This window comes from Dermochelys coriacea, chromosome 5 (assembly GCF_009764565.3).
Source record: "Dermochelys coriacea isolate rDerCor1 chromosome 5, rDerCor1.pri.v4, whole genome shotgun sequence".
Classification (NCBI taxonomy): domain Eukaryota; kingdom Metazoa; phylum Chordata; order Testudines; family Dermochelyidae; genus Dermochelys; species Dermochelys coriacea.
In genome coordinates, this window is record NC_050072.1 from 74,088,700 (window position 1) to 74,232,878 (window position 144,179).

Below are 144,179 nucleotides of genomic sequence, written 5' to 3' on the forward strand. Positions count from 1 at the left end.
TGTCCACAAATGTGCAATAGTTGTGGGTGAGGACAAAGTCAAAGTTCAGCCACCAGGTTTGCCATGACATACTGTTCCAGATGGCTTGTAGTCCATCTTTGTGTGGAATGTTGGTGTAGAGGGCATCTACATTCATAGTGGCCAGGATGGTGTTTTCTGGAAGATCATCAATGGATTGTAGTTTCCTCAGGAAGTCAGTGGTGTCTCGAAGATAGCTAGGAGTGTTGGTAGCGTAGGGCCTGAGGAGAGAGTCTACATAGCCAGACAATCCTGCTGTCAGGGTGCCAATCCCTGAGATGATGGGGCATCCAGGATTTCCAGGTTTAAAGATCTTGGGTAGCAGATAGAACCTGGTTGGGGTTCTAGGAGTGTGTCTGTGCAGATTTGTTCCTGTGCTTTTTCATGGATTTTCTTGAGCAGATGGTGTAGTTTCTTTTGGTAACCCTCAGTGGCATTAGAGGGTAATGGCCTGTAGCATGTGATGTTAGAGAGCTGCCTAGAGGACAGAGGAGGTGCTGTCATCATCACGAATAGGTCTAGGCTCTCAGTGACAATAAGATGGCTAGATTCATTTTCATTTTTCTTTCTTAAACACCATCAAGTACAGCAACATTTGAAGAAAAAGCACAGGCAATAACTCTTTAGGAAGTCTTCCTTATTTCTTATTGTCCATCACAGGGTTAATGAAACCATTCTCTGCAGCATCCAATATTACCTCTTTTCCAAGACAAGCTAACCAGTTCTACAGTAGACCACTTCTACTATAGCATAGCAGTTATGTTCCTGTGTGAATTACAGTACCCTAGTGGCCATTTAGAAATGTACCAAGATTCTTATCTTTCTTAGAATCATAGAATATCAGGGTTGGAAGGAACCTCAGGAGGTCATCTAGTCCAACCCCCTGCTCAAAGCAGGACCAATCCCCCAATTTTTGCCCCAGATCCCTAAATGGCTCCCTCAAGGATTGAATTCACAACCCTAGGTTTAGCAGGCCAATGCTCAAACCACTGAGCTATCTTCATAGAATACGTTTCCCAATTTATAGTGTCATGAACATTTGAATATTAATTTTGTTTTAGTTAGTGATGGGGACCCCACAAAGTAGCTGCTTATCTGAGGGAGTCCCCTCTCTCTGCCAGCATGACTGCTACATTCCACATCATTTGGGGGCACTGGAGCCAGAGTGAGCCTCCTAAGTATGTAAAAAGCAGCTTTTAGAAAGGCATTCTCCTTGAGGGCCCCTGGACTTTGGAAATCATTTTCACCACCCTTCCATCTGAAATAACCTGAAGCTTTAGGACACACTGTAATGGAAATCTGTAGCGTTGCGGAGGGGAGGGGAAGAAAGGGTTTATAGGATCTTCGGTGTAGATAGTTCAGTTTTGTGTACAATCCTCATTTGTGCAAAGAAGCGTGGATGCTTTGCTTCTGCTCTCTTGGCTTGCGTTTTAGTTTGTCAAGGCTACCGAGAACATGGGACAGGTATTCTTTGTTATCATCTCACTCGGTTAGAAATTTCCAGTGACCTGAAAAAATAGCTATGTCAAATTTATTTGTTATTAGCCATGTTTTAGAATTGTTGTTTGGCCTGTTCATAACCCTCAAGCTGGGTAAGCCATATTTATGAACTAGCTGAAAGCTCATGCTGGCAGACAGTTGTAATTTGTCAAGTCATGTGTATAAAAAAGTTGAAAATGCCCTTGATGGTAACAGACTACAAATCCCAGTGATGATTGAACCTGGAGAAATTCTAAACAAAAACTCTGAACCATGCTGGTAGTTGTTTCCATAACTCCATCCCGACTCAGACATTCTAGGCTTCAGAGTGCTGTTTGGGGTTCTGATGTGGTCTGGCTATGTTGATTTGTGTCTGGGGAGATTATAGTGATAGATTTGTGCAGGTGGCATTCGGGCCAAGTAATCCATCATACGTGCAGTCTCTCTCATTCAAACCATGAAAGTGTCGCATGCAAATTAGCTATAATAGTGGTGATTGGTTGAATGACCTCTGACGTCCCGATGGTCTAGGTCGCTTGGCACGGCCTACCCTTGTGGTGTACAGCTACATTAAGACATGTAATTTCATAAAGTCAAAATGGCAGAGTACTTAAAAACTCAACAGTAAGACCGTGAATCCCAGTGATGATTGAACCTGGTGATATTCAGAACAAAAAGCTCTCAACTATGGTTGTAGCCGCTTCTGCCACTTCATACTGTCCCAAAGACATTTCAGAGTGACATTCCTGGAATCCTATTATATGGATACATGTATATCTAATAGTAACATTCCCAAGTATTATGTCATGACATCTTCCACCAACTATGTACAAATTCAAAGATTAAGGTTGCTATGGAAGCCTTAATTTTCAATTTTTCACTCCTTCAAAAGCTTTTAACTTCCTTGATCTAAAGAAGCCAATTTCAATTTCTGTAGCAGGCTGTGAAATCAGTACCAGTGGCCTTCCGTAGGGCTCAGAAGGAAACTGAAACTGCTGGTAGACAAGAGCTTACAGCTACCACGTTACCACTCTGCAACAGCAACTTTCAGCTGCTGAAGATTGATAAAACACTAATATATATATCTATATATATGATAGATGAGTAGCAGGGCTGCTGTAGTTTTGTATTCAGGAAGGTAATCAAAATGTTTCTTCATATGTGCAGAATACCAGCCTTACAAAAACAATGAAAGGTCCTGGTTCAATTGTGGTAGTTCTGCATAGTATTACTGGGCAGTTCTGCAGACATTCTCTACCTCTGGCATCTTGGACAAATTAACTTCTCCACACCACAGTTTCCCCATCTGTAAAGGGGGGAGAATTACACATTCTTACAAAGCAGTTTCAGTTCCTCCCCTGAAAGGCACCATCTGCAAGTGTCAAGTATTATTGCAGGTTTCCAACAGAAGGGAGAAGCTATTACACTCTCAAGCTGGTATTGCACCTGTCTGCTTACTATTTATTGGATAAGTGTAAAAGTGAATACATTCACTACTTATTTAGGAATTTTAGCTTCACAAGTTTATAAAACAGATTCTGTGAAAAGTTGAGGGTTATAATAGCTGGACAGAGTTGTTTGTCATGCTTTCAAACTACATTTTCAGCTGCTGTCCTGGTTACATAACTGCTTTCATTAGATCTTAAGAGTTTCCAGGTGGTTCTTCTCCATTTATTAATTCAAGCATTTCATATGGACAAACATTTTCCCTAGTGAAGACACTTTGACCAAGGAAGAAAATGCAGTACGCAATTCACACTAATATGAAATTTAGATTTATGTCTACTAGCTTCATCAGTATTGGAAATCAAAATCAAAACAGTTGCCGTACTGGATTGTTCAGTGCCCATCGTTTGTCAAGTTTGAAGAAGATTGGGACATTAAGAATGACAAGTCAAGCATGCCAAGTTGGCTGTTTGCACAGAGACAGATCTTTGTCAATTTAAAAAGATTACGGTTTCAAACTGATCAAAGTAATTAGTCTGAATGAGAGGCAAAGGCCTGAACAGTTGAGGGACTTAAGAACAAAGCCAAAGGAGTTAATGGGGAACAAATGTTACTTTACAATATTTTTGATTATTCCAACTCAAGAGAAACTGAAGCTTGCTGTCAACCATGCCCACATTCAGCCTCAAAAGATCTGACTGAAGTAGTCTAGCTGGAAAAGGAGAAGAGCGAGGGCAGGAAGAGGAGGGTGTTAAATAGTTTAACTGGCATGCTGCCATAGTTTGAAATATTTACTGCTGGTTCATTAGATCTGTAGCTGGTTTTCAAAGCAAAAAATGGCAAATGGCATATTTGCTGTGAGAAGTGAGCCAGTTTTCCAAAATTTAAAAGTGGTTATGGATTTGGCCACAACTCACTGTTTTCACCAGAGTCCCATTTCTTGTGGTTTTTCATCATGATTTTCCCTAAAGACTGCAAGGCTAGATCACAGGCACAAGGTGCGACTCTTGTCAGCCATACATTAGAAAACCCTTTAATGCATAATCCACAATGTCCTGTGGGACAAAGTCTGTGCAGGAGATGTCACTCCCCACGCAGGCCAATAAAAAGGAGTGCCATTTCATCACTTGCACCCACTTCTAGCACTAGTGCTAAGAACAACTTAAGAGTACTGCTCTTCAAGTCTGCTGCTCCCACCAATAGTTGGGAAATTGGTGGGCTCTTGCCATGAGAAAGCTGACAGCTGGTTCTCCAACAAGGGAGAAACACCTTGAAGAAAAGATAGTTCCAACAACATCCACCCCCCATTTTCATCAGCAGCTTGATGTAACCTTAGAATGCCCCATCGCTGCACTTCCCCACACCATGAGGAACTAAAGATAGTCACTGCCAGTTCCCTATGTGGAAGGAAGAGGACTACCCTCCCCATTCGCTTCTAATGAGCTGGAAAGGCCTACCCCAGGGTCACTCTCATCCATCAGCATGAAGAGGCCAAGGTTTTCTTTATTTTCTCCTCTTGGATCAGTTTTAGGCAGATGTCAGGAGCATGTCACTTATTTGGCCTCCAGCAGTGGCTCCTCAGTGAACAGTGAACCTGCAAATCTGTTTTTAAATGAGAATTTATGGCTTTTTGATATGCAGGTCAGTGAGGTTATAGCAACATTACATGTATCATGCATTTTCCTGCTGTATGTTTGTGAAATTTAAGCAATTGAGATGTGTGTGTCAAATGCAATGGCTAGAAAATTATTTGCTTGAACTCAGAACAGCACCTCAACTGCACCTCTCAATTCTAATACAACTAGAGATTATATTGGCAAACAGCTGAAAATGTTCAATTTATTGGACTTTATTTAGAATAAAACTATTTAAAAAGAGCATCAAACAGTAATTTTAAAATACAACTTTCAGCTCTTCATAGTCAAACATTTTAAAGAGAATCAGGACTTTTTTCTTTGACATTGCAGGGGAGAAATATTTTGAAAGAAATCAAGATGTAATTGAGTGGTATAACACTACCAACATTTCTGGCGCTCTACTTCAGAAACCCTCTGTGATGGCACCTTGCCAGAAGGTACCTATACCCCCAGGATTCTGCTGGTTACTTTCCCATCCCATTGTTAATGTGGTATGCTATTAAATAAATAAATTCTTAAGGTAATAAATACTTCATATCAAGCTATTATCTGCCTAGTTTGAGCTATACAAGGGAATTATGGAATTAATGTAATAATGCCACACAACTTTAAGAATCCTGTCTATATTGAATAAAATAATTTTATTTGTTTACAAAGGTTACGGAAGCTGACATCTACTTTCAACTGAGACCTAACATAGGGGTTTCTCTACCCAAACATGTCAAACGTTACAATCATTAAGAACTTTGTGAGGTTCAGTGCTATACTGTATGATAATATGTAAACAGATTTTGAAGACACTTGCCCCATTATAAACTTTGACACAGTATGCACAAATTTTAAAAAATAAAATACAAATGAAAACTAAATTTGCCTCAAGGGATTTCTTAGAAGTACAAGCCATTTCAGGAGTCTACAGCAGCAAACTTCTACACAACTGAAATTTCCTTTTATCCCAGTGAACAACTGGCTAAAGGCCATTCACTATCAAAGTGATGCCAGTAACATGTATTTGATTGTATGACTCCAGCACTTAAAAAGAGCACATTGGTTATAAATGGCTTTTAACCCTGGGCTACAGTTATGCTACCAAACTAAGCTTGAGTCTAAATCAGTCATGTAGAGATGTGCACATCATCTGAACGCTGTTTAGAGTCCTTAGTTTTCCAGAGCTGATGGAGGTGCTGAAGGCGCTCAGAGGTTCTTGTGCTTACATTCAGGGCCGGGTGAACTTTGCAAATGCCCGATTCCTCCATTAACGACAGGCCACAGATCCCAAAGTATGCATGCAAAGCATCTGAAAACAAAATAGCAAAGGAGTTTGTTAAAATGTAAATGCTTCCTGGTGTATCATGCACTAATAACCAACTGTTTGTGTTCCAAAACACCAACCAATTTTAAGCCAAGCACTGAAAGATAAATGGCAAATAGATGTTCCTAGTTATATTTTTCTTTTTCCAACTCCAAATATAAAATATAATAGTTAACCAAGCCCTACCACACACTGCATACGAGGAGATGATCTGGAATTTCTGTCCTAAGACTAGACTCTAGGAAACACAACTACTTTATTCAGTAAAGAGCTCTCCCACCTAGCTGATCACATATGAGAGGTCATGCCAGAGATGTGGAAGAGCCTGAGAGAGTCAGGAGCTTATTTAAAGCATTCCCTCCCTGTCACTCTAAAAATATTTCCTTCTAAAAACAGGCGGAGGATTTTTTAAGCATAGAGAAATTACTCCCGTTACAGTAGCAGCAACCTCTGTAAATGAGGGCATAGATGATAGCTGACTGTTCATTAAAACAGCAAGATGTATTTTGGTACTAGCAGCTACGAAAACGCAGAATCTGGAAAGTACAAGTACCACCATAACACCTCTACCAGCCCATCCATGGGATTTCTCTAATGCTGGGGAAGAAAGCTACCTCTTATATGGCCCTCCCAGCCATATCAAGGCTCCACAACCTTTTTAGTTTCATTATAATTTCACAGTTACCAAACTGATCTTTTTCAAAAAGGTATCTACACGTACTCCAGCCAAATATCCAAAAGAAAGCATCTTTATGAAGCATCGTTGCTGTGCAGACAGAAACATGCTCACCACGCACATCTCCTTCTGGGTGACGTCACTGAAAATGTGTCTGCCAGCAACAGCTCACCCGTGGGAAAACTCCCCAAGCATGCTCACTGAAATCCTTTTAGAAAGTACCACCTGACTGCCCATATATGGCAGATTTAACCCAAAGGCTCTGAAGTTGTGCAGGACAGTGCAGACTAATGCAGAATTTAATGCCAGGCAAAACATACTGACTGACAGAAAAAGCAGTGCACAGTTCAGGCTATTTGAAGTGATGATAAAAATCTCAAGGCATTTGAAGGCCAGGAGTTGTGGAGACAAATATTTTGTGAATAAGACACACAGGCAGACAATCATGGAACACAGCAACTGGATGAAGCAAGCATCATTTGCATTGCTTCCTTGCCAAATCTCAATTTAGGCTGTTGTACTCAAATACCTTTACATTTAATGTTTCCTGCATGTTTGTTTTCAGTTATTCACTCTCCATGTTTTATCAAACTAATTCTTTGTTTCCCATTTTCCTTCTGTCTCACCTGTGCTTTGTGTATGCTTCCAGATCTCAGGTTTTTGTATTTTGTACTGCATTTTAACGTCAGCTCAGCTACTATGGTTATGAGTGTGGTATATAAAAATCTAGATATTGGTCTTGGTACGGTTTTGTGCCCAATACGGGCAAGGGAAATATTTGGAGCCTAGTCTCCTCTGAAGCTTTAAACATAATGGGATTTACACACAAGTAGTGAGGGGGAAATGGATATTAATGGAATCATTCATTTTTAAGGAGACAGTTGTAAAAAACTAATTTCTTATTGTTCTTTATACTTGTCACTGAGCAGCAGCAGAATTAATGAGAGACAGGGACAATCTTCTTAAATGCCTAACAACGTGAAAGCTTTTTAAGCAAAGAAAAAAAGTTTGCTTTTGTTTGCCATATGTGAATACTAGGGAGAGCGTATGATCGATTAATGAATAGAACACAGGCCTATGAGTCAAATGTTCCTGGGTTTTATTTCTGCAGTGACACTGATTCACTGGACAAATCAGTGTCTGTTTCCCCATCCGTAAAATAGGAACAACAATGCTACAAGGGTGTTGAAAGGCTTAATTTATTGTACTCTGAAACAATGATAAAGATGTACTCTGCAATCCTGTATGCACATATCTGTCTAGATTACTCTCCTCACAATTTCTGAGAATCAACTTGAAGTGTTTCAGCTACAGTTGTACTTTCAGTGATTTTACACAAACAGGGAACAGGGTTTCTTATTTAACAGCCCAACAATCAAGAGTTACACTAGTCCAAACTTGCAGCTCTGCAGATCAAAACAGCATGAGGATAATGAACTGTATCTTTCCTGGCCCACACAGACAGACTTGTTAAGTTCAGTTTGCAGGTCCACCTATGCAGTCCTCACTATCTTCAAATTCTGCTCCGTTATAACGAAAGCAACAGGGCTCTATAATAATTTCACTGACAGCATGCTTTGAATTGCAGATGTAAATGAGAACAGAATTAGGTTGGGAGAACCTTTACAACAGGAGAGAACATTGTCTGACTTTCAGATCCCAGGCTGATTTTGCAGGGGCTGTCTACAGTTAAAAAAAAAAAAAAATCATTTAAACTGTGCACATTTGATACAGAAGCATTGACTCGCAAATGTGGAATGTTATGCCATTTCTATAGTCAGTCTCCCTTTGGAGTAGAACTGCATTTTAATAAAGAAGGATAGTCACTTTTCAACTATGCCACTCTAGCTTTTCTTAAAAGCAGGAACATGAACTTGTCAGCAGCTACATGGAAAAAAACAGCTGGGAAAAGGTATCACAGTAGACTTACACAGCAATTGTAAATTTTTTGAAGTCTTAACATTGGTTTTTTGCTGCTATTGAATAACTAAGAAAATATACTAATTTGTTATTAGGAGATATCCAGGCTTTCGGGACGCTGCCAAGGTTAGTAGAGAGTTGAGCATATCAGTGATTTTTTTTCCCTAGATGCAGATCCTGCCAGAGTGATCAGGATAAAACATTCATAATCCCTGCAGTTCCACATTCAACCTGCCTGTTCCATTTTTGTGGTCAGGAAGAATATTTAAGTTTATCACAAGCATGCTCTCAAAAAAGAGCAAAGGTTACAGGCACACAGCAGACATGCTTTGCAGGAAGTACACAGTGAGTATGCGTGCGCCCAATACAAAACTGAAGTAGGAAGGGTCATTTTTATCCAAATTTCAGTCCTGAGTCTTATCTTTAATACACACAGTTTTGTTGTTTAAAATATGTTTAAGAAATCTTTCATATAGCTGAGCTTTTCAACAGGCTGCTTTTTTCTAGTGTCTTAATAAAGCAAGATGTGCATGTAGATAAAGAAAAGTGGGATTTCAGTTCCCTTACAATGGTAATGATCTACAAGATGCACCAGCAAATACAGATATACCTCACAAGACTTCAGCATCCAAAGAATGATGCTTTTTCCTGTACAGTTTTGTCTGAACTCTTCCTTATTCAGCACAAAGTATCCTAACTCTTCATGGAAAAAATTGGTTAGAGGTTTGCTTAAATGGCTTTTAATGCAACAGGAGCACTCTGGAGCTCCTCTTATACCACGCTATAGGTCACTAAAATAATTAAACTAGCCAACTGGCTGGTAAAGCTGCATATGGGGGCTGGGATAGAAACAATGTCAAATCTTTTGCTTCCTAGACCAGAAGAGCTTGGGCACATCACAAGAATAATTCCATTTAGAAGGGAAGGAAGAGACAAAAAATTAAGAGGTAACAGAGACCTAATGAAATATTGAGGTGCTACAGCTGTTGTGTAGCCTGAAAAACCCCAAAATCCCTTCTTGCTGAAAGTAGTGTTCGGATAGCTACAGGATTAGCAGGGTTACAGGATGAAGGAAAGATTGCTAAAAAAGCCACAAGCACTGTTTGCCTTTCCAAGCATGAACAGTGATGGGCCACGAGTTTTAGCTTTTAAAGTACAGATTTACTCTGAGGACCATATGTGAAAGTAACATCTTACTCAATACAGCTGCTCTGTATGTGTATTCAATTATTTCTTCTAACTTTACTTTTTATTTCTATTAGCACCGCAGACCCAGTTAGTTACCAGACTAATACTTTACTAAGACCTTGTCTATATACATAAATTATACCACTTTAATTACACCAGAATAGTTAAAGTGATACAAAGTGCCTAGCATGGACACAGTAAGTAGTACAAAGGTGCTCATACCAGTATAGCAATTCCTGTAGAGAAGGGGAATAAACTATGTTGGCATAAAGCACTTTTATACTAAATGTAACAACTAGGTCCATACCATGGACTATACCAATTTAAGTATTTTGGCAGGGGAGAGAGGGTGGGGGGAAGAAAAAAAAAATCAACCCCCCCACCCAATATATAGTTAAACTGGTATAAAGACTGCATATAGACAAGGCCTAAGTCTCTATAAATTAGACTTGTGCAAGCCCATGGAACATGAAAACCAATGGGACTGGCTCTGGTATAACTGGGGGCCTTGTTTGACCTGCAGACTATTACTGGGGATCATGCATGAGAAGGAAAGAACTCAGCTTGATCCCTGAGGAGTTTCTGGAGGGCTGGCGGTTATGTTGACACTAAACTGGGAGGAGTGGTAGATACGCTGAAGGGTAGGGATAGGATACAGAGGGACCTAGACAAATTAGAGAATTGGGCCAAAAGAAATCTGATGCAGTACAACAAGGACAAGTGCAGAGTCCTGCACTTAGGACGGAAGAATCCCATGCACTGCTACAGACTAGGGAGCGAACGGCTAGGCAACACTTCTGCAGAAAAGAACCTAGGGGTTACATTGGACGAGAAGCTGGATACGAGTCAACAGTATTCCCTTGTTGCCAAGAAGGCTAAGGACATTTTGGGGTGTATAAGCAGGAGCACTGCCAGCAGATCGAGGGATGTGATCATTCCCCTCTATTCAGCATTCGTGAGGCCTCATCTGGAATACAGTGTCCAGTTTTGGGCTCCACACTACAAGAAGGATGTGAGAAAATTGGAAAGAGTCCAGTGGAGGGCAACAAAAAAATGATTAGGAGGCTGGAGCACATGATTTATGAGGAGAGGCTGAGGGAAACTGGGATTATTTAGTCTGCAGAAGAGAAGAATGAGCGGGGATTTGATAGCTGAAAGGGGGTTCCAAAAAGGATAGATCTAGACTGTTCTCAGTGGTAGCAGGTGACAGAGCAAAGTGTAATAGTTTCAAGTTGCAGTGGGGGAGGTTTAGGTTGGATATTAGGAAAAAATTTTTCACTAGGAGGTTGGTGAAGCACTGGAATGGGTTACCTAGGGAGGTGGTGGAATCTCCTTCCTTTGAGGTTTAAGGCTTGACAAAGCCTTGGCTGGGATGATTTAGTTGGGGATTGGTCCTGCTTTGAGCAGGGGGTTGACCTCCTGAGGTCCCTGCCAACCCTGATATTCTATGTGCAAAGTGAGCTCATTTGATCTGGACACTGATATGATAAACAGACTCTCACAATGCCATTATTATAAGAGCAGAACCACTCTTTCAATTTTTATATACTGTATGTGCCCATAAATTACCTCTACTAACTAAAATATAGCCAGGTTGAAATTTCTGTCACAAGTAGATACTGAACAGTTGCTGCCTTTATTATGACTACATTTTATCTTCTTCTCGTGAGTTTAGCGACTGTTTATCCTCTCTATCCTTTATCCTAAATGCTGCTACAAGAGTTATTACCAGTGCAAAGTTTGTTTTCACATTCTGCTACATCTCCATATTTTCAAATTACGTCCAAGATCTGATGACCCATTACTGAAATACCACGAATTTTTAATATCTGGAACTGAGCTACCTCCTTCCTAAACATAGATGAGCTCTAAAAACTACACACATATCAAGCACATAATTAGGCATGAAAAGGGTTAATTTTTATTGATGTCAGTAAATGTCAATTTTACTGTACACATAAATCAATGAAAAAATATTTTCATCTATAACTAAAATTTACAGTTAGGCGAAGAAAGAAAAATGCTGATTACGAAGTTGAGTTTTACTTAACTCTCATCCACATTCCTGTGATAATGGTGTACCCTGTGAATTGTGATAGCTCACCAACTTGTAGCCCTCTAACTGTACTGTTTTAGGATCTTGTCGCATGTACACAGGTCAGGAAAAAGACTTTAGTTTAGCATGAAGAACATTTCTTTATAGCAAAAATGTATATAGGATACAAATCTATCCCAAACATGTTGCACTGTTATCCTGTATTTTTAATAGTTGTGTACATCTTGCATTGTAAGTGTGGAAACTATGTCTCCCTCACTAAGCAAGCAATGTGGAGAATGTAGTGAATTTGTATGTGCTGATCACTGCACATTGATGCTGACGTGCAGTTGCACATAGGAGTCCCGTTCAGTGTGAGCCTACTAGTTTTTCAATTTGCGAGTTAGATTAAGTTTTTTCTTCTAAAACATTGAAGAATTGTTCTTTGTATTCCAAATGCATTAGGAATCTAACTTTCCTTATGACACAGTCAATGTAATTTTTTTTCCCTCAACACTGCATGAAGATTAAGCATATTGATTTTATATTGACGTGATGTTGATAATTTGTGTTTGAATGGTTATAAAGCTTTAACTTTTGGAATCTCAATCTCTCTCATTAAATATTGTCTGACCTTCCCTACTGCCTGAAACTCACTGCATAATTTCTTTCAACAGTGTAAATTTAAATGAATAAAAATGTTTAAAAATAAATCTATTATAAAAAGTAAAAATTGAATTCTGCAAGCCTACGAATAGTTGAAAAGTTTTAGGTATCTTAGTACTTTTCTCTAAGCTTTTTGCATTAGCTTTTTCATTAGCAATATTGTCTGATGTGCCTTTAGTATGTTTATTAAAAAGAACAGGCTCTGGAATATTTGTAAATGGGCCCTTGATAAAGATACCCATTACACAATCTTTGCTCTTTAGCTAAAATTATTTTAAATACATGGAAATACTATTCAGATACTAAATAGTATGAACAGGTTGTTTGCTATTTTCTCTTTCAGTAACGGGCAGTTCATTTGTGACATTTTAAACAAGGAAGAGGGGCAGAGGGAGATGTATACTTTACATTATAAAAATATAGCTTTCCAATTATATGTTATGGCTTACTATTGCACATATTTCTGGGGGGGGGGGGGGGGAGGACAGAATTAAAAATATTCTGTTATGTGTGTTAAAAATGAGCCACCTCTTGGACTACTGGAATACATTTTGCAACACAAAACACATCAGGATTCTGAGAAATAAATTTACCTGGGTGGCTATCTGGCCACTTGGCAAATCCACCAACAAGACGATCTTGAGTTGACAAGATGTAATTTCTGTTTTTCTCAAAATTTGTATATTGGAATACTTTCAAGAGCTGGAAAAAAAAAGTTAGTGTTACAGAAATACCTACAAAAAAGAGAAGCTTTACCATTTTATCAGCTGTAAGTGCATTGGGGCATAGTTATGGTAGGTTTTAGTAACCGATCTTCTTGCAAGAAAGCAGCAGACATGTGTAGCCCAGTACATAAATGTACAGAGATCAAAATAGTTTAGTAATTCAAAGATCGAGGCTACTTGCACTGACTATAACTAACTTGAGGAGATGAAGGTGGATTAACAGAGTCAAACAGGTTAATATAATTGCTACAATATATGTATTACCTTAAGTGTTGCTCCTACCCAAAATGAGTAGCAGGTATCTACAGGTTTGTTGGGACGTCCATGATAGCCATTCTGTTGTCTCATTATGCACCATCTCTTTATTCTGTTCAGTTCTTTCTCTGAAAATACTTCCTCCAATTTACCCATCAAGCACAGTGAGGCAATACCACAGAACGTGGAGCCACCTGTAAGAAATAATTCTGTTTCTGCAACATTTTTTCATTGAAGTTAAAAACTTCTGATTAAGATCAGACAAGCTACTAAGTAGGAGTACAAAATATCAAAACAGAGTTGTATAAAGGAGTTCAGAAAGGTCTGAAGTCTAAAATCCAGACAAATAAGGTGATTCATAATCCAACACAGAGGTCAAAGTATTACACATACTATTACAAATGGAATTTGAAGGGCCTCAGTGCTGCCCCATTATGTAAAATGTTCTCGCTCATTTGCCCACTGGCCATGGCATCACCACTACTCACTGCTGCAGACTGGTTTCCATACGTAACATTATACAAGCAAGCTAATGGGAAGCAGGAATCTGAAGCAGTGGTGTCAAAATTTAAAGAGGCATGCTGGCAGGTTCAGCAAATGAGCGAGCCACATCATTCCAGTACAAGAAAAAAAAGGCTTCAGTCAAAATGCACCAAATTTTCCCATGCATGATTAGATTTACTTTAGGAGTGATACGGTGGAAGTTTCTGTCCCCTTCAAAGAGGGAGGGGAAGAAAAAGTTCCTTATCCCCTCCCAACCTTTAATTCCTACAGAACATTTACTGTAGCGGTTTTCTTCCTGTTGCGGCTCCAACTTGGAGATTTATTGGTTTCAGGCTTGTAAACAGCTGGCTGCTGAACCACCTCATTCACCCACCCTTCCCTCATCCCAAATGCCTACGTTTCATTTACAACCCAATTGCCAGTCCTAACAAAACAAGGCTAGAGACACTCCCTCTGAAGCTAATCAATGCTGATGCATCATCCAGATGAGTTGCTGCAGTTATACAATTACATAAATGTCCTTGTTAAAATGTCTCCCAATCAGTTCAGTGACCCCACAATTATAGTGGACTAAAAACAGCAGTAAAGGTAGGCCTGTTATAAACGGCTCTCAGCACTTGCCTATTAAGCAGATACTAGTTCTAGGTTTCCTTTAATGGAGACACTCAGAATTGGACAAACTAGACATCTCCCAATCAGGCTACTAATCTAGGAGTACATAATATAATCTGCAGATAATTTAGTGTATTTTGTTGGTTTAGAGATTGAGCCAGTTACACGCTACTGGCAGTTCTGCACTCTTCCCATTCCCAGCTTCCACACTGCTACACATCACAGAAGCCCCTGCAAAACGTGCTGTAACAGAGGTTCTTAAATTTCAGTGGTCTAGTAGGAACTGGTTGCTCACTCCACTTAGGTTTCACTTACTGAACTGTAGTGAGAGCAAACATACCCACACTATATAGATCCCTAAAAATCACTTTTCTATATAAGCCGTTACTGTGGGTGCCATGGGGACTTCCTGTGAAAACAGGAGGGGAGGTGGCAATAAGAAAAAAAATTTATGTGAACATGTGGTCCACGCTATGAAAAAGTTTGAGGACCCGGGTTATAACAGCAAAGAGCACTACAATACTCAAATTGTGACTTTTACATTAAAGTGAGGTTGAAGAGAAATCTGGAACCAGAAGGGAAATCCCAGATAGTTTCTTTATGACTTCCATGCTAACTCAACTGGCAAGATTTTCTGAAACACGGAGATCAGGGGTCCTCAAACGGGGGATCATGAGGTATCAGCCTCCACCCCAAACCCGCTTTATCCCCAGCATTTATAATGGTGTTAAATATATTTTTAAAAGTGTTTTTAATTCATGGGGGGGAGGGGTCGCACACAGAGGTTTGCTGTGTGAAAGGGGTCACCAGTACAAAACTTTGAGAGCCACTGATGTAGATAAAACAATGGTGATTTACCTCCCAGAATTCCATCTATTCCTTGTAATTAGATATGGAATCTGTGCCACAGCTTCTGAGTAGATCAGGGGTCGGCAACCTTTTAGAAGTGGTGTGCCAAGTCTTCATTTATTCACTTTAATTTAAGGTTTCGTGTGCCAATAATACATTTTAACGTTTTTTAGAAGGTCTCACTCTAAGTCTATATATTATATAACTAAACTATTGTCGTATGCAAACAAGGTTTTCAAAATGTTTAAGCAGCTTCATTTAAAATTAAACATGCTGATCTTACATCGCAAGCCTGCTCAGCCTGCTGCCGGCGTGGGATTCCGTTCACCTAGGCCAGCAGCAGGCTCAGCCGGGGTCCTGTCCGCCAGCCCCGCACAGCCTGCTGCTGGTCTGGGATCCCGGCCCTGTCCACATTGAGTGGGTACCTACCTTCTCCCTGGTACTAGCCATTCTCTTCCTCTCTCTGCACTGAGATGAGGGTGGGAGTGCGCTGAGAACAGGGCTGGGGGTTGGGGTGCAGGGTCTGGCTAGGAGCTAGAATGAGGGAGGGGGCTCAGGGTTGGGGCAGGAGGTTTGGGGGTGGAGCGCTTACCTGGGCAGCTCCCATTTGATGCGAGGGGTGCAGGTGGGAGTGTGTGAGGAGGTTTAGGGGGGTGCAGGAGCTCCTGTTTGGTGCTCAGGGTGGAGATATGGGGGTGCAAAAGTCAGGGCATGGAGTGTGGGGGGCTGGGTTTGTGTGTGGGGGATGTTGGAGTTAAAGCTGCGGTTGTGGGTGGGTGCAGGGGTCAGGGCAGAGGGCTGGTCCCAGCCCCCTGCGGCTCACGGCAGGGGGCTGGAGGGGATGTGCCGATTCCACCCACTTCCCCAAGGTCCCCAAAGCAGAGTGCGTGCTGCAGCTCTGCTTTTCCCTCTCCCCTCCGTAGCAAGGGCCATCAGCCGATTGGCCGCAGGTAGGGAGAGGAAGAGGGACAGGAACCCAGCACCCTGGGGGAAGAGGCGGGGGCAGGGGGAAGCTTGCCTGTTCTGCAAGGAGAGCGCAGTGGGTGGAGAAGAGCGGGCCGGGCTGGATTTTTAATGGCACGCTGCTGTCTGCCCGAGTCCCCTGCAGACAGCAGCGTGCCATTAAAAATTGGCTCGTGTGCCGTCTTTGGCATGTATGCCACAGGTTGCCGACCCCTGGAATAAACCCCCCCCCCCCCCCAAAATAAAGTCCTGAGGAAGAACCTGAGTAAACTATAGATACAATAAGACCTGGGGCCCGAGTCTCATTTAGACTAAGATCCCTTTACACCACTGGAAGCGTAAAGAGGTTTTGAAGTTGGTGCAGTGAGAATCAGGCCCATGGACTTTCGTCCTAACCATTCACATGTAGAAGAGACACCAAAATAACAAAATGGGATAGATGCTAAAAAAGATCATGGATAAGTTACTAAAATTAATGTATTTAAATATGGATTCTTTTTCTGATAAGTTTGTTTTCAACTTCAACATACCATGGAAAAACATGGATGCAATTACATAAAAAACAGTGGTAAGATGACTATTGTGTTTATATGAAGCCTACTAAATGCTAAAGTCTCAAAATCAGGGTTGATCCAACTGCTCCAAGGTGAGCCTACCTTCCTCAGCACTGTCTATTGATGCAAAGGGATAAATGGAACATTGTGCTCCAGAAAAAACACCAAGTTAAGAATTCCTAACTTGAGTCACAATTTGCTTTTTTAATAAAAATTAACTGTCGTTTTAAAATTCAGCCCCAAGCAGACTCCATGGTTCAACACAGGAAATGATTATAGGATACATCCACAGCTGGCAGAACTGGGGTGTATCATCAGAAAGGAGTGCTGCAACAATTGTCCCACAGTGAGGAATGAGAACAGACAGGGAGGAGATTGGAGAGTTGCTGAGGTAAGAATACTGGAGTAAGAAAATTCTTAGGACCCCCATTTGGTCTAATGTTGGGATGGAGCCAGTCATGGCAGGGAAAGAAGCCCACATATTCTGGGAGAACCTTTTCATTTGTTCCTCTTCACCCCACTTCTCTGAAAACCCGAAATACCAACAATGGAGGAAAGGCATGCTGAATCCCCAGCATTGTTTAGAGAAGCTTCATTTAATTGCTAAGGTTTTTAAGAATGGAGAAACATTTTAGGCTCTTACCATGAGATTCAAGTCCAGCTCCCTGTGCCAGCCCATTATCATAGGACTGAAAAAGAAAAAGCCATTTCAGAAATAGATTGTTCATACATGTATTTTGATTATATGTAATTTCTCATTTTATTAGCAAGACCCGCATCACAAACCACACCAACATCTATTTTAATTAGTTTTAACTGGCCAATATTTTTTCAAAGGCATACACTGTGGATCAAAAGTTATCAGCATCATGTTGACCTGTCAGCAAAGCAGTACAGTTTGAACACATGCAGTTTTTAATAAGTATTTTCTTAAAAAAAAAATTAAGTTTCTGTTTCAAAGATTATATGCTAAAATGCTAAAGTTAAAGCTCTAGAATTATGCAGTATTATGGTACCAAGTCAAGTGGCAAGGAAAAGCCACTTCTGTGGAGGTTTTAAAATACATTCTGCAGGAGCTGTGTCCCCCTTAAGGAGCCAGAGCATCTGCAAAATGCTAGACAAGATCAGAGACTATCCTATTTGTCTATGTCTGTTCCCAAATCAAGAGCCATTTAGTGTACAAGAATGTAACAGTCAGGCCACTAGTACATGTAAGCAGCACAGTGCTTAAATACAATACATTCTGCAGTGAAGACAAAGGCCTTATGTGCTAAACTGCAACACAATCCACACTTAAGGGAATGGAAAGAATGGGAAAGCATCAGCATTCTGCTGAACAAACTGATATTCTATAAAATATCACCTTTAAAAAATAGTTTCTTCATTCTGATTAAAGCCTTTTAAAGCAAAGAGTAAAGGGCTGACGTTCCATCCCAGGCTCACTCCATTGTCCTAGGAATTCCAATTCACATGATCCTGTATCAATGGATGCCTGTGCAGTGGGTGTTACTTACCCATTGTGACACAATACTGAAGCAAATTAAAGTATGACAATAGTATATACTCCAATGCTCTTTGGTTTGTGGGATTTTTAACTCAAATTTGTTTTATTTTAGTAGCAGTTAGTACTTCAGTATAATCCCCCAAATCATTTAGTTAACGAAATTAAGGTTGCTACAGCATAACCCATTACCAGAGACTTAGGAAACAATCAGCTAAGGGTATGTCTGCACTGCAATTAAACATCCACAGCTGTCCTGTGCCAGCTGACTCAGGCTCGCAGAGCTCAGGATAAGGGGTTGTTTAACTGTGGTGTAGACATTTGGGCTCAGGCTCAAGCCTGAGGTATGGGACTCTCCCCTCTTACACACTGTCCCAGAGCCCAGCTCAAGCCTGAATTTTCACCTCAATAAAACAGCCCCCTAACCCAAGCCTGAGCCAGCTGACACAGGCCAGCAAAAGGTTTTTAATTGCAGTGTAGACATGAGTCATACACTCCCCCTGCCTACACTCCCACTCATCAGTTCCCCTTCTTATCCTCAACTCCCTTGCCCCCAAGCCACAGTCCAGACATCTCCATCTTCATTCTGCATGTAACAGAGACAACATGGGGGGGCAGGGGGGAAGCAACATATGGGTAGGGCATGAGAGTCTTGAGTTGTGAGAGGGACTTGGGGGGAGAAGCAGGGATTGATCTGGGGGCAAGCAGTAACCTGACAAACCAACCATATGTCAAGAAACTGCAGAGTCTGGGACTGTTTAGAGGAAACCAGTAAGAGGAGACATGGCCGATGTATAAACAAAACAATAAATAATATAGAGAAGTTAGATACAGCAACCTTATTAAGCCTTCTCATGCTACAAGAACAAAGACAGTCAATTAAACTGAATGGCAACACTATTACAATGGATAACATGAGAAATGTTCACAGAAATGCATAAACCACCTGTGGAACTCTATCATTAGATACTAAGTGCTTAAAGTGGGATTGAATAAAAGGATTCAATATTTATACTGAATATCCAAAGTTTGTTTGCGCATGCACATACCAAATAAATGCTATATATAGAGCCTCATACTTCAGAGAATAAATTAAATCACTAGCAGAATTAGAAAGCAAACTACCCTTTGGCTAAGTTATTCTATAACTGTCGACTATGGACAGGTTATTCCATAACTGTTCACCAGGGGTTTCTTATATCTTCCTCTGACACAGCTAGTAGGGGCCGCCATCAGAGATGGGATATTGATAAGTCAGACCACTGGTCTGATTTCCATGTTCCTACTTCTATCAAAACGGCAGGTGCCCAGCACTTCTTAAGATCACACGATTTCACCTTCAAGCAGTGACAGTCTTTATCACAGAGAACACATTAGCGGTTTTCTGCTTTCATATTAAAAACTGGTTTCAGAGTAGCAGCCGTGTTAGTCTGTATTCGCAAAAAGAAAAGGAGTACTTGCGGCACCTTAGAGACCAACAAATTTATTTGAGCATAAGCTTTCGTGAGCTACAACTCACTTCATCGGATGCATTCGATGAAGTGAGCTATAGCTCACGAAAGCTTATGCTCAAATAAATTTGTTAGTCTCTAAGGTGCCGCAAGTACTCCTTATATTAAAAACTAATATTCCCCACTGGACAAATATTCTAACCACTGTCTTTTTCAAGTGATGAATTCTGAAAGTTCACATCCAACAAACTTTAAGCAGGAGCATGGAAAAGTTGATTCTAAGCAACCGCTTTGAACATTTGAAGACTGAGCATATGCAGCTCAAAGTTCCCTTAAGCCATTATCAGTGCATTTTGCGCATGCAGTCCCTATGTGCTGCCAAGCATCAAAGGCCCATTAATTGGTGAGCAATGGCAAGCTGATTAGCACTGGAGGAAAGAAGAGCTAGGCTGGTGAAGCTAGTTAACTCTATGAACTGAATAATTGTAAAATAAGGTGGTGTGTTTTATGTACCACAAAGTAATTAGCTCTGGGGAAAAGTTAAGTGTGCAACCCAAATAGTGCACTATGTTCAGCTGCACAATTAGCCTGAAATTTTGACAGACATAGGCACTAGTTGCTTTTTGAGAATTTGATCCTGTTAAATTAATGGGGATATTTTTGTCTCTAATTTTCTTTTTTATTTTTAAAAGAATAAATGAAAAGACTTCATCATTGCTATAGTATGAAAGTTGAATAATTAAATCCTATCCAAATCAGGAAATGTGTAAATCAATTAAACACAATCTTAACTCCAACCCCCTGCCATTTGTATCACAGTCAATCTGTAGAGATATTATCATAATCAAAGTAGTTAATTTGTGTCTCTACTCTAAAGGGTGACTAAAAATGCATTTTTTTATATTTATTGCATCAGTGATTCCAAATCACCCCTATTCAATTCACTAAATTTTCCCCCACTATCAGTGTCACAAACTCACCCCTGAATATGAAAGTCAAAATGGACTTTACACATCAACAATAAAAATTCTGCAGTCCGAACTTGATATTTCTACTGATGAGGGAAAGCTGAAGAAACGGGTTCCGAACAGGAATAAAAAACCCACTTATTGCCATCAGTAAAGGCAGTAGATACAACAACGAATACACACAGAGAGCTATTATCTATAAAGATGCAATGTTTAGACAGTTACAATATTAAAGTGTAGTTCTAGTCTGAAAAGTATGTTCAAGCTTAAAACTTTTGCCTTTCCTCATGTACTTAATTCTACAATTCAAGTTGCAGTAGCAATTTTTGGATTTCAAGTTTGTGTCTCAATTCTGACAAACAGGAAATTTTAGAATTAGAATTTAGGAGTTCAGTTACAAAATATCTATGACAGCTAATCAATCTCGTTGCTACTTAAACAAGTTATTTGTACCACAGTTGCATTTCTAAAAAAAAAAAAATAAAGTTCATAAACTATGACTTGCACTCAGATATATAAAGAGGCCTCATGTAGTTGCAAATGGTGACGTAAGATATGGTGAAACAAAACCACATCTTTGTATGACAGCAGTTCACTAATGATGCCATCTATTTTGCCTTGTAATTAGTGGACTACCAAAACAAGATACTATTGTAGAAAAATAATACAGCAAGCATTCGCAAGGAAAAGAAACAAAAACAAGGATATATGTTGCTTGCATTGTAATTGATAGATTATACTGAAATAAAATTAACTTCAAAAATAAATTTCATAGCTACATCTGAATATAAAATTTTTATTTTAGGTTATTTATAGCATCGTCAGAATTTAATAGCAACACTGCAGATTTTCTTTCACAGATTCTACACTTCATGCATTATAGACTGATTTAACTGTGGCTATTATATTTGTTTATTAAACATACAGAAAGACTTGTTTTTATGGTGGGGGAAAAAATGGATCATCCTGGCAGCCTGTACAATACCACACACAGCAGTCTCAGTATAATAGCAGGTTTCAGAGTAGCAGCCGTATTAGTCTGTATTCGCAAAAAGAAAAAGGAGTACTTGTGGCACCTTAGAGACTAATTTATTTGAGTACAATAGCAGTGGTTAATTTTATTTTTCCTTTCTGATATAAAGCATTGGTTTCTAGCTCTACTGGTTCTTGAAATACTGGCTGCTAAAACCAGATCATAATTCAAGTGTGGGCGAAGCAAAAAAGTGTAATCAGGAAGATGTGCTCTTCAGGTTCCATATTTTGCAAACTGTTAGGGTTAGAAAAGCACACTTAAAAAGTCTAGGTTCCCAATTGTGTAAGTAAATGTACCTAGCTCTGATAGTGACACTTGAACTCACTTATACCAGGCCTGCACTGGGGTCATACCACCTAGCAGCGGTTTTCTGACACTGGCCCAGAACTAAATATAGATGGCCAGGGAGCAGACACTGCTGGCAAGCAACTTGCTGGGGATTCCCCTCACAGAAAAGAGTCCCCAGTAAGTAGAGTCTGTTCCTATAGCTTCCTTATTATTTGTCAAGTATCAGGGGGTAGCTGTGTTAGTCTGTATCCACAAAAACCAACAAGGAGTCCGGTGGCACCTTAAAAGACTAACTGATTTATTTGGGCATAATCTTTGGGGGGTAAAAAACACAAATCGGACATCAGGAAAGGTAACATACAAAAGCCAGTAGGAGAACATGTCACTCTTCCTGGACATTCTATAAACAGATTTAAAAGTAGCCATACTTGAACAAAAAAACCTTCAGAAACAGACTTCAAAGAGAAACTGCAGAACTAAAATTCATTTGCAAATTTAACACCATTAATTTGGGCTTGAATAGGGCCTGGGAGCGACTGACTCACTACAAAAGCAACTTTCCCTCTCCTGGAACTGACACTTCCTCATCAATTATTGGGAGTGGACTACATTCACCCTGATTGAATTGGCCCTGACAACACTGGTTCTCCACTTGTGAGGTAACTACCTTCTCTTCATGTGTCAGTATAATAATGCCTGCATCTGTAATTTTCACTCCATGCATCTGAAGTAGGTTTTTTACCCACAAAAGCTTATGCCCAAATAAATCTGTTAGTCTTTAAGATGCCACCGGACTCCTTGTTATTATTTGTATTACCATAAAGCCAAAGAGCCTGAGTTAGCAAATAGGATCCCATTGTGCAAGGTGCTTTACAAACACAGAACAAAGACGGTCCCTGCCCCAAAAGAGCTCACAATCGAAGTATAAGACAAATGACAACAGATGTGTATGCAGGCAGATGGGGGAAATACAAGGAAACAATGAGATAATATTGATCAGCAAGACAGGCAATGGTCTCAGCACACCAGTGGCCTAACCACTGCCAAGCTTTTTATAGAGGGAAAAGGAGAGTTTTAAAGAAGAGAATGCATAATTTTGCAGATGTTTACTGGGAGCTCCTCCCAAGTGTGAGGGGCAGCCTGGGAGAAAGCACAAAGCTGTGCATTTGAAAATTTAAGAAGTGGGCAATGGAGGCTTGTATCACAGGCTGATCAGAGGCAGGAGTCAATATCTTCATTGAGAATGACAAGACAAGACATGTGGATAAAACATGAAGGGCCTTCAAATGAAGACAAATAGCTTATGTTTGAGGTGATAATGGAGGGATGTAAAGAGGAATGACATAGTTAAAGCGACAGGCTAGGAAAATCATATTTGCAACTCCGTTCTGAATGGATAAGTGAGGTAAGACTGCATAGTTAAGGCCAGCGAGAAGGATATTGCAGGAATTGAGATGATGGGAACCTGGATCAGAGCTGTAGCAGTGTGGATGGATAGGAAAAGCTGCATCTTAGAGATGTTGTGCAGAAAGAATCTGCATGATTCAGACATAGCCCAGATGTGAGGACTTTGAAAGAGGTCCAAGCTGAAGATGACACCCAGGTTATGGGCTTAAGTGACAAGCAGGCTGGTGCTGTGGTCCACAGTATTGACAAAGGAGTAGTGTGGGGGAGGGTAGTAGTGGTGGTGAGGAGATTAAGAGCTCTGTTTTAGCCATGTTGAGTTTGAGCTGACAGACATCCACAAGGAGATAGACAGACCAACCAAGATTTCAGTTTGGATGGAAGGAGACAGGTCTGGAGGGAGAGAAAATACAGACAATAGTTGAACTGGAGTTTGCAGATTAAAATTATCCAGAGGTAAAATGCAGAGAAGGAATGGGACCAAGGACAGAGCCCTGTGGAAAGTCTTCAGAAAGCAGGGGGTGGGGAGTAGAGGGATGAAGAGAATCGTCCAAAGGTCATGCTGAAGCAGCAATGACAGCAATCGAAGAAAAGGAGAGGAGAGTCACAGAAGCCCAGAGAAGACAAGATTTCAAGATGGGTATGGTCAACTGTGACAAAGGCAACTGACAAGTCCAGGAGGATGAGGCTGGAGTACCAGTTTTAAGTTCTCAGTCATTTACAAAATTACACTGAGCAGTGTATAGTTACAGTAAGGCTTATATCTATGCCATATCAAAAGTCCTAGACCAGGGGTTGGCAACCTTTCAGAAGTGGCGTGCAGAGTCTTCATTGATTCACTTAAATTTAAGGTTTCGCATGCCAATAATACATTTTAATGTTTTTTAGAAGGTCTCTCTATAAATCTATAGATTATATAACTAAACTATTGTCGTATGTAAACAAGGTTTTCAAAATGTTTAAGAAGCTTCATTTAAAATTAAATTAAAATGCTGATCTTACGCCACCAGCTCGCTCAGCCTGTTGCCGGCCTGGGGTTCCGTTCACCTAGGCCGGCAGTGGGCTGAGCGGGGCCGGCAGCCGGGACCCCAGACTGGCAGCGGGCTGAGCGGCTCAGCCCGCTGCCGGTCTGGGGTTCCATCTACTGGCTCCTGCCAGCCAGGGTCCCAGCTGGCAGCCTTGCTCAGCCCACTGCCAGTCTGGAGTCCTGGCCCTGTCCACATTGAGTGGGTACATAACTTCTCCCTGGTTCTAGCCATTTTCTTCCTCTCTGTGCACTGAGAAGTGTGGGAGCGTGCTGAGAATAGGACTGGGGTGAAGGAGCAGGTTGGGGGTTAGGGTGCAGGGTCTGGCCAGGAGCTAGAATGAGGGAGGGGGCTCAGAGTTGGGGCAGGAGGTTTGGGGGTAGAGTGCTTATCTGGGCAGCTCCCATTTGGTGTGAGGGGTGCAGGTGGGAATGTGTGTGGGTGTGGGGGGGGGGGGAAGAAGCTCCTGTTTGGTGCTCAGGGTGGGAGTGTGGATGTGGAGGGTGCAAGAGTCAGGGCAGGCAGCTTGGGGGGCTGGGTGTGTGTGTGGGGTGCTGAAGTCAGGGCTCGGTTGTGTGGGGGGGTGCAGGTTTCAGAGAAGAGGGCTCGGTGTGTGTGAGGAGGGTTCAGGGCAGAGGGTGTGGCTGGGGTCGTGGGGGTACTCCCAGCCCTCTGCCCTGAGCGGCTTATGGCAGGGGGCTGGAGGGGATATGCCCCGATTCCACCCACTTCCCCAAGGTCCCTGGAGCAGAGAGCGCGCTGCAGCTCCACTTTTACCTCTCCCCATCTCTAGCAAGGGCTGTCAGCTGATTGGCCACAGGGAGGGAGAGAAAGAGGGGCAGGACCCAGCACGCTGAGGGAAGAGGGAAGCTTGTCTGCCCTGCAAGGAGAGCGCGGTGGTTGGGGGGCGGAAGAGAGCAGGCTGGGCCGGGCCAGATTTTTCGTGGCATGCTGCTGTCTGCCCGGGTCTGGCAGACAGCAGCGTGCCATTAAAAATTGGCACATATTGCTGACCCTTGTTGTAGACCATTCTCATAGAAGCAACTCAAGCAATCACCATTACTCTACAGCTAATTTGCATGCAATAGTTTCACTGGTGGAATGTGGTAGAATGCACAGATGGTAGCTTACCTGGCCCAACGGCCACACCTATGTGACAGCATGGGCTTTCAGCTACTAGTTTTATACTATTTATAAAATGAAAATAGGAAATGGAGGACTGCCTATTTTTCATCTGGGTGAATGTTACGAGCTGGGAATGTCCATCTTCAGTGTCTACACTATAAATCCTACCATGCTGAGGGACCTACTGATTGCAACATGGCAACAGAGAACAACTGAAGTTGCAGTTCAGGAGAGATGAAATGATGTTTTAACTATGATCTTAGACTTTGGAACAGCCCTGCTTCTTTAGTCCAAGGCTGTTCAGTCTAGAAATATGGTTACATGTTATTCGGTCCAGTCTATTCAGGAAGATCAAACCACATGTTAACTGCATCAGGGAGACTACACTGGATCCTCCAAAGTTTGTGGTTTTTACACATTTATAATACTACTGTACCACTACTCTCTTTCAACTCAGTCTACCAAGAAACACAAAGGACTATATGAAAGGTCATGGCTTATATTCAGTAGTGCTAGTGACTTTTTAGCCACATGCTGCAGCAAGCAGAAAACCTACCCTTTTAAGATTTGAAGAATATCATTTAAAAAAAAAAATACAAACACCCCACTTATAAAAACTCACCATACTTCTTCTTATATATTCTATCGCTTTCTTCATATCCATGCCTGACCAGTTGTTCAGCATGTAGCAAATACAGGAAGCACAGTATACAAATCTCATGTCATTCTCGCTACCTTCAAGCACAGCACAGAAACTAAAAGAAATACAGATTTCTCTCATTATGCATTGCAAGGGCTATCACATCATGAATATGAAGGAAAAAAAAACCACCTAGGCTTTTTATCATACTTCTCTCAAGAGGAAGTTCCTTAAATATTTCAAACTGTACTCTTCAGAAGGACAATACTATGCCCCTATTTGGAAGGGCAACCAAGTCAACCATATATTTAAGTTTACTGAATATTCTTTTTTGGTGGTGTGTTAACAAGTGAAGTAAGGCGATATGAACCATTGACATTTAGTGGCTCAGGCAATTTTATCTAGACAGTGTCAGGGTACATGTATTAATATTTTAGCATCTGCATTCTTTGCTCTGTTATATTCCACTGTTACTGATGAGTTACCATCATTACACTCCCCCATTTCTCTTTGCCTCTTAATTCCTCCCTAGCAATCTTGGTGCTCATTTTGGTAAGGCATGGCCCTGGTTATTTAACTACTTTTTAATTACATCATGGAACAGATTCCAAGAATGAACATATTCAATTGGTATTAGGACTGTATATAGTGTGGTGTTGTTGTCATTCATGTTCCAGTGTTCTTGTTTTTATTAAATTTTTCATTAGTCTTTTTACAATCTAAGACTATTTTAAGACTATTAGTTAGCTTGCCCTGATCAGGCTCTGTGCTTTCTCAACCTCAAAAAACAAGATTATTGCAATGCTTTGTTTTACAGCTTCCTGACAACACTTCATTTGGCTCAAATATATGCAGTTTGAATATTTAGCGGCTTTAAAAACATTTGAAGCAGGTAAGTGTGCAGAAGTACTTTTAAGTGGCTTCTTACTAGATCACCAGTCTGGAGTACTAAAGTCATCCTTTGGTCTTTAAAAGCTCTACATAAACCTTTGCATTGGGACATACTACAAGAGGACTGTGTCCAGCTGAGGTGCAAATCAACATCTACATGCACACTGGGCTATTCACATGCCTAACAAATGCACACTTGCAATTTCTTGACACAAACATCTGAGAATTTGGTCCATTAAATATCAGTCAGTTGCTCTAGACAGTAGGTTCAATTCTGGAAATATCACATATTGTTGCAAACACCCCCTTAAATTTGGAATTTTCAGTTTATGAAAGAAATTTAGCATTGTGTTATAATAATTTTAAGTTCTTGAAAATGGTTTAACTTTGTAGAGCCCTATCATGTGATATCCATGCAAGACTCACCTGACTTGTAAGTTAAAAATAAATTAAGCCAACACTTCTATTTTAATTAACACTGCTGTTTCAGTTTAATAATGAAATGGATCATAATCCCTTTAGAAATATCACCATTACACCCTACTCTTCATTATATGCTCTAAGATGCTATCTGTTAAATTTTTTAACTACCCACATAGAATGTGTGTCCTAAAACAAGGACTTTTCATTAGCCATAAACCCAACCTAAATTGTTGACATTTTTTAACTTAGAAAAAATTAAGTAAAGGGATCCATGTTTTACAAATGTCTATCAGATGTGTGGATCTGAGACACATTTAGAATAGCAGTGCAATTTATTTTGATAAGTAAAATGTAGGCTAATGTCTTTACACTAACAGCCCATTATTCAGTCAATCCAATTTCCTTACTAAGAGGGATAAAAACTAGAATTTTATTCACATACTATTAAAATGGGCAATAATCATTTACATAATCCTGATCTATCCATGTTATGCACACACAAGTTGAATTGTGTAAAACAGTTAATTTGAAAGGGTAGATGAATAATATTCACCGCTGAGCAGCAATTATTCACACAGTTTAGTATAGATAGGGCTTTACAAATGACTAAGTACTTAGAAACTGGATTTTAATACTATGAATGGGAATCATAACAGCACAGCAGTTAGAACCTACCATTTTCTAACAAATTACATGCATATCTCTTGCTATTGTACACTTTTTAAAGACCATTCAGGTTAAGTTTTCATTTCTAATGCTGATTTTACAGAGAAATTTGGGAGTTGAACTGAATTTATTTAAGTTTTAGTCCCTCTGTATTAGACCAGCTCTACTTCCTTAAGCAGCTGCTATATTTAATGGTTCCAACTCCAAAGAATTGGGAGTGTCAGTTGGGCAATATGTTATTTGCCTCTTACTATATTTTATAGTATAGATAGGCTCCCTTGGCTAGTATTCAACTGTTGAACTGGGGCAATTCTCTCCTTCAAAACTGACCAGATAGGAAACATTCTCACTTAGTTGCCAAGTGATTTAAAGGTCAATTGCTAACTTCCCTTGCACTGCAGTCAAAACAGATTCCACTTACAGTCAGGTTTGCTGGGGTAACTAATGCAAAAACCATGGACAAACAGGATTCAGAAATGGAAGGGATGTTTTTACAGTCAAGATCCCATGTTCATTCATGAAGGCAGTTCATTCATGAAGGAACAAGAATGAGAGCAGGACTTCTAGCAAAGTGTTAAACACAAAATTTCTACAAGGTCTAACGATGGATTCACAGACAGAATGCAATAAAAATCACAGACCAGACCTCTACATGTAACCAGGTCTGTGGTTTTTTCTATAGTCTTCTACCCAAGATTTCCTTGTGCACCCCTCCAAGCCTTTCTATTCTGGCTTAATTAAAAAACACCTCTTTAGATAAACAATTAGTTTACCATGTTAAAGTTTGGATTATTAAGTCAGTCTTAAAGCAGAATGGGGGCTACCTTAAAAGACAGAGCGAGCTTTCCTATTACCTCTTACATTTCTTCAATTAGTATCACACTTAACTAAGACTGTATTGAATTTCAAATACATTTTAGAGTTATTTCACCATGTGAGCTTTCAATAAGCTATCCTGACTGAATCTGGAACAAAAAACTCAGGCTCATGAAGACCTACCAACATTAGGATGGTCTTCAGAAGAAAAAAAATAAATAAAAAAAAAATCGTGGGTATCTAAAGTGTTCCTCTGGTTTGTAGAAGAAAACAGCTGAAGTTTCATGTATTAATGTAGTACAATACTTGGATTTTTGCTTTATCTTTAAAAGTTGGGTCAAGGACTCCCAATTACCCATCATGAAAAAAAGGCTCAGAAGAGAGTATTCTGTTTTCATAAACAAATTCTTGACTTCATTCAATCTTACAGTTGGTATTTCTGGGGGTCAGTGTCTTTTTGGCTGATATATATTACTGTGGATCAACACAACTGGATCCACAGAGAGGGAATTCAGTTAATTGGCATTAATTTTTTTTAGAATTTAGCAGCTTAGGAGTGCTGGACAGAAACTGAAGGTTATGCTGAAATCATTTAACATTTATGCTTTCTGAAACAGGATTAATTAATTTTTTCTGCTCCATCTTTTCTGGAAGCAAGGAAAAAAAAGCTAGTGATTGGTTGACTTAACAGTGCCTAAGTATGTTCATTCTCCAGACAACTTAAAAAAAATATTAAGAGCGTGAGAGCACCACATACTGTTCAAAAAAATCTCAGTCTGCTGAAGAGTTTTATTAGAAAAACTTGTTTGTACACTGGGTCTCTTGCCTCTCTCTTCTAATTACAAAGAAAAGAGATCACCAAAAAACACATTGATTTTAAAGACAATAAAAAGCATAATCAATCACTTAACCTACCATAACAATTTATCATGCAAAGAAGGAATCAATCTACATTCCCACTAAAAACCAACTGGGAATCACAAAACATAGAACATAAAAACAAACAAACACTGTCTTCTTAACTTGAACTATTCTTAACTCAAAAATAGACAAACAGTTTAAATATAGTGCTTACTTTAAAACAAGTTTTACACAGATATCCAGTGCTTTCTAATAGGAAAGCGAATATTTTCAGTCCTGCAGTGTGTTGGATGCAACATGTTCTCAGCTAGAAAATATCACTGAAACAGCAGCAACTACTTAGGGGTTGTTTACACACAAAGTTGCACAGCTTTAATTACATCAGAGTAATTTAAAGCAGTACAATCCCCTTAGCTTAGATGAAGTTATATTGCTACTGAGGTGTTTTATCAATGTAGGGATTCCTGTACAGGAAGGGGAAATAAGATAAATATCAGTGTCCAGGTGCCTTATACTTATAATGGTCCACACTAGGGCTGTGCTGGTTAACTATTTCTATTAAAAAAAAAAATCACAACACTAACTGAACAGGTTTTGTACCAGTACAAGAACTGTTTGCAGATCAGTCTTGAGACAACAACAACCCCCCTGGATGGGTGATGTTGAAACACTATTTTTAGTACTGAAACAATATTGCTTAAAAAAAAGGTTTTTTAAAAAATGCATACATACCCTTTTTATATCATATACACACTTAATACAGTAAGTGAGCTACAGCATTCTGATTTATAACTAGAGTCATTTTGACAGGAAGCTATTAGGTAAGGAAGTCTGTGATTTCATTAAAAATGAAAGTGATTTACTCCGCTATAATCATGTTGATGTTCCTCATTCAGACGGGACAACTAGCCGATTACACACAATTCTGTACTAAGCTGCAACTTTGGGTTACACATACTGCAGCAGAATGTGTCTTTAATTGTCTTATGTTTTAAAATAAAAACTACCTGCAGGTTGGTTTTTTTTTTTGTTTTTTTGTTTTTTAAAACAGACATGCACAAAACTTTTGGTCCCAATGACATCTGTATCCTTCTAAATAGGACATGACACAAAGGCATAGAGCCAGCAGTAGAGGCTGCAAATTGGATCGAAGGTGCCTAGCATGGATAGAGCTCTGAATATCTGGCATTAGCACCCAGATAAGCATATTTCCTAATGACATTTCAATCTTTTGACATTTGACTTCAGAGTTAGCTACCACTGAAGACGACACATTCCATCTCTAGAGACTGTAAAGTATTCTGAAGAGACTGTGCAGAAAGTCAAACTTAGCTGTAGCATAGTACTGCACATATTGCACTTCTGCAATCTTTTTCCTAGCAAGCCCTAGTGTTTCCAGCACCAGAGAGAGAGATACCCATGCTCCACGTGCCACTCACTCACTGCGTTGGAGGCAGACTGAAAAAGTTTGTACTGCTTGGAGGAAATGAGTACAGAGAAATAAAAAAAATTTTTCCCCCCCAGCTTGACCTTTCACTGACTACAAGCAGAATCACTCAGTATCTATTATTGGATCTGAGGAATACAATAATGCTAGTTTATGCAGTAGAGTTCATCTTTACTGACTGCAAAAAAAGAATCCAGATATAGTAGGGATCCCTAGAATCCTCTTTCTCCACCCAATTATACCCCTGAATCTCAACTTTTAACTTTCATCCTCTCAGTGCCACTCTTAAGTCAGCTAGAAGTAGTCAGACCTAAGCAAATCTCTTCCCAGAAGGCACAGAAAGCTGCTTTGACAGTGCTCCCCACAGTTACACAACCAGAGAATGTGAGGGTGTGTCAAAGTTCACTTCAGTTCTCCTGAAAAAGGCACCACCACCATCATGTTACCAGGCCAGCCAGTAATTTTCCAATAGTAAATGTGCACTGGGCTAAGAAAGCAATCAGTTCTGGAATGCATCTCAAGACTAACAGACTACCTGGTAACTTGCCTATCTTCTATTTTTCACATCAACCACAACAAACTTCTGGAAGGTGGACAAGATACAACAGATATTTTATGCAGGTGAAGTGTATATTTTGTTCCATGGTTAGGTTTTCCTCAAAATTTCCCAGAGTGCCCTGTAATAAAGAATGTCCTGTACCTTCCATCTTCCAGTTGGAGCGCTCTCAGTCCTGCCAAGCAGGCATCTTTATGTACTCGACTCAAGTCATCTCCAAGAATAACCAAGCATGATAGGCCAGTGTATGTCATTGCTATGTGCCCACTGTCATAAGGATGAGATATACCAGGACCCTAAAATTAAAAGAAAATACATTTAACTTATTTTGATTTCATAAGCTCTTGAATTACAATTAAGTATTCAATGAATTACAATTAAGTAGTCAAAGCTTTGACAATGTTTTAAAGGTAAATAATGTTAATCTTTGCATTAATTTTGGTCAAGTGGAATTTATCTGACTAGACATGCCTGAAGGAAACTATATAACTGCACAGCTTCATCTGACACCTTTGCTGAGGAGCTAGAAGTTTACAAATACTTTAAAGAAAACAAACAAAATTGCAGAACTACCAATTGTGGTATGAATCTTATTGCTTAAAATCAGCCACTGTATCAGATGAAAGAAAAGGAGTACTTGTGGCACCTTAGAGACTAACAAATTTATTTGAGCATAAGCTTTTGTGAGCTACAGCTCACTTCATCCGATGAAGTGAATTGGACTTTCAAAGCCTTTGACAAGGTCCCTCACCTAAGGCACTTAGAGTAGCAGCCGTGTTAGTCTGTATTTTTTTTTTCCCCCACCAAATGCATCCGATGAAGTGAGCTGTAGCTCACGAAAGCTTATGCACTAATAAATTTGTTAGTCTCTAAGGTGCCACAAGTACTCCTTTTCTTTTTGCTAAGGCACTTAAGCAAACTCAGCAGTCATGGGATAAGAGGGAAGGTCCTCTCATGGATCAGTACCTGGCTAAAAGATAGGAAACAAAGGGTAGGAAGCAATGATCAATTTTCACAAAAAGAGAAGTAATTAGTGGTGTCCCCCAAGAATCTATACTGTTCAGCATATTCATAAATGACCTGGAAAAGTGGGTGAGGTAGCAAAGTTTGCAGATAACTATCTTGAGTAATTCTGTATTAAGCCCAAAGCTGGCTGCGAAGAGTTACAAAGGGATTTCACTAAATTGGGTAACCAAACGGCCGATCACATTTACAAATTAAATTTCAAGTAACGCACATTGGAAAACAATCTCAGCTATACACACAAAATGATGGGGACTAAAGTAGCTGTTACCACTCAGGAAAGATCTTGAGTCATTGTGGATAGTTCTCTGAAAACATCCACTCAGTATACATCGGCAGTCAAAAAAAAAAGTTAAGAATGTTAGTAACGGCTAGGAAACAGATAGATAAGACAGATAATAATCAAAATGCCACTATATAAATCCACGATATGCCCATGCCTTGAATACAGCATGCAGATCTGATCACCCCCATCTGAAAAAAGGTATTAGAATTGGAAAAAGTACAAAGAAGGCAACAAAATTTATTAGGGATATGGAACAGCTTCCATAAAAGGAGAGATTAAAAAGACTGGGACTGATCATCTTAGAAAAGCGATGTCGGGGAAGGGAGGAGGGATGATAGAGGTCTATAAAATCATGAGTGGTATGGGAAAAGTGAATAGGGAAGAGTTATTTATCCTTTCACTTAAAAGGACCAAGGGTCACCCAGTTAGGCAGCAGGTTTAAAACAAATGTAAATATGTACTTCTTCACATAACGTACACTCAACCTATGGAACTCATTGCCAGGGGATGATGTGAAGGCCTAAAGTGTAACTGGGTTCAAAACAGAATTAGACAAGTTCCTGAATTGTTCCTCTGTCTGTAAAATGGAAATAACGGTCTAACTTCCATTATAAAGTGCTGTGAGATCTACTGACAAAGAGCACTATATAAGAGCTAGGTATTATGATGATGATACATTTCATTCAGATGGATCCCCCAAGCATTTTATAAGCTGTAGTGGATGCTGCTTAATAGCAATCCCAGTATCAGCAACTTCTGCTTAATACCATTTTACTGTGAACCGATGCCACTCCTATTACTTTAATGCTGAAGAGATTTGAACTTTTCCAACAGGAAAACCTGCTTGTGTTTAAGGACCCACAGTCCATAGAAGAGGTAACAGGGTGCGTCACCTGCCTCTTTGTCCAGTGGGAGACACCCCTCCCCCCCACCCCGGAATCCCAGTTCTGTGGGCTCTGAGAGGAGGCAGCAGGTAGGGCAGCAGTGGGGCTGCAGCCCAGATGCTGAGTCTTTTCACATAGAGTGAGGGCACTGGGGACCCATGGAGGTGCACAATGTCTCTTTGCGCTCTCTGGGTTGCTTCCTGACCTGGCCTGCAGGACCCAGGCTCAGCAAATCCCAGCACTTCCTTCTCTGATAGCAGCTCTGTAGGCAAGTTTGGGGGGCTGCAGCCAAAGCAAGTACATCCCAGGGCTTCCTTCTCTGGCTGCAGCACTGCAAACTTACTTTCAACGTTATTGGCAACTTCCAGGTAATAGCAATTTTTTGCTGGAAACAGACTGCTAATAAGCAGAATCCACTGTACTTGCAAAGTCCCCTGCAGACTTTAAGAGGCTGGACTCTAACTCTGCTGTAAGGTCCCCAGTTTCTGTAGCAGATTCATGTTAAACTCAAGAACTGAGATTTTTCAGTGCAATATTCCATTTGTTATTTGTATTTATTATAAATTCATTTTTTTACTACCTCAATGTGCTAGAGAAATTTTGTATTCATAATTCATAACTGCATCAGAAGGGAAGCTAGTGATTTTGACAGCTAAGGCTTTTGGCACTAGGAAGGTGACGAGAGATAAGCTTCTGCTGAATGATCAGTAATGAAATAATCCATGTTGAGATTTACATTGTTAAGCTTCAGCATAAACACTGCATTTAATGAATGGGGACAAATCAGACTCTCGGACTGCAGACTCCAAAGACAATCTAAACACGACTTCAATATAAAATGCTGTTACCTTCACAACCATAAAAGGCCAAACTTGTGTTTTTTTTAAATGAAAGCTTCAATTCTGCACCAAATTCCACAGCTGTGGCATAGAGTTAATTGATGATGTGGAGACTGCATGACAGTCAAGCACACAATAGGCACAGAGCATGCTGTACAACAAGGGGAGAGGAGGAAAAGAAAACTGGCAGGACAAATCCCTACTCTTACAAAAACACCGCCATGAATTTAATTATGGTAGTACTCAAACCGTGGGCATTGTGCATCCATAAAGGGAGACAGTCCTTACTCTGGAGCATTTACAGAGCCAAACAGAAAAAAAGATCCAAGAGGTGGAAAGGGATACAACATACAAAGCTTCACTTTCTGTGAAGTAATAGGAGGGCAAACGTGGGCTGAAGGGCAATGGGTAGAAGGCAGAAAGTTGAAAAGGAGAGACCCTGAGGAAAGGATGAAGAGGGGCACAGAAGATGGGAAATGAGACTGGCAATGGAGAGACTGTGAAGGAGAAAGGAAGGGAGATAGGCACACCAAAGTAAAAGATGTCAAGAGCTTAAATTGCAGAATACAGAGTCTGTGGTCACACCAAAAACCTGGATTTGGGTAGGTCTCTGCTGCTGGGTACTCTCCACTCACAGCATGATGCTCTTTTTCCTCCAGCGTACATGGCTGAATTGGGGTGCTCCCTGGAGCCCTTGTGGACTTGCTCTCAGAGGGGATAACACCAACAGAATCCACGTCTAGAGTCTGCACCCACCTACATCTTATCTTCTGCCCAGCAGCTGTCGATGTTGTCAGGGTGACTAATCTCTAGGTCAGTGGATAGTCTGCCCTTAACATGTGTGATTTCCATGCTTAGCTCATATGGCAAGGAGTGGTGGGTGCTACTGAGACCTCTTTATTGGTGTTATCCCTCCATTGAGGGATAAGAGGTGCAGAATGGGAAGTCATAGTGGGCCTCACACTTTGTCCTTCTGCCACAGCTGCTCCCAGATAGGGTCTGCGGAGGGACAAGTCTCCAGTCCTGTCATTAACTCTACACCTAGGACCATGTTGCTCTTCCTTCCATGGCTCAGATGACTGGTAAAGAAAGAGGGGTCCAAAGCCCAGGCAGAGTAGACAGGATGTTGTTTTGCCATCTCCTCGGGCACACCCACCAATCAGCAAACTATATAACACTTTATCTAACTTCGAGACTGAGTTGCCCCTGCTGGGATTGGAACATGGTTTCAAGGATTCTAGGCACTTCAGCTCTGAAGGTTACAACACTATGTCCTTGCCTCCAACAGACCTTCCCCTCAATTACTTTTATTCTCAGTAGCCCAGTGCCCAAGATGCTCTTCTACATTTTTTGAATTCTGACCCCAAATATAAGCACCCAGGGGAGTTATCACAAATTCCTGATGTCTAGGACCACAGAATCAAGCTCCATCACAATAAATATTCAATTTATAAATGACTGTTAAAGTCTTTTTTCCACAAAACCTACATTTGGACCCAACATTGCCCTGATAGCGTCCCCTGTAACCTAGGAGGGTAACTATTTCCTTCCAAGTGTTTTACAATCTAACTTGGTCAAATAGATTAAAGTAAGGTGAAAAGAGTTTGGAAAAGTTCCATGATACTTTGCAACAACTGCTTATAGGTCAATACATGCAAGTAGGTCAATCTACACTGAAAGGTAAATTGAATTTCCAAAGCTTTTAATGCAATGGGATTATACAAACAGGAATAGCCAAAATCTTAAAATTGTTTTACTTCACATGTCCAGGAAGAGGAGGAAAGATGCCAGCACTAATGATATACGACATTGAAAAAGCTGTAGTCTGCAATAAATATTGATTGCATTCCAGAGTTTTGTGTATACATGCATCTCACTAGGGTTAAATCAATCTCCAATAAATATGGATGTCTGAAATGGAAGATTAGTAAAAGTTGGAGTGAAACAGTGTTAAAATTTTACTTCACAGTGTTTAATTCTCCTAGAGAGAAAGATTATGCTTACTGGGCAGATCAGATTTAGTACAATGTAAAATAAATCAAGGCAAAAATATAAAGTGAGATTATAGAAATTCCATTTGAAATTAAAAGGAGTACCCGTGGCACCTTAGAGACTAACAAATTTATTAGAGCATAAGCTTTCGTGAGCTACAGCTCACTTCATCGGATGCATTTGGTGGGGGAAAAAAAAAAATACAGACTAACACGGCTGCTACTCTAAGTGCTTTACGTGAGGGACCTTGTCAAAGGCTTTGAAAGTCCAATTCACTTCATCGGATGAAGTGAGCTGTAGCTCACGAAAGCTTATGCTCAAATAAATTTGTTAGTCTCTAAGGTGCCACAAGTACTCCTTTTCTTTTTTTGTTCCCACAAAGGTTTGCTTTTGACAAATTGGTGTAGAAAAATTCCCAACCAGTTCAAATGTGGGGTTCACAAATGGTGCGATGGGGGAGGGTGTGGTACGCCTAAGCAGGAAACTGCGCTGCTGCCTTGGCCGATTTGCTATGCAAAAGGAGCAGGTAAGTTGTTGCTCCAGTGTCAATCAATTTTATATATCCTTCTGTGCATAGATCCCACCCTCTCCTCCCAGTTTCAAACCCCCATAAAATCCACAGATCTTACTTCCACCCTTCTTTCCCCATTCAGATACTTGGTTGGAATCTGTCCCCTACCTGAAACTACATTCCCTTTCCCACATATTAGCAGCAACTGACCTGTCTTCACCACCCTCCCACATGCTGCACAGATCCCCTGCCTTCTACTGTCTCTCCCTGTCCAGCTTCCCAGTCTATTCATATCTTCGGAGCCTACCAAATCCTCCCCATCATCTTCAGCAGCCTCTGTTCACTTCCAGTTTCCCACCATTAAAAGCAATGGCTCTGCTATTTCCCATGTTTCCCATCCCCTTGATCCTCAAAATCCCATGGATTCACGTACCCCCCCCAACAACAGATGTGAGTAGGATCTCAACCATATTCGAGTAAGATTCAGGTGTCCTGAGGTTGAACACAGAAAGAGAAATGTTGAGAACTCTTGAGCATTTCCTCTGCTATGCGGAATTCTGCTTTTTCTGGACAGGATTCACATGTAGTTCTTGGACCAGAGAATATTTTCACCCAGTAGGGTCCAGTGGATTGCAATTAGGAACTCCCATTTTCTAAACCAAGCACTGACAATTTGCTGTGTGGTTTTGGCAATCCATAACTTACACATCAGTTTCTCCATCGCCATTTGTAAACAGAGAAACAGTACTGTGTAGGGGTGCAGTGGGGATTTAAAAAAAACAAAAAAAACCCAACAAATTAAATATTAACTTCTTTAAAGGGTTCCTGGTTCAATATTCACTTCATGGTTATGTAGTTATTCTCTGAAGAAGCCACAAGATTTTACTAGTTAATACAGAGGTCCTCTCTCTCTCTCTCTCTCTCTCTCATGCACACACACACACACACACACACACACACACACACACACAGCCAACTAACCTTGGATGGATTGAATGGCACCCCCAAATATGAAGATCCTCGGAATCCACAGCGATTTAAATTTGATCCTAGGAGGGGAAAAAACACCTCATTTACTCTATTGAAACAGCCATTTAAAATTATAACTCTTTGGATAGGATCCAGACATGTTAATTCAACATAATTCAAAAATATTACTATAGCTTTCTTTTATCTTTTCAGTACATTGGCAATCTCAGCATATTATTTCAGGGAACAAAATTTTTTCAGAATGATCTTAGTGCCAAGCGTAAAAGAGGCTTCACCTGGCTGAAATATATTTTGTGCTAGTTGAAATTTCCTCCATTGTTTTGAAAAAGAGGAGATTGCCTAGTTGGAAAAATGCATAGCATAAACAGGTTATTTTCCTCTGGATTTCCATCCACCAAGACTGTTTAAGATCAGCTGCAAAGCACAGAGTCAACTACTATGGTTTTGAGTAGGCACTGATTTTTTAGCCATTTCATAAAGATGGTAAATAGGCTCATTATGTTAAACTACACAAAATCTGATCTAACAAACTAAAATAGCCTGAAAGGTCACAAGATTTAACAAACAGCATTGCTTATTCCTCTCCTCCAAAATCTAGAAGCATGAGAAGCTTTTATAAAAGAGGGAAAATTGCTCACTTAGCAATCATTCAAATGTGAAACTCTTATTTACAGGTTTATATTGTGTTGATCTTCATAGTATCCGAGTACTTAGGACATACAGTACTAACGCATGCCATACACCATCACAAGTCAAGTACAGCCCACGTCCTCTACACCAGCGCTTCTCAAACTATCTGATGTGGCGGCTGGCAATTTTTTTCCCCGTGCCAGGCACCGGTACCATATTTGTGCCATATTATTATCGCACTCACATAGGCACGTAGCACATCAGATCAGAAAAACTAATTCTTCACTGTATTAATTGGAATGAGAGTGTGCATACCAAGTGTAGCGTACTCGTGGAGATGTTCCCATTTAAATACACTGAAGACTGACTGAAAGGCTATGCATCTGTGTGGATAGTATAAAATGACTACTATTAGTTTATGATCCAAGAAAATATTTGAACATTCGTAGTAATAATTTATATCGGAAACAATATAATGAATAAAAGTTGGCCTTATTTTAATGTTTATTTTGTAACTACAATATTACAATACAAATAAAAAATTAAAATCAAACCAGCAAAGTCTCTTAACAAAGATTATTAAAAACATTATATACAAGTAATAAAATCAAAAATTATAATGAATAAAGTAAAGGTTAAAAAAATAAAAAGATGGAAAGAAATAGGTAACATTAAATTGAAGACAATTTTGAAAATATGTCAATACTAAAATATCAAATTGATAAGCTATTTTATTAACACAATAATAGGCATGTTAAAACCTTAACCTTTACTAATGTGAAAAGTGAGCCTGCTTCTTTTTTGTCAGCTTATCCAGTCGTGGTTCAATTGAGGACAGTGCCATGCACAATGGAGAATGAATATCCATACTATTCCTGTACTTTGTCTTAAAATGACACTCATGGTTGAGAAGCCAATCTCGCAGAGGTATATTTAAGGAAATGGGAGAAGAGTTTTCAGAGCAATTTCAGTAAGCTCAGGATATTCTTCTTTTACTTTTATCCAAAAGGAAGCAAGTGATGTTGTAGTTTCAAAACTCATCTTCAATCCTTCATCAGTAGCCAGCTCCAACAAATTATCCTCCATAGTGACAGTTAAGTCATCTTTCAATGGAATAACCGGATTTTGGATCCGGTCCCAGTCCCTTTCCGTGGATCTTCTTCCGTTGGAAAGTAAAACTCTAAACGTTCTGCCAATTTGTCAAGTGTTCACTGATGACGTTTTGTAGAGATGTAACATTAAGGTCTTCGCCTGCATTGGCGATTATTGTTGCTAATTTGTGAAACGTCATAACAATCTCTTGACACTTGATTCTTCCATGCTTCTAGCTTTCATTTCTGTCCATCCATCTTGTCTGCCATTGTAAGACACGAAGCCATCCTTCCCTGCATGGAGGTATGGAGATCATTAAAGATGGCAAAGATATCAGCCAAATAAGCCAGCTTGGCTATCCAATCTGCATCTCGGAACAATTGTGACCAATTTGGTTTTTTGTCCTGAAGAAACTCTGCAAGCTCATTTCAGAGCTCAAAATACTCTTGACAGGACTTTTCCTCTCGATAACCAACGTACATCGGCATGCAATAGGAGCTGTTTATGATCAGCTCCCATATCATCACATAATGTAGCGAATAATCTCGAATTTAAAGCATTTGCCTTTACATGGTTCACAATTTTTACGACCTCGCTGAGCACACTGTTTAGTTCTGTTGACATTTTTGTTGTTGCAAGACTCTCTCAGTGAAGGAAGCAGTGCATCGACTTGCATTCGGGTGCAAGTGCCTTAATCTGGGTAACCACTCCAGAATGCTGCCCTGTCATTGCGGCAGCGCCATCAGAACATATGCCTACACAAAACTTGAAATCCAACCCACATTTGTTAACAAAGTAGTCGCTCACAGTCTTGAACACTTCAGAACTAGTTGTTTTTGTTGGTAGTAAAGCAGAAGACAAACTTTTCCTTCAAATCACCCTCATGTTCAAAGCACACATACACCATCAGAATTGCCATTTTAGCAACATCAGTACTTTCATCAAGTTGCAAAGAAAAGTACGTTGCTAATTTAATCTGTCCTATGAGCTGATCTTCCATATAGTGAGACAGATTGTGAATTTGTTGAGCTATAGTGTCATTTGAAAATGGCACCTGAGCCACTTTCTTTGCCACCGGCTCGCCCACCATTTCCATGCCGACATCTTTAATACAGCCTATCACTAGCATTTCACTGATTGTGTATGGCTTTAGCCTTAGCAATGCAAAGCACAAGTATTTGTGTGTGACCCTTCAAAGATCTGTTTCTGACAGCCTTTTAAATCAAGAACTCTTTTGGCTTTGAATTAATTCATTATGTTTTGTATTTAAATACCTCTTGAGCTTTGATGGTTTCTTTGCATCGTTAGCCAACACATCGCCACAAATAATGCACTGTGGTTTTGGCACTCCACCATCATTCGTGGCTACAAAATCAAACTGAATGTATGAGGAGTCATATTTCCGAGTAAAGCTAGTATGAATTCTTTTTGTTGACAATACTTTGGTTTCATTCACATTGTCATCTGATTCAGAATTACTTGCGCGTTCAGCAACCGGATGCTTGCTTGGTAAATGTGTCGATTGGGCCTCGCTTTGCCATCTGTAAATTAGGCATAAAAATAATGAATATAAATTCCATTACCCTGGGTATATACACTTAATTTACGATATTAGGATGAAAGCCGAATAAATGCAGTGGGAATGCTTTTACTGAGAAATATGTGCTGGAGAACATTGATTAATATGGTAAGCAATACTAGGATAAGATGATAATATACATTTTAAATTAAATTGCAAACAGGATAATAATTGGAAAGTTAAGATGGTTTGAACATATGGAAAGAACAAATGAATGTCAAAATCAGATTCACCTGTCTGAAAGATATGGAGTGAGAAAGCAAGGAATTTCGAGAACTTCCTGGCAGAAACATGTAGGTTTGATTCTAGAAGAGGGGAAGGCTATAAGTAAGAACAATGAGAGAGTGTATGAAACAATACATGGATATGGAGGAAGCGAGGACTGTTTATTTGGCTATAGATGTGTGGTGCTCAATCGTCTCTATCTACCTCGTAAGGGATACGGCGGGATAGGATAGAAAATAATTATTAAAATTTATAATATTAGTACTTACATTCTCAGATCAGTGGGTTCGGACGGGGTCCCAGATGACAAATGTGCAGACATCCATATCACGCTCTTTATTCAACTTCGATAGTAACTGCCAATGGGGTGGGGTCTTTATATGCGAAGGAGTGGGGTAAGCACGTGCTCATGCATCTCATACAAAAACATGCTGTAGCGCTATGGCATAATCATCAATATTATAATATGTGCTTCTGAAATATTTAATATTGTCAACTTTATCGACTGATAATTATTCTTGGTGGAATTCCAGTGTGATTTTTAAATTATACTATTATTTCTCTTTTTTCTTTTTCCTGGAAACTCGCTGCGGACCGGCAGCGGATTGCTCCGGTCTGCGGACCACCACTTTGAGTAGCACTGCTCTACACAGCTCAAATATGCCTCTCTGAGCTGTATTAGCATAGCTGGCTTGACTCAAGGGCCTCTAGAGATAAAAGGCTAGTTAGTATTCCAATTCCCCTCAACTAGATGCTCTTAAGCTCCCTTAATTTTGCTGTTACAACCTTTGCTCTGATCTAAAAGTCCTAGCCTCTGTCTACATTAGAGAACCTAACTAGACAATGTAGTTACACGGCAAGCTCCTAATACAGATGAACTGTGCACAGATACAGAGGCATCTTACACTGGTGTGATTTACCAGTCGATGCCCCACTTTATACCTGTGTATCATGTCTACAGTAGAAACTTACACCAGTAACTACACTGATGCAAGTTTCTCAAACTCGATCTAGGGAGTTTTGTTACTCAGCGGTGCAGTGAAGGCCCCATTGCGCTGGACCCCATATAGGCACAAGAGTCCCCTGCCCAACGAGTTTTACAATTCAATTTTAGACCAGATGCAACAAGTGTGAAACAATGAGGGAAGAGGAGAATTAGGACATGGTTAATGACATAAGGTCATATGGCTACAGAAATTCTTCATCATCATCATGCTGCCTAAATGCCAGAGGCATAATGGGAACGACGAAGCTCCTCCACTCCTGTCTGTTTCTGGCAAGACTTTCAATGGCTCCCCAGCTGTGCCTCAGGTTTTTCAGCTTGGCTTCCACAGCTCTTCGCCATGTTGTTTTCAGGTGGCCTCGTTTTTGCTTGCCTTCATGTGTCCATCTTGTTGGTACTCTGGTGATGGAATCAGTTTCCATCTGAAGCAGATGGACCAATCCATCTCCAGCACCTCCTGGAAATGATGGTGCTCAGCTCCTCTTGGCTGAACTGTGTCAATAGATCTTGGCTTGTGATTGTTCTGGCCAAAAGATATGGATTTTTCTGAGAAAGGTTGTATGGAATGAAGATAGTTTGGACATGTCATACTTGCTCATTCCCCAGCATTCTGTACTATAAAGTAATGTTGAAATTACACAGCTCTGATATATCTTGAGTTTGGTTTTGTATGTTGATGATTTCCAGACTGTATTTAAGCTCCTGATGGTGTTCCTGGCTTTACTGACTTTGTTCCGGATGTCCTGGCTTGTTCCACCATACTGGCTGATGGTGTTGCCCAATTATGTGAATGTTTCTACATTGGGGAGAACATAATCCTCTATCCATACTGGTGATGGTGAGGCAATAGTAAAGGTCATGATATATGTCTTATTATGGTTGATTTTTCAGTCCAATTTGCTGGCTGAATGCATTGTGTGATAGACCTAGGCCAGTTGGGTACAGCAGAGTAGTAGAAGGTAGATATACTGGCCACTGGATAAGCAGTTTTCTGTTCCCTAAGTGACCAGAGCAGGAGCTGTGCTAGAGCAATTGGGAACCTGCTAAAATCAATTAAGACAGGCAAGCTAATTAAGACACTTGGAGCCAATTATGAACATACTGGACTCAATTATGGCAGGCAGACTAATGAGGACACTTGATTTAAAAAAAAAAAAAAAAAAAAAAAAAGACCTCCGATCAGTTAGTGGAGGGTGTGCAAGGAGTAGGGAGTGAGTGCTGCTGGAGGACTGAGGAATACAAATGTTATCAGGCTTCAGGAGGAAGATCCTGCTGTGAGGATAAAGAAGGTGCTTGGGGAGGCCATGGGGAAGTAGCCCAGGGAGTTGTAGCAGTCACGCAGTTGTTACAGGAAACACTGCAGACAGCTGCAATCCACAGGGCCTTGGGCTGGAACCCGGAGTAGAGAGTGGGCCCGCCCCCCCCATCCTCCTCAATTCCCTATTTGATATAAGAGGAGTTACCTGAACTGTGGGTCCCACCAGAGGGGAAGGTTGCTGGCCTACCTAGTGGGTTGGGGGACAGGCCAGAGGAGACTGTGGGGATTGTTCTCCTTTTCCCCCATGCTGGCCAGTGATGAAGTTAACTGAGCGAATGGCAGATTTGAGCCACCAGCAAAAAAGTGGCCAAACTGAGGGCTGCTGTGAATCTCTGAGGCGAGCAAATCCACTAATAAGCGCAGGATCCACCAAGGCAGAAGAGGAACTTTGTCACAGTTGAGTCGAGTTGTTTTTTCCTGTATATGGTGTTGGGTATGTGATAGGAGAGGGAGATCATCTGCGAAGTCCAGGTCTTCAAGGGATGAGAAGGGTGTCTAATGCCTCTTGCAGGGTCGTCCTTAGGATTTATGGGGCCCTACGCAGTATTATTAAACTGGTGCCCCTATGCACCTTCAGTTTTCGTACTGTATTAGGCTTAGACTTGAATGTTTTATTTTATTTTGCTTGGTAATTCACTTTGTTCTGTTATTACTTGGAACCACTTAAATCCTACTTTGTGTGTTTAATAAAAATCACTTTTTACTTATTAACCCAGAGTATGAATTAACACCATTTTACCCTGTATAAGCTTTATACAGGGTAAAAACAGATTTATTGGGGTTTGGACCCCAATGGGAGTTGGGTATCCGAGTGCTGCAGACAGAAGCATATCTTAAGCTGCTTTCAGTTAAGCCTGCAGCTTGTGGGGGGATGTGGTTCAGACCTGGATCTGTGTTTGCAGCAGGCAAGCGTGTCTGGCTCAAACCAGGCAGGACACTGAAATCCCACGCTGGCAGGGAAAACAGGCTCAGAGGTAGTCTAGGCACATCAGGTAGCAGTCCCAAAGGGGGTTTCTGTGACCCAACCCATCAGTGAGTATTTGCTTCAGGTTGGGGGACTGTCTGTAAGCAAGGACTGGCCTATCTCACAAGGTCTGTGAGAGTGAGGGACTGTCCTTCAGGATAGGTTGTAGATCCTTGATGCGCTGGAGAGGTTTTCGTTGGGGGCTGTAGGTGACAGCCAGTGGCATTCTGTTACTTTCTTTGTTGGGCCTGTCCTGTAGTAGGTGACTTCTGGATCTGTCAATCTGTTTCTTCACTTCACCAGGTGGGTACTGTAGTTTTAAGAATGCTTGATAGAGATCCTGTAGATGTTTGTCTCTGTCTGAGGGGTTGGAGCAAATGCGGTTGTATCTTAGAGCCTGGCTGTAGACAATGGATTGTGTAACGTGGTCTGGATGAAAGCTGGAGGCATGTAGATAAGTATAGCAATCAGTAGGTTTTCCGTATAGGGTGGTGTTTATGTGACCATCACTTATTAGCACGGTAGCGTCCAGGAAGTGGATCTCTTGTGTGGACTGGTCCAGGCTGAGGTTGATGGTGGGATGGAAGTTGTTGAAATCCTGGAGGAATTCCTCAAGGGTCTCATTCCCTTTGGTCCATATGATGAAGTCGTCATCAATGTAGTGCAAGTAGAGTAAGAGCACTAGGAAACAAGAGCTGAGGAAGCATTGTTCTAAGTCAGCCATAAAAATGTTGGCATACTGCGGGGCCATGTGGGTACCCACAGCAGTCCTGCCGACTTGAAGGTACAAGTTTTCCTCTTGATATTCACCCCTTCTTGTCAACTGTTGAGAATAGGCCACTTCCACCTTAATTGAATTGGCCTTGTTAGCACTAACCCCTCACTTGGTAACGCAACTCCATCTTTTCATGTGCTGTAATATTTATACTGCTTACTGTATTTTTCATTCCATCCACTTCATCAGATGTGTCTTAGCCCATGAAAGCTTATGCTCAAATAAATTTGCTAGTCTCCAAGGTGCCACAAGGACTCCTCGTTGTTTTTGTTGATACAGGCTAACACGGCTGCCACTCTTAAGAGTTAAAGGGACTTTTTGGAGAGAAGGGTGTATTGTTGTGAATGTTTTGTTCCCGGAAAAAAACAGATAAAGATGGAAGAAGCAGTTGTACCCTTCCCAACACTCCAGGGGATAAACCTTGAAGAAGCTAGCTAGACATGCCTATAGTTTATCGTTTTAAGACCTTTCCCCTCTGAGATTCTAAATAAATAAATACTTTAAGGTGGCTGTCTGGTCAATAGACACTACTGATCTTTGCTTCCAGAGGAGCAAGTAATGAACATTACAAGATGATATCTCAAAGTCCCTTCCAGTCCTACACTTCTATAATTACCTCAGCAGCCCCGAGTTAATCAGTTAGCACTTGGGATCATAGCCTAGGTCTCAGTCAGAGTGGGAAGATTGAGAGATTCCACCCTGAGACAGCTTGATGTCTGAGACCTGAATGAAGCTGCTCTTAAAGACACCAGGAGGGGTCAGTGATGCAGTTACCCTGGGAACTGTGACAAGTACAACAAAGAAAATGTGGTTTTAAAAATAAATTCATTTTTAGAGACTCCAATTTCCATCTTCCTTTTAGTACTTTTAACTGTCAGGGAATGCATTTCACAGATTCCTTTCTTGCACTATTTTGGTGTTTGACATCAGAAATAGAATCCTGAACCCAGTATCTAATTTTCAATTAAAAAGAAAGTTGCTACTAGACTGACTTATTTTTGGATGTTTATTTTAGTGAGTCTTCTGGTCAACTAGACCTATATTAGGCTAGAGTTTTGGTATTTCCTGGCTGGAAGCATAGAGGTAATGCCCTCACTCCCTGGGAAGGGAGCACAGCACTCTATTGGTCCTCACACAAGACTAAGGAACTCCAAAAGGGAGACATCTTGCCATCCTAAGTAAAAGGGCTATTTGTATTTCATGCCAATATGTGAATACTTCCAAGAGGTGCATAGCTATATTGCAATTAGACAGTCATATTCCAGGTAGCAGTTCTAGAGTTTAAAAATAGAAGGTTTTAAGCTGACAGAGGAAGTGAAAAAGGAAGTGAAAACAACTAACTTTTATCTGGGCAAGTCTGGCAGGAAGTCAGACCAAAATATTTATACATTTTTTTACATACAGACAGAGTACTGGTAGAGCTTTCCTTCTGGCTGGACGTTCCCTAGGCTGTTGTATTTGGAGCCTCTCTCACTAAGAATCATACAGTGAAAAAGTGATACAGGGCACCTTTACCACCACTTTTTCTGCCTTTTGTTGCCATTTGTGTATGCAATTACCTGTTTTGTTTGTATGTATAACTGTGGTAACTGCACATGCTAATTAAAAACACTGAGTGCCTAACTTACCTGAAAAAAACAAACTCAACTTGGAAATCTGACAGTTAATACACCCCACTGAAACGAATAGAGTATTTCTCACTGAGCTGTTTGAGACTCAGGGCATGTCTAAGTTACATCAACTACGTAACTCTACCACTCCAGAGCGGACACTTCTTACAGTGACATAAGGAGTTTTTTCCATTTATGTCGGTAATCTGCTTCTCTGACAAGCGATAGCTAGGTTGACCTAACTGGATCACTGAGGGCATGCAAATTTTTCACACCTCCGAGCTATGTAGCTAAGTTGAACTAAGTTTTAGATCTAAATGAGGCCTGAGACAGCACTACACAGTCTTCTAGTTGTGAACTAATCTTTGCAAGCCTAAGGGATAGAATCTGTTTAAGCTTCTTAAGAACAATCATTTGTTTTAGTCAATCATGTATCCAGATATAAACTTCAAGTGGGCTAGATCTAACCCTCTGTTGTGGCTTGGATGTGAGTAAAGTGACTACAGGTTAGGCAACTGAATTGTTAACATAAAAGCAGAATCCTTAGTTGCAAGTATGACTTCAAACATATTCAATTATATTTATTTTTCTGTTTCTTCAGTGCTGGAACTAACAATGTGGATGGATGAGAAATGATTGTTGTAACAAAAAACTTAGGGCATGGCTACACTGGAAACTTCAAAGCACTGTTGTGGGAACACTCCCGCTGCAACACTTTGAAGTACAAGTGTGGTCGCGCGCGAGTGCTGGAAGAGAGAGTTCTCCTAGCGCTCCTGGTAATCCACCTCCATAAGGGTATTAGCTCCAAGCGCAGTCCACACTAGTGATTTAAGGCATTCAGACTTGTGTGCTGGGGGGGGGGGAAGAAGGGGTGTGATTTTTCACACTCTTGAGCCAGCAACCTAGAACACTATAAAATGTAAGTGTAGCCAAGCCCTAAATTAAAAGTATGACAGCATACAGGCTCAGAAACTGAGCTTTTACTTCACATTGTAGGATCTTTATTCCCCCCCTCAAAAAAAAAAAAAAAAAACCCTACCTCCCAAAACACACCTTCAATGGGGAAGGAAAGTCATCTCTATAGTTTAGTCTATACCAGAAAATGTTTGTTGGAATAGCTATACTGGCAAACCTGCTTAGCATAGTATAGCTTTTGCTAGTATAGCTTACACCAGTTCCCCGAACAAAATAATTACACCCCTAAACATTATTATACCAGCAAAAAGTTTCTAGTGTATACCTGGTCTAGGTCACTTTCAAATCCAGCAGAGTTTTGAAGAGACCAAATGTTCTTACCATTGGATCTGTGGCGTTCATCTATGATGGATATTAACCCACCACAGGAAGGGTGGGTTTAAAATCAGGGGGCTATAAGTCCACCGTAGCTAGCAACAGGTGCAAAGCACCTTACCCCACTACACAGAGGGATGTGCATGGGTCTCCCTGCATCCATCCTAATTGCTTTCTTCGTCTTTTAGAAACATTCAACGAAATCAAGGAAGAAATTAATAAAATGGAGACTTTATTCAAGGCAATTCAGAAGCAGGTCGGACACAGTCCAGGTTCTGTCTAACTGCCCTGGGCAGTAAGAGGGGAACCGAGGAAGGCCAAGGCCACTCCACTCTCACAGTGGAGCCCAAGGAGACACAGGACACAGCTGCAGCCCCACTCAACACTGCTATGCAAAAAAGATTCCGAGTTGGGGGTGGGGGATGGAAAGGGAGGCAGGACACACGTGAACCTACAATAGGATACACATACTCCATTTCTTAGAAAAAAGCTACCACATCTGAAAGTGAAATTGGACCATTATGAGCTTCAACTTCTGTTAATGTGTGTTTCCATAAGGCTACTGTTAACTATACATTTGCTTTTATACTAATTTCTATTAAGGAACTGAAATGTTACATAACTTTCAAGGGTGGTAGCCCTGGGTGTTGAGGCTCTCCAAACAGACACAGGACCTTTTCTTTAACAACAAGGCAGAAGGCAGAGTGAATGCCATGAACCACACAAGAAGTGCACCATTAGTCTGTGATGACCACCACAGTGTGGCTTATTGCTACTGCAATATAGCCAACTACACCATTAAAATACACTTTAAAATATTGGAGTATTGAGATTTGTACTTCCACTATGACAAACAGTTCCAAGTAAAAGCTACAGTATATAGGGTATTAAACACTGTTTTGATTTTTTTTTTTTTTTTTTTTAAAAACTGTTGTGGATCATTCAAAATGCTTCTTCCATTCCATCAGCAGCCAAGCTGCCAGTTTAGCAGCAGTTTGTAACCCAAGACCATTTCATTTCACTTTTATAAAAACTAATTATTAAATAATTATGTTCACAAGAAAGCTGAATAATTACAAAGTATTGCTGAAATGGCAGCTTGGTACAGATAGGCTTAAGTGGGCTCAGGAGTTCTACCTATTTTTTCAATAAGAAAATTCTAGTGGCACATTTTTAGAAACTGGTGCATGGAAGCAACCAAAACACAACCAAAGTGAAGAGCCATAGTCCAAATTAAAATATAATACCATGATCTATTTTCACAGATCCTTCATAAATAGAACCCAAACCCCTTTAATACAAAACAGAGTGCACCATAAGAACGGCCACACCGGATCAGACCGAAGAGCCATCTAGCCCAGTATCCTGTCATTCAACAGTGGCCAAACCCAGACGCTTCAGAGGGAGTTTACAGAACAAGTAATCAAGCGATCCATCCCATCACCCATTCCCAGCTTCTGACAAAGAGGCCAGGGAAACCATTCCTCCTGATCTTGGCTAATAGCCATTGATGATCCTATCCTCCATGAACTTATCTATTTCTTTTTTGAACCCTGTTCAAAGGCTCTCATTGAGGAAGATGAAAATGGTACGTAAGCAGGAAATAACAGAGCTGAAATTGAAAGTAGTGAAGAGACAAACATCAAGGTCAAGACTAAGACTTAAGTCAACCTTGCAGTAATGTTACCATTCCAGAAAACATAGTAATGTTCATTTAATACGCAAAAATGTTTTAAAAAATTGTCTTTTCCATAAAAAGTGGGAGGCATCAATTTATTCAGTGACAAAGTCCTCGCAATGGGACATTATTTCTACGAAACTAAGCAATTGTCCAAGATGTTCTTTTATATGATGCATTTTGGTGCAGCAGCTTGATAGGTTTTCACTCCAATTAGACAGGTGTATTTGATTGTTTTGAGAACAACTCTGCTCTGTGTTTTAAACAAAAAGTAGCTACTTCATTAAAAAGGCAGTTTAAAATTCATAAAGAAAAATATCAGTTCATAGGGGTGACATTACCTCCGAGTTATAAGACTGGGCCAACAGGGAAAAGGATGGGCCATCAAAACAGTGGTCAGAACCCCACTAAAGGAAGAGATGGTAGCTGAGCTACACTGTATGCATCTGGGACTAAGGACCAGGAATTATATTTATTAAGCAGCAGGGACATTAATTCCATCACAGAATTCTAGTGAACAGATCAATGAAGATAAAATAATTAGAATTCTATCCTCATTATTCAGCTACCCATTTATTCTGTATTTCATAAACCAATTTGACTAGCTGAAATGTACTGAAAAGTACGAGTCATTTCAAAATTTGAAGAACTGCCAATTTATCTGGTATTTTTAAACTGCTCCAGTTTTTCCTTTTTGGACACTCACGGATACCAATATCCAAACTGTTACTATTATTCACAATTTTAATCCACCTACTTCATTATCCAGAAAAGCAGCTTTATAGGTAAGTGTGACTTTTTACAATTTGTTTCCCAAAAGAGCAATTTAATTTATAGCCATGCCTTTTATATGCCAAACACTTTTCAAATGCTCAACAACAGTCCCAGCTCCAAGCAACTCACAATCAAAGGACAAATGAAAGCAGATATAGGAAAAGACAAAAATAGGTGATCTATACACAGTTAAAGACTCCTGCTCTCAGTGAACTGAAGTGAGATTTACAACGGGGGGCCCCCCACACAGAAAAGCTCAAGAGGTTGTACCATGCAGTGGGAGGCCTCAAGGAAGAGGGTATAGAGGTGACTGTGCTAGAGGTTCACAAATGGTGGTCAAGGCTGAAAATAGGTTTCAGAGTAGCAGCCGTGTTAGTCTGTATTCGCAAAAAGAAAAGGAGTACTTGTGGCACCTTAGAGACTAACAAATTTATTAGAGCATAAGCTTTCGTGAGCTACAGCTCACTTCATCCGATGAAGTGAGCTGTAGCTCACGAAAGCTTATGCTCTAATAAATTTGTTAGTCTCTAAGGTGCCACAAGTACTCCTTTTCTTAAGGCTGAAAATAGGAGCAGTGTGTACGGAACAGATAGGAAGCTTAGCTAGGGAGGGGAAGAGTTCTGTAAAGCTTTGAAGGTGGCAACAGGAAGCTTAAATTTGATGTGCTAGCAGATGAGAAGTCAGTGGAGAAATTCAAAGAGGGAAGTTACAGGATCAAGTTAACAGACAAGGAAGTGGAGCTTAGCAGCTGTATTTTGTACAAATGTGTGTATCTGAGATGCCAGAGAGAATGAACCGCAGTAGCCAAGGTGAAGAACAAGAGCCTGAATGGGAGATTTCATTGTTTGAATGGAAAGGACAGATGCTGGATGTGTTGAGGGGCAGGATTTTGATACGTGGGGCAAAGGAAAAGGAGGAGTCAAACAATTCTGATATTTGGGATCGTGTGACAAGTTAAGATAGTAGTATTCTTGACAATCAGAGGGAAGATAAGGAAATCTATTTTGTCAGTGTTAAGACGACAAGACATCAAGATGAGGGACTGGATAGAAATGTTACTGGTGAAGAGACAGATTTGTGACTCATCAGCATAGAAATGCATTGCCGCAGATGTGTTTTTCTGCTAACTGCTCATTCCCATAGACCATTATGGGCTCCAAGTTTAAAAAGCTTTATATATTGTGCTACTGCATCAAAGGCAGCCTAGTTAGCAATCCTTAAAACTGAACAACTGGAGTTGGTGTCTGGCCATTCTTAGAAGGCCCCTGACTCTGGCATTCTCCTTTGACTAAAAAAGGCCAGAATCTGCAGAGCTGGAGAGCACACTACAGGTCTATCTATTCTCAACTGTTATGAGGGGGCTGACTTTTCACCTATGAGTTTTTAGATCTAATTTAAGGGATCGACAGACTGTCAGTATCGTGTATGCTTATCGAAAGGATGCATGTGTGCTTAGTGACAAGTGATAGGAGCATTTTTATCATTTTAAAAATAAAATAAACTGTTGAGGATACACTAGATAAGGGTCTAAAAACTACTCTGCCCAAAATCCTCAATCTATTAGACAGTCCTGAAACAGGGCCAAAAACATCTGCTAGACCAAATGACAACCATAGGTCAGACGGTTCATGAACTGCCAGAGTGAGGAACAAATGCTTTATACCAGTGGAAAACTGGGAATCAGCTATTTTGTCTTTGTTAAGAATGTCAATTTGTAAAAAAAACCACAAATCAAAAAACCTTCAGTACTTTTGTTAAAATTGTTTTTAGAGAAGAGAGTTAAATTTGGCAATATGAAAAGACTAGACAATCCATTAGAGATAAACATTTTATTCTATTTGCAGGATGTATTCTATTCTAAAAAGAACAGAAGAAACAGTTGACACTACTGATAGTCTGGATTGATAAATAAAACCATGGAAAGATTTATCAAATAGTTTAGAAGGTAGACTGGCAGAGGAATACTTGCAACTCATACGCTTTCTATCCATGCATCCCAAAGAGCTTAACAAAAAAGGGAGATATCATCCCTCTTTTTTATGGATGGAAACACTGATCAGCAACATTAAATGGCTTGCACAAGACTACAATGTGAGCAAGTATTAGAGCCTGCAAAGGAACCTAAGTCTGCTGTCTCCCACTTTCTTGTCACTAAACCACATTGCCTCACAGGCATGTGTCCATAGTTGTGCCTTTGGGAACTTCCAATTGAGTCTCTAAATATATTCACTTTTCATACATATATGGAAGTTGATCCTGAAGATCTTAACACATAAAGAATTCAAATCTCCCTCGGTTACAAAGCTGTAATGACCAGTAGGTCAACGTGTTATGGGCAATAATAGAGCCCAAGAATAATCCTGGCACTTTGTAGTTATTTACACATGTGCAAAGTAAGCATAAGGTGAGTGTAACACTACAGTTCATTTCATGCTCACTTTGTACATATACAAAATGGCTAAATATTGTAAAGCAACTGACATGTTAACAATCCTCACAGTCATGAAATGTAATTGGGTTGCCTGCTATTCCCTGGGATACAGCAACAGTACCGTTCATTCTAAAAATATTAAAACAGGTAATTTAGCTCTCCTTTCTCCAAGGACTAGACTTTTTTTTTTTTTTTAAAGTGGGAGGTAATATGCTTGTCCCATTTTGTACCCCACCCTCCACTCCCCATGTTCAACAGCTGCTATCTTTCATTTCCCATTATTGATCCACTGCTTCCTTACCTGTAGCTGCTTCGGTGTTGCTTACACTAATTATAACCATGTTGGCAGCTAAATCAGTACAATCACTGATGAGCACCACCCCTGCATGTGATGTACACATCTCTCTCATAGAAGTAACGTGCAAACTCTTTTAAGGAGACACCTGCAGTTAGTTCAAGTATGAAAAGAGCACACGATAAGCCAGCACACTTTATTGATTAGGAAACCTTACAAGCCACACAGAATGAATTTTTCTGCCCCACTGTTAGAGAGTTTACTAAAATTTTACTTATTCATATCTTCAAAATCATTTCATGGCTTCAACAGAAATAGGTGAAAAAAGTTAAAAACTATTGGATTCTTCTGAAAAGTCAGATGAAAGAGGCTTTAAAAAAAGCACACTCAACTTTTATTTGAAGTTAATGGGAGTTGCAGGTACTCAGCACCTCTGAAAAGTCACATTGGTTTTCTGTGAAAGAACTGTGCACTCTTCCCAAGGGCTAGAAGCAACATAAAGGTGTTAATGTCAACAATAAAAAAAACAAAAAACAAAAAAAAACAAAACTAAAAACTCACTCACTGTCTTCTGTGGGGAGGACCTGCAGGGAATAAATCCATTCTATTATATCATCTTTGTTCACCACATCTAAGGAATCCAACATATCCAGACCAGAGAGTGCGAAAAATGCAATTGTCAACCTAAAAGAAAAAGATACGACTTTCACTTCCCACCATAAATTTCACACTGGAGTTTAACAAAATTTAATACAAAAAATTAAAAATAAAAATCAAACCTCAACTTTCTGATCTGAGGAGCGTGACACATTAAGTACAGTATAGCTTCTACATAAGGAACTTTACCTGCAACAGTGTTTTTAAATTTACTTATTTCTATACTCTTGAATGAGGCTCTTCATTACATGAATCACATTTCCTTTGGTATGATTAATGAAGTGCCATATATTTAAGTATTTGCATTGGAAAGAAAAGTTAATCAAGCATACTAGCTTGCTAGTGGCAAGCCAAGCCTCTGAGGAAATGTCTCTGCTGCAATGACACCTGCAACTCAGGTTGACCTGGGCCTGTGCCAACTGACTCGGGCTTGCAGGGCTCAGGTTAAGGAGCTGTTTAATTGCAGTGTAGACTTTTGGTCTCAGGCTGCAGCCCAAGCTCTGGGACCCTCCAACTTCCCAGCATCCTAGAGCCCAGGCTCTAGCATGAGCCCAAACATGTCTTCGCAGCAATTAAACAGCCCCTTAGCCTGAGCCAGAAGGCATGGGCCAGCCATGGGTTTTTAATTGCAGTTTAGACATACCCTTAGAGCAGCGGTGTCCAATAGAAATTCGATGCTAGCTGCACTTGTGGTTTTGAGTTTTTCGTATTAGCCACATTATAAAAAAGCCACATGCATTAGCCACAATTCAATAGCTCATTAGCCACATGTGGCTAGTGGCTAACGTATTGGACACCGCTGCCTTAGAGGCTTGTCACAAGCACATGGACTGAGAATTGTTAAGGACAGCTAATGGACATTAGGGTAAGAGGAATGGAAGGAACACAAATCAAACAAAACCATTATTCAGAAGTGTTCCTGGGAATAAGGAGGTAGAAATGAGATAATAATGTAATGAGTACTCTTACCTCAAGTACAAAAGCCAGCCCGTGAACACGCGCATATATATTTTCTTTCTAAAGCCACAGGAGTTTTGCTAAGAGTGTAGCAGTGTCACACTCATATTTTTGAGCTGTGCTCAGACAAGACTTTTTCCGTGTAATATCTGAGATAGGTCACATTGCTAAAACGTACATTTTCTCAAAGAGTGCTGAATGTGACAGTACTGTATCTTTGTTCTTGTCATGAAATATCAAGCACAGAATACCATACATCCACATTAGTACAAATACATAAGATGTCTGAGGAAAATCAAGTGAAAGCTAATTTGGGAACAATGATGATTCTATGGTAGTGTCAATTTAACAAAGACACATCCAAATATAGAGATAAACAGCAGGCTGTCCACCGAAAACTCTTCCATGGAGCCAAATGGTCATTTTAATTTGAGAGCTGCAAAGTTCTTTGAGCAGCACAAGATTAATCCTTCAAGGCTTCCTACAGTGGTACCTTCAGATGATTATATCTGTGCCACCACTCTAGTCTTGGTGAACAGTATCACAGCAAAACCAACATTTAGAGTCAACAAAATGGAAATTCAGAAATTAAATTCAACTAAATTAAAAGATCATCCAGTTTTGGCAGGCATGCACACAATATTTTCCAGACTGGACAAATATTGCAGTAGATAATTGTGTGCTAGTCCACAAGGCAAATGCTGAAAGATCCTTTTTTACATTATGCTGCATAGCTAAATGAACATGAGCACATAAAAACCATACCAAGTCAAATACTAGGAAACTGCTGTAAATTAGACCTGAACACACCAAAAGCTGTACATATGGAAGGAGAGAGTGCATAGTTGAAATGTAGTGGAAATGTGTAAACACCAGTTAAATAAGCACAAAAAGGGGTCTAACTGAACAATCTGGAGCTATAATTTCCTCAAGCAGAGTGGGTGCATTAGGCTAGCAGTACACAGTGGCCTTAAAACTTCCAGGAAGAAGTCAAGTATAGATTTACAGATTAAGTGCTGGAATTCACAGAAAAACAAAGGATTCACACACTAAAACAAATACAGACAACTTTGCCAATTCTTAAGCTGATCTATAGACTTCATTTATAGCATCCCATTTTGGCACAAACATCAAATTGGCAATAATATGAAATAGTGTGTGATGGTTGTTCCACCTGCCACTTCAGGTACCGCATACATTTCAATTTATAGTCAAGTGTCAAACATATATTTGACACATTTGCCTCCAAACTGAAATTGATGAAGTCAGGAGGCTCGTACAAATCAAGGGGTCCAACAGATATACTGATTTGGAGTCCCCTGCTCTCTTTTTAAAAATCAAGCCTCAGTCCGAAGTTAGAGAAAAGGTCCATACTGATTACCAAAAGACTCAGAACTCTGGTCCTCAGGTATGGACAGAGAATATATTTTTCAAGTACAATTCAAAAACCTTTTTAAATGACTATTTGAGATGTTGAACAAGCAACATGGAAAAAGTAATATGATGTATCACAAACTTCAAGTAGACTTGATTAAAGGGTCAGAAGATCTTATGGTCTTCTCCTTGTAAAAGAGCTCTACAAGCACTTACAGCACTGAGTGTGATGGTAAGAATTACATTACTAAACTATCACTAAAAAGTTACCATTGTTATTGCAGCACAGAATTTATTTATTCTAGTTGTTCAGGATACCTCTGCTTTTAAATAATTGAAAATTTAAACCTGAAAATACTAATACTAATAAACCCAAAAGTTGGTAGAATACCTGAAAATGTTACAAACTGATATGTTAAATCAGCTGACATTTTAATATCATGCCCCATTAGTCAGTAGGTACACAACACTACTGATGTTTAATTATTTAATTAAGTACACCATAGACTCTACAGTGCAGTTAAAGATTCTCCCTACCACTAAACTGCCAGTAAATGGAGGGCTCCTAAAAGTGGTATCAGCACTAGCTTAATCAAAAATATTGTGGACAGGCTCCATGCAAGTTTCAACACAACTCCGTTAATACACCTCAAACATGGTTTACAAAACCTTGCTATTTTAGTTGCCCAACTGTGCAATGTCTAGTGACCACTAGCTTTAAGAATTTCAAACCCATTTTCACTTTTGACCTGTACTTGGTATTTCAATGCAGAGATCAAAGACTACTTCACTAATCTATTGCACAATTTATATAATTAATGAAATGTATGGTAGGAAGGGAGAAAAAGGACAATGTCTAAATCTGTCTTCCAGATAGTTGCAAATACTGGGAAATTCAAGTATAAAAGTATAACTAAACAGGCCAAAAAAAAAAAAAAGAATTTGAAGAACAACTAGCAAAAGATAAATAAAAAAAAGTTAAGTACATCAGAAGCAGGAAACCTGCCAGTTAGTGGGACCACTGGATGACTGAGGTGCTAAAAGAGCATTAAAAGGAAGACAAGGCTATTGTGGAGAAGCTAAATGAATTCTTTGCATCAGTCTTCACTGCAGAGGATGTGTGAGGGAGATTCCTACACCTGAGCCATTCTTTTTAAGTGATCAAATCTGTGGAACTTTCCCAGATTGAGGTGGAAAAAGAAGAGGTTTTAGATCAATCTGATAAATTAATTAGTAATAAGTCACCAGGACCAGATGGTATTTGCCCACGAGCTCTGAAGGAACTCAAAAATGAAATCACAGCACAACTGCCTATAGTATGTAACCTATCATTTAAATTAGCTTCTGTTCCAGATGACTGGAGGCTAGTTAACGTGACACCAATTTTTCTTTTAAAAAGGGTCCTGAGGCAATCCTGGCAATTAAAGGCCGGTAACCCTAACTTCAGTAGCAAGCAAACTGGTTGAAACTATAGTAAAGAACAGCAGTATTAGACACAGATGAACAGGATTTGCTGGGGAAGATTCAACACAGCTTTTGTAAAGGGAAATCATGACTCACTAAACCACCATAATTCTCTGAGCGGGTCAAACAAACATGTGGACAAGGGTGATCCAATGCATATAGTGCACAAGCCTTTGAGAAGATCCCTCACTAAAGCCTCTTAAGCAAACTAAGCAATCATGGGATAAGAGGGCAGGTCCTCTCATGGATCAGTAACTGGTTAAAAGACAGGAAAAACAAAGGGTATGTTTTCAGAATGGAAAGAGGTAAACAGCGGTGTCCCCCAGGAATCTGTACTGGGACCAGTGCTGTTCAACATACTCAAATGATCTGGAAAAAGGGATAAAGGGTGACGTGACAAAGTTTGCACTCTTTACAAAATTACTCAAGATAGCTAAGTACAAAGCAGTCTGTGAAGAGCTACAAAGGGATCTCACAAAATTGGGTGATGGGGCAACCAAATGGCAACTGAAACTCAATGTTGATAAATGCAAAGTAATTTTTATAGGAAAACATAATACCACCTTTACACACAAAAGGATGGGGTATAAATTAGCTCAACTCAAGAAAGAGATCCAGGAGTCATCATAGATAGTTTTCAGAAAACATCCACTCAATGTGCAGCAGCAGTCAAAAAAGCTAACAATGTTAGGAATATCTATCCCTTTCCTCATGGTTATGACAGCAAGTATAATAATGCCACTATATAAATCCATGGTATGCCCACACCTTGAATACTGGATGCAATTCCAACCCCCACATCTCAAAAAATATGTTAGAAATGGAAGAGGTACAGAGAAAAGCAACAAAAATGATTAGTGGTATGGAACAGTTTCTATATAAGGAAAGACTAAAAAGACTGGAACTATTCAGCTTGGAAAAGAGACGACTAAGGGGGGGGGATATGATAGAGGTCTATAAAACCATGAATGGTGCGGAGAAATTGATAAGGAAGGATTATTTACCCCTTTCACACAACACAAAAACAAAAGATCACACAATGAAATTAATAGCTTGAAAACAAACAAAAGGAACTACTTCACACAACGCACAAATCAATCTGTGGAACTCATTGCTAGGGGATGTTGTGAAGATCAAAAGTATAAGTGGTCAAAAAAGAATTACACAAGTTCATGGAGGATAGGTCCATCAAAGGTTATTAGCCAAGACAGTCCAGGATGCAACCCCATACTCTGGGTGTCCCTAAGCACCTGACTGCCAGATCCTGGGACTGGACAAAAATTGCCTTATCCTGTTCATTCCCTCTGAAGCATCTAGCATTGACCACTGTTGGATGACAGAATACTGGGCTACAAGAACCACTGGTCTGACCCAGTATGGTCTTTCGTATGTTCTTATGAAATACAATGTAAGGAATAAACCACCCTATATGGGCCCAAAAGTGATAGATATGACCTATTACGTCTTTTCCATCTCTAGGTGGAACTTCATGAATATTTCATCCTTTTGTCACATACCCATAGATCACTGTATGTCTCAGATAAAAAAATAAAAAAAATTCTCTTATCTGCTCTCAAGCTCCCACAGGCATTTTACCTTCCTGTCTTTTCCCTCCTATTTGTTTATTTTGGGTTTTCCCTATGAGCAGAGTCCAGTGGATCTTTGCTGCCAGAGTGGGTAAACTTTAGAAGTTTTTTAAAAATAAACCTGTTTTAAATATGATAAATTATATTACAGTCTAAACTTGCTATAATCTGTTCACATCATTTAAATAAAATAAAAACGAATATGCTGAAACTCAATCTTTATGAGTTAATGGCTGCTTTTTCTATTCAGAGTCAGGGAGAAACACCTTTAAACTTCTGACACCAAGCCTTATAAATAGCACAGTATGTCACCTACTACATTAAACAGTTAAATAATTTCCACTTTATAATGGAGTGAATGATAGTATTTACCCTTCCCGCACACCCAAAATATCAGTATTTTCAGCCAGTACAGAACAACTTTTGCCTTCTTTATTTTTGATATCAGGTTAGCAAAATGCTTGAATCCATTCATCAAAGTAACCTAGAATTGTTCAGAGTGTAATTTCTAATGTGGATTTAAACAATTAAGTAGGAAAAAAAAATTTTAATTAACCCAGTTAATACAAAAGTTAAACATCTTGGCTCTGGACATTTTAAATAGGATTCCAATTTCCATCCAAATGCAGCTTGGAATTAGTCATGATCAAAAAGTTAGGTATCTAGTAAATAAGAACTAGATCATTCACCAGTTTTCACCATAGTAGTTAATTTCTGCATTTTTTACCTGAATAATGTAGGTTGAGCTCTCCAGTTACTTTAACAGATGTACAAGTATAGGGAATCCTCCTGGTTAGCAGAAAGAATGTTCAAAACTAGCGCAACGACTATATTCAGTTGTAAATAGAAAAGGAGTACTTGTGGCACCTTAGAGACTAACAAATTTATTAGAGCACAAGCTTTCGTGAGCTACAGCTCACTTCATCAGATGCACCAAATGCATCCGATGAAGTGAGCTGTAGCTCACGAAAGCTTGTGCTCTAATAAATTTGTTAGTCTCTAAGGTGCCACAAGTCCTCCTTTTCTATTTGCGAATACAGACTAACACAGCTGCTACTCTGAAACCTGTCAGTTGTAAATAATAAAATTGACATCTTGATGGCCACATCAACCAATGAGAATTCGTTTTCTCAAGATTCAAAGTACACACAGAAAACAAAACTCAGATTATAATTTAAATTATTGCTTTAAAACAAGTGATTTAATTAATCCAACCTGCATGCCTGCTGACCTTAACTACACACAGCAGGGAGGAGCTCCTTCCAGTGTGAGGACAGCCATAAGGACTCAAAGGATCACCTACTTACCTTTCTCTTAGCTACTTTTGTCCCGGATGGCCTTAGGAGGATAAAAACTGCACCCCTGACTACACTAGTATTTGCAGGTGCTCTCACATCGCTGCTCTAACACTCGTAGGAATGTTAGTTTAGAAAAAGCAATAGTATTTTACCACAGTGACATCCAGACTTTCACGATCAGAAAATATTTTGGTAGGAACAGGTATGCCCTATGTACACCCCCGCCCCCCGCGATTACTACCAGCAGGGCAGCTGCACTGGTGACCGTGCAACGGCGGCCGTTTTCCCATCACCGGCTGGTGCGGCCACCCGCAGGAGGGAAAGAGCAGTTCAACGCACCCTACCCAGAGCCCCGGCACGAGCTGTCCCTGAGCAGCGGCTGCGAACCGCCTGTCCGGTACCGCGCGCTAACAGGATCAGGTGCGAGCGGCTGCGTTGAGGCCTGCCCTGAAGCTGGACACGTGGAAACTAGATCCAGAGACCGTGCCACAGACCAGACCCCAGCCCTAGGACCTCAGAGTGGCCGAGACGCGTGCAGGCCGGGCCCCCCATCCGCGAGTCGGCCACGAGCAGAATCCGACCTGGAGGCGCCTCGATGTGACGGGCCCTAGGACAGCTCCAACGCCCCGCACACACTCTCCCCACTTTGCGGCCCTCTCCGCCCAGCGCCTCCCCAACGGGGCCGGTACCTGCTAGTCTCCAGGGACGAGTATCTCTCGGGCAGGACCTGCAGGCAGCGCTGGAAGAAGCGCACGTGCCGCTCCTTCAGGAAATCCAACCGCTCCTCATCCCCAATGCCCGAATCCTCCTCTGGCGCCGCCATCTTATCCGCCCTCCCCACCCTGGCAGCCACCCGGCGCGCACAATCTGCGTCACCAGCCACATCCGGCGCCCGATCGCTCACGTGATCTCGAGGGTCGCGTGTTCTTCGCGACTCGGGGACGCAACGCTTACGGCCCGTGCTGCAAGCCAGGCTAGCTGGTTTTGGAAGGCGTGGCCAGAACGTGACTTGCCACGTGCCTGCCCGCGGTGGGTACATTCAGGCGCCCAAGCGAAGCAGAGCCGCTTTTCCTGCGCTCACTGCGCGGCGGAATGAATTATGGGAGCATCAAGCTACGATTACTAGTAGTGCTAGCGCTCTGTTTGTTCATAGTTTGTAGACCAAGCCATTAACTAGATTGTATTTCCAAATCATTTTTTAACTTTTATTGGTGGGAGTCGTATAACTACCCAATAAATGATGTTTGAAAGTTTCTTTATAACCAAGGACATCACCAACTGATGTTTTCAGAGATTCAAATTTGCCTCAATTAATGTGTGGCATTAATATTTCCCCTTAAATAATGTCTGAGTAGTAAATGTAAATATATAGTGAGATGAGGCATAGGAGCATAAGCATAGCTCACAACCTTCATCCTGTCTCTGTTCCATTCTCTCCTCCTTTTAGAGAAGTCTTCCTTTTTCTTTCCTCATTCTCTTGCTCGAGTTCCCTGTTCAAACCTTGCCTCTTCCCATTCTCCCGTCCTCGCTTCCTATTCACTCCTCCCCACTTCTCAAGCTGAAGAGCCCACTGCTAAACTCCAATTGTCTTCTGCCAAACTCCATCTTCTTTCCCTCCTACTCCCTGATCACTCATCGTAAGTCAAATCATGTGAATTTAAAAAATTTCTTACACAACAATGTACACAAGATAAATGGCCCCTGATGCTGTTCTTTAAGCTTTTCTTCTTTTCAGAATATTGAAAATAAAGATTCTCACCTCAAAAGGAGAGATGTACACTAAGTCCTTGAACTAGTCTGAAAAACTGTTGTTGTGCATGTAACTATAGATGATGAATCTGATTTGAAGACATAGTATCTGCTACATCTGAGCACAGACACTCTAGTATCAGTGGTAAGCCCATGATCATTTATCCCTTTCCTGTGACATAAACCAAATGAAAAATCAGGGTTGAAAGTGACACACCGGAAGCCAGGAGAGATATTTAGGATGTGCCTCTCTCTAGTATCTAGGGAAGGTACTTGTTTCATTCCTCAGTCTTGCAGTCTATGGTAGCATTATATTCTGCCTAATTAATTAAGGTTAACATTAAGTGCTCAAAGAAAGGTTTCAGAGTAGCAGCCATGTTAGTCTGTATTCGCAAAAACAAAAAGGACTTGTGGCACCTTAGAGACTAACAAATTTATTTGAGCATAAGCTTCCGTGAGCTACAGCGCACTTCAGGCAATGAAGTGAGCTGTAGCTCACAGCAGCTTATGCTCAAATAAATTTGTTAGTCTCTAAGGTAGCACAAGTCCTCCTTTTCTTTTTGCTCAAAGAAAGGCACCTTCCTTCTCTCTAGTGTTCATGTTATTGAGCTATTTCTACATTGATTTTATGCTATTGACCAGCCTGTTTTCACTGCTGTTATTAAAGGAATCCTGGCAGTTTAGTACCTTTTTCTGCCCTACAAAGTATGCTATACCATCTCTTCTAATTTTAGAGATACAGGTTCTGACCTCTGTCTCTTTCCAAGCAGACATATCAGTGGCATTGTAACTGAATTTTCTCCTCATCTGAGTACAGAATTTTAATATAACACTATCATATATACCTTTAGTGATCCATTGTTTCCATGTGCCCTCTAGCAAAGGTTGGAACTTTTTAATATATTTATGGAATATAGCACACCGTATTCAGAGACAAATACCAAATATTCCTATGATGCACTAACTATCTCGGGCATAGCAGACTTAAAACACCTTCCAACATATATAGCTTACTTATTTTAATGGAAGAATTGCCCTTTTCTTTTCTAATATATTGGACCATTTGATATATTTAACTGCATTTGCAAACACACCATCAAATACACACATTCTCATGTTAACCTTAAAGTGCAGTTGCATGGAGAACAAAAATGAAAGATATACACATGCAGTAAATATACTCATTTTAAAGAAAAGTGCCCACTAAGAATATTCACATTTGGCCCCAATAGAAGATGTAACAAAAAACAAAAGGTAATTTGAATAGTGTCAACTTCACAAGTTACCAAAAATGTATTTGTTTCGAGTCTCTCTCTACAGTGGAAAGAAATTCTCAACTGTGTAATTTAGAATAATCAATATGAGATGACTTTGTAGATCTACATCTACTCTTGCAGGGCAGGACGGTTCCCCAGAGTACATTTCATAGTAATTTGATCCAGTCTTTTAACAGAATCAACAAATGAAGTTATTTGTGTGAATTACTTGTAAATAAATCAGGATTACTTTTTTTGTAATTTCATAATTTTAAATGAGTCATTTTTAAAAAGCATTATTCATTGTTTTAGAACAGGGATTCTCAAACGGGGTCACAAGGTTATTACATGGGGGGGTGTCGAGCTATCAGCTTCTACCCCAAACCTCACTTCACCTCCAGCATTAAAAATATATATTTAACACTATTATAAAAGTGTTTTTAATTTATAAGGGGCGGGGGGGTCGCACTCAGAGGGTTGCAGCGTGAAAAGAGGCACCAGTAAAAAGTTTGAGAACCACTGTTTTAGAAGGCTGTTTAGAATTAATTTATATTTTCCAGTTTCAGAGTAGCAGCCGTGTTAGTCTGTATTCGCAAAAAAGAAAAGGAGTACTTGTGGCACCTTAGAGACTAACATTTATTTGAGCATAGTCTCTAAAGTGCCACAAGTACTCCTTTTCTTTTTTATATTTTCCATCGCTCTATTGCTTCTGCAAATAACACATTACGAATCAGGCCTTAGCATTATGAAAATTCCAGCTTCTAGTACCAATACTTTGAGAAATTTAGAATAAATGGCCTGATTCTCCAGCATAAACATCGCCTAAACCCACCAGATCTAGTAAGATGATTTCCTCTGCACAGATCCTCAAGCGCCATAGAGCCAACACAGTAACTTAAATAGCACCCTCTTCCTAACTACTGGCAAAGGGGGAATGGCTGAACCGTGTGATATCTGCCATAAAAGCTCATTGGGGCCACTCATGGTCAGTGTAATTTACACCATGGACTGGTCCAATGCCCAGAATGAAGACAGCACACAGGTAGTTTTTACATCCTGTAGGAGGAATACAGGTCCATGTTAGAACTAGGTGAAATCTGGTTTTAAACGGTGTGTGGATTCTGATGTGAGTCAGGCCCAAAGCATGCGACCAAGAAGAATGAGATCATGAGAACGAAGGGTTGTTTGTGTCAAACTTGTAGTGATCCTGTAAATAACAGTATTATCTTATTTAAAGTTTGGGCTAAGCAACAGCAATAAAAATAAAATGTTAACAGGACACCAGGTACAGTAAATAATTGGTTAGAAATGCAGAGTCCAGTAGCTACAGAAAAATAGGGAAAAGTGAGATAAGGGGAAAAAGCTTCAAGAAAGCAGAATACAGCCCCAAACTGCTTGAGTTAATTTTAGCTAAGGTCCAATAATAGCAGTGACATCATTTGTTTGCAATAGCATGTAAAAAGCAAGGTTTTCTAGACATTCTTTGTCAGAGCTTTTCCTTACCCCTCTGGAGACACACAATGGGAAGGTACCTCCCAGGCCTGATCCAGTTGTGAGTATTCAGCCAATGCTTACAACTGCACTGTTGCTGGGTATAGAATATAAGGCAGTATATGCTTATATTGATATTTTGGATGTAACCAACACCAGCTGAGATTTCAACTAATGAAGGGACACTTGTGTGGAACCTGAGTTGTGGTAAACCTTAAACTTAAAAGGGAAATTATTTCCAATACCGCCCTTATAGCAATCCTTGCTGTGAGATGCACTAACTTCTCCTCAAATACCACCTGGGATCTGGCTGAAAGTCTCTTTCCCAGTTGAGGAGCAAAGGTATAGAGTTAATACTGTGAAAACTCAGATTTCTCAGGATCTTTAGATGTATTAATGTTTTACTGCATAACAAAAAAAATGGAATTTTGTGGGATTAATACATTCACAAAAAAATACACACACACACACACACACACACACACACACACACACACAAATTTAGGGGAGTGAATAAAAACTGTAGAGGCAGATTCAATTGCACAGAGCCTGACTCTTAGATAAGTTTCTCTGTGAGAAAACAGATTGACCCCTAACCACCATTTTAAAAAATACTGGATCAAATATAGTACTAATGTATATTTTCTATTGGCAATAGTTTTCCTTAATTTTTGTTACTTTGTAAATATCAACTCTGACCTGAAAAATAATGTTAAGAGTATTCAATGTACACACAATTCCTATAAAACAAAATTGATGGAAATAAATGTTCTTTCAAATCTTTGTATATGGCACTGGTGATGTCATGTATGAATTAAAACTAGTAGATGAACCAGAATATCTGCACTCCAGATATCTCAGGATATTAAGAAGGTTGTAACTTAAAAAGTTATTTAAAATACAGCAATGTAGTCAGCACTACATGCTCTTTTACAATGTTGTCATTTTACAAACAAACCTTGGATTTAAAAAAAAACCAAACACACACAACATACCTCCAAAACTTAAATTGTTTAGATCGGAAAGCAGAACTATAAAGTATAGCTTTTCAAATGTCTGTATCACTTACACTGATTCAGAGCTGTGTGCTCCTGCAAAACTGCTAGCCATCAAAAGGTAATCAGTAGGCCAATAGGGGGGAGGGGAAGCACCAGCCACACTGGATCATAAACTGCACTGATTTACACCCCATTTAACCAATTATTTCCATAGCGCTGCACTGAGTACAAGTTAGTATGCTGTATTTATGTGATGTTGTCTTGCCTAGTGACATCAAGGATCTCAATGCTTAGTACAACTGACATTCTTGTCCACAAGTATTACTTTTAAGCTGGAGTAATAGTAATAGGATGAAATTTAATAGTGAGAAGTGTAAGGTTATGCATTTAGGGATTAACAACAAAAATTTTTGTTATAAGCTGGGGACACATCAATTAGAAGTAACGGAGGAGGAAAAGGACCTTGGGAGTATTGGTTGATCACAGGATGACTATGAGCCGCCAATGTGATATGGCTGTAAAAAAAGCTAATGCAGTCTTGGGATGCATCAGGCGAGGTATTTCCAGTAGAGATAAGGAGGTGTTAGTACCGTTATACAAGGCACTGGTGAGACCTCATCTGGAATACCGTTCTGCAGTTCTGGTCTCCCATATTTAAGAAGGATGAATTCAAACTGGAACAGGTACAGAGAAGGGCTACTAGGATGATCCAAGGAATACAAAACCTGTCTTATGAAAGGAGACTCAAAGAGCTTGGCTTGTTTAGCCTAACCAAAAGAAGGTTGAGGGAGAGATATGATTGCTCTCTATAAATATATCAGAGGGATAAATACTGGAGAAGGAGAGGAATTATTTAAGCTCAGTACCAATGTGGACATAAGAACAAATGGATATAAACTGGCTGATAAGTTTATGGAGGAGATGGCATGATGGGATAACATGATTTTGGCAATTGGTTGATCTTTAACTATTCATGGTAAATAGGCCCAATGGCCTGTGATGGGATGTTAAATGGAGTGGGATCTGAGTTACTACAGAGAATTCTGTCTTAGGTATCTGGCTGGTGAATCTTGCCCACATGCTCACGGTTCAGCTGATCACCATATTTGGGGTCAGAAAGGAATTTTCCTCCAGGGCAGACTGGAAGAGGCCCTGGGGGTTTTTCGCCTTCCTCTGTAGCATGGGGCACAGGTCACTTGTTGGAGGATTCTCTGCACCTTGAAGTCTTTAAAACATAATTTGAAGCCTTCAATAGCTCAGACATAGGTGAGAGGTTTATTGCAGGAGTGGGTGGGTGAGATTCTGTGGTCTGCATTGTGCAGGAGGTCAGACTAGATGATCATAATGGTCCCTTCTGACCTTAATATCTATGAGTTTAAAGTCTACTCACAACCTTTTCCAGAGAAGTAAAGCTAAATCATCATCCAGGCTCCAAATATTTGGGCATAAATTTTAGAATTTGCACCCCTTGGCTCTAGTGGGTCAGAAAAAGAGAAGCTTGAGTGTTCTTGTCATTTGAACACAACACCACAATTTCAGTACATACCACGTGTAATTTTCTTTTATATTCAGGCCCTAAAAGAATGACCTCCTATTGTGAACTTGGTTTTATTCAACTGTTTCCTAATTTGTCTTTTGGAAGGGAGAAAGGGTCATCAAACTGTTGAAATAGGAGAAAACAAAGCATTTTAAAAAAATCTATTTTGGTTCAGTGCAGTATAAATCAAATGAAAAACAGAGGTTTTCAGAGGTGATTTCCAGTTTTTGTGTGAGTAAGGAATGAAGGCAGGCAGTGTCAAGGAAAAGATCTACAAGTTTCCCATCTTATAAAGGGAATTTTTAAATTTTATTGCTGAAAAATAGTAGCGGAAGTTCTTTTATACTGCAAAGTGGGATATTATATTATATACATTAATTGCCTTATCTTATTTATAGGATTTGAATCACTGTAAAAGCCTACGATTTAAAAGGCTATATCAGCTACTCATGTTTTATACAGAGAATAAATTACATGTTCCCAGTCAAAGATTCTGGTTCAGACTGTAGACCACTAGTGACTAATAGGAAGACCAAATAAAGGGCCAGGGTACTAAAAGGAAGCTTATAAAGGTGCAGGGTATGATTTAAGGAAGAAGAAGGAAAGCCAAAAAGCAGAAGGGAATGAGAAGAAAAGTGATTTGAACAAGCTTTTAAAAACTGATCCCCTACAGTCATGAATCTAAGTTCATATGCAGGCACCTAAATAGCCTGATTCTTTTTTAAAGAAGTGCTAAGCAATGCACAATTACCACTGACTTCAATGGGAAACCAAAGATCTATTCCCAGCTTCAGCATTAACTAGCAGTGTGGCTCAGGTCAAGACACTTGCCCTGCTCTTCAACTTCCCCTTCTATAAAATGGAGAGAACACCTACGATTTGTAGGGCATTTTGAGATTCTTGGATGAAAGGCACTACACATAACCAAATTAACATTACTAAAACAAGAACTAAGCAAAATAAATATATATTTTGCAAAATAGCATTGTGGTATTCTTTATCCATGTCATATTAACACTAGTACAAAAGTTTGCATAGATTAGTCATTCTATTATCACTCCATCCAATTGAGACATCTTATTTGTTCAAATATAAAAAAAAACAACAATCTTTTAAAAGTTGCTAATTACGGACAGAGCATATGTAGGAGAAAACATGAAGGAACTGAGACCCAGCATTTTTGTTCGTTAAAAATACTATTTCTTCCATTGTTTCCTCAAGTGACTATATTATATATGGTCTAGGGTTTAGAATAATGTGTAAGAATGGCAATTTTGATATAATTGTTGTTCCATGACATTATCTACAGTCACCTTTTTATATTGTTATTTCATTTTCAAATTTATGTAATTGTGGATGATATGCCAGTTATCAAATACATACCATAATGAATACACTGCTAACATGACAAAAAATTAAATGGTCAGAACTTGAAACCCATGTAATAATACACAATATTTTTCATAACATAAAAAAAGTTATGAAAATTTCTAAGGACCCAGTTGGTCACTTTATTTATATGCAATTCATCTTCCTGTATATGCAGATGTTCAGCTATAACCCTTGTCTCCAGGTTGGGATAGCCCTATGGGGGGAAAAAAAAAAAAAAAAAAAAAAAAAAAAAAGGATGAATAGCTGGTCATTAAGTCTATTTTAGAAACATATAAATAGAAGTCTTTTTCTTACCTATGTGGAATATGTAAAAGTGGCTGCACATCTGTTGGTCCAATCTCTTTTGTGCGTTCCTCCCAACCCTTGGTAGGCTTGTACAGTCTAGATGGGTCCCTGGTTACATGCACTTCAACCTGTCAACAATACATTGTTATGCAGGGGGAGGGAGAAGGGAGGTTGGGCAGTCGCATCAACTCTTGAAGCTGTTGGGTGTGAAGCTGCCTCCCATTCAGGCTACCCTGGAAGCTGCTTTTTTGAATAAATCCCTGGTATCAACTTGCTTACTTTTCTTCTACCTCTTTTGTATAAAAATAGAGTGCAGAATGTGCAACTGCATAATCTCCTGGGCAGTATACTAGTCCAGGTGATTAGACTGAAGATTTGTACTGGGAGATATCAGAAATGCCAGTTAATAGAGCTTTCTGGTTGATAAAGTGCCGGATAACAACATTTTTTTTTTACTTGCATCTCACCCACCTTCTCTCTCCTCCTCTTTTTTTTTTTTTTTTTTTTGCAGGGGGTGTGGAGGAGTGGGCACGTTTCTGATAAACAATGCAAGGATAGGGGATTGATTTGATTGCAGCTGTATGTCTGTGTGAGAGTAATGCGGCAAGAAACAGGAGAGCAGCACACAGATTAAACAGCAAGGAAGCCCCACACTGGAGTCAGAGGAGTGACCATGAGAAAAAAACAGAGCGCTTTTGGTAAAATGCTGGCTGGAAAACAGCTTGGAACTGTGACCAAAGAAACTGTTTCCTGCTGTTTGATTCCTTGTGCATTCAGGGAAACTGGACTTTGTGTACATTCTTTGTAAATAAACAGGACTACATCAAAGAAATACCTGGACTCCATTATCAATTTCTCCTAACTGAACAAAATTCGTAAGACCCCGATCACTGGCTAACAATAAGAAAAACCAGTGCCTTTCCATTTGTCACAAGAAATAAGTACATTGGCTAGATCAACAGCATAAGGAAGGTAGGAGTGTGCCTGTATGATAGTCCTTCCAAGAAATGCAATAAATCTCATTTGTGAGAAGAGTCTTTGGCCCACATGGGGCTCATTGCAGGATTGACGCTTTTGCTCCATGTGCTTATGGACAAGAGCAGGGACAGTCTGTCTAACATATTTTCCCCCTCTCTTAATTCTTAGTAAAATTTGTGCAGGAAAAAGGTGCAGGATTGGAACCCTGAAGACTGACGTCCACTATAAATTGACAGAATGAGCAGCAGCTATTGGATGCTCAACATTTGTAAAACCAAGCAACTTATTTTAAGTGCCTAAATAAGGATTCAGGTGCTTAACTTCAGGCATCCATAATTAAAAAATTTTGGCCTTGGCCTACAATTGGTTCATGTGTGTTTTGATATCTTTATCTGCTTTTAAACCACTAAGGATAGCTATTTAAACACATTTCAAAAGGAAAATAAGTGTGTTGTTCTTTTTAAGAAAAAGTATGCATTTTTTCCACTATAAAAAGCCAAGACTTTTCCCATTCTGAGGTGGGTTGTTTATTATTTTGCCATGACAAAAAATAATCTTCAGCTGTAAAGGGTCATTTGGATAGGAAAAATAATTGCCTTTTAGAAGAAGGCAGTCGAAAGAATAAAGCTGTTAAAAAAATAAATTACAAGCATGAAGAGATATTTCATCAGATTATAACAAGAAAAATCAACCAATCAATTCAGTAAAGATGTCAGTCACCTTCTCTCTTAACTTTGCCAGTCTTTTTTCTTTTTCTGTTTTTTCCTCTTCTTTTGCCTGCTTTTCTAGAATCTTTAGCTCAAGTTTATGAAGATCCTGGAAAATATACCATGGATGAAATATTGAGCACTTTTGGGAATCAAAAAGAAAAAAATATTAAAGCACCAATAGGCTTTTCATATGATCAGAATTTATTTTGAATGCTTTAGAAACCAAATGTGTCCTAGATTTCATACTGTTTTAAGCACATAAGTGACCATTTGATCATTCAGTCAGACCTGTATATCACAGGCCATTACATTTCACCCAGATACCACTGCAGGGAACCCAATTATTGTAGTTAAGACTAAAGCATTTCAATCCTCCAGACTCTGAACTTTGTGTACCACAGGCAGAGTACAGGACAAAAAAAATCACCAAGGCACACAATTAAATTACAAAGCCAGTTTCTGAAATTTACCTTTTGGAAACAAACCCTTGATATTGTACTGTTATATATTTGCAAGATATAATTTCCATTTTTTGTAAACAAATGGTAATTAAAACAAATATTGGCAATGGACTGGTCCCCCACCTAGACCCCAATTCAGGAATATACTCAAGCACATACCTAACTTTAAACAGTTAATTAGTCCCACTGAAAGCAACAGGAGTACTCTTGTACTTTAACATGTGCTCAAGTATCTTGCTGAACTGGAACACTGAGGAAAAGCAACAGAACATTATTTCAGACAAAAAGATGAGCTGTTCCCAGGACACAGACAGAGCTATCTTCATATAGATGTAGTTTGTGAATCAAAAAGAGCTCTTAAAGTTGAAATAATTGTTATTGATAATTAACTCCCTCGTCTTCCACACATTCTAATACTATGTCTACTCTGTACCACACATCCAGAAGATTTGAAACATGAGTGAGGGATGCGACTACTCACTCGCTCTTGAAACTTAGAAATTTCTTCTGCAGCGATTCTCTTCCTCTCTTCCCTTTCAGCCTCCTCCCTCTTCTCCTTTTCAAGTCTTTGGAGCGCCTCATGTTCCTCCTTCTGCTGAGCGTACTTTTCTAACAGTAGCTTCAGTTGGAACTGGCGCTGGCGTTCCTTCTGCTGCTTTTTCTCTCTCTCTTCTTCCTCTTTCTGCCGAGATGCTTGTTTCATTGCAAATTCTATTTCTTTATGTCTTTTCCATTCTTCAACTGCTGCTTGTTGCTTTTTCCTTTCCTCCTCTGCTTTTTGCTTCTGAGCTGCTTCGTGTTGAAGATTTTCTGTCTTGCGCATTTCCTCTGACTTCTGCTTTTGCTTTAAGATTTCTTGTTTTTCTTGTTGCTTCTTCATTTTCCACTTCTCAATAGACTGCACAAGAACAGTAAGAAAAAAAAATGCTTGTACTTCTTATAAAATCTTACTCTTCCAAGAGGATTATTTCCAAAGGAGAGAATCAGGGGACAGAAAGGTGCGATCTAAGGAGAAGACTAGGAGGTAGGAATTCCAGAATAGTAATTCCATCTCTGACATCCGATGAATCCGATGAAGTGAGCTGTAGCTCACGAAAGCTTATGCTCTAATAAATTTGTTAGTCTCTAAGGTGCCACAAGTACTCCTTTTCTTTTTGCGAATACAGACTAACACGGCTGCTACTCTGAAACATCTCTGACATAGATGCTGGCAAATACCTTTTACCTTGGCAAATAGCTTACTATCTCTTAGTTTCACCACATGTAAAATGTAAACAACTATTTATCTATCCATCTTACAGTGTTTGAAGTTTAATATCTATAATAATTTGAATACATAAAGTTTTATGGCATTCACATTGCTGCAGAATGATTATTAGGCTCCTTAGTTAACCAGAATCCGATCTTTTTCACTGTGCAAACATTTTTCAATTCTTTTTATATTTTTTATAAAATATAAAAAGTAAAACCAAAAACTTTTCTTAAATACATTTATGTTTATGCCAACTTATCTATTACCATGAAGGAAACCCAGGTCCAGGACCCTTCTCCAAATTTCTGTTTTCAGAACCAGTGGAGCCAAGGTTTGTTGCAACTGTTCTAGTCCTCCTCTCCCCGTCCTCCACCCGCATGTCTGTCTTGTCTATTTAGACTGGAAATTCTTTGGGGGCTGAGACGGTCTACTACTCTGTACAGTGTTTAGCACAAGGGGTCTGATTCTTGGTTGGTTCTTAGATATACCTACAATAAACATGATTAATTATAATATGCTCAGCTACTGCACACGGCACTCCAACATGTGCTTAGAGCAGGAGTCGGCAACCTTTGAGAAGTAGCATGCCAAGTCTTCATTAATTTAAGGTTTCGCGTGCCACTAATAAATTTTACATTTCCAGGGGCCCCCCCCGCTGGTCTGGGGTTCCATCTGCCGCCCATGCTACTAGTCTGGGGTCCCGGCCACTGGCCCCGCTCACCCCGCTGCTGGTCTGGAGGACGGAACCCCAGACCGGCAGCGGGCTGAGTGGGGCTGGCGGCTGGGACCCCAGCTGGCGGGGGCTGGCAGACGGAACCCCAGACCGGCAGCGCGCTGAGCCGCTCAGCCTGCTGCCAGTCTGGGGTCCCGTCTGCTGGCCCCGCTCAGCCCGCTGCTGACCTAGGGTTCCGTCCATCCAGGCTGCCAGCAGGCTGAACGGGGCCGGTGGCTGGGACCCTGGCTGGCAGTGCCACTAAAATCAGTTCGCATGCCGCCTTTGGCATGCGCGCCGCAGGTTGCCGACCCCTGGCTTAGAGCATCATCTGCTGATCATTCCTTAGAACACCACCAGCAGAGTGAAAGTTTTAAAGAGAACTAGTTTTTTGCAGGAAAAAAAAAAAGCTACATCTGCCATCATAGCTGGAGGTGGATGGAAGAGGATGAAAAGCATGTGTGGCTTTTAAAAAATACATTTCTTTAAAATACAAACATACTTCGAATCTTAAAATTCTCTTACCTCTTTTTTTCTTTCCTCTAAAATCAGAAATTCTTGATACCATGTCTCATGCTGTTGAATATCCTCTTTTGTTCTTCTAGAGAGATACTCAAGGGCTTCTTCTATATAGGATGGCTTTCCTTTATGTTTTGTCCATACTTTCAAAAAGTGTTGATGATCATAATCATCCCAGCCTCCTTGTCGTCCTCCTGTTTGCTGAAGGAACCTTTCAAATTCTATTACTTCTTCAGGTAGATGATTTTGCAGTGTTTTGTCTACTGGAATCTTACCTGATGGCAACTTGAAAACTCTTTCTATGGCTGAACTACCCAGTGCCCATGTGTCAATTTTTTTCTGTAAGGCACTGAGCTCATTAGTAGCAGTCTTCTCCGCCTTCATAAGCTCTTCATATCTAAGTAAAAAAAAAAACAAAACAAAACAAACATTGATTTTTAAATAAAAGATCAGATAATACCCATGAGTTCACTTGAAACAGACTTTGTGATTATTCAATTCCCAGACAAACACTATGGTAAAATGGGACTAAAATTGAGATTAAGTATCACTAATTTAAGGTAAAATAAATTACAGTAGAACCTCAGTTTTACAAACACCTCGGGAATGGAGGTTGTTCGTAACAGTGAACAAAACGTTATGGTTGTTCTTTCAAAAGTTTACAACTGAACATTGATTTACTACAGCTTTGAAACTTTAGTATGCAGAAGAAAAATGCTACTTTCCCTCCTTTTTAGTAGTTTACATTTAACACAGTACTGTACTCTGCTGTATTTGCTTTTTGGGGGGGGGGAGGGGAAGGGGTTGTCTCTGCTGCTACCTGATTGTGTACTTCGAGTTCCAAATTAAGCATATGGTTGACTTGTCAGTTTGTAACTCTGGTGTTCATAACTCTGAGGTTCTACTATACAGGAATTTTGTAATTATCCCCAAACTAAGCATTATAAACCCAGGAAAGTCAGAGTTAAGGTTACTTTTAAAAGAGAACTAGATGGAAATGCACAGTTGGGCTCCCGAACAACCATAATCCTTTCCTATATTGATACCATTGGGAAGGTAGGGAGATAGAAAAAAAAAATGTGCCTTTAAAAATCAGTTTAATCTAATCCAGATCCCCACTATTGGAATGCCTTTACCATATGGTTATTGCATGATACTACTATAGGTAATCTAGTCTTAAAAAGAAAAGGAGGACTTGTGGCACCTTAGAGACTAACAAATTTATTAGAGCATAAGCTTTCGTGAGCTACAGCTCACTTCATCAGATGCATCCAGCTGTAGCCACAACTACTCCTTTTCTTTTTACGGATACAGACTAACACGGCTCCTACTCTGAAACTAGTCTTAAAAGTTTACTTTGAATATATGTTTACTTTAATGATTAATTACAGAAAAAGGAAAAAGAAACAGGATGGAAAAAAGGAAGAGAACAGTGATTTATACCATACATTTAAGTTAAGTTTAATTTTGGTTTTGTGCGACTGATTTCAGTTATCTCAAAACTATAAAAGCATGTTGAAACATACATTAGTCGCTGTTCTTCTTTAAAACCATTTATTGCATTTTCAGCTTCTTCCATCATTTCCCTGAGCTTTTCAACAACTACAAAAACCAAAAAGAGGAGTAAATATCACTTTCCCTATAGCTTAATATAACTTTTATATGCTAGACCAGGGGTCGGCAACCTTTCAAACAAGAAGAGCTTGCAGACGTGGGCAATGCACGGAGACCCGCTGCCTCCCTCCCACCAAGGGGCGTGCAGAGACATGCCAGCAGTCAGCCACTTCTGGGAGTGGCATGGGGCCAGAGCCCTGCTGCAGCGCCGGACTGTGATCTGCCTGTGGTAAGTGCCTCCCGGCCAGAGTCTGCACCTCGCATCCCCTCAAGGAACAGTTGCCCACAATGGGGCAGCCAAAGAGCTGCATGTGGCTCTGGAGCCACAGGTTGCCAACCACTGTGCTAGACACAGGATAATGTGACATTTCTTAATAAACTAACATGAAGAATAAAGACATATAGCAAAGCAGGCAGTTTCTACTTAAAACATATACATCCCATACAGCCTCTACTTCATACACATCCCCAATGGGCAAAATAATCTTTTTCGAAATTAGTGACAAATATGGATATAGGTAAAATCGGATTTCCTGAAATGAAACTATGCCACAATAATGAATTAATAAATAACTGATGTTACAAGGGAATTCTTTATTTGTATTGTTAGAGTATTCTATTCTAAGTAGATATGCTTTTATTCCTCTTCATCCTTCTCTACCAGGAAACTTAATGCTGGTGAAAAGAATGTGACTGAGAGCCTTAGTTTCCAGTCCTACAACTGGATGTGAAAGGATGGGCCCTTAAACTCATGGAGTCTTGAAGAGTGGAAATATGTCGGTATCAGACAAAGTCAGTGGGACTCCTAGCAGGTATAAAGGTCTGCCGGCACGCTTCCCATGTGTGCATCGGGGGGGGCGATTGCCCCCCAAACAGAGGCGAGGCATGGGGGGGCATATGGGGTTATGTGCCACTGCCCCCTTCCCTCCTAATTTCTGAAAATGCAGAGCAGCCCAGCTCTGAGGCTGCATCTGGTCTCAGGCTCCACTGACACTGCAGCTGAACCCAGCCTCCACAGTCCTAGTACAAGTTGTGCTACCCTTCTGTGTTTTGGGAGCCTTCCTATTTTCTGTGGAACAGTGAGTTCCCACAATGGGGCTGGGAAAGTGATGGTGGGGGAAATGAGGGAAGGGGGGTGAGTGGAGGAGGCAGTGGGGAAGGAAGGGAGGTGGAATAGGGCAGGGGGATGGGAATGTGGGAGTAGGGGGAGCGGGATGGAGAAGAAAAGGGGATAGGGGAATATCAGGGGGAAGCAGGATCCTGGCATGCGGCATCTCCTCATTAGCAGCTGGGGCTCCCCCATTAAGCAGGCCCATCGAACCCTCACCCTGACATGCCCTACCCCCCCTACATCCGGACCTCTCCAACAAGCCCCCCACAACGAGAGTCCCACCCCACTGAGCCCCAACCAGCTGCACCTGGACCCCCATCCGATCAAGCCCCGCTCCCCCAGCACCTGGACCCCTGAACCACCAGCCCCATCCCCCCCACCCCATCTCCCTACACCCAGACCGCCCCCTGCTAAGCCCAACCACCATTACCTGGATCCCCTGCAGAGTCCCATTGCCCCTGCACCCGGAACCCCCACTACGAGCCCCTGTGCATCCAGATCTCCCACTGTGCTGCCCACACCAAGATTGCTCCACACAGAACCCTCTCACCCCAAACCTAAGTCCCTCCACACTTGGATCTTGCTGGGCTGAGCCTGCCTACTCACACCTGGTGCGCCTGGCACAGAGGGGCAGAGCCCCAGGGTGTTTCTGGGGCAGGCCCAGATCTTGCACTTTGTCAGGGTCAGGTACAGCCTCACTGCTGAGTCCCTGTACTGGGGGAGGTAGGGGCTTCGGGGTGAGCTCCCACCACAATGCAGCCAATGGTCTGTGCTTCCCATTGCCATGCTGGAGCCACATTTATTTATTGACAAATAAAATTTGCAGAATTTTAAAATCATGCACATAATTTTTAATTTTTTGGCGCATAATTCCCTCAGGAGTAACTGATTTAGTTAACCCAGTGGAAACCCTTGTGCGGACACACTTATTTCAGAGTAAGAGGAACCCATTCTGGATTCTCTTGAAATGATTCCCAACATAAGAACCGGTTTCTCATGTTACCCTGCCAATGTGTCTCAGTCTTGATTTAGAGAGAGCATCTCTAGAGGTGAGACTCTTAGGCTTTGTCTAATAAGAAAGTTATACGATAGTACTTCACACAACACACAGTCAACCTGTGTGGAACTCGTTGCCAGAGGATGTTGTGAAGGCCAAGATTAAAATAAGTTAATGGAGGATAGATCCATCAATGGCTATTAGCCAAGATGGGCAGGGATACAAAACCATGCTCTGAAGTGTCCCTAGCCTTTATTTGCCAGAAGTTGGAAACGGGCGACAGAGGATAGATCACTTGATTATTACCTGTTCTGTTCATTCCCTTTGAAGCACCTGGCATTGGCCACTGTCAGAAGACAGAATACCGGGCTAGTTAGACCATTGGTCTGACCCAGTATGGCTGTTCTTATGTTCTTAACTATAGTCAAACAATTAAAAAGTGGTTATCCCCTGTGGACACAAGGGATTTCACTGATTTAACTAGCTTTGTTTTTAAAACCCAGTCAGTTAAATTGGTACAATTTCTCATCAGACAAGGCCTTCATTCAGCTTCATGTTTTTTCAATCCTTGGCATCCTTGTTGACAGTTTAGCAGAGAGGCCAAGGTAGATGCAGACATTTGCAGATAGAAATTGAGTTAGATCAACAACATAATTAATGTAAGCCACAAAACCTTGAGCTGGTGACAAATCTTGGTCTCTAACCTGGGCTACATTTGTGAACTAGTAAGCTACAAATGCATGGCTCTCTGATTACCAGTGCCCCAAGTGTTTCACTTGTCTAATCCCCCAAGTGTGCTTTATTCATTATCAACAGAATATTCCAGTTTATATCAGTACAGATGGCCTGAAAATGTAATTCCCTATGGCCCTTGCTCAACGTCTTTGGCCATCAGATGGAAGAGAGGCACACGACTGTATCTAAGTCCCAAAAATATACTCATTGCAGTTAGCATTACAGTACAATTCAAGCAGAAGGACATGAACTTCAGCACAGAAGGCACCCCACCCCCCATAGGCTGCAGGGTCCCAGGCCAGTACCAACAGAAAATAAGGAGTTCCACTCTAAAGATGATCTCAGGGAGCCTCCAGCCTTTCCTGACACTCCCCTCCCTTCTCAGATTCACAGAAGGACAGGCAGAAAGGACATCTAGAGCCTGCACTGATGGCACAAGCAGAGACTTTCCCTGCAACACAATTATCCAAGAAAATTAAACTTTTGTCTATAAAAGGCAAGTATTTCAAACTCCATCAACAAGACTTACATTCTGGTGTAGGCTTCACATCTTTCAATTGTCGTTGAAGTCTCTTAACATTATTGTGTATTTTTGCTAGTTGTTGCTGGATTTTAGCTTCTGTGGAAGAAAAATAAGTTAATTAGTCATGCTAAAAGTTTGATTATACATCAAATTGAAATTTCTTGACCTTACCACAAACCTCCAAGTCATGCAGTCCTGACATATCTGGTCTGGTCACCTTTCATGTCTTCTCTCACGCACCCTCCCATTCCAACAATGATGCTAGCAAAGATGTCAGTATTGATACCCCCTTCATCATTTTCTCATAGAAGCAACTCCATCCATTCTTTCATGCTGCCCCTTGTGCTGGGAACACCAGTTCTGACTCTGTTTGAATAGCCACTTCCCTTGCCCCATTCAAATCCCTCCTACTCACCTCTGTCACAAGGCCTATAAAATGTGGAGAGCAGGATAGCTATCCTTAACAACTTTACTGAGTAATATGATTTTATTGCTATCTTTGCCCTTCTTTTCCCTGCTTTGTGTGTTTAGTTAGACCCTAACATCTTAGGTCATGTTAGTTTGTATGCTCTTCAGAATATGTAATGTATCTACAGACGCTCCCCGACTTACGTAATCATTCCATTCCAGAACGCTTTGCGTAACTCGAATTTTGCGTAAGTCGGAAACACATACCCAACCATTATAACAAAACCAAAACAAAACAAAAAATCAACCCCTCCTATTTCTAGCTTACGGAACTTTTTCCGTAAGTGCGGATTTGCGTAAGTCGGGTCTTGCATAACCCGGGGAGCGTCTCTACAGGGCTGTCCTTAGGATTTATGGGGCCCTACGCAGTATTATTAAACTGGTGCCCCTATGCCCGACAGCAGCCCGAGCTCGCAGCCCAGTGTGGGGGTGAGGAAGGACGAGGCAGCAAAGGATAACGAGATGCCCGGCCCGTCTCACGGTGGTGGAGAGTCACAGTTCCCCGCAGAGACCCCCATACCCTCTCCCTCATGCAGAATGGACATGCAGAAGGTACATAATTAAAAGCACTAAACTTGAGAATAAAAAATGTCAGTCACAGGTTTTTTGATACCTGAAGTTTATCAGACATTTATTTGAAAAAACTTTGTAGTACGGGTGAGTCAACTGTCCTGCTGAATACAACATTACGGAATACATGATGCAGCTCTTCTCTGTTTTACATTTTCTTAATCAGTATTTCTAAGCTGATTTTATATTTTAAATGTACTCTTAAGCCTTCATAAAGTAATCATTCCAGATGACTACATATTTAACTCACTGAAACAAAGGCATTATTTTAAATTAATCAGTCACAGAGGTTTAGTGTGTTCATAACAATGTTCATTGCTTTTAGAAAAAGGGAACACTAATTTACTTTGTGTGATCTCCATAACAATAGACATGTTTATGAAATTTCACCAACTTTAAAAAAATGTTTCCAAAGATTTTAGGCATAATAAAGAATTCTATATCTTACTAAGGTACCGATTTTGCTGGAGGGTTCTCTTAAAACTAGTTCATCAGATAGTCAGAGGTAATGAAAGGGAAACTCTCTGTCCAGCTATCTGAAAGAAAAAGCAGTTTTGTCCCTTTAAGGGCTCTCTTCAATAGGGGTTTGGGGGGAGAGGGGGTGAAGGGAGAAAGGGATGGACAGAAAGGACAGGAAGACTTTGAAAGCACTTTTTTTTTTTTTACTATAGTAATTAAAATGTGTATTTTAGATAAAGGTGGTCTTCTAAAGGATTTATTTAAAAAACTATATGTCTGAAGATCCAAGCATTTAAGGCTAAAGATGATTGTGCATCTAAATATCTATGCAATGATTTTTTAGAGATGTCATTTTATAATCTTCACTCACTAATGAAATATTTTTAAAGCAAATTTTAAAATAAGGTCCTGTAGACACATGTTCTGAGTAATTACTACAGTAATGCACAACTGTTTTTGTCAGTAAATTCAGAAACTGACAGTATATACCTGGGGTTTGGCAAATGCATGTTAAACGGCTTCATTACCCCTTGAATGGCTCTTTAGTAGTTTCAATGTTGTGCTAATAGGTCTGGCAGTCTGGAACACTTTTTCACTTTTAACTACTGGCTGCTGCAGCCTGGAGGGGATCTAGATGTGAGAGCTTGCAGGAAGGGTTGAACAGGGATATGAAAGCCGGGTGGGTGGACACTAAGACCCAATGCCCCAAATTTTCAGGTGCCCTATGCAGCTGCGTATGTTGCATATGCCTAAGGACAGTCTTGCGTATGTACTTATTTTGTGAGACACCCAGCACATCTTTGGGAGTGCAAAATATAATTTAAAGATTTTGTGTTTTGGGACTTTTTAAAAATGCCTATGTCCAGTGATGGTGTCACCTTCCCCGAATGACACATTAGGTCTTTTCTGACTATGGAGTGTAATACCCTCTATTTCAGGAGCATTCAATGTGTGAACCAGCTTCTGCAGGCCACTCTGCAACCAACATACCTTCTCATACTGTTGTCTATCCTTACCAGCCCTAGAATAAATAACTGGACATTTCAGTGCCTGGATTCTCTAGGACCCACCTCCAATGCTTTAAGCTTCTACAAATCCAGACACTGAAAATCCTTGATTATTTTGTGGTGCTGTCTTAAGTTTATTGTACATTAACTAAGCTACATTAAATCTTGTTATATTTAGGTTCATACTTTTGATTCTTCCACAATACTGTTCTTTTTATAGGGCACTCTCTCTTATAAACAGTACATATACAGTAGCAAAAATACTTTCAAGGGTCAGTATCAGAATTTGCTTTGTTCTATGAGCTAATACACCACTTAAGTGAGTGAGTGTGGACAAGGAAAGGAACAAATATCCTACTTTCAGCTTTCCTGTTGTTAGTCATTTTATGTTCCAGTTCTTCCAGTGTGCTGTATTCCACTCTGAAATCACTCTTCTTGCTGTAGAGATAGCCATTTTTGTCTTTTTCTATATTCACAAGTCTGGAAAAGAAAGTTTGCTTGGCTTTGAAATCATATTTTAAAATCACCTGAAAATTAATTAAAAATATAAATGCACAGTCATTACCATTTAGAAATTCCTTAGACTAACTAACTAGTGGTCATTATTTTTGATTGAATAAGTTAGTTTCACACAAGTGTATCGTTACAGAATTTAAAAACTGGGCTTTAATACAGGGAATATTAATCAAAATAGCTGCTTTTAATTTATCATGCAATTAGCGTGTTATCACTTGGAAGGATTAGATTTGAAAGACCTGAAAGGATTAGATTTTTATCGGTAAATGTCAATGAATTAAAAAAAATCAGGAACATCCTTTGCAAGATTTATGCTTAGTGCAGGCCAGACAGTAAGTCTGACAGAAGTAATTAGAAATCTGGTACTCAAAGGCAGGCTGATGTACAATTCTGCTCTTCGCTTCAAAAGATCATGCTAAATGGCAATTTTATATCTAATGGCCTTCATGTCCTTCACATCCTTTAAAACTGTCTCACTTTCTCCCTCAATTTATAATTACCTTCTTTACACTAAAGATTCTGCATCAGATGAGCCTTATAGACTATGTACTGTTAGATGCCACTTTCTTCCTCAGAAGTGGCCACACTTCAGTAGTAGATGAAGTGGTCCTTACTTATCCATTATCTGCCTCACAGGGGTGTGGCTAAGCATTTTGAGAAACAGATGAAACTCATTACATATGTAGAGCCCAACCTGTTTCCCCCTCTCCCCTCCGACATTCCCTGCCATGATTATCCAATGGTTAGGGCACTAGCCGAAGAACTGGGAGACCTGGGTTCAATTTCCTGCTGTACCACGGATTCCGTGTGACCCTGGCAAATCATTTAGCTTCTCTGATCCTCAGTTCACAGTTTGTAAAATGGGATACCAGTATTTTCCTACCCTACTTGAGTGTTGTGAGGATAAATATATTAAAGTTTGTGAGGTGCTGAGCCTCTACAGTGATGAGGGTTGCAAAAAAATAGAAGAATGAGACCCAAGTCAGGGGTTTTACCTGTCCTCTCGGGGGAAGGAAGGGAAGGAAACAAGTGGTTGGTTGAGAATAAGCAAATAGCAAGCTTGGATTTAAGGTTTAGTTAGAGGCGGGGAAGTCTACTGCCTTGAAGCTTTTGCTAAAACTGCTCCCAGACAATGCTGCAAATCCCAGGCCAGATTAATTATGTAAGTGGCTAGAGTAATATGTGTTTGTTTCAAGGTTTTTATTTTTTTTCAGTTGGTATCTTTAAGTTGTAGGGTTATTTTCTAACTTTGTTTTTCTATTTTTGTAAATAAAAGAGTCAAAGGAATCTACTCCTGTAGGGTTCTATTTATATTTTATGTTTAGTGTTTAATATTTCATTTAAAAACAACAACAACAACATTATTTGTGTTCAGCATCCTATTTAGTTTTCCTGATGTTTCCCCAGCAAAACTGAAACCTGCTTAAAAAAAAACAAAAAAAAACAAAAACACATTTATACTGTTCTTGGACCAGCTGAAAAGGAGAGAATGGATGTTCTCTGAGGAAGTGAATGCAAGAAAGAAAGAAAGAACAAACATGGGGTAAACTGAAATACATTTTGGGACATGAATTCTGGTATGCAGGAGACTAGATTAAAAACGAATTAATATGGTTGTCGTCTAGGATAGCAATTCCCAAATTCTGTAGACAAATAAAGTCCTTGGAACACTTTCACAGTCAGCTGCCTCATTTCACAATGACAGTTCTTTTCACTGTCCTCCTACTGGATCACATTAAAGGAAGCTAAAAATACATTAAATACCTCCCTATTATTACTTGTCTATGTGACAAATTGATGTAGTTGACACAAGGTTGTTATTTGATCATGAACGGTAGGGGAGGTCTTCCAAGTAATCATGAACGAGAGCAAAGATAATAAAGAAATTATCTTGTTTACTAAGACTGCGGTTCACATTATAAAAACGTATGAGAACTGATCTAAGTGCATAGTGCAGTGCCAGCAACCCTTACAAAGAGCTATCACTGAAAGGCTGACAACAGCATGGTTGAAGAGAGCAAGGAGAATGAGTTGCACTAATATAGTTCCATACATAGGTGGAGCTGTAATGTAGATGGACAGATCTGCTCCGAAGTAATGTACTCCCAATGCCTCTACAACAACAGTGTGATTGGAATGTGGATAAAAGATGTTTTAGAGATATTAAAGGTGCTTGAAATTGCTAACTTTGATAGTGGCTTTTTTTTTTTAAAAAATACACAGATCCATAAGTAATTTTTGATTCTTTACTGTGGTCAGTGGTGTAACGAAATATACTTACAGCCAGAGTCTGAAACCCTTACTCATAGTGGGTAGCACCTTGGTACCTTGATTTCAGTGGAACTACTTGGGGAGTAATGGATTACTCAGTGTAATTAAGATGATCAGAATTTGGCCCTTGGTGGATTTGAACAATGGGCAACTTTCTCATAGATCATGAAGGTTTTTATGTCTGTTTAGTAGCCTCATTTATCAACAAACATTCCTAAGTATTAAACCCTCTTAATATAGCTTCTGCTAAGGTACTTCAACTTTTAGAGTTCCAACCATAACCGCATCCCCTTAATGTTTTAGACTACTCTGACCTTAAGAGCACCCCAGGCCCAGAGGACAAGGGGCTCCCTGGTATCTAGCAATAAGCCTCAGCTGGTGTGACCAGCTGATTCTGATTGTATTCCAATTTACTGTTGTCATAATCTGTATTTAAAAGGTGTTAGGGAAGGTATCATATGCAAACTGGTAACATGCTGGTCATTAATATTATTGCATGGTATATGTACAGTAGCATATGAAAAATTATAAATATGGATAGAAAGAAAACAGTCTACAAATGCAGCAGAAGCAAGAGGAAGCCAAAGACAGGATTTGACCCGTTACTCAATGAGGAGGGGAAAACAATACCAGAAAATGTGGAAATGGCAGAAGTGCTAAATGTCTTTTTTGTTTCAGTTTCCACCAAAAAGTTTAGTAGCAATTGGATATTAACTTAATGAATGACAGTGAAAATGAAGTAGGATCAGAGGCTAAAATAGGGAAAGAACAAGTTAAAAATTACTTAGATAAATTAGATGTTTTCTAGTCACCAGGGCCTGATGAAATACATCCTAGAGTACTCAAGGAGCTGACTGAGAAAATATCTGAGCCATCAGCGATTATCTCTGAAAAGTCATGGAAGATGGGTGAGATTCCAGAAGACTGGAAAAGGGCAAATATAGTGCCAATCTATAAAAAGGAAAATAAGGACAACCTGGAGAATTACAGACCTGTCAGCTTAAATTCTGTACCCAGAAAGATAATGCAGCAAATATTTAAGCAATTAATTTGAAAACACCTAGAAAATAATAAAGTGGTAAGTAACAGCATGAATTTATCAAGAACAAATCATGTTAAACCAACCTAATAATTTTCTTTGACAGGATAACAAGCCTTATGGATAAATAAAAGTGGTAGATGTGGTATATCTTGACTTTAAGAGTCTCACATGACCCTCTCATAAACAAACTAGGGAAATACAACCTAGATGGAGCTACTACAAGGTGGGTGCAGAACTGGTTGGAAAACTGTTCCCAGAGAGTAGTTGTCATTGGTTCATAGTCAAGCTGAAAGGGCATATTGAGTGGGGTTCTGCAGGGATCAATTTTGGGTCCGGTTCTGTTCAATATCTTCCTCAATGACTTAGATAATGGCATAGAGAGTACACTGATAAAGTTAGCAGATGATGCCAAGCTGGGAGGGGTTGCAAGTGCTTTGGAGTATAGCATTAAAATTCAAAATGATCTGGACGATCTGGAGAAATGGTCCAAAGTAAATACGATGAAATTCAATACGGACAAATGCAAAGTACAGTGGAACCTCAGAGTTATGAATACCTTGGAAATGGAGGTTGTTTTTAATTTGAAATGTTTGCAAGTCTGAACAAAACATTATGGTTGTTCTTTCAAAAGTTTACAACTGAACATTGACTTAATACAGTTTTGAAACTTTACTATGTAGAAGAAAAATGCTACTTTCCCTTTATCTTTTAGTAGTTTTCGTTTAATACAGTACTCTACCGTATTTGCTTTTTTTCCGTCTCTGCTGCAGTCTAATTGTGTACTTCTGGTTCCAAATGATGTGTGTTGTTGACTGGTCGGTTCGTAACTCTGGTGTTCATAACTCTGAGGTTCTACTATATTCCACGTAGGCAGGAACAATCTGTTGCACACATTCAAAATGGGAAATGACTGCCTAGGAAGGAGTACTGCGGAAAGAGATCAGAGTGGATCACCAGCTAAATATGAGTCAACAACGCAACACTCTTCCAAAAAAAAAAAAAAAAAAAGAGCAAACATCATTCTGGGATGTATTAGCAGGAGCGTTGTAAGCAAGACACAAGAAGTCATTCTTCCACTCCACGCTGATTAGACCTCAACTAAAGTATTATGTCCAGTTTTGGGTGCCACATTTCAGGAAAGATGTGGACAAACTGGAGAAAGTCCAGAGTAGCGCAACAAAAATTAGTAAAGGTCTAGAAAAAATGACCTATGAGAAAGATGGGGGGGCATGATAAGAGTTTTCAAGTACATAAAAGGTTGTTACAAGCAAGAGGAAGATAAATTGTTCTCTTTAACCTCCGAGGATAGGACAAGAAGCCCTGGGCTTAAATTGCAGCAAGGGTGTTTTACACTGGACATTAGGAAAAAGGTTCCGGTCAGGGTAGTTAAGCACTGGAATAAATTGACTAGGGAGGTTGTGGAATCTCCATCATTGGAGATTTTTAAGAGCAGATTAGAGAAACACCTATCAGGGATGATCTAGAGAATACTTAGTCCTGTCTTGAGTGCAGGGAACTGGACTAGAAGACCTCGAGGTCCCTTCCAATCCTACTATTCTATGATTCTATATGTTGGAAATATGTTTTTAAAATGTGTTTGGCAAGTAAGGCTGAAGTCATTCCACCCTAGACAAAGGAATGTGGTCCCACCTGCTTGAAAATGTCTCCAGTATAAATTGAGCAAGGAGAGACAATGCAAGTACATTTACATAAAAGGCAAAGTCAATAAACTAGCAAGTGGAAGAGTATGACAGAACATACCTCTGTGTCCACATCCTATACTACTGTAATAATCATTGCTCAAAGTATGCCTTGTGAGGTACCATTTGAAAACTTATAATTTTCTGGTCATTACTATTCTGGTAAAATATATGTGGCAACATTGTATGTGAAGTTACAGTAGAATCTCAAAGTTACAAACATCTTGGGAATGAAAGTTGTTCATAACTATGAAATGGAATCGTAACTCTGAACAAAACATTATGGTTATTCTTTCAAAAGTTTACAACTGAACATTACAGCTTTGAAATTTTACTATGCAGAAGAAAAATGCTGCTTTTAACAATCTTAATTTAAATAAAATAAGCACAGAAACAGTTTCTTTACCTTGTTAGTTTTTTTTCTTTTCCTTTAATTTTTTTAGTAGTTTAATGTTTAACACAGTACTATACTGCATTTGCATTTTTCTTTTGTCTCTGCTGCTGCCTGGCTGCATACTTACAGTTCCAAATGAGGTGTGTGGTTGACCGGTTAGTTCGTAACTCTGGTGTTCGTAACTCGGAGGTTCTACTGTACAAAATTCCACTGTATGGTTTTAACAACATTTTTATTAACATGTTCCAAACTGAGGTTAGCAAACAGGTTTGTCTCAAACAAAGGAATGTATGCTCTGCTTAATTTGCATTTATGCAGTAAACAGTCAAGCAGGAAAGTGAGATAAATGAAGTTCAAAAAGGTGAGGAAAAGCAGTAGGGAACATCCTTCCCCAGAGACTCTTTGCCTCCTGAATCTTAGCTGGAAATGTTTTTCAAGAGGGGGACTGAAACTATAAAAAGGAGAGAGAAACACTCTGAGATCCTCCTGCCCCCCCCACCTGCCCATTGCATTCAGGCACCTGAAGCATTCGTTGGATTTTGGGAGAAGTGGTCCTGACCTAAGAAGTTTGGTCAGTAAGACTGCGAAAAGCATGTGGTGAGGAAACTTTGCTCTGACTTTAACATAGTTTGTTAAGTTAGGCAGCAGTTGTATTTTATCTTTATTTTTCTTGTAACTATTTCTGATGTTTATGCCTCGTCACTTGTACTCACTTAAAATCTCTCTGTAGTTAATAAACTATTTTATTGTTTTATCTAATCCAGTGCGTTTAAGTTGAAGTGTCTGGGAAACTCCATTTGGGGGTGGAAAGTTGCGTGCATATTACAGCATTTCTACAAAAGAAGTAATGGACTTCATATAAACTGGTATTGTCCAGGAGAGGGGTGGGCAGTAGGGAACATTCTGGGAGAAAATCTAAGACTGGGAGTGTCTTGGGGTCACGCAGCAGTATGACCAAAACTGGTAAGAGCCAAAGTATAGCTGGCTGCAACACACACACACACACAGACATAACTGGGAGCAACTAGCATGTTGGAGGCTGTTTGTGAGCAGTCCAGGCTGTAGGCTACAGAAGCAAAGCATTGTAAAAGGCATCCCAGGTTAGAGGGGAGGGGTGACAGCTAATCATTAAGCTGGACAGTATCTTGGTATGTCATAGGGAGATATCCTCTAAACTATCTTGACGGGGGCAATAGACTTCAAAAATTAACATGGCATCAGCTACCTGGTGGACACAGCAGGCCTCCTGGAGTCCCCAAGGAGGGCTTCCTGATTCTAAAAACAAAGATAACTTTGGAAGATATAAGCAAGGACAGAGAGCCATTTTGGTATCCTTTACTGGGCAGATACAAAAGACTAAAGCTCTAGTACATCCGAGAAAAGTGGAGGGTTGAAAGGGGCTTGAAAGTCTCTGGAAACTGGCTACAGCTGAGAAATCTACTTCAACCAAGACTCTAGTTAGTTAAGTTAGACTATGCTTCTAAAACTAAAACCTTACTTTTGTTTGTCTGTAACCATGTCTAGCCTTATATTTGGTCTCACTTAAACCTCATAGTGGATAAAGTTACTTTACTTTTACTATAATCCAACTCAGTGCTGTGACAGGATTACGGATTTGCCAAACCCATTTAAGTTAATAACCTGCTGTGTACTGTCTCTTTAAAGGAGCAGCAAAACGGATATGATTTTGTGAGTTATGGTAAGTAGAGGCTGTGCACTACAGAAAGATGTCTCTGAGGAACAGTTCACAGACTGTTACCTGCTATGTAAAGTTTGAACTGGCAGAGTCCTGAAGAGTTGCTGGAAAGGTAGACAACCTGGTGTGTCCGGAACTTGACACACAGCTTAGCAGCAGCAAAGCTCTCACTTGCTGAGGCTGAGAGGAGTAACACAGCGGCCCACAGTTCTGGAACCCCCGCCGATAGTCACAAGTACTGATCTTAAATCACCTCAAAAGCTGTCACCCACAGCAATGCCATGCAGAATGTGTTTATGGTGATATTCTTTAACTTACTGATATTTTAGTTTTTCTGCTGTTCTTATGAATTCAGCTTTCTTATCTTGATCAGCTTTAATCATCCAGTTCTGAAATTGAAAGTGTTGACCGGAATCTGGAGTACTGAAAGAACAGTCACTCTGTACAGAACACAAAAGAAGGCATTCTTTATTAAGAGAAATTAGTCTTGTATTTTTAAATAATTATTCATTATCAGTAACACGGTAGCTAAAAGACAAACACATACTGTGGACGTGATTTACCACTGTGTTACTTCAGTTTTACACTGAACTCAACTGTTCAGTTGTGTAACTCAACTGATTTTAGTGGAATTACACCAGGGTAAAGCTGGAGTAATGCAGTGGTGAATTGGGAATTGTATCTGTAATATGCTCTTAAAAAGAACAATAATATAATCTATATTGCTACAATTAAACAGTAGTTGCCTGTAATAGAACTGCCACTCAGGATCAGACCCAGGGTCCATCTAGTATCCTCTCTGACAGTGACCAGTACCAGATGCTTCAGAGGAAAATGCAAGAATCTCACAGTACACAAATGTGGAATAACCCTCCCCCCCCCCCCGGTCTCTTCCTGGTCTTATCCCTCCAATCATTGGGGATTGGCTTAAACCCTGACACGAGGTTTAACAGCCATCCAAATTTTTTGTTATAATCCTGGATATTCTTGGTATCATAGCTACTAGTAATTTAGTGTGCAGTTTTGCAATCCTCACTCACGGGCTACAAAAATGTTGACAACAGTTAGGCTGCTGATGTGCTAAGACCACTGTCTATCATGCTGGCCAGCATTGTCTCATTGTTTCTTGGTGCCCCCTACACATCTGTTTCACTTGTCTCTTGTTTTATACTTAGATTGTAAACTCTTTGGGGAGGGGACTATCTTTGTTCCCTGTTTGTACCTAATGCAATAGTGTCTTGGCCCATGACTAGGGCTCCTAGGCGCTATTGCAATACTAATAAATAAGAATGTTGAGAAACACTGATGTGGGTAATCCCATTTAAGTTAATAGACAACTTGACTAAGTGATACCTAAATCTGAGCAATGGTTGTAAAGATAAGGGCCCTTAGTTCTTACATAGGCAGATTCAGTAGTATTCCAAGATCAGTGACTGAATAAGCATTTCCCCCCCTTAGACTAAGCCTACCTAAACTCAGCACTGGGTAACAGGTTAACAAGCATTAGGAATCTCTATAGGAAAAATCATCCTTAAAAGTTAATGACTTCTCAATGGGAGGGTGAGGAGAATCAAACCCCCATGACCACTGCAACTGGAAGAAAACTGATTATTTGGCTGGGAGCTTATTAAGCCATATAGAGAATAAATGTCTCCTCTGCTGCACAGTTGAATTAATCTGACTACTCCAGCTAAAGAGTATTTATTGGAGCATCTGAACTAGCATCACATTAGTAGAAATGCTCCGCATTCAGTCTATTAGGGTTGCCACTTTTTTTCCTATTGGACAAATACAAACTGGAAAAAAAATGGAAATAAGAAGATGTATACTAAATAGACTGCTTACTGGCTTTGATCTGTTTACAATCTTTCATCCCCCATTTCCTTCACCAGCATTTTCTCTATTGAGAGTGTGCCTTGGAGGAGGAATGCTATCCTTATATTGATCTGTAGAGTACTTAATGAATTGTTGATACTATAAAAATAACAACAACATTACATGCTGAGATGAAACATCTGCATGGACTGCTAATGCATCATCACAAGCTGAAGACAAACAAAAGTTAAAATAAATTCAGCTCCTTGATCACTGTCTAACCATGTTTATTTAAAGCATTCATGCTCAAGCAAAAAGTTTACGCTCTGTAATCAAAGTGGATTATAAAAGGGTTTGGCCAGCCAGCATATACAGGGGCAAACTATGTCATAACTGAATTTTTAAACAAAGCATATTCTATGTCTACTTAGACCGCAGCTTTGTTTTTTAAACCACTTTAAACTGTAGTTTGGCCATGTCCATGATATATTTAAAGAGGCCGCTCTTCAGAAACTATAAAAAATGACATCATGGAGTATCATGTTTATTACGCCTCCATGATTGCATATCAAATTTGATCAATTTGGAAGACCATGAAATGGTATGGGAGTCCCAGATGGCATAATTTAGTCAGCAGTACTCTTATTACTGTGATCATGCACTGGAAGAACCCAACTTGACTTTTATTCATCACGCCACAGGTCAGTCACTCAGCAACCACTGAGATTCTGGTCTCTGTAGAGTTAAAAACCTACGTGACACCTGTGGGAATCCTGCAATTCTGTGAGTTATATTATTCAAATGCTGGAGGGGAGATACAGAGTTAGGATTATCAGTTGGAAGCCAACACCACAGGATATCATAAAGGAAAAACCCTGCAGAACACAAGATGAAACCAAGAACTAACCTTCAATCAAATATTTTATGTACTACTAGGGATGAGGTGGGTGAAGTAATATTTTCTATTGGGCTAAATACAGAAGTTGGTCCAATAATAGATATTGTCACCTTGTCTTTCTAATATCCTGGGACTAACACTGCTACAACACTAAATACAACTTAGATCAGTGTGGAGCCCGCCTCCCTGAAGACGTCAGAAGACGTCCACGCAGTGTGCAGCAGCAGTCGAAACAGCAAACAAGATGTTAGGAGTCATTAAAAAAGGGACAGAGAATAAGACGGAGAATATCTTATTGCCCTTATATAAATCCATGGTACGCCCACATCTTGAATACCGTGTACAGCTGTGGTCTCCTCATCTCAAAAAAGATATACTGGCATTAGAAAAGGTTCAGAAAAGGGCAACTAAAATGATTAGGGGTTTGGAATGGGTCCCATATGAGGAGAGATTAAAGAGGCTAGGCCTTTTCAGCTTGGAAAAGAAGAGACTAAGGGGGGATATGATAGAGGTATATAAAATCATGAGTGGTGTAGAGAAAGTGAATAAGGAAAAGTTATTTACTTGTTCCCATAATATAAGAACTAAGGGCCACCAAATGAAATTAATGGGTAGCAGGTTTAAAACAAATAAAAGGAAGTTCTTCTTCACTCAGCGCACAGTCAACCTGTGGAACTCCTTGCCTGAGGAGGTTGTGAAGGCTAGGACTATAACAGGATTTAAAAGAGAAGTGGATAAATTCTTGGAGGTTAAGTCCATTAATGGCTATTAGCGAGGATGGGCAAAGAATGGTGTCCCTAGCCTCTGTTTGTCAGAGGGTGGAGATAGATAGCAGGAGAGAGATCACTTGATCATTACTGTTAGGTTCACTCCCTCTGGGGCACCTGGCATTGGCCACTGTCAGTAGACAGGATACTGGGCTGGATGGACCTTCGGTCTGACCTAGTATGGCCATTCTTATGTTCTCCCTAGGGGGGCACTAAGGAACATTCAGGGTAGCAAGGTCACTGACCCCTAGCTCTCGCTCCCAGTCTCCGCCCCCCGGCCTTGGCCCCTTCCTGCCCCTGACTCTGCTCTGCTCCCAGCCCTGCCCCCAGCCTCAGCCCTGGCTGTGGCTCCTTTCCGGGCTCCAGCCCAGCTCCCAGCTGCAGCCCCCTTACTCCTGTCTGCCCTCCCCCCAAGCTACAGCTTTGCTCCAGGCTTCCGCTGCTGGGGGGGGGGGGGGAAAGAGACAGCAGTAAGGGGCGGCACAACTATGAAAAGTTTGGGGACCACTGCCTTAGGTACTTCTAAAGAGCCTATCACTGGGGCATGTAATATCAGCGTGATGAACAACGGGACAATCACGTAACATGGCGGAAATGTTCCAGAGCAGATTGAACTGGCTATATGCAGCCTTGCTGTAGCCAAGTGGGTCCTAGGATCTTAGTGAGGTCACAGCTTTTATCAGAGGGACTTCTGTTGGTGAGAGAGACAAGCTTTCCAGTGCCCCACAGGGCTCTTCTTTAGGCCCTCAACTGGGCCAGGTACTTTGGAGGGACAGCGCAATGGAAAGGCGCTGAGGCGCTCGCGGACTGGTTTGGGGTGCAGCACTGATGGGGGGAGGGGTCTGGCACAGCCCCGCTTCCCGCACAGAACCTGCGAGAGTCTGGATTTTTTTTTTTTTTTCCTTTTTTTGGGAGTCACCTCACAATTTTCGCCACGGGCCGGCCGCTCTGGGGACCCGCCACGGGGCGCAGGGCGGGGGCGGGCGTCGCTGTGGCCGCCGCGAGCTGGGCAGGGGCCGGGAAGGCAGGAGGCGCTCCCTGACGTCACAGAACGTCCGGTAACGGCTGTGACCGCAGCCCCTCCCCTCGCCCCCAGGGCTGCACGCGCCCCAGCTACGGCGGCCGAGCGGGGTCCAGGGGCGGCCCCGGACCCGGCCTGGGCCGCAGCAGTTTTCCTCTGTTTCTCTGGCAGACACGAGGCCCGTTCGGAGCCTCCCCGCGCTCTCGCCCCGCCGGGGCACGGAGAGAACAGCCCAGACTCCCCTTGACAAGGATGAGCCGCAGCGAAGTCACTGCCCCCAGGCCCGCTCTCATCGCCGCGCGGCGGGAAAGGCGCTGCCGGCCGGGCCTTTACCTGCTGCTGCCCGGACGCCGTTGCCACGGCCGCCATCTAGGAGGCCAGCACGACTCCCTTCTTCGGGGAGGGGGCTTACGCGCGGTCCGTCGGGGTCTCCGGAACACGGACTGGGGACGGGGCTTCACAGGGCGGGGCTTTGCTCTGGCGCGCGGGCGGCGCGCTCCTCCCGGGGGTGGTGTGAGAGGCGAAGCTCCGCCCACCCCATCCCAACCGCGGCAGGGGGCGGGTAGCGTCCCCACAGCCTGAGACAGACACGTGCCAAGTGGCTGAGTCTCACGTGTGGCGCCGGCCGGAAGCCGTGGCGCAGGCCGGGCTGCGGCCCCTTCTGACCATTGCGCGCCTCGTTCTCTGCCCCAGCCCCAGTTACTCAGCCATAGCCAGCGCCTGGGGACTGCGGCTCCCATCAAACGTGTGCCACGCTCACCTGACGCCAGCGTTGACAGGTGTCGGAGGTGTGGCACGTTTTGACCCGTTAGAAGCGCAACCTGGCTGTTTAGGGGACTAAGAAGAGTCAAATTGTACCACCCGGTTGTCTGCACGTTTAGATGCTTTTACCCAATCGGGGCGATTGCATTTTTAGCACTAGTCTTGCAGAATTTATGCAAGGGCTTCAGCGTGAGTGTAAAATAATTGAGCCGATTATGTATCTGGTGTTAACCACCGGGTACTTCCGTCCCAGGAGTAAGGACCAGAGATCAGATCTGTACTAGCAAAAAACTACATTCATATTGTATGTTAAATTTACAGATTTGGAAAATGTTTGACACAGCTTCTATATTTCACAGGTCAACTGTAGTTCAAAAAGAAGAGTGAATCTATTTTCGAGTTCAACTACAGCTTAGTTGTTTGTACATTTTTTTTTTGCCTTTGCAATGATTAACAATAGAGAAATGTTCCTACAGAACTACAGTATTAGAACCATCTGAGTCAGAGTTGCAGTCAGAATATGGTGCTACTGTTAGTACTCACGATGTGGAAGGAAAAAATGTATCTTTGTATGAATCTCTCTGCAGATTACCGTGCCTCTTATATTTTTCCGTCTCTAATTCAACTGCTGTTGATTGAAGGCTACTGGTAATCGCCATACAGTCATCTGCAATTAACTTGATTGCACCAGATCAGTAATAACCCTGTGGATCTTTTAGACACCTGGAATAAAGGTATGCAATGTGGCCATGGCCATTCAGCACTACAGTCCCTTACTGACTAAGGGTATTGGTGTTTTGTTGTTGATTGAATGCTACCTTACTCTACTTACCCCAGTAGGTAACGGACACCCATACACTTCAGGCCCTATATTTCTCCTGTCACATATAATTGTGTTGTATCATACAAAGGAGCGATATTTTGCAGCACTTGTTTAACACACAGCTATGGAGATTGCATTATACATATTTTCATTTCTGATACCAGTTATTTGGAACGTCAAACCAGTGGCTGGTTCAAGTAGGGCTAGTTGAGGCATCCTGCTTGAATTGCCATTGTTCGAAGGATGTCAAACCACTGTATTCCTGCTGCCAACTCCATTACAATTACTACTTTAGAGGCCTGATCCAATGGCCATTGAAATCTGTGGAAAGACTACTATTGTTTTAACTGGACTGTCTGTCTTGTGTAATTTCAGTACTTCTCCAGAATGGTCACCTTTTTAGGGTGTTTCTCCAGCAGCTGAGAAAATATAGCACAGTGTAATAAAGGATTATCTGGTACAGGAACATCCTCTCCAACTCATTGAGGAATAGAAGTTTATTGATAAATTTCAATACTTCTTGAATGGGAGGACAGTAGCTAGGTGGCTGAGCCTGAGAGGGAGGAGATTTTAATGGTGAAATAAAGGCAGTGATACAGAGGATTCTCCAAATGATTAAAAGACAATCCTTCTCCTGGACACTGACTTCCTAATCCTGCAAGGGGTTGACCTCTTCTCATCCCTTTTTAGGATTGGGCCTTGAATGTCTCACAGTCCTGGAACTTAAAACAAGAAAAAAATATCAGAAAGTAGACAGATCATGTGACTGCACTCGTGACTTTCAGAGTAACACTAGCCCCTTAAACCCTAACTGAAAATCTCTGAAAGAATCCAGGGGATATAAATTTCTCCAAGCAGGAATTAAACCAGGTAAAATTCAATGGAAAATACAAGGAAGCCTCAAATTTTTATCGCTTAAACTTTAGAAAACTTGGTTATCAAGTAGTTTATTGGATTTGCACTGTTGCAGCCATCATGTACAAGATCTCCTTTGTAACTAGAACAAAAGCCATATAATCTGCAGTGAGGTCCCTATAAGTAGAAAACCCTGAAATGTAAGAACAGCAAGTTATGCTACTACTTTCTTCTCCCCTATAACCTCAACACTTCATGTTAGATCTGTGGCTGAGGTAAGTCAGGGTAAGCCCCTGCAGATTTTTGAGGGGGGACCCACAGACAAATGGTTGATATATACATATTCTCTCATGACCGAAGGAGCTGGGAGATGTTTGTTACTAGCTCAAGCTCTATTTATTTCTGGATTTAAAAATTTTCATATTGATTTATTGATCCAGGAAGACCAGAGCATGTACTTTGTTATGCTGTAAAAATGAAGAAAATCTTTTAAAAGTACTCAGTAAATTTTGTGATCTAATGATCTAATTTTTCTGCTCACATCCTTTATTCCAGTTAAACTTTTAAATAGCTGTCAACGGAATTTTTCTGCACACTGGAAATAATCTGTTCAAATTGTGGCTTTGTTAGCTAAAGAGATTTCAGGAACTGGTGCTGTTCCCAGCTGCAGAACACAAAAGCATTCACAGATGCTAACTAAATGGCCTATGCTGAAGACATTTTATTGCCTAATTGGTGTTTTTAAGAGCATTTTCCTGCTGTATTTTTCCTTTTTGTTTTTTATGATTGCAATTACATTTGATTTCTTTGTGTTGGTGATTTTTATGCATCAACTTCTGAATAGAAATTAGCAAGGAATAGGAAATGTTTCAAAATTTGAAAATAGCCATGCATGTAAATTGAGGATTGTTTCTTACAGACTGCTACCTCCAATGGTCTGAAAAAATCTTTATTCTTTCCATTACAGTGTTTCCTAATTTTCTTTGTCTGTTTCTTGCACTAATCTGATATTAGAGAGACAAGATGTACCCTGTAGTACCTGTTTTGTATTTGCTTTGCTTCATCCACTGCTGCTTTATCAACCATTCTGAGGTTTCCTTTAGTGGAGTTAGCAACTGAGAGCAGTTCAGGCTTTGAGCTGTGCAACACATCAGGCCTCAGCAAGCAAATTTATTGGGGGTCTCTCAATCATACTATGATTTCTCACCCATTTCCAGATGGCAAAGCCATATACAACAATTCACAATATATTCCCCATATGCCCCAGATTCCTTTGCACTATTTCTCACTGCACTTAGTTGGAGATGCCATGATAAACGTAGTGGTTCATAGGTATTTCTGGCATCTCAGCCCATTTCCATAGTTCTTGAGGTATCTGCTGGTGCTCCTCTTGGGGGGTCACTATGCACAGGTTGAGAACTACTGATCTAATTCCAATGGGGATCACAAGGTTGATAAGTCATTGGAGGTGGGATACAGTTCTAATTTGTCATTTATTTTGTTTGCAGTAACTGCTTCTAATTAACCAGTACTAATCAGCTAAACGCATAGAAAAGAAAAGGAGTACTTGTAGCACCTTAGAGACTAACAAATTTATTTGAGCATAGCTCACGAAAGCTTAGAGACTAACAAATTTATTTGAGCATAGCTCACGAAAGCTTAGAGACTAACAAATTTATTTGAGCATAAGCTTTCGTGAGCTATGCTCAAATAAATTTGTTAGTCTCTAAGGTGCCACAAGTACTCCCTTTCTTTTTGGGGATACAGACTAACATGGCTGCTACTCTGAAACATAGAAAAGAGTAAGACTGTCAGGATTTAGCTCTTAGTTATATCTTACTCAGGCAAACTTCCATTGCTTGCTTGATTTGGCCTTCAGTGGTAACAAAGGAAAGACATGCACTTGCTGAGAATGTGAAAATATCTTATTTGCTACCCCTCTGTTTACTTTATATGTATAGTGCATGACATTGCATTCATGACATACGATGCTACTGCATTTAGTTTACATTCTTTACCAGTGGGCAATTTTGGGGGAAGAAAGGATTTGCCAGGTAGAGGATATTTAGGCCAAAATTTACTGATTTTGGGTGCCTCTATTTTTGGATGCCCAGCCTGAGATACCTTGTGTCTGACTTCCAGAAGCACAGAGTATTTGTATCTCCACATCAGGAGATGTGGGTGCTCAGCACCTCTGAAAATCAGATCTAAGACTGTTCTCGCATATGGAGGGCACACAGCAGCTACAGGACTGGGGGAATCCAAAGGTGAGCTTTATACCACATTTGCACCCCACATCTTCAAATCAGTGGTGTGCAATTCAGCTGGACATCAGGATCTGGTCCGGGGGGGATTAATAATGGCTTCTGCTAATTCAGTTGTGCTGGCCAGTGTGACTTGAACAGAATTTTAATTAAAAAGTAGGTTTGTAAATAAAGTAATTATCTAGTCTAGAGACTTTTTTTTTTAAAGCAGTTTTAACAAACCTATGCTCCAGCCACACCACCCAGCACAGCCACAGTAGCAGAAACCAGTACCAAAAACCCTGTTTTAAAATGACTTCTTATCAGGAGGTAAAGGTTTGCCTAGTTGGGAGCCCAAATATTAACATTGTTTTATTACGTGGGTAACTGGAAAAGGCCCTTGTATAGAATAATCATGGAAACCATGCTAGCAACAACCATATTTATTTGTTGCTAGCATGATTTCTATTGTAAAGTAGGCAGAGTCTAATCAAAACAGGTTTGCTGTGTTATCTGTGACTTACGATATGCACTCTGCCCTGACATGCATAATATTCAGCCTACAAAATAGACAAAAGAAATTTTAATCCTCTTCTATGAGGCTTTGTACATTATAGTTTTATGACAAAACATACACACTATTGCTAGCATTGATATAGCTCCAGAAGTAGTAGCAAGCAGGGAAGTGCTAATGCAGACAAGGAGACAAGGTTCCCTCAGCTGCCAGCATTTTTAACACTGTCATTTGGACCTTCTCTGAGTAGGCAGAGTAGTTCAGGTTTCTACAGAGTGGTCCAGATCCTGAGGTTCATTTACTCAGTCCTTACTGAGGCAAACTCCTATGGAAAACTATGTAAGTACTTTAGGATTTAGCTTTACAATGTCCTGTCACTTTGACCCCCTTTCAAATGCCTGTAACACACCTTCTATCCACATATTAAAATGTTTACAGTGGTGCACAAGCAGTGAAGAGGAAGGATGGTTGTGAATAAGATGCTAGCCTAGGACTTTGGAAACCCAAGATTCCTGGGGCAAATCAGATAGTTGCTCTGTGGCTCAGTTTCCCCATCTCTAAAATGAGGATCACATAGTTCCCTCCCTCAAAGGGGTCTTGTGAGGATATATACATTACAAGACTGTAAGATACTCAGACACTAGGGTGATGGAGGCCATTTAAGTACCTAAGATAAATATAGGGACACATGCTCTGGGCAAGTCCAAACTCCATTCTATCCCACAGTTAATGAGTCCCTCTGTTACAGGGCCTGTGTGGGCAAGAAGTGCAAACTTTGCAGCTGCAACTCTGCAGTTAGTTCTCTCTTCAGTGACAGATTTGACATTAATAGCTCTCACTTGTCAACCCACTCAGCTATTGGCTGCACGTGGGCCTGTGAGCATCTGAAGTGATGCTCAACTGGTCACAGCTTTGCCCCTCCCATCCTCAAGAACAAACCTCAGTGTAGTAAAGGAGGACACAAAAACACAATGAAAAAATACTTTTTATTAACACTGTGACATTCTATATAACCCCCATATTCCTCATTTTTATGTAATCATAATCTTGCATATAAAGCTTGCCTTGTGAGGTATGAGGGGAAAGGTTATGGTCTGCTGAAAGTCATTTCTATATCCATATATGTATATCATTAATGCATATGCAGTTAAGAGAATTATGTTGTATGATTGTCACTAAAACATGCTGTAAGTTGGGGAGTCAGCCAGATGTTAGCTCCCCAGAGGCAACAGCAAGGAAAGTAACCAATGCCCAGGCGGGGTGTTAAACAACCTATCGACAGCCATTGTCCGGCAAGGGAGTTACAATTCAATGACTCACCTGCATGAGGCCACACCAGGGGAATTGCTCAAACTTGCAGGGAGACTCAGCAATGCCCCCCCCGCCCGACATGCCTGGACTTGTGTTCCCCCAGCACGTGGGACTGAGCTTATAAAACAGAACACAGGGGCCCCATGCTTAGCCTTTCTCCTGCCACACCTATGCTGCCAGCAACAAAGGGCTTGTCTACACTGGCAACGTTAAAGTGGCTTGTGTAGGCGTGTGGCACAGCACTGGGAGAGAGTTCTCCCAGCTCTTTAAAAAACCCACCTCCACGATGGACAAAACCTATATACTAAGGACTGTAATATCCAGTGGGGTGAGAAAAACTGCTTAATCTAGATGTTGCCCACTCTAATTGGGTTGAGAGTTTAGACTGTGTGCTTTTATTTTATTTTGGTAACTAATTCTGACTTTTTGCCTGTCATTTATAATCACTTGAAATCTATCTTTTGTAGTCAATACATTTGTTTTACTGTTTATCTTTACCAGTGAGTTTGTATGAAGTGTGTGGCAAAACTGCTCAGGTTGGCAAGGCTCATGTATTTCCATTGATGAAGTGGTGAACCAATTAATTAATTTGCACAGCTCGTCTTGAGCAGTGCAAGTGGGTATATTCCTGAGGCACAGTGATGGGAGCTGGAGGGATTTGGCTTTGGTGCCTTTCTCTGTGTGATTCATGAGTGGCTCTGGGAGCATTCATGCAATCTAGCTGGGTGTGGGGCTCCACATGCTTTTGTGCTGAATGATAATAGCACCTGGTGGGGCTTGCTGCTGGTCACTAGTAAGGCATTGTGAGAGACAGTCCAGGCTGGAGAGAGTTAAGGGGGCACAGCAGTCCCACAGTCCCAGGCTGCACCCTGGGGTCCCATCATAAGCATGTAAAAAAAGACAACACGTGCATTTTGAAAAAATTATTAAGCTGGAAACACAAAAGGAAAAAAAAATTCAAGATTTGGTAGCAGCTACCCCACAATATACTTACTATGTTGGGATGCCAGAGCTTTCACAAGATTGCCTCAGCAGCATCTGATATCCTAAAACCAGAACAAAGAAAAGGGATTACATAGCGATGTATCCATCCACCATATCCCCAAGAAAATGCATTTATCTCAACATGCTGCCCCAGCACCCACTCATTGCCCTACTGCACCCAATGAGGGAACAACTTCTGGCAGCCCAAGTGCATTAGGCAGGAGAGGAGGAGATGAAGGAACTCTCTGGGCTGGTTTAAGGGGGCTGAAAGGGGTGTCCTTCCTCAGGGACCTAGTGCCCAGACCCACTCCTATCTCTGGATCAAAGAGTGAAACCATTAGAGTTGCTACAAAACAAGGACCAGAAAAGTCAACCCAAATTAAAGACACAAAGTTACTTTAAAAAAAAAAAAGGGGGGTGGGGAGAACTGGGCTTATTTAGTTTGCAGAAGAGAAGAGTGATGGAGATTTGAAAGCAGCCTTCAACTACATGAAGGGGGATTCCAAAGAGGATGGAGCTAGGCTGTTCTCAGTGGTGGCAGATGACAGAACAAAGAGCAGTGGTCTCAAGTTGCAGTGGGGGAGGTCTAGGTTGGATATTAGGAAACACTATTTCACTAGGAGGGTGGTGAAGCACTGGAACGGGTTACCTAGGGAGGTGGTGAAATCTCCATCCTTAGAGGTTTTTATGGCCTGGCTTGACAAAGTGGTGGCTGGGATGATTTAGTGGGCATTGGTCTTGCTTTGAGCAGGGGGTTGGACTAGATGACCTCCTGAGGTCTCTTCCAACCCTAATCTTATATGATTAATGAATGAAGTCAAGCTCCTTACTTCCAAGAGATGGCAGCACTCACTGGAAGAGTGCCTAAGCATCCAGACAGGCTCGTGACCCTCTACCATCTACAATTGTGAAGTCACAGCAGGGCATAACCCCTAACCCTTATGGCCCCTTGGACAGGACAAATCCATTCAACAAATCCATTGGGATAACAAAAAAGTAAACGGGCAAATATACATTATAGATTCATAGATAAGCATTTGCTCCAAGGAATTATGGCAACAATCCACAAGTCCTGTAACACTAGCAAAAGGAAGGCATGGTTGCTGAGCACCAAGTATACCTAAATCAAGATCACTAGTGTGGATGCACTGCACTGTTACAACTAGTACTGATAATGGTACAATTCTTTATTGTAGATGAGGCTTAAGAGCTGGTCACTGTCACACTGAGTTAAGAGAAGAAGAGATTTACATTTCCTGGAGTTACTATTCCAGCTGTCTCTGGTTTGCCCACCAGATGTCATCTGAAAAACACCTAATCACTTATAGCAGCATAGAATTTCTTGATAATTTTTCTTTATAGAAACAAACAGCACATATGTTACAGTCTCTGATGTACATAATAAAATACCAATATGTAAAACCAAATGGGGTATAAAGTTTCTGAATGGAAATTTTTTAGGAGGGAGGTTAAAGTTTCCTTGATATGCAATACACAAAGAGGTTCTAAACCTTGTCCCTAACCTCCTTCCTTTTATTCTCCGTTCCACCTCACCACTACCATGCCCTAGTACCACCAAATGCCTTATAAATACTTAAGATGGACAAGAGTCTGAATATAAGTGTGCAGCTAACCCTTGGTAATTTGGTACCACATGCAACCATTCCAGTGTACCCCAGAAGTCTTTGAACTGGTTCCTATGGTATTTCAAAGGAAACTCCATTTTCCTAGTACTTCTTCATAGAAATCATATAGGAATCAAAGCAATGGTTTTGTGGAGTCTTCTGGAATCTATGGGAAAAAAGTTGCAAGTTGCTTTTCTGTAATAAAAGAGCAAACTAAGAACTGGAACATTGCTGCAAGGCATAATGCCAGAGAAAAATCAACATGAGGTGCTTTGATGGCAACAGAAATAGCTAGTTGATTGTAAATGATGAAGGACCTTGACATACTTCCAAAATGATAGTTGAAAGAGAGAGAAGTGAAATGTCACACTGATTACTAATTGTTTGCTTGTTTTGTCCGGAATAGCCCCCTCAAATGTCCATCAGCAGACACTATAACAAAGGGCATTAGTCTACTAATAAAAATAGTGTTTTTTATACAGGATTCCTGAAACTTGTTAGTCTGTCTCACATGCTGTATTAACACACTACACTTTCACACTGGAGCCAATCCAAAATTACTGTTTGTACTAATAAAGGCTGTAGATCCTGCCCTGAAACAGCTAGATCAGCAATACATATAGCCCTAAGGCCTGGATAACAGTCGGGGCAGCGAGTTATATGGGCCCATGGTGCCAGTGCTCCAGCAATATTCAGGGCCTGGGACCCGGCTCCACCAATGTTTGGGGCCGGGTCTCTCCCCTGGCCCTGCCTGCTGCCCCTGTGTGCCTCCCCTGAGCGTCCCTGCCTGCACCCTGGGCAGCGGGCAGCTGCCCTGCCACTCCACTCTTCCGGCTCCTGGAATTAACTGCCGCCGCAGGGTCCTAGCACCTCCAAACCATAGTGCCAGGTCAACCATTCTGCCTCAGATGGACGGATCCTTTCCTTTTCTGGCAGGACCCTCCACCAGCACAGGGGGCTGCAGGACCACAGTCACTGCTCCTGCTCCATGCTGGGCAAGGGGCAGCCCCATCCCCCACCCCAGTGAGGCTACAGTGAGGGGCAGCAGCAGGGGAGGAGGTGCACACGTGATGGTAGCCTGCAGCCCTCATCTCTGCACCCCAACCCTCTGCCCAAATCCCTCTCGCACCCCAAGCTCCTCATCCCCAGCCCCACCCCAGAGCCCTCTGATTTTTACGTTATTTTTAAAAATATATATCGGCTTACATGGGGGGTGGAGGGGACTTGGACCCGTTCTGGCCACCAGCAAAAATTATACAAACCTGTCACCCATGATAACAGTGTTATCCATCACAAACGGATTTGTTTCATGTCCTGCGTGTATGTACAGTACAGATCCTGCAACACAGCAAGATTGAAATCCAGGGGAACTGAGGATGCTCAGCACTTTACAATGGTTACTCAGTCCCTTGTGAAACTGAGCCTTAGTCTGCTCATTCTCATGTTCCAATTAGTTCAGGCAGGCCGGATTACCTCCCTACGACTAGAGACACAAAGAAGGCCTTCCCTGCGCTGCACCTTCATCTCAGTGTCATAACCCAGAGTATGCCCTGTCCTGCCAGTGTCTAAACAATCCGACACTCCAATTAGCTCTAGACTACTCAGTGATTATACTGCACACATCCCTTGACTTTCTCCAGATCAACACACCCCATCCCACTGGCTCCAGAAAACATTCACATAAAGCCAAGATAGTGCAATGGTTCCTCCTAGTAAAAAGGGAATGTATTCAGCTACTTGTGTAATGGTGAACTTCACAGGGTTGGCTTTTTGTATTAAACATTTTTGTACAGTTTTGCTTAAAAGTTCTTCTGCCAAGAGCCCAAGTATTAAAAGAACAGAGAAAATTACTAGGGGCCTGGAGACAGTGGCCTAGTTTCAGCAAGTATTCCTGGAGAAATTAGATGGTAGATAAGATAAAACTGACATCTACTATCCTCAGGAATATCCACTAAATTAGGCCACCATTTTCAGACTTTTGTCACCCTGTCTGTTCTCATTTTTTAAAATGATTTATTTTTAAACACAAAAGGAAGTGTCTATCAGGAAAAAAACTGCTTTATGCTTACCCAAAGTGAAAGTTGGATTTCCACAGTAAAAGTGAAGTGGAAGATCAAAAGTGAAGTGAAATACAGAATAAATTCTTTCTAGGATCTCAAATGAATAAAGGAATGCTGAATTGAAGTGCCTCATTCGCTTCTAATTTATAGCCATGTAATTGACACCAGAATTAGGCCTTTCATTAGTTCATCCTGATTCTTCCCTTTTCCCCTCTATTCCTTTTTTGCCCTTTTCCATTCTCTAAGATTTCCTTACATCTCCTCACTTGCAAGCAAGCCCAAGACTATTCTAACTCTTCTCTCTCCCCTCACTCCTCTTCCTCCAGAAAAAGAACAAGAAAGTTATTACAAATATATCTGAAGGAGAAGAACAATGGAGTATTACATATACAATAAAACATGAGAAGTACTTTGTAACTAGCATAAATTAAATCTCCAAGTTGTAAACAAATTGTTTTCAATGTGCCAAAAGCAATGCAATGCTTCAAAGCCCAATGCACAAGGAGAGCTGCGTAACAACAGTGATTCATGTTAGAGCTAACAACAGCATGGCAACCAAGAATAAAGCAGTGCTCAAGCAAAACTACAGAAAGCTTTAGGCTTAGCCAAGTCTCAACAAAGCAATAAAGCAGAGGCTCTCCCTCACACACATTTGTATACACTCTTTCAATCAGCAATCTGAGCTGCTGCAGGTAGTTAAAACTGGCACACATCTTCGACCCTCAGTCCTGTTGGACCTTCAAACCTTCCTCAGCAGCTGTTTCCTTCAGCTCTTCTTCACCATGACTCCTATCAGCTCCGATGATTCTCTAAAAACAGTGTGTCTTCATTCCTGACTAAAGTAGTCAAGCTTGGTGCACTTTGTGCCTTCTTTTTAGAAGACTTCCTTTTAAAGCACCCTCACAGGAGAGGTGCCTTCTCAATTGAAAGGTTTTGGCTGCCTAGAATCCTTTCTTCCTTCTTTTATTTAAAGGGCAAGATAGCACACCACCTCAAATCACAATGAGCAATATTCTAAACATAATAAACAAGAAGCCAGAGATAGATCAAATAATTCCTCAGCAACATCATGAAGATTTATTTGAGAAGTGTGCCCTGCAGAAAGAATTACTCCGGAGTTTGTGAAGAAAATGGCTTACAGGCAACAGCTGACCTTAACAAGAAGAGCAAAGAAAATGTGGCTGTTTTGGAATGCTATATCACAGACTGCAAAGACAGGTTTCAGAGTAGCAGCCGGGTTAGTCTGTATTCGCAAAAAGAAAAGGAGTACTTGTGGCACCTTAGAGACTAACAAATTTATTAGAGCATAAGTTTTCGTGAGCTACAGCTCACTTCATCGGATGCATTTGGTGGAAAAAACAGAGGAGAGATTTATATACACACACACACACAGAGAACATGAAACAATGGGTTTATCATACACACTGTAAGGAGAGTGATCACTTAAGATAAGCCATCACCAGCAGCAGGGGGGGGAAAGGAGGAAAACCTTTCATGGTGACAAGCAAGGTAGGCTAATTCCAGCAGTTAACAAGAATATCAGAGGAACAGTGGGGGGTGGGATGGGAGGAAGAAATACCATGGGGATTGTTTCATGTTCTCTGTGTGTGTGTATATAAATCTCTCCTCTGTTTTTTCCACCAAATGCATCCGATGAAGTGAGCTGTAGCTCACGAAAGCTTATGCTCTAATAAATTTGTTAGTCTCTAAGGTGCCACAAGTACTCCTTTTCAGACTGCAAAGAAAGATTCATCTGGCTCTGTCACTGATTTAGTACCTGATCCTACCCCCAGTAAAGTCAGTGGGAGTTTTGTCATTGACTTCATTGGGGACAGAATAAGGTCTTAAGTTTTTAATCACATGCTTTTACTTTTCTCTTTTATTTCCTAGAATGCCTCATAATAAGCCCAATAACAAAGTAATTACATTAGTAGAGACTGGAACTGAGGAGCCAATTTTTCATATTTGTTGTGTCCATAATTTGCATTACAATCACACTAAATCTGCATGCAAATAACCACTTAAGCAACTCACTGATCAATGGTGTGCATAGTTAGTGACTGCAAACCATCACAGCAATCACACCAGCAAATTGTGAGCAAACCGTTTTTGTGCAGGCATTTCTGAAGATGTCTAAAAGACCCAAATCGTGAATTTCATTTAAAATATTCTTCACAGAGACAAATCTTTGCAACTCAAAAGAAGAAACTATAAATTAAAAGTCTGCCTTTAGCAATAGTAAAGAAATATTGATACTATTCAAATCCAGGTCCAAGATTGAGCTTTAAATGGCAACAGCAATTACTAATGATCAGGGCTGTAAATGTAAAAGACGGTAGGAGAACACTTCAACCTCTCTGGCCACTCAGTAAAAAATTTAAGGGTGGCAATTTTGCAACAGAAAAGCTTCAAAAACAGACTCCAGCAAGAAACTGCTGAGCTTGAATTAATATGCAGACTAGATACCATTAACTTGGGTTTGAATAGAGACTGGGAGTGGCTGGGTCATTACATATATTGACAGGTTTCAGAGTAGCAGCCGTGTTAGTCTGTATTCGCAAATAGAAAAGGAGTACTTGTGGCACCTTAGAGACTAACAAATTTATTAGAGCATAAGCTTTCGTGAGCTACAGCTTATGCTCTAATAAAAAAATTCGTGAGCGAAAGCTTATGCTCTAATAAATTTGTTAGTCTCTAAGGTGCCACAAGTACTCCTTTTCTTTTTACATATATTGAATCTATTTTCCTAAAGTTAAGTAGCCTCACACCTTCTTGTCAACTGTCTAAATGGGCCATCTTGATTATCACTACAAAGGTTTTTTTCTCCTGCTGATAATAGCTCATCCTAACTAATTAGCCCCTCACAGTTTGTATGGCAACTTCCAATTTATCTGTATGTGTATATATATATATATATCTTCTTACTGTATGTTCCATTCTATGCATCCAATGAAGTGGGCTGTAGCCCACAAAAGCTTATGCTATAATAAATTTGTTAGTCTCTAAGGTACCACAAGTACTCCTGTTCTTTTTTCTGGAGGCAATAGGCATTATCAGGACAGGATTATATTCCTAACAGCTCACTAGCACCGTATTTCAATGTGACTAGTTTGGAATGTAAGGATGTGACCTTTCGCTTCCCAGCTTCTGGCTGCCTCTGCTGCTTAGCCAAAGGCCTTATCCTAAGCACAGGGCCTCAGACTGTCACAGTAAGAGAAGGTCCTTACACTGGCAGACAGTGATTTTGATTCTTTCTTTTATACCTCTATAACTAGCTAAGTGATAAGAATACACCTAAATTCTTAGAGTATAGGCTTTTACAGATAGGCCTGAATATCTATATCCTAACAGGTATGTCTACACTGCCATCAGAGGTGTGACTGCAGCTCAGGCAGGCATTCCCATGCTAGCTTTAATCTAGCTAGAGCTGCTAAAAATAGCAATGAATGTGTGTAGCAGTGCAGGCTGTACAAGCCCACCCAGAATCCTAGGTACATACTTACATTGCTAGCTTAGTTTGAGGTCTGTGCCTGTCTTCACTGCTATTTATAGCCACACTAGCTAGATTAAAGCTAGCCCTGGTATGCCTACCACAGATGCAATCACATCTCTGATCGCAGTGTAGACATACTATAAGTGTCAGACAAGCATTTCAGGTATCCGAATCGGAACTGGAAACACCACTTTTCTCCAGCATAGAGAGGGATGAAAAATAGTGGGCCAGATCCTCCCTGGGTGTAAATCTGTGTCACTCCATTGTCCTTAGTGAACCTTTGCCAATGTATAGTCCTGGAGGGTCTATTTTCTGAATTGTTTGGGTGGACTAATGCCACAGTCAATGAGTATTCTTGAGCCAAATCAACTCCAATAACAAGACTGTGTTCTCACTGTTTTTTCATTATGTCGGAGATGTGTCCCTTTCAAAGCAGAAAATGAACATAGGTCAAAGCAGCATTTTTGGCTAACCCCCAAATGTCACCAAAAAGAGTTGTGTGTCAAGCTGATGTTTTCACTGGAAATGAAGAGAGCATCAAGATGTACCAAATACATCAGCCTACATTGGAGGAGCATATTTCCTTGACATGCATAATATGATATCCAATACATAGGGAACTGTAAGTAGCTAGAATAGAGCAGAGGCAGCATGATACAGTGAATAAGAAATATGACTGGGAATCACAAGATTTGGATTCTATCTCCAACTCTGCTACTGAATTGCTGTGTGACCTGGCACAAATCACAATCTTTGTGTGCACCCCTCCCCATCTTTACCATGGGGAAAAATACCTTTCTTTGTGAAGCATTGTGAAAGCTATGGATGGAAAATGTTGTGTAATTACTAAACATCATTATTGTTGCATATTTATGTTGTTCTCCTTAAAATAAGAGCCTCAACTTTATTTAATTATGTGGATTGAAATATAAATACACCAAATAATTTTGAATATTGTTGGCAGTTTCCCTCTCACTTTAGTGACATTGTGTTATCTGATTAATATCTCTGTATTACTTGTCAGACATATGTCTGAAACACATTGTGCAGAAGATACATTGCCCCAGACAAACATGCAGTCTGTGGTCAGTAGTCTCTCCATTTTAACTAGCATGTATCATAAACTCTCTGTGAAACAACAGCAGTTAGTTATATAATCTGCAGAAACTTCTTGTGACTGAAAAGCCATTGTAGGACATGGCAGCGACTGTGAAGTATGCTCATTTGCCCCATCACAGCACTGACAGGATGTTGTAGCAGACTGAATTATATGGTCAGTCACCCGGTATTCTGCAAAGTTGATCAAATAGTCAGGAAAGATGAGGGACTGTAAGCCTGATTCTCCTCTCACTTATACTGGTGTAAATCAGGAATAACTCCAATGATTACACTGGGATAAGTAAGAGGAGATGCTATCTGGCTATGAAACGTATCTTGGAAGATGAGTGGGGAGGGGGTATGAGCAACCAGGCCATCTGTTGCATAGCTCACTGATAGCTTTAGCCAAAATGTGTTGAGCACTATACTGTACCGCTTTAGGACCTGTTAATCAGGTGAGACAGTTAATAGGGAATCACAAGGATAATGGGTCAGCAGAAATGCAGCGGATAAAAGTAATTATTTGTAGTGAGCTGAATACAAGTGTGGACTGGAATCTAAAGACTGCAACCAGAAGGCTAGCAGTTTAAATGCAGGGTAAAGCAATATACTCACAGAGCCAGTTGCTAAATAGGTCTGTGGTGATGTCCGTGACACTGCTTGATGGCGTGTACAGGTGTCAGTTTTTCACATTTCCCATTCATGCTAAACACAATAGTCCTCACACCATTAATACTATGGATGTTTCTAGTGGCAGGTATTATGGGTCTGATTCTTCTCTCATTTATATCAATTTCAAATCAGGAGTGATTTTAGTTTGCACTTGTGTAAGAGAAGAACCAGGTCCTGCAGATTTGGTCCAGGCTCACACTATGACCCTCTTTGTGCTGTTTTGGCAGCACAAAGGGGCTTTAATGTTCTACATGGATAACTGAGGACTGTCTCATGCTGGCACTATCCCACTCACTGTCATTTTCCCTAGAATAATAGGTGTGGTGAGGACATGCCAGTAGTGAAAGGGGGTATAGCTTCAGTGCTCTGCCCTTGGGATCCAGCACAAGGTGTCATAATTTGGAGTTGCCTTCAGGCTGTTCCAAGTTACATCCAGGGCTAAACTACTCCCTGAGCAGTCCTGGTGGCATGAGAAGTACAAAGACAAATTAAAACTAACTTTGCCCCAATCCTACCTTCCATCCCAAAATAGTTATCTGATATGTTCACTTCAGCTCTTGGTATCCACGTACTACTGAACCAGCTGCTAGACTTCTAGGCCTGCTTTCCTTTCCAAAGGCACATGGCTGTAGAGCACCTAGACCCTTCTCGATGCTGTATAAATAAAACAACAGTAACAAATTACTGAAACAAAACACCATTCAGACTGACAACTTGCATCATCAAAGCCTATGTTAAAAAAGGTATTAAACTGATAGCAGAGGACTGCAGTATTTCATTTGGTAATGTGTCCTAGATTTGAAGATGATAGGATTGGAATTTGGAAAACATCTTTCAGGCCATCTAATTCAAGCTGAAAAGGACCTACACTATCAACTTATCAACATTTTCCTCTGAATCCTTTAGTGATTGTGCTGCAACATCCTCACCATTAGGCACTGTTCTACTCTGCCTTATCTTCTCAACAGAAAGCTTTTCCTAATATCCAAGCCAAATTATTTCCCCCCGCCCCAACTTGACTCATTTTATCAATCCATTCCACTATGAATAATGTTCTCCCCTCTTCTATACCATCTCCTTTCAGTTAATTAAGAAGAGTGATGTCCACTTCCATTAAATATAGTTTTCCTAGGAGGAGCAAATATAGATCCTTCAGTCTCTCCTTGTAAGTTAGAGTCTCAAGACCATTTATCATTTGTGTTGCCCTTCTTTGAACTTTACCTTTTGCATTGTAAGATTGTTTGTTTTGTTTCTGCAACGAAGTGAGCTGTAGCTCACGAAAGCTTATGCTCTAATAAATTTGTTAGTCTCTAAGGTGCCACAAGTACTCCTTTTCTTTTTACCAATACATAGAGAATTTATAAAAAGTTTATCAAGTCAAACAGCCATTTGCTAGGTCTTGGGGACATCTCAAATGATTATATGATTGGATCCTTCATTTCTACCTATGCTCTGTATTGTTCTTTATGCTTAGAGCATCCTGATTCTCTGACCCAGCCCAACTTTAGTTTAGACCCCCTTGCAGGCTTTAGATTCATGGATTCCAAGTCCAGAAGGAACTATTGTGATTATCTCGTCGGGCCACAGAACTCTCCAAAATAATTCTTAGAGCAGATCTTTTGGAAAACATCCAATCTTGATTTTAAAATGATCAGTGATGGGGAATCCACTATTGGTTAAAAATGTTTGCATTATTTCCAGTATAAATTTCTTTACCTTCACCTTCCAGCCATTGAATTGTGTTATATATTTCTCTGCTAGATTGAACAGCCCATTATTAATTTTTTTTCCATATAGGTGCTTATAGACTATGATGGCTCTGAACCCACTGAGGATCTCCTATTCATGGAGAGTCCCCAGCTGGGAGTATATGGGTGGTTTCTACTCTTTTTGCATCACTCAACTGGCACAAAAGGAACAGAGTGTGGTGGTGAATCTGTCCCATTATCTTACACATCTTTACATTAAAGACCTGAAGTCAGAGCTTCCTGTACGGTAAGGGTGCTTTGTATCATGCCTTAAAGCTACTTGAACAGGCCCTGGAGGATTTACCCAATGTTGGGGGATCCTCAGGTGGCACAGAGCTGCCATAGTGGCTCCTATGAGTTCCTTTTTTCCTGGCTGATGATGCAGAGGATGTGGCTGGGGAAAAGCTAGCTTGTCTGGAGCATCTCTATGCACTGACTGCCAAAGTGTTGACTTAGGGATATAAGCAGCTGGTGCAAAAATGAACAGTCCTGAAGTTGATCTACTATATGACGGGAAGCAGCCTGATGGCTGGACATCCACAGGAAAAGCACAGCTCATCTGCAGCTCAGGGTTTGGGGAACTCCTTTCCACCCTAGTCTCAATCCATCCTCTTTGTGAACACAATGCATATAAGTTAGACTTCTAACATCCAGGTTATTCCTGTGCACCCTGTTTCCCCCCAACCAGCTCCATTTACACATTACTGCATGAGCAAAACTGTGTGGAACTGTGTGTCCGCAAATAGCAAGCCCCAAATATCCTCTCACAAATTAGTCTGACAAATTTTCAAACTAGAGCCATCTTTTTCCCCCGTATGCTACCAGGCTTTATATCTACAAATTTAATCTTTGTCAAATTTATAGTCTGCAGGATCCAGCCCTTGGTGTAACCACTTAAACACACAGTTAGCTTTACTCACTTGAGTGGTCCCCATTACTAACATGAGTAAAGTTATGCACATGCAATAAATATTTGCAAGGTTGTGCCCCAATTTATTAATGTATAACACCAGTCACAGTACAGATCCTTAACGGACCTCTCTTGGGTACATCTGACCATTCTGATTTAATACCGTTGATAATAAGCTTATCTATCATCCCTTTATTTTCTTACCTGGATGTTATACAATAAGGTTATGTCCCTATGAGCTTCCTCTGTAGTAATGTACCTTACTAAAATCCAAGTAAATTACTGTCTGCCTACCCCCTTGTTCTTATCCATCTGGTCTGTTGCTGTACCTTACAAGCCCTGTTGAAGGGGATAGTTTAATTCTTTTAATCTGTATTTTTACAGAGGGTAGCTTTCAGCTATATTTTGAAGATGTGGAAAATGAATAAAAATTCAAAAAAGGTATTTTATCTTATTTCAACCTGAGTTTTATTGTCCCCTAAAAGAATGACTGAGATATTTATAAATATCCCAGAGGTGCTTCTGAAGAAAAACAAAGCCATCTGCTGGGGTCATGATCGGCAATTAGGGGAATTCAGCAGCCAGGGAATCTACGCTTATTGTCTGTGTCTTCTCAGTGCAGCTCCTGAGAATTAATACAGAAGAATTATTGCCAAACAAAATACACAAACATCAAGCTTTTTCACATCCATTCCACTTGCCTAGCTGATGTTGTAGCAGACTGGTAACAGCTAGGGTTTGGTCAGAAGTTGTTCTGTAGTGATATCAAACCAGGCTATATTTCTCACTGCAGTAAATCCACCTTAAGCAAGCACCCCAGGGACAGAAAAAAATGTTTGCATACTTGAGGGTAGTCTCCCAATAAAGTAAAATTGTACTAAATGGGTGAGATCCTGGTCTGTGCTGTGCCTGCTTTCCACAACACAGCTAACACAAAGTACTCGTAAAGTGTGCATACCTGGACCTGGGATGATCACTCCAATGGGGGTTCTTTCAGTGTGATTGAGCTGGAATAGCAGCTCCTATTAGAACTAGACAAAAAAAACATTGATAGAATGGTTTCTTAGGTCCAAGATGTATATAAAGAGAGACTACCACCACACCACCGCTCTCTCTCTCTCAAAATTTTTCAAAAGATCTTGGTTTTGTTCTGATGAAGAACAAAAACATTTTGAAAACTCAAAACATTTCATGAAACAGAATTCTTATTTTCTAGCCATCCCTAGTTCCTATACCACTTGCTTCTTCCTGCAACCAGTGTAGGGGGTACAGATAGAAAAAGTAGGCATGCTTGTGTTATTAACAGTCAGTGCAACATACAGCAGGTCTAATTGTTCCTTTCTGCTGTGTGCTGCCTGGTTTTTATGACAATCACTGGATCCTACACATCACTATCAGCTTTTGCTGAACTCATCTAAATTACACACACAGAGTTCTCTGGGGGTGAGGGCGGGGGGTTAATATTCAGCAGGCTTTGGGGAACACCAACTCAGCAACTTGAAAGTTTGGCCATTAAATGACACATCATGTAACTCTTCAAATGTATTTCACTCACTTAAACAGAAATTAAAAGGTACAGTGATTAGAGTGAAATCCCTGCAAGCTGCATGGACACTTTTCAAAGACACCATAATAGAGGCTCAACTTAAATGAATACCCCAAATTAAAAAACACAGTAAAAGAGCTATAAAAGAGCCACCGTGGCTTAACCACCATATAAAAGAAGTAGTGAGAGATAAAAAGGCATCTTTTAAAAAGTGGAAGTCAGATCCTAGTGAGATAAATAGAAAGGAGCATAAACACTGCCAAATTAAATGTAAAAATGTAATAAGAAAAGACAAAAAGGAGTTTGAAGAACAGCAAGCCAAAAACTCAAAAGGTAATAAAATGTTTTTTAAGTACATCAGAAGCAGGAAGCCTGCTAAACAATCAGTGGGGCCCCTGGACAATCGAGATACAAAAAGAGCACTTAAAGATGATACAGTCATCACAGAGAAACTAAATGAATTCTTTGCATCAGTCTTCATGGCTGAGGATGTTAGGGAGATTCCCAAACCTGAGCCGTCTTTTGTACGTGACAAATCTGAGGAATTGTCACAAATTGAAATGTCACTAGAGGAGGTTTTGGAATTAATTGAGAAACTTTACAGTAACAAGTCACTGGGACCAGATGGCATTCACCCAAGAGTTCTGAAAGAACTCAAATGTGAAATTGTGGAACTATTAGCTATGGTTTGTAACCTGTCCTTTAAATCAGCTACTGTACCCAATGACTGGAAGATAGCTAATGTAACAAAAATATTTAAGAAGGGCTCTAGAGGTGATCGTGGCAATTTATAGACCGGTAAGTCTAACGTCAGTACTGGGCAAATTAGTTGAAACAATAGTAAGGAATAAAATTGTCAGACACATGGAAGAACATAAATTGTTGCGCAAAAGTCAACATGGTTTCTGTAAAGGGAGATCATGTCTTACTAATCTATTAGAGTTCTTTGAGGGGGACAGCAAATACGTGGACAAGGGGGATCCAGTGGACATAGTGTACTTAGATTTCCAGAAAGCCTTTGACAAAGATCCCTCACCAAAGGCTCTTACGTAAATTAAGTTGTCCTGGGATAAGAGGGAAGATCCTTTCATGGATTGAGAACTGGTCAAAAGGCAGGGAACAAAGGATAGGAATAAATGGTAAATTTTCAGAATGGAGAGGGGTAACTAGTGGTGTTCCCCAAGGGTCAGTCCTAGGACCAATCCTATTCAACCTATTCCTAAATGATCTGGAGAAAGGGGTAAACAGTGAGGTGGCAAAGTTTGCAGACGATACTAAACTGCTCAAGATAGTTAAGACCAAAGCAGACTGTGAAGAACTTCAAAAAGATCACGCCAAACTAAGTGATTGGGCAACAAAATGGCAAATGAAGTTTAATGTGGATAAATGTAAATTAATGCACATTGGAAAAAATAACCCCAACTATACATACATTATGATGGGGGCTAATTTAACGACAACTAATCAGGAGAAAGATCTTGGAGTCATTGTGGATAGTTCTCTGAAGACATCCACGCAGTGTGCAGCGGCAGTCAAAAAAACAAACAGGATGTTAGGAATCATTAAAAAAGGGATAGAGAATAAGATGGAGAATATCTTATTGCCCTTATATAAATCCATGGTATGCCCACATCTTGAATACTGTGTACAGATGTGGTCTCCTCATTTCAAAAAAGATATACTGGCATTAGAAAAGGTTCAGAAAAGGGCAACTAAAATGATTAGGAGTTTGGAATGGGTCCCATGAGAGGAGAGATTAAAGAGGCTAGGACTTTTCAGTTTGAAAAAGAGGAGACAAAGAGGGGATATGATAGAGGTATATAAAATCATGAATGGTGTGGAGAAAGTGAATAAGGAAAAGTTATTTACTTGTTCCCATAATATAAGAAGTAGGGGCCACCAAATGAAATTAATGGGTAGCAGGTTTAAAACAAATAAAAGGAAGTTTTTCTTCACTCAGCGCACAGTCAACCTGTGGAACTCCTTGCCTGAGGAGGTTGTGAAGGCTAGGACTATAACAGGGTTTAAAAGAGAAGTGGATAAATTCCTGGAGGTTAAGTCCATTAATGGCTATTAGCGAGGATGGGCAAAGAATGGTGTCCCTAGCCTTTGTTTGTCAGAGGGTGGAGATGGATGGCAGGAGAGAGATCACTTGATCATTACCTGTTCGGTTCACTCCCTCTGGGGCACCTGGCATTGGCCACTGTGGTAGACAGGATATTGGACTGGATGGACCTTTGGTCTGACCCAGTATGGCCATTCTTATGTTCTTAAGTACTATATTAAAAAAGTAGGAGCAAACTATTCAAAGAAGAAAATATGCAGGCTCTTAAGATGGCCCTTTTTGGATAAGGTTTGGATTGAGATTTTAGTCATTATGCAAGGTTTTTTGTATCTGAGCACCTGAGTACATAACAGATATAACAAGGAACTTTACAAAACTGCACGATTTATTCCAATTGTATATCAGCACTTACAGTAGTGGAAAGGGGAATACAAGAAGAGACAAAATATGAAGATTAAAGTACAGAAAAGGAGAAAGATTATTTTACAGAGCAGCCATGGAGTTCAAAGAAAGACAGTGATTATGATATACCAAATGATGAAATCAAGATCCCTTTTATTATATAGATTCTGATCTTGTGAGGAATAAAATTTTGGATATTGCCTCACGGAGAAGCAGCTGTTCTACATGTGTATCAGATATATTGTCCACTGAATGTCAGCTATGCAGTGCAAAGAGTTATTGAGGATTATACCGGAATAAAAGTAAGGCATTTTTCTTAAATTAATATTTTAAATCTTAGTTAGACTCAGAAATGCCAGGTTTTTTATGGGGTGGGGCTTAGATGTTAGATATTATCATGAGCAAAAGAGTCCTTAATGGATATTTTAATTCTTGCATACCAGCTGCTCAGTTTTCCTACTACAACAAATCTATGGCTGCATCATAGTTGTCACCTATTGCACAAGCCTGCACAATGGAAAGTAGAATCAACTTAGGCTGTTTTGTTCCAAAACCAAAGGCTCAACTGTTTGAATGATAAAATATTTTCCCTTGACTATCAGCAGTAGTAGTACAGTTTATATCTTACATAGGCCAAGCTCTAGTGGGCACTAGTCCCTGTACAATATACATTCCACTAGCATGAAGACCAGAATTAGTAGTGGACTCACCAAAACAGTCAGTGGGAAGCAGTTAAATATGCATTTTCCTTTGAAGCATTTCCTCTGAAATGTCCAAATGACAGTGACACAGCAATAGCAGTATTACAGATTTTATACATTTTCAGCAGAACTACTCCAAAAATTATGCAGAGAGGAAACATATTAATGCCATATGCAGGCTATCTTAAGTATATTTAATCTAGTCTGCAAGCACTTTGGTACATACAGAATTAGGGGGTTACCTCCCATTACCTTCATAATTGTCCATGGCATATTAACAAAATAAAATCCATAATAGATTTTCTCTCCTAAAATGAAGTCATTATAAAGACCAAAATAAACAATTTAAAGTTGCAAAATAAGTCCTTGGATCTTCAATAGCAAACAGGTGGGGTTGTTTATTAATTAATAACATCCTAATATTATATAGGACAACCAGAGGTCTGGGGGTTGTGGGGGGGCCGCAAGGAGGTTTCAGAGGGTCTGCCAAAATAAACCAGTGAGAGTTAGACTCACTGGGGCCCAGGGCAGAAAGCTGAATCCCGAGCTGCGTTCCTTGGGGCTGAAGCTGAAGCTCAAGTCCTTCCTCCCTGGACTGAAGCCCAAGCCTGAGCAACTTAGCTTTGCGGGGCCCCTGTGGTGTGAGGCCCTGGGCAACTGTTCTGTTTGCTACCCCCTAATGCCGGCCCTGGCTTTTAATATACTGAAAAACAGTTGTTGTGGCACTGGTGGGCTATGGCATTTTTATAGCATGTTGGGGGGAAGCAGGGGATCAGAAGATAAAAGTTGAGAACCCCTGGTATAGGAGACAGTGTTCCCCAGTTTATGTGCTCACCTCTCTTAGGATATCATATACTCTGCATAAGCAGCCCCCTGGAAACCCCATATCCACCCCATCATATAATTATATTTCATACAAAGCATGTGATGTAAGATATCATATGAAAGGTTATGTTCTGCTGAAACCCATTGTTCTGTCAAAATATGTATATCGTTAGTGTGTATGAAGTTATGAAATTTTGCTGTATGGTTGCTATTGAAATATATTGTAAGTTTGGGAGTCTCCCACTGCTCCTTCTCCAGTAACAACACAGGAGGTGATCCACAACCTGGAGAGTGTTAAACAACCATTAATCAGAAGGGGAGTTGTAAACTAGGGATCTAAAATTCTGTAAGAGAGTTGTGCAAGCATCACACAATGGGGGATTGCTCAACTCTGTGACTCAGCTAAGCCCATCAGGACATGTCTGGGCTAGTGTTTTCCAGGCACATTGTCTGAGGATATAAAATAGGTCAAAACATGATGCCACTGTCTCCTTTCTCCTACCCACCTATGCTGGAAGCAACAAGAATGCTGGGAAGACAGAGACTTGAACTGAGGAGACTGGTCCCAGGCTTAACGGGGAAGTCCATGTATTAAGAACTATAACAGCTACTAGGGTGAGAAAACCGTTTGATCCAAATACCGTCTAGTCTAATAAGGGTTAAGATTTAGACTGTGCGCTTACCTTTTATTTTCTTTGGTAACGATCTCTGAACTTTTGTGCATACCACTTGTAATCACTTAAAATCTTTCTTTCTGTAGTTAATAGGTCTGTTTTATATTTTATCTAAAACAGTGTGTTCTGGTTGAAATGCTAGGTAAATCTTACCTCAGTTTACAAAGGCTAGTGTGTGTCCTCTCCACATCGAGGGAAGGGCAGACTGGGTAATAAACTTATACTGGTCAGGCTTCTGACCAGGGCAAGATGGTACAGTTCTAGGGTGCAAGGCTTGGGGGTAGGGAGATTTGCTGATGCTTTTCTCTGTGTGATTTGTGAGTGGCTCAGGGATCATTCATGCAATTTAGCTGGGGTGTGGGACTCCACAAGCTGTTGGGCTAAGTGATAGTGCCTGGAGGGGTTTGCTGCTTGTCACTAGCAAAGAACTGAGACAGCCCAGGCTGGAAAGTTAAGGGGAACAGCAGTACCCAAGTTCCAGATTGTACCCCAGGGATCCTGTCACAGATCTCCAATAGCAAGAAGGTGGGGTTTATTATTAATTGTTATATAACATCCTGATATGGTATAGGAGACAATGTTCGCCACTTTACGTGCACACCTCTCCGAGGATATCATACACTCTGCATATGGGGCTAAGTATATTACAGTTGTATGAATAGTCAATGTACTATGACTAGGCAAGTTCAGTGTTGTTGTCCACCTTGTCTGTTTTGTTAGGCCTGAATGTTTTAATTTTCTTGGCTTTGTTTCAAGTCCACATATTAAAAGTCTTTTTTGAAACTTTTGTTGAAGGATAATAAGATCAGAGCTTACTCATTAAACCATGATTTCAAAACAAAAATCTAATGTAATGATCTAACATTTGTTGTAAAAATACACCCAGGAACTCCTAATCATGAACTATAGCAGTACCAGAAAGCAGCGGAAACTATTGCTCTAACTTCTGTTTTATTTTTATACTGTTACAGCTTTAACAAACATGTTAACTTCTGGCTCAAAAAAACTAGTTTATCCCTTGAATTAAGGTCATGAGAGACAGTTTATGAGACAGACAAGATAAGGGTTCCCACCACAGTGAAAATATAAGCACCTCTGGATACTGTGTGGAAAATCCATTAATGGTAATGCATGAGCCTTCTGAAGGGTTTCCATAGGGAGAAAAGGAAGGCAAAGGCTAGTGGTAAGAAACTTCCCCCATGAAAGATGATAACCTACCACAATGTAGAGGCATTGTCGCCAGCAAATGCTAGAGCCAGAGACTGCAAACACACACATGAGTAGTTCCATTGATTTCAAACTGAGAGTTTATAGGAGGGAGGATTTTCAGGATCAGGTTCTTATGTTGGTCACAGACACTAAAGGTAGGAACAAAGCCAGTTAAAGTCATCTTGTTATTTTCAACTGCCTAGGGAATAAAATAATCAAAAATTGGGCTGTATAAGCTAAGCAAGTCCAGAGTAGAATCCTTTGTGCTGCTGTTGGAGTCTGTAACTAGTACAATGACTGCCAGAGACACATGACTCTGGCCAACAAATGGCCTGAAATAGTTGTCAAAACTGATAAATAGAGTGGAAACGTGCTAAGAACATAAACTTGACAGATATATTCTTACAGGTCTATTCTTTTAACAGATGTTCATAAAAGAGGGCTCCATTGTCCTGTAATGTGTGTTGTGAATGGTATTTAGTTATTTAACACACATATGTCTTTAAGAGATAGAGAAAGAAATACAGTTTCTATTTTACCATCTGGAGTCCAGTAAGTTTTATTCTTGTATCAGGTTTATTTCATTCTTGATAAACAGTTGCCTCATTATACTTCTAAGCAGCTTTCAGTTTATGGCACAAAGCAATATGGTCCAATTTATACTTTTAACAGATATTCTTTAAATTAGCCCTTATTTAAAATCACCCTTGACTATTCAGAGCCTTTTTTCCTTATAAAGTGGCCTCAATACTTCTTGGAGTGGAATAATTTGTGAAATATAAAGGCATAGGTGAATGTCAACACTTTGACCTTCATACTTATGAGGCAATGGACTCACTGGTACTCTTATGATTATGATAACCTGCACTGCAATAGTGACTGCAGACTCTAATCAGGGTCAGGGCCCCATTGTGTTGGGCACTATTCAAAGGAAGACCCACTCCCTGCCCTTAGGAATTTACAATCTAACTTGTTGCATATGTGCAGCCGCCTGCTTCCATGCAGACAACAGGGCTCTGCAAAGGAGCAGGAGGTTTGCCCATGCAGACAATTACAGGGGCCAAGGCAGAAAAGCAACATTAGAGGGTGAAGGAGAGGAAGACAATCAAATACATACATTTATCACTTGATTTCACCCTGGGCACTGAGATTCAAAAGATCTGATCAAAAGCACTGGATGGAATCCCTATAAGTCATGACTAGCAATGAGAAATTCTGACGTGGGGCTTGATCCTGCTTACGCTGAACTCTCTAGCAAAACCCTAGACTTCAGTGGGAGCTGATTCAGGCCCACAGATAAAGAATATAGGCCCTCTATCAAAGAACCCAATTTCTGTGTAAAAATGACTATTTCTCTAAGGGGCATTTGGGCTCTGAAATTCTAAGCAGAGCAAATCTTCCTAAAAATAAAACCTTTACTCTTTGAAGAACATTTCTTTCACAAGCACTTCTGTGGGAGGAGACTTTGAAGTGAATGTTCCTCTTTTTAAACTCTGTTCTGAACCACTACAGATTTGTCACCCTTGTTTTTTGCCAGGACTTAACTAGCTTGCTAATAAATGATAGGCACCAACTCCATGGGTGCTATGGGGCTAGAGCACCCACGGGGGAAAAAATAGTGGGGGCTGGAGCACCCAGTAGTGACCCCACTGATCAGCTCCTCCCACCCCAGTGCCTGCTATGTAGCCAATCAGCTCCTCCCCAACCCTTCCAGAGCTGCCCACCTGCTGCAGATCAGCTGTTCAGCAGCATGCAGAAGGCCCTGGGGGGGAGGGGGTAGAACAGGTTGGGAAGAGGTGGGGTAGGGGTGGGGTCTTGGGAGAAGGGCTGGAGTGGGGCCAGGGCCTGGGGTGGAGCAGGGATTGAGCTCCCCTGGGGAAATTAGAAAGTCAGCAGCTTTGTAACAAATTATGTGTTTATCTGTTCTGAAACAAAAGAATTGCTGCATTTCAGAAAGAGTTTTAATGGAAGTAACTAGAATCCTCATTTCTCTTGCTCCTACACAATTTTCAGCATTTCCAAAGGAACCATAAAAGCCTGAAACTGTAACAACTTCTGAGCTCTTTCAAACAGCTGGGGGGAAAAAGGGTGGGAGGTGGCAAGTTTCCTGCCTAGTTTTTCAGAATCAAGAGGAAGATATTTAATCAAGGAAACAATTCCGTTTACAAGAGAAAAAGGGCAGGCAAAGGTATTTTTCTGTATCCAAGGGAACTTTAGCAGAAGTTGTTCTAGTTCACTTTTAAAGGGGAGCAGCTCAAGCTGTCTCTACAAGTCTGAGTATCTGAATCGTTACAGAGTAGGATACCCTGAACCTTTCCTTGGGGCAAACCAAAAAATGTTTCTAACTAAAGTCAAATTTATGACTTGCTGTGGCTCAAAGTAGGGAGAGGTTAGATTAACACAGATTGTTGTTATTAAAAACTGGGAATATATAGATGTATAATGCAGGTCAGGTCAATTTCATTATCTGGCATATATAGGCACAATTCCATTGAATAGATTTTATATTTTTACTTCAGAATTGTAATGATCACGTTCCATTCTCTCTGCCTAAATTTCCTGTGGGGTATCAAGTATATACCAGGGGCCTAATTCTGAATTAACCTAGACCAGTTTTACATTGGTGTAACTCCATTGACTGCAAAAGAGTTTGTCCTAATTTATACACTTGTATCAATGAGCTCAGAATCAAGCCCAGTATTATTCATTTCATGTCTCAAACTGTTAGGTAGTATTGCTGTGTGCTTTTAGGTCCTGGTTCAGTGGTAGGCTAATGTGAGCTGTATCAGGCCTTTAAACACTATAGGTGGTTGGAAAATTTTTGTGAAATATTATTTTGCTGTTTTTTTTAAAAAAACGGCCTCAGAAATGGCTGTATTTTAGTGATGGGTGAAGAAGTTCTGTGGGAGTGATTCTGCTGCCTTTGCAAGTTGGATAGTACTTTCTCATGTGGGTAGTCTGATTTGCCTCAATGGGAGCATGCATTTAATTACTACTTGACGAGAGTAAAGGTCTCAGAATTGGGTCCTGTGTTTGTAAAGCAATTTAGAACGAAAGGTCCCTTCATAAAATTAAATGATTATTGTTATGGTAATTTCTTTCTTGGTTTTGTATTTTTACTATTCATTCAGAAGACTTGACTTTCTTTTTCACAAAATCAGCAGAAATCCCACTTATTAGGATACCAGTAGAAAAAATAAAAATAAATGACATTTTCCTGTCGATATCTGAGCTTAAACACAAAACAACATACTGTTCTACCCTTTTGTTCCTACAGGGGATATATTGTATAATGACAGATATTTTTAGAATCAAGTAATTTGCAATTATAAAGAGGGTAACTCCATTGGGACTGGAGTCTTGTAACATGTCTAAGGGTTCAATGCCAAGATCTCTGCAGAAGGGCATTTAGCACTATGTACTTTTCAGATCATACACAGTAGAGCCGGTTGCACTAAAAGGACAATAATACTTCCTAGTTTCAGCTATTGCCTTGCAAGGACATACATAAATCTGCATAAGTACTGAATATGAAACTGTTTCTGAGTCCAAATGTCAATGATGTTGTAGTCTTTGGGTTTCAAAAGAACACACAGTGAAGGAACTGCAATAGCAGAACAGAAGGATGGTCCGTTTAGTCCAGTATCCTATCTCCAACAGTGGTTATTGCTGTATAATCCAGAGGAGGGTGAAACCCCCACATAAGTCACAGAATGTGCAATACTACTACGCCATGGGGAAATTTCTTCCTGACACTAGACAGTGATCAGTTCATGCTCTCAAATTTAAAGCATACATATTTGATTTTCCTTGCAAGTTTAATAATCATTCCTATGTAACTTTAAGCTATTCTTACTCATATAAACGCTTATACCTTTTGTTCCTCCACCCCCCGTCCCCATCCTGACAGCCTAGCCGCTTCCCTCTAATGAAATAAACTCTTTGTGAATTAGTGGGTTTGCATTTAAAATGTAAATCTTAATGAATAATTTTTTAGATTATTTAACTTCTTTACAAGATATGTACGAGGTGCAATGTAGCTATGTTAATGCTGCAGAAGAAACAAAGTAATCTAAATTCACCTTTACACTAGAACAAACAAGGGAAGGTCCCATGGGGTGAAACATCTACAGGGCAGGGGAATACTGCAGATGGCTCCAACATCTCCTTCCCTGGGGGAGGGATTCATGGGACTTGGTAAAACCCAAAAAGTGGATGGCACTGTCTTTGCAGGGAGCGTGGCCCGAACAGCTGGGCTTGTGCTGATTAGTTCATCCCCTCAGTGGCTTCCACTATAACTATATCCAAGGAACTCCATTGAAATAAACCACCTCTGGGATGCAGAGTAGCAGCCAAACACACAGTGAGTCACAGCACACTGCATAACCTTATGGAGAGACGAGACGAGACAAAAGGAAGAAGGAAGTAGAGTACATCAGGAGTTTGCTTAACACAGCTTATTCTCCCTCATGGCCAGTGACAAAGATTTTGCTGTCATTGGACCAATTTATTTTGCAGTGGAACAGAGAGAGAAGTTAAAGGGCTAGATTCCTTACAAAAGAAATTCCATCCTCAGAAAAAGGTTCAAAATCCTCAATGGTATGGAATCAAAGCTTTACAGGGTTTTTTCGGCAAAAATACTGCCTACAAGGAGTAATGAAGCAATGCTGACTAGGGAGAACCTTCTCATTTCATGGAGAAGCCCATGAAAACAACAGATGAGTTGCCAAATGTCTGTTGAGCCTTACCAAAAAGAGTTGATTGTCCTGTCTAGCAAAAAGTAACATTTAGGAAACTCATGGTAATAAGTCTGTAAATAACATATCACCACAGAACTGATGATAGTGACAGTGAAACCAACACATACAAGCTACTGTGTTCTGGAGGCTTTGTTTAGGATTGATCACAACCTATATTCTTTTGATCAGGCCAGCAGAGTTGAGTATGTGCAGTTTATATGAATGAATGCTTGTTCTTTCTTCATGGTAAAACATCTCTATTGAGTTTTTTCCAAAATCTAGATGTAAAGTATTTATGGTTTAGTATTGAAATGCTGGATGCTACTATCTGTGTGTTCTGTGGAGATCTGCTGTCTAGGGTTCCTACTCAAAATCCATTAGGGTGTTATCAGCTTGTCTGTATGGAGTGACTTTTGACTTGATTCTGACCTTGCTTATGTCAATTTTGCACTGATGTATTCCACTACTATCAGTGGAGTTACTCCTTATTTACATCCATGTAAGGGAGATCAGAATCAAGTTGTCTATCTGAAGATTGAAAAGAACAGGCCTAGCTAAACTTGGGGTGGGGGGGGGAGTATATCTATAGTTTTCTCAGTTTTTGCTGAAAATGAGCCTGATCAGGTACACACAGGTTTATCAGATGTGAATGTGCATCATCAGGTATCATTTCCCAACCCACTTGCTTTGATCATATCTAAATTCATTTGTGAAGTTTATCTTGTGAATGGAACAAAGGGTTCACATAAACACCGCCTGAGCAGAAAATTGACTTTGATCAAATATCAGAGAACAAGAACTGAATTGCTGAGCTGGTTCACATCAACTTAAAGTGCAATGAACAGTAAAATGTCTATTGTGATTGAAGGGCATTTGCACAGTTTGCATCAAATTGTAAAACTCAGGAGTTAGGAATTATTAAAAAAAAATACTTCCAACAACATTGCAAACAGATCTAAAAATCAAGAAGAACCCAGAGAACATAGGAACTTGGACTATAATAAATAGTGTAGAAAGTGTATAACATATTTGCATCCTACAAAGACAAACAATCATTTGAAATGAAATCAGCTGTGAGAGTGAGACTGGCACATACTTTTGTGACAGTTATTACTGTTTAGTTTGAGTCAACAGTTGCACCAACATATAGTATCACATGCCATTTTGTTACTTTGTTTTATTTTACTCTTCTCCTGTTTTCCCTTGCAAATGGACTCAATAATCCTAGGTTTCAGAGTAGCAGCCGTGTTAGTCTGTATTCGCAAAAAGAAAAGGAGTACTTGTGGCACCTTAGAGACTAACAAATTTATTAGAGCATAAGCTTTCGTGAGCTACAGCTCACTTCATCGGATGAAGTGAGCTGTAGCTCACGAAAGCTTATGCTCTAATAAATTTGTTAGTCTCTAAGGTGCCACAAGTACTCCTTTTCAATAATCCTAGTAGTCAATGTGCCGTTTGATGAGCTATTACACTATATCATTGTATAGTGTAGAATTAATGTGAGCTGTACAGTTTTGTTTGCTTTACTTTGTGGTGATAAATTCTTAAACAATAAAAAGAAATCTTAAAAAAAATCATTTGGGGGGCAATTGTAGTTCTGTGCCACCTTTGTGATCTGCTTATCCTGGGGCTGGCTTGGGAATAGTCTTTTCCTCACCAGAGCAGCCTGAGGTTTGCTCTAAATTATGCCTGACTATCCAAGGGACCTTTCCAATGGCTGGGGGACTGCTGGAGTAGAGAGAAGCCCTAGCTATGCCCCACTCCCTGAGGAATTCCCACTGCACCAGGGAGCAGGAAGAGGGTGGCACAGAGTCACAGCACCAGCTCTATGTCACACAGGGTTTTTTGTACACTGGGGGAATCAGTGGAGAAGCAATTAAATTGGCTGGCTGGCTGTTTTATGCCACTGGAGCAATGCAAATCAGATGGATTAGAACAGAGAATTGTACTCTGCATTTATTTACATTTTCCAGTGTTTATATTTTTGTATGAATCGTTTGTTATGAATTTTGCCAAGTGCTGATTTAAAAAAAAAAACCCTTCCCATTTTCACCTGTCAGTACCAACTGTGCAAAAATGCTTTTTCTAATCATAACTCATCCACAATGGCCTCTTTTCTCTGTTTAGTTGTGGGATGGACTGTTCTCAACCTAAAGAATTCTGATGTTAAGCTCAAGTGTCAGTGAAAAAACTTTGCGGAGCTCAAAAATGGACATTGTACCCACATTATTCAGGGCAAGTCTACTGCTGAGTAGACAAACCAGGCATTTTGGGGGCGGGCACACACACCAGATTATGCTCTCAGCAGAGGAGCACATTTTATCATTCTGCGGGTCATCTGAGGTATTTGGAAAGTCTGGCATTTCTTCTTAGATGTGAACACACACTGATCATTTCCATTGTCTGCAGGCTAAATTAGTGCAATTTGCTCCTTCTCAGACTTCTCTTGAAGTTGCCTGAAAGGCTACTGCTACATTCCAGTATAGTTTTAATGCTGAAATCATGGATAGAATCCCTATCAATGTATTTCGTTTCATTGTTGAGGAGTCAATTTAAACACTGTCTTTGCACAAAAGAACCATGTTGTTTTCTTTAGTTTGTTCTGCAACCTGGATTTGTTAGTTTCTGGCCTGGCATATTTCTGTGACTTTTTCAGAAAAGGGAGAGTTGGACGTTCATGAATAAATACAATGCTCTAGCTTGTAAATATTCCAACGCATGGCTGATCTGTATGGGCGTGTGTGCAATGTGTACACGTGAGCACATGTATGCATGCGCACACGCCTCTGGACCAAGCTTATTTATGTAAAGGCTACTTGGAACGATGACATTTTCATTTGTACAAGCGCGACATGCCAAGCAGTCGAAAACCATATTGAGTTTCAGTTCTGGCACAATATCAAGGCTTCAGTTGTTTTGCAGAGTCCACAGCTCATATGGAGCATACACTGTGTAGCAAAGTCCTGTTCCAGTCTGGAACTAAAAAACCATCAGTGGTGCAGAATCACCAGATTAGTAACACCAGAGTAGAAAGAGAAGCATGCCAATTTAGTGATCAGCCCAATTATAAGAACTCATAGAATACTCTGTGTGGGGAAATAGTCACTTCTGTTTCATTAATATAATAGCATGACACATTAAAACATTTTAAAATGTAGTAAAATTGACTAGTTTAAATACTATAAATAGAACAAAGAAATGGTCTGAAGAGAACAAAGGTCCACACAATGGGAAACTTATGCTAGCAAACACCAATTAACTCCTAAAAAGATTGAATTGCTTTGCAAAAAACACCAGGTGGGCCATTTAAAAAGCCTACATTTAGTTATGAAACAAGCCCTTCAAAAGAATTACACTGGATCTATTCTCTGATTAGTAATCATCCTCCTTAAGTAAACTTCCTGGTGCAGGGACAGTCTCTTACTATATATTTGTACAGCATCTAGCACAACAGGGTCCTGATTGTGATTACAGCTTCTGGGGCATTCTGCAAAAGAGATAATAAAAAATACTCTTTCTACTGAAGTGGCCATGTTCTTTTATGCAGTAATCTGTATTCTAGGACAGTGCAATCCCATGATTCATACAAACACATGACATCTTTTAATAAAGAGGGCTTCAGAAAATCTGGCTGGTTAGCTTTTGTGATAAATAAAGTCAGGGGAAGAAAGCTCCCTTTTATGAATATCCAGCCAGCCAGTTAGCTCTAAAATCCCTCTAGATGTCTGTTCTCTGCTTGCTTTACCTGAGAAGGATTAACAAGCCCACAGGTAAAAGAAAAGGAGTGGGCACCTGACCAAAAGAGCCAATGGGAAGGTTAGAACTTTTAAATTTGCGGAAAAACTCTCCCTTTGTCTGTTGTTCTCTGGGCAGCAGGGATGGAGCAGCAATGCTGTGTAAAGCTTGAACCAGGTATGAAAATTCATCTTCCATACCTAGAAGAAATTATTTAGACAGGGAATGTTTGGTTAGACACAATCAGGTTTCTTTTTTTATTTTGGCTTGTGGATCTCCTCTGTGCTAATGCCAGATGCTTTTGTTTGCTTGTAACCTTTAAGCTGAACTCCCAAGAAAGCTATTATGGGTGCTTAATTTTTGTAATAGGTTTCTTTTAAGATCTAGCAAAAAGCCTAAGTTCCAGATGTAAATTTTATTACAAACAAAAAGGGGAAAAAATACCTTTTTTAAGAACAGGATTGGATTTTTAGTGTCCTAAGAGGTTTGTGCATGTTGTTTGATTAGCTGATAGCCACAGCTAATTTATTTGTTTTCTTTCTCTGCTCTTCCCCAGAGGTGGGGGGGGACAGGAACGGGGAGGGAAGGGCTTGAGGGTACCTCACAGGGAGCAATTCCCAAGTGTTCCTTCCTGGGTTCAAAGGGGGTTTTTGCATTTGGGTGGTGGCAGCATTTACCAAGCCAAGGTCAGAGAGAAGCTATAACCTTGGGAGTTTAATACAGGCCTGGAGTGGCAAGTATTAATTTTTAAAGTCCTTGCGGGCCCCCACTTCCTGCACTCGGAATGACAGAGTGGGGATTCAGCCTTGACAGTTTTGAAGTCAGTGCTCAAAGGGTGTGAATCATGGTTTCCCATGGCCTCTATATGCATGCTCTGCCAGTGTAAAGGGGCTATAATGCTATCAGAACTGATTCACTAGGGAACTTCTTCCTAGTGTAACTGGATTCCCACATGGCAAAAAGGACATGTTGGTGCACTCTTGGTGGAAGAAGGGCCATGGCTGCAAACCTACTATGCTCTGCCTATTCCTGGCTGCTGGAATTTGAATAGTAAGTAAATAAAATCCATTTATTCATGTCTGAATATTGATGGCATCATAGCAGAATTTTTGGAAGCCTTCTCAATTCGTTGCTGACTGAGCACTCAGCAGTTGACCTTCCAGTGGGTCTGCCACACACCATTTATCCATATCCTCATTGGGTAGCCCCTACTATGATGACCCATTACCATTCCTTCTCTGGTGACTTTCTCAAGATTATTTCCATCTCTGTGCCCATTGATTTCCCACAGCAAGGGTCCGCTTCTCTCCAATAATATTTCTAACATAAGCATTCATCTTCTTTTCCATCCAGGACATACACAAGAGTCTTCACCAGCACCACATCTCAAAGGTTTAAGTTTTCTTAAAAGCAGCATTTCCTAAGATTCACATCCATAGTTTGCTGTAGTAAAAATTAAGCTTCACAACTGAAGTGTTGTACATTCAAGAAGCCTCAGTTTTTCCAAACATTCATAAAGGAGGCCATGGCTGAGCAAGCCATCCCTAGTCATCTTCCAATTTCTTTGGAACAGACTCCTTGGCTGGATATGAATATCAGATAGTTCAATTCATCTACTGCCTCTGTAGCTTGACTGTTAATAATGATGTCTACTTGCATCCTGTTTGTTAATCACATCAAAGTGCATGCATTTTGTTTTCACCACATTCAGGGATTGTCCATATTCCTCACTAATGGCTTTTACAGACTAGCATTTGCTGCATTGCATCAGAGATAGTAAAGAGCATGGTGGCATCAGCATATCTGAGGTCAGTTAAGAGTTGTCTACCAATGGAAATCCCTTCCAATTTATCAAAACCTTCCAGTGTTTGTCTTATAAAAAATTCTATGTTCATGTTGAAAAGACTTGGGGACAGAATACATCCTTGTCTCACACCCTTCCCAGCTGGCAACATTGAGTGATGGCAACATTTCCACTGATGTTCTCACTCTGTTCCGTTGTGGATAGTAGACACTTGCTGGTTTCAGAGAGGGATGAGGCACACATTATCAAATCATGAATATGTTCAATGAGATGTTTTGGAATCCCCATGTTTGCCAGTATCCCCCAAAGATGGTCATGTCACATGGTGTTGAATGCTTTTGAGTAGTTAATGAAACACTCGATCAGTGGATGTTTGTCCACCTTGCATCTTTCAACAATGTGACGGATATTCATGATTTGATTATAAGGAGTACTTGTGGCACCTTAGAGACTAACAAATTTATTTGAGCATAAGGTTTCGTGAGCTACAGCTCACAAAAGCTTATGCTCAAATAAATTTGTTAGTCTCTAAGGTGCCACAAGTACTCCTTTTCTTTTTGCGAATACAGACTAACACAGCTGCTACTCTGAAACCTATGATTTGATTATGTGTGCCTCATCCCTCTCTGAAACCAGTTTATTGTGGTAGTAATTCCACTTCTATCAATCACTTTATGCGATCATGGATGATGTAGGGCAGCACTTCATTCACATGTGATATCATGGAGATCTTAAATGATTGTTTACACTGTTATGTCTACCTTCTTTGGTAAGGGTAGAAAGTTTCCTTTCAGCCAGTTGTCTGGCCAATTTCTAGTCATTCATACATCGTTGCATGTTTTCCACGAGATCAATATCACAGTCAACAATCACTTTTAGCAATTCTACTGGTACAGTATCTACCCTGGTGCTTTTCCAGGCTTCGTTTTCATAATAGCCTGCATCAGTTCCTCTGGCAGGTTTGATAGCTCCGGCTCCATACTCTCCTTTCTGTCTTTGTGTATTGTGAATGGCTCTTCGGATGAGGCATACAGATTGGCACAATAATCTCTCCACCAGCATTTGATATCATCACCTTCAGTGAGGACTCTGCCATCATAATCTTTTATTATGTTCGATCACAGGGAAAACTTTTTGATAAGTTTGGCCACTGTGAACATACCTTTTGTATTATTTTTCTCTTTGTAATTCTCAAGTTCTGCACAATTTGCCTTTCTGTATTTGCTCGTCTCATTTAGTCTGCCTTTGCATTTGTCTGCTCAGTTCTTTATACTCTCTCCTATGTTCTTCAGTCTCCAAGTCATTCTCATTCATCCTACATTGTTTTTCCTCCAGCTCAAGCACCCTCTCAGTTAACAATCATGCAATCTGATGCTGACTTTTCAGAATGTGTGTTTTGGGGGCTTTCAACATGATAGTTTTCATTTCTCACCCTAAATTTTGTGGTGTACTGTTAAATAGCTGCTGCCTCCCCCCTACACACCTGTTCTTGGTAGTAAGTGAAGCCCATATTTAATTCCTAAATCACATTGTGATCCTTTCAGATGACAGATGTTATATAAGTGTAAGAACTTATTAATTGCTATTACTTTATTCTCATGAGATTATGATGGGGGGAAAAGGATATGAAATGTAGAGACCCAGGGGAAAATTCTGAAAGACTAAAGAACTCCTTTGAAAAGCATGAAAAGTACTTACCAGATTTTTCTAGACCAGTCCTATCACTTTTACTCAGATGAAAACAAAACCACCTGAAGCTTATCCAGTGATTTCTGGAGAGACTGTGAATAAACCAGTCCTCTGCAGCTCATTACCAAAAATGTGTGACTCTTCAGTACTCTATTTTGGGAGACTATTCATAATAACTAACTAAAGAGAGAGTCTAGGAACACTGGGACAGATTTTTCAGAACTCTGCAGAAGTAAAGGAAGAATATACATGCATTTGTGTACTTAGGTCATGATCCTGAAAAGTCCTTCAGCTGGTCCATCAACTCTGATCTGATCCTTCCTTGGAGATTTCAGTTTGAGATTACATCAAATGCATTCTTGAACCTTCCTCAAATCACACTATTAACAAAACAAAATGCTATTTCATTGTTGGAAAGCTTTCATTTGTATACCAGTAACTATAATGAAATAGATAGTTCATTCAGCCATAAATACACTATGATATGGACTCTCCAGTATCCAAGGAAACAGAGAACACAGACAACTTGTGTTGTAAAAAGCTAAACCAATTATCCTGTATCATTTTACTATCCAAAGTGCATATTCTGTTGCTGAAGTGAACAGGTCTAAAAATACAAACACACACACAATCAAAAGTCAAGATGGACCCAAGATAAAAAATTCAGAACCCAATTTCAACCCCCCTAAAATTTACAGAGGTGTTAGATCTGGGGGTGTTTTTGGTCCATTATAGACCAAGACAAATTGCAAACCTTGAGTATGATCCTAGCAAGAGCTGATCTCCTCTAAGGCTCACATTAGAGCTACATTTGGATTGCAAACACCCACAAAGTCTGCGTATATTTTAAACTGGAGGTTTACTTCAAGCCCATCAGTAATCAGAAGGAAATTGTACTTGGGTTGTTCATCAGGAGATGAATGATATTGTAGGGAAAATATTAAAGCACTGTCCAACAATCTCAAAAACAATAAAAGAAACCCTTATACTCAGGCCTATTGGTGTTTGCACTGTAGAAACACAAATCTAAGACTTTCCAGCTGTTGGCAAAAGAAGATGCTGAGATCTGGAATTTCTCATGCCAATATTGGGTGTGTGTGTGTGTGTGTGTGTGTGTGTGTGAGAGAGAAGAGGAAATTGTTTACTCTCTTTCGGGAAGGCAGCAAGGATAATTTTGTCTTTTGCTCCGCTTTGCATAGCGCAGTAAAACCTTTGTTATAATCTTAGCTTTGTTGCTTGTTTCATATTATAAACAAGCAAAGAAATGCAAATATGTAGTTTCTTGCTGTTGTTCCACATACAAAGCGTAAAAGGGTGGGAACAGTGGCTGTACAACAACCTTATGCTTTTCCAGTCACCAGGGTTGCTGGGGGGTCTGTTTGGCCCTTGGAACACGTTATGTTGGCTGGTGGTAACCCCCAGGGAGCAATTATGTCAGCTGGGGATTGCTGTGGTGCATCAGCATTCTGCTCATTTCTCTTCCCTTATGCAGTCCCCTTATTCCAGGAGTGAGGGGCATAGAGCCCGGGATCTCCCCCATGGTGGAGAATTCCTGAGCTACTCATTTAGGGCTTGTCTACACTTGGAAATAGTAATTACTCCAGAATAGCTATTTCAGTGTAACCCTTGTGTGAACACACTTAGTCTGGAATCAGAGAGTGTCCACATGGAGGATTACACTAAATAACTATTCTAGAGTAATTACTCTGGAATAGCTATTCCAGTAAGTTTCCAAGTGTAGACAAGACCTTGGGCATGATGAAAAGGGGACAAATGGGGGCTCAGGATCTGACTGTCAGTCTTGATAACTTCCCTCATCTACAATAGGTCAAGGAAGAAAGGTCAAAAGTAAAAGCTCTGTAACCCTGCCAGATGGGGCACCAACAACAAGGACCAGGTTTAATATCTAGGGGTCCCTCTTAATATTACAAAACAGAACCAGCTTGAGCCCCAACCCAGAAAACTTGGAAAATGAACCACCACTATGGGCACCTCTAAGAGACACTATATGCCCACTCACAAGCACTCAGTCTATATATAACAAAAGAAACAATTAATTAAGGGGAGAGGGAAATGGTATTAATTTGGGAAAACACCCAACACTGCCATGTGATCTGTCTCCACTGCCCACCCCTGCGGAAAATTTCCCCCCTTTTTCCCCCCCACAGATATTATGGAGCACACAGCAGGCAGCTATAACCATGGGGATATTCTCCTCACTAAGGTCCAACCTTATTAGACTTCTCTAGCGCCCTTTCAGATGACCAAAGGCACATTCAACCACCATTCTTCACTTGCTGAGCCTATAGTTGAACCTGTCCAGATGGCAAGTGTATGGCTTCATGAGCCATGGGAGCAAGGGGTAGGCTGGGTCCCCAAGGATAACTATAGGCATCTCAACAGCGTCAATGTTAATTTTGTGGTCTGAAAAGAAAGTCCCAGATTGCAGCTTTTTGAAGAGACCCAAGTTCCTAAAGATGCACGCATCATGAACCTTTCCCAACCATCCCACATTGATACTGGTGAAACTCCCCCTGTGATCCACCAGCACTTGCAACACCATTGAAAAGTATCCCTTTCAGTTTATGTACTCTTTGGCAAAGTGATCTGGTGCCAAGATGGGGATATGCATGCCATCTATTGCCCCACTGCAATTAGGGAATCCCATTGCGGAAAAACCATCCACTATGTCCTTCAAATTTCCCAGACTCACTACCCTTCATAGCAGAAGTCCATTAATGGCCCTGAACTCTTGGAGCGCAGAAACTCCCATGGTTGATTTACCTACTCCAAATTGATTCCCCATTGACCTGTAACTGTCTGGTGTTGCAAGCTTCCAAATAGTGATCACCACTCGCTTCTCTACTGCCAGAGCAGCTCTCATTTTTGTGTTGCTGAACTGCAGGGCAGGGGAAAGCTGTGCACAAAGTTCCTGGAAGGTGACCTTCCATATTCGAAAGTTCTGCAGCCACTGCTCGTCATCCCATACCTTCAAAACGATGTGGTCCCACCAGTCACTGCTTGTTTCATGGGACCAGAAATGGCATTCCACAGAGTGCAGCTGTTCTGATGACTGCCAGCAGCAACTGTGATTTTTTTTTTTCAATGGCTTGCAGCAGAGCTGCTTGCAGTACATCACTATGTTCCTTGCGGCAGACCCTACTTCGGCTCTGGAAACACTGCAGGAGAAGGTGCGAGGTGTTTGAGATGCTCACAGCAAGAGTGCACAACTGAGTAGGCTCCATGCTTCTGGGGTTATGGTGTATGCATGGCGGTTTTAAGCTGCGAAAACCACTGGGTTGTTTGCCTTTGATATGAAAGAGGGAGCACAGTTCAGCATGGGATGCTGATGCAATGTTCTCATTCTCCCTTGCGACAATGTTTTGGTCCCATGAGGCATTGCACAAACTTCCCAAAACACACTGCGGGAAGTTGCACTTTGGGATAGCTACCCATGATGCACTGCTTTGTGCATCAATAAAGGTGCTGCATCAAGATAATGAGCATGGTGTGGCCATGCACAATCAACTTCATTAATTTGGGGGCTCGAGGTCAAATTAGATAAAGTTGATTTAATTTTGTAGTGTAGATAAGCCCTAAGGCTCAGCTCCCTAGACCATCTAATCAGTGATTTCTGCTCAAGTGATCTCTGAGAAGAAACAAGGACTCTCAATTGAGTTTAATCATCTCCATGCCCTAAACACTGGAGAAGGAGGATTAAATGGCACATAGACCCCTTTAAACAGAGTCCCCTATCCTCTCTCTTTCAATTGGATTTGGCATCACTACCCCCATGGTTAGCATGTGAGGTTTAATTTAGAGTGACCTCCAGCAATTAGTTCTGCTGTCCTTTAGTCATACAATAAGGATAATTATATTTCATTACCACTGTATCCAAGACTTAAATGAATTTTAACCCAAAACAACCAAAATTGATCACTTTGGTAAAGCAGGTATGTCTGCTGACTACGTAGGCAAAGTAGGTGTGCCTATTCAAACAGGATCTGCTCCTGACGGTCTTGCCCCCCGGTTCATCAAAAGATGGCAGGAGAGAGATCATTCAGACCACTAGCTTATATATATAGAGAGAGAGAGAGAGTGTGTGCGAGTGTGAGTGAAGTGGTCTCTCTTACTCTTAAAGCCCCTCCCTCATGAATCATCTCATAGCACACATTTCCCAGCAGCCAAGAAGAGGACTCCTCACATTTCAGGGAATTACACAAGACACAGAAGCATAACAACTCCTCAGGTATAGAGCCACATTCATACTATTCCAAAGCTTCTAAAATGAGTAGTCTTTCCAGAATATTTTGGGCCTGATTCTGCTATCAGTCCATATGCAAAATCTCTGTCAGCTTCAATGAGAGTTGGCCCTATTATTATTATTTAACATTCATATTTTGTATTGCCAAGAGAGGTTAACAGTTCAAGGCCCTATTTTGTTGGCCACAGTTCGAAATATATAGTAAGTCACAGTCCCTGCCCCAAGGAATCTACAGCCTAAAAGACAAGACGTGGCAGATGGATGAGACAAACAAGGAGGTAGAAGGGTGGGGGAAGATGAGGTAACAAAAATAATGGGGTGTTTAAGCACAGACTAGCAGTGCGTACAATTCTGAGCCAGTCAGGAGCAGTGATCACAATTTGCCATCTGCCTGGACTTGAAAGAGGATAAGGTTTATGGATTTTGACTGAAAACTTTCCCAAGTAGAAGGATTGGTGCCAGAGAAAGCACAGAAATACTTGTGGAAGAAAGAGACAAGTGGGCAACTGAAACTGACATCCCTGGCAAAATGAAGGTGAGAGTCAATCTCACGATAATAGGGTGGATAGGTCAGGAGGAACTAATTTAGGAGGGCTTTGAACACGCCATGCTTCCCGAATAGATAAAGGGAATGATGTTTACTATTAACATACAGTTACCAGTGTTGCTAGCTCTCACAATACTAGCGTGAATCTTGTGATACAGTGTGTTTTTCTTAAAGCCCCATAACATGGAGGAATGTGATTACATAAGACGCTTACATTTATTTTAAAATAAAAGCTAAGTTTCCAAATCTGGCAGTTGTGGAGAAAAGCTTGAAAACAACAACCACCTCTGTGCACCTTTAAGGCTCAAAAGTTAGATGGCAAATAAAAAGAACCCAGCATTGTGCTTTTACAGCCAGCCAATCTCCTGATTTGAGGGAGGGCTTAATTCATGATTTTGAAAGGTTTGGGATTGGCAATATTGCAGAAGGCTGAAACACAAAGGACCAGTTTCTGCAACAATTATTGCCTTTGAGCACTGCTTAGGTGCCACAAGTAGTTCCACTGACTTCAGTGGGACCACACAGTTGAGTAAGCAACAATGAAGGTAGGAGTTGAAGAATCTGGCCTAAAAATAGATTAAGAAAATTAATAATAATCCTATGGAATTAGGTTTGTTTTAGCTCAGGCATGATGAGGTTTATGGTCAGAAAAATCCCTTTCCACCCTAGTCAAGAGCACCCTGTTAAAATAACTACTTAAACACTGCTTTTGCCAACTCCAGTGTGCTATCTGTGTAGAAGGGCTGATGAATGCTCACCTGATCGGATGGCTTCAGAGTTTTCTCAAGGATACAATGTAAATCCCTCTTAAATATTTTTTTTCCCATGTAGAAAATACTGACCCAGACCCAGGGCCTAAGCTTTAATAAAATGCCCCTTTTTTTTTGAGTCTAGATACCTCTGTTTTCCAGCGACTGCTTAAAGCTCTTCTTTGTTAGTCAAAATATGATCATAGTTGAGGACTAGGAAACAAGCCTTCCATAACTAATATTGAGTTCATTTTTCTTTACACTAGAGAACAAAATATTATTCAATTCTGAGGAGAGCAGCAGATTGATGTCTTGTCATGCTAAGTGGGGAAATATTTGTTTAAGATTCAAGTTAATTGGACACTCTTTACCAGTTCTGTAGTTTCAGTTCCTGGCAAACAGCTCTCCCCTTCACCATTGGATATACTATAGGCAGAGCTGGCTGTGATGCCTATAGTTAAGGTTTCCTGATGCTTCCTATAATTAGACCCTGTTTTCAGTTACTTATACCTTCCACTGGTCAGGCTGAACTTTTCAATTCCAGGCTTCTGCCTCAGGCTGATATTTTTTTTGAAAATTGCAGCACAAAGAGTCCTGCCGTTTCTCAGGATGAGATTAGGGCAAAACACATTGCTTTCCCTGTATTAAAACAATATTGCACCCAGGTCATGGAGAAGGTCTAGCATTCCCATCCTTTACAGCAGGGACTTAAATTCAACAGCAAAGGAATCAGACTCCGCTAAAGAACAGTGAGGATGTTTAGTCCTGGTTTGGGAAGGGCAGAAAAAAGAGGAGATGGGGAGAATTAGAACATGCCCATATCCAGAGCTGAGCAGTGCATGGTACAGGGAGGGGAGGAAGGATCTGAAGGAGAATTGTAGCATGTGAGCATCCTGAGCTGGGCAGTTATTTGCTGACCTTTGCCAGGGAAGCATCACTGTAATTGAAGACACCAAGTGAGGGTGTGCAATGAGGTAAAAGTATCCCAGCACTAAGAGACCAATATTTGTTTATAGCATGACCTAAGTGCACTGATAGGTTGCTCAACACAGTTAGAGCAGCAGTGATTGATTACAACCACCAAAAATAAAGCTGCTGTCATATTCCACTGTATTATATATCGTTCTAACACTCGCCAAGTTTGGGAGCCAAACGGAGACATTTCAGATGCTCTGAAAGTTACCCTTATAGGAGAGTCCTATAGAATTCAATGAAAGCCATTTCTCTAGGCTTTTCAGCCATTCTGTAGAATTGAGCAGGGCATAGTATCCCTGCAATAGAATTCTATAGAATTCTTCAAAAACAATAGAACAGAAAGGTCCTGCATCTGGAGACTCGGGTACTACTCATGAATCTCTCCAGTTAAGAATGGACGCCCCAGGAAAGTGCATTGGCACTGAAGGACTGCACTGCTCCTAAAGGAGGGGATGTTGAGGATACCCTAGGGATTGGCCTTACTGGAACAGCCAGAGACATTTTCAGAATCCAGGAAGCTGGAACTGAGTTCTCTAATCCATCCATGCACCTCTGGGTGGTGGTGTTTCTACATCCTCCCATGTGACAGCACCATATCCCCTGGTGCTGAGGCTCTTGTGGGCAGAGTAGAGTAGAACTGCTCCTGCAAGCTTTGGGTCCGACTGACACCTTGGATCTGAGGGAGGCTCAGCACTGACAAAAGCATGCTAAGTCAGAGGTTTCCCCAGTGCTGAGATGATCTCTGGCACAGAGGGAATTGCACTAGCCAGTTCCAGCCCTTGGCACTGAGGATTTTCAGAGCCCTTGGCACCGAGGATACCCCAGCACTAATAGATTCAGGCAATGGATTTAGTTTCCTCCAGGGAAGCCCCAGAAATAGACTGTGTTCTGCTAGTTTGGAAGATGACAGTCCTGCCACAGAAGTTTTCTGTTTCCCTACTTTTAGGGGATTTGAAACCAGACAAAGGCCTACTCTTTTCTAGCAGGGCATGGGGCCCTGAGCCAAGGATAGGTCTGGCACATAAAGACTCTGTCTGGGAAAGCCTTAAGGCGAGTGCCTGTCCTTTCAGGATCAAGGTGTAAAGGCCTGGTACAAAGAACAATGATCCAGAAAAAGGCCCTCTCTAAGTCACATCAATCAGTGGGAATGTGTGTCCAACTCCAGGAGGACAGAAGGGCACAAAACCCAGCTTAAACCTGCTCTTTTTCTCTTAATCTTTGGGGTCCAGTTCAGATAGGATGAGCCCAGAACCACAGCAAGAGCCAGGAATTTAAACTGTAATGGCACAGAAATGACCTAACATTACTCAAAGCCTGTGTAAATAATCTATTCTGTGTAAAACTACAAGATAACAGGTGTGTCAATAACAAACTCACTCATCTTTGGTCATGGAATGCAGGCCCCTATGCACACAATTAGTTGCGAGGAGGAAGGAACTGGCTGGGGACCACCTAGTTTTTTATAAACTTGTCTGTAAACGCGGGGCTGACCCATGTGGTCCCAACACGCACTGCTCTTCTAGAAGGTTACCAAAACTCAGATGCTTTAGAGGAACAAGCTCACAAGTGAGAAGATGCAGAGGCCAACTTGAAGATGAGTAATAGTTACTGATTCTGTTAAAACAGGACATAGCCTCCCACCTGCCATTTCACAACTCAGCAAAGCAGTTCATATTGTCCGAGGCAGCACACATTCAATTGTCGTGGACTTCTTGGGTTTTGCCTTTGCAATCCCTGCACTAAGCTTACTTCACTCATTATCACATTGTAAAGTGCCTTAAAATATTAAAGAAAAGAATCACATAAAACACAAAGCTATTTATTCTGTGGTGATCCCCAGATCAGATGCGAAGAGGCCCACCTTCGCAAACCGTGAGGCTGTCCTTCATTTCTACAGCACACCAGTGAAAAAACACCCACCAGCAACCTACGGTGCACAGAGACCCAAGAAAGGTAGGATGGTGTACGTGCTCAGAGAGATTAAATGATTAGCTGTTCTCTCTACAACTTGTGATTCAAACATTCAAAAGCTTCATGTGCTTTGGGGGGAAAAGCAACTAATAGCTAAAGAAATAGCAACCTAAAGACTCAATAATTCTGCAGCACCTTACTGAACTGAGCAATCTTTAGTCATGTAAGTAATCGTACTGAAGTGAATCAGATTCCCTACGTGAACAGACCTTACGCAGGATCAGATTGGCAGATCAGGTTGTAATTTAGATATTCTTTCAATAAAACATCCTTTTATTTTGGGATGAAAAAATGTACTTATTTAAATTTCTTAGAATATACACAAAAAAGACTGCTATTAATTACTCTCAGTGCCTTTGACATGATGCCCCTCCCCCCCCATCAAGTTAAAATACTAGTAAACCTTTCAGTAGCTACTACCAACAGTCTCAGGGAACCCAGCCAATGGCAACACAAAAACCACATCTCTGAACTCTTAAAACTGAATGTGGATGATCCCATATATGTGAAGAGGGCCATTTTTGATAACAAGAAATAACACAATGGAGAGAAGGATCTATTACTGATACATGTGACCAGTAGAGAAAGCTATTAGACAATGCCATAGAGGCAATCATTTCACTTACCAAGACGATAAGATATTGCTTTTCCCTGACCCAAGTTCTATCTCACAAGCACATTGGAAAGAGTTTGTACCTTCTAAACAGATAAATGAAGACATAGGAGTGGAAACAGCAATATTATTCCCAGGAAAATTCTGGGTAAGTTATTAATACAGAAAAAAAATCAATATCTTCTGCAGCATTAGTTCATTGAAGACTCTGCTGGCAAAGAGCCCTAGAGTCAACCATTCAGCTTCTCTGAGTTCTCAGGAGAAGAGGACTAATATTTTTCCATTTTAATTATTGTCTATTTAGCAGTATTTTGAATCCTAATCCCCCAATTTACCAGACTCTTTACCCCCACTGAACTGCAGACACTTAATATCTACATTGTCCTGCAGTGCCTTACTTCTTCTTTCACATTTGTTTAACAGTAGCATTAAGATGGCAGTATACAAAAGTGAGCACCGTAAAGGGAACTTCTGTGGGCTTTTGTCAAGGTTCCTTCCCCACTCTGAACTCTAGGGTACAGATGTGGGGACCTGCATGAAAACCTCCTAAACTTACTTTTACCAGTTTAGGTTAAAACTTCCCCAAGGTACAAACTATTTTACCCTTTGCCCTTGGACTTCCACTGCCACCACCAAACGTTTGACTGGGTTTACTGGGAAAATGTTGTTTGGGAACATCTTTCCCCCCAAAATCCTCACCCAAACCTTGCACCCCCCTGCCTGGGGAAGGCTTGATAAAAATCCTCACCAATTTGCGTAGGTGACCACAGACCCAAACCCTTGGATCTTAAGAACAATGACAAAAGCATTCAATTTCTTACAAGAAGAATTTTAATATAAGAAAAGGTAAAAAGAATCACCTCTGTAAAATTAGGATGGTAAATACCTTACAGGGTAATCAGATTCAAAACATAGAGAATCCTTCTAGGCAAAACCTTAAGTTACAAGAAAGACACAAAGACAAGAATATTCATTCTATTCAGCACAGTCTAATTTCTCAGCCATTTAAAGAAATCATAATCTAATGCATATCTAGCTAGATTACTTACTAAGTTCTAAGACTCCATTCCTGTTCTGTCCCCGGCAAAAGCATCACACAGACCGACTGTTTGGTTCTCCCCCCCTCCAGCTTTGAAAGTATCTTGTCTCCTCATTGGTCATTGTGGTCAGGTGCCAGCCAGGTTATCCTAGCTTCTTAACTCTTTACAGGTGAAAGGATTTTTCCTCTGGCCAGGAGGGATTTTAAAGGTGTTTGCCCTTCCCTTTATATTTATGACAACTTTAATAAAAAAAAATACTTTATATTTCCAAGAGTGTACTTTAACATTTCACTCACTGTACTATGAAAGATGGGTCTCCTTTCTGGGAAAAATATTTAAGTTAAGTTAGCTAGCTATTTCTATCTACAACAGAGATTTGATTTGTGTGTCTTGCTTTTATGGTATTTGCTATCTTATTCTTTATTTCAATGGGATATGTTCTGCTTTGTTGCCCAAAAATCGTAAGGGAGTATTATTTTAAAAGTGTGCTAATCACCAGTTGTGATGGTGATTTTGTGACATAGGCCTTTGATTATTAAGAATCAGCCTGGGATTGTTGCGCATTTCACATAGGTCACCATTCAGCTACCAGATGGTGGTGTTAGTATTCTGAATACTTTTATTTACCAAAAATACTCAAACCGTTTCATGCAACATACAGACCTTTTGAAAAGTTTTCAAGGTTTTGCAAAAATTCAGAATCCTTTGGGTTCTTTCCTGGTCGAGTTTTACAGAAGTTACAGCTGGGTTGTACAAGAGGTTTATTCTGCTCAAGTTAGCATAACACAACTCATTGATACTGCTGTCAGATTTTACTGATCCAATTAGAAGAGGGGCGTTCTCGGATGGAAAGCTCTGGTTAAAAAGATCAGTAATATGATATGTTCTTGTGACAACCCTGCTGGGTTTTTTTTTTTTTTTTGCTTTATCTTTTTAATTTAAATTTGAAAAATGGCATGGAAAGCAAATGTGGAGCAGATTCATAGCTAAATGTTATAGCTGGATTGAGAATCTGCTTGAGTCCCAAAATGCCCTAGAGCCTTTGGGGTTCTAAACCTGTGAAGAAGTTACAGGGAAAATAGCAAGTCCTGCAGTAATGCCAAGGGACCAGCAGAAATACCACTGAAACA

The 144,179-nt window shown here is 40.6% G+C and overlaps 2 protein-coding genes and 3 long non-coding RNA genes across 11 annotated transcripts; 1 reads left to right on the plus strand and 4 right to left on the minus strand.

The window, feature by feature from the left end:
- Positions 1 to 5,202: 5,202 nt before the first annotated feature.
- Positions 5,203 to 62,532, minus strand: PGGT1B (protein geranylgeranyltransferase type I subunit beta). Its single transcript, XM_038401681.2, has 9 exons — positions 62,149 to 62,532; positions 54,689 to 54,807; positions 38,451 to 38,518; positions 32,079 to 32,230; positions 26,257 to 26,389; positions 17,483 to 17,528; positions 13,367 to 13,551; positions 12,971 to 13,079; positions 5,203 to 5,877 (listed from the first exon to the last, which is right to left on the minus strand). The coding sequence occupies exons 1-9, from the start codon at positions 62,496 to 62,498 to the stop codon at positions 5,696 to 5,698; spliced, it is 1,344 nt and encodes a 447-aa protein (XP_038257609.2). The 5' UTR covers positions 62,499 to 62,532; the 3' UTR covers positions 5,203 to 5,695.
- Positions 38,525 to 44,457, minus strand: LOC122460244. Its single transcript, XR_006281431.1, has 3 exons — positions 41,994 to 44,457; positions 41,456 to 41,722; positions 38,525 to 40,474 (listed from the first exon to the last, which is right to left on the minus strand). It is a non-coding gene; the product is annotated as an uncharacterized LOC122460244 (long non-coding RNA).
- A 6,909-nt stretch (positions 62,533 to 69,441) lies between the features above and the next one.
- On the minus strand, positions 69,442 to 95,207 carry CCDC112 (coiled-coil domain containing 112). 7 transcript variants are annotated; one of them, XM_038401679.2, is made up of 10 exons: positions 94,737 to 94,913; positions 90,221 to 90,342; positions 82,642 to 82,763; positions 79,786 to 79,875; positions 76,326 to 76,401; positions 74,806 to 75,196; positions 72,798 to 73,214; positions 71,866 to 71,961; positions 70,177 to 70,295; positions 69,442 to 70,075 (listed from the first exon to the last, which is right to left on the minus strand). In XM_038401679.2, the coding sequence occupies exons 1-10, from the start codon at positions 94,770 to 94,772 to the stop codon at positions 70,045 to 70,047; spliced, it is 1,500 nt and encodes a 499-aa protein (XP_038257607.1). In that variant the 5' UTR covers positions 94,773 to 94,913; the 3' UTR covers positions 69,442 to 70,044. The 7 variants fall into 7 exon arrangements, 5 of the variants coding, with proteins under 5 accessions (XP_038257607.1, XP_043370625.1, XP_043370623.1 ...); XM_043514690.1 differs by lacking the exons at positions 70,177 to 70,295; positions 94,737 to 94,913 and adding an exon at positions 95,164 to 95,207; XM_043514688.1 differs by lacking the exon at positions 70,177 to 70,295 and having other exon boundaries at positions 94,737 to 95,118.
- LOC122460236 lies at positions 73,211 to 79,791 on the plus strand. Its single transcript, XR_006281417.1, has 3 exons — positions 73,211 to 73,340; positions 77,078 to 77,189; positions 79,642 to 79,791. It is a non-coding gene; the product is annotated as an uncharacterized LOC122460236 (long non-coding RNA).
- Positions 95,208 to 95,892: 685 nt separating the features above from the next.
- LOC122460237 lies at positions 95,893 to 114,522 on the minus strand. The gene is made up of 5 exons (XR_006281418.1): positions 114,460 to 114,522; positions 111,359 to 111,497; positions 103,530 to 103,686; positions 101,906 to 101,957; positions 95,893 to 96,710 (listed from the first exon to the last, which is right to left on the minus strand). It is a non-coding gene; the product is annotated as an uncharacterized LOC122460237 (long non-coding RNA).
- Between the last annotated feature and the right edge of the window lie 29,657 nt (positions 114,523 to 144,179).

Bases quoted from the DNA above. Each gene is read 5' to 3' on its own strand.
- PGGT1B (XM_038401681.2), bottom strand. From the start codon at position 62,498: ATGTACCCACCGCGGGCAGGCACGTGGCAAGTCACGTTCTGGCCACGC. The intron at 13,552-17,482 runs GTAAGAGCCTAA...TATTTCTTACAG, and splicing joins AGCTGGACTTGAATCTCATG to GTGGCTCCACGTTCTGTGGT. The intron at 5,878-12,970 runs GTAAATTTATTT...TTTTGTTTTCAG, and splicing joins GTGGCCAGATAGCCACCCAG to ATGCTTTGCATGCATACTTT.
- CCDC112 (XM_043514688.1), bottom strand. From the start codon at position 94,772: ATGGCGGCCGTGGCAACGGCGTCCGGGCAGCAGCAG. The intron at 82,764-90,220 runs GTAAGTTAAAGA...TTTCTTTTCCAG, and splicing joins GCAGAAAAACTAAAATATCA to ACTTGTGAATATAGAAAAAG. The intron at 70,076-71,865 runs GTGACTGACATC...TTCCCCCCATAG, and splicing joins TGGCAAAGTTAAGAGAGAAG to GGCTATCCCAACCTGGAGAC.